Genomic DNA, 144,179 nt, shown 5'->3' on the forward strand with positions numbered 1-144,179 from the left:
ACAATATTTCAAAAGTATACAAAAGGGACGGAGGATTCACTAAATACCAGTATGTTTTTGGAAATTTTATCTGGAAAGATAGACGGAACCGTTATGAAAAAGAAAAAACAACAAAATATCAATCCTTACTTAAGTATTTGCTACAACAATCGTGGGAGACGTCCTTACATTTGTAGCATTTAACTAGCACATGCCTTGTTCTATGCTTCCAAAAATACAGGTCTTAAACACAGTTTCATATAATTACTCGCCAAAATATAGGACTGAACGTATATATTCATAACATTTATTATATGAGTTTATGGCGCAATTACTACATAAGTATAAAGCCGCCTACCAAAACCAATAACAACAATAAGAACGAACTAAGTTTATACCTGGAGTTTCTTGTTGAAAACATATTTGTTGAACTTTTTTCAACAAATTGTCAGAATTCTTTTTGGCACAAATTGTGCGCCTCTCCCTGTTGTCCTTTTTATTTACATAAGAGTAGGAGTTCCTTCAGACTTTTGTCATAATCAAGCTTATGAAAAAGCAATAGCATAACCTTTACATTACGATATATTGATGATGTCATTTACATTAACATTTCAAACCTTTCTGATTGGATTCCATTTAAAATTTATTTACCATAACAAGAATTTAAAGAAACAGAAGAGATGGTTTCTCCGCTCTAAGTTTAGACATATACCTGTAATTTGACATAAACGGACTTTAAAAAAAAAGAATATACGACAAACGAGTTGATTGGTTGATATAAGTTAAAGTGACAATATTTCGTATCACCAGCCACAACACTGCATAACCATACACCACAAATAACTATATAATTCATACAAACATCAATCAAAACAACGACCCCCCCCCCCAAAAAAAAAAATGAGGTTTCCACGTTAAAAATCTTATTTCGTAAGCAATATTTCAGGTCATTTCAACACACGTATTCCTATAGCAACGTTTCAATTCATAATCTGATAACCTAGTGCTCCCGTCGATTACCATACTAAGGAGAACAAACTAACACTATACGCTGATTCAGTTGATTTTTTCCCGATAACAATTTACCAGAACTTTTTGCTTGGAACATATACAGTAGCATCCTAGAGAAGAACCTGTAAAGCATTGAAGAATTGATTTTCTTACTTCTTGCAGTGAAAATGGAAGAAAAACAAGACTCAGTACACAAATGCCCCACTCGCACTATCATTTTCTATGTTCAGTGGACCATGACATTGGGATAAAAACTCTAATTTGGCATTACAATTAAAAAGATCATAGCATAGGGAACATGTGTACTAAGTTTGAAGTTGATTGGACTTCAACTTCATCAAAACCTACCTTGACCAAAAACTTTAACCGGAAGCGGGACATACGGACGGACGGACGAACGGACGAACGGACGCACAGACCAGACAACATAATGCCCCTCTACTATCGTAGGTGGGGCATAAAAACGAATGGACAACAATTGTCATATGATTCCTTACTTGGTACAGGCATTTTGTAATGTGGAACATAATAGGTACAAATTTCAAACATAGGGGTACAGCAGTCAACATTTTGCTCTTATCTTAATCACTACAAACATAAAGATAAACCTAAAAGCATATATACAAAGCACATTAGCAAAATGGCCGCTTTGACTTTGAAAATTAAAGGGGCATTAGTTACGAAATACATAAGAAATCTAGATTACAATTAAAAATGTATTCAATCATTAATGCAAGTGAGGATTGGAATAATACTTAACTTTTAGCAGCAGTTATGGTAAAATTATGTCAAAAATAAGCTAAGTAACTTTGATAATGAATTATTCACTTGCATATCTTAAAAAAACTAACCAATATTTATTTTTTAATTTTGTAGGACTACTTGGGTTTATTCAATCATTGCTGTTGAATCGTAATATTTGTGATGATATCATGTATGTAGACTGTAAGACAGAAGCCTTACCAGGAAATAAACTATATCGAGATAACAATAGAAACATCTACGACAACTTGTAAGTTCAAAAAGGTTATTAAATGACAGAAATGATGAATTTGATGAATTATAGAATAATTAGGAAAACAACTCCATCTCACAAATATAGAAAGAGAAAGTGATGTGATTGTCAATGAAACAATACCAAATGACACATAAATTAACATCTATAGGTAACTGCATCGCCGTCAAGAATGACCAAAACCCATATCGCATATTCACCTATAAAAGGTCCCGAAATAACAAATGTATAACAAATTCAAACGAGAAAACAATTGACCTTATTAATGTACAAAACAATGAACGTAATACAGTAACAACAGCCAACCACTACACTAAAGGCTCCTGACGTGAGACAGACACATACATATAAAATATGGCCGGGCATGTGGGGTAAATCATGTAAAAGGCATTTCAACCGTACCCTTAACCTGGAACAGTGGGGTTAACAAGTTTATCAACGGCAGATTGGACTATTAACTTAAAAATAATAATTGTTCAATATTTTAGTTGTACATACAGTCAAGCAAAGTGTAGAGACAGTTCTATTGATCTAGAGGCAGTTTGTACTTGTGTTCATCCTATGATTCAATCTCCAGTTACTCCTGTATCCCAGATAAGATCGTCACAAAAGTTTTTTACGACTATGGCTGCCGCTTCGTCACATTTAGTATCATCAACAGTAAAACCTACAATGGGTCCACTAACAGTTAAGCCAACAATGGGTCCACTAACAGTTAAATCAACAATGAGTCCACTAACAGTTAAATCAACAATGGGTCCACTAACAGTTAAATCAACAATGGATCCATTAACAGTGAAATCAACAGTGGTTCCACTTACAGTGAAATCAACAATGGGTCCAACAACAGTTAAGCCAACAGTGGGTCCACTAACAGTTAAATCAACAATGGGTCCAGTAACAGTGAAACCAACAATGGATCCACTAACAGTTAAACCAACAAAGGGTCCACTAACAGTGAAATCAACAATGGGTCTTCTAACAGTGCAATCAACAATGGGTCCATTAACAGTGAAATCAACAATGGGCACAACAACTGTTAAGCCAACAATGGGTCCACTAACAGTGAAATCAACAATGGGTCCAACAACAGTTAAACTAACCATGGGTCCTCCAACTCAAAGTGTAACAACACCGGATGCGATAATTTCTGTATTTTGCCAAAATAGTGGTGTCATTAATTGTTCAAGCGACCAGGAACATATGTGTGGATCTGATAACACAACGTACAAAAACAGGTATAAACAATCTTTATATTTTTAACAATTCATTAACAGTCATTTGTGAACACTTTGTATAAATAATCTTTGACTAAGTATAGCGTATTTACGTGACGATATTGGAACATAGGTATTTAGTTGAATCTTAACAGGAACATATGTTCACTTAATAAAAAAAACGACACAAATAGAAATAGTAAACAATGAACAAAATATTCAGACTATAATAAAACTGTACTTGGGTAAAAACATTAACAGTACCAATTTTCCTGCTCCAGATGCGCATTTCGACTAAACATGTCTCTTCAGTGATGCTCATGGCCAAAACATTTGAAATCCAAAGCTTTATAAAAGATGAAGAGCTATAATCCAAAAGGTCCAAAAAGTATAGCCAAATCCGTGATTGGAGTCCGAGCTTTGCGTGAGGGGAATACATTCCTTAATCCATGATAATTTCTAACATTTTGTATCAGCTTTTAATAACACAAAAAAATCCGTATTTCTGTGCTGGTGATACCCTCGGAACTAACAGTCCACCAGCAGAGGCATTGACCCAGTGTTAGTAATAACATTAACGGTACCAATTTTCCTGCACCAGATGCGCATTTCGACAAAAACATGTCTTTATGTTTTATAAGTTCATTTGTGTAATAATTTTTATTTCTGTATTATATTCGACCACAGAATTAATTTAATCAAACTATAATGCTTTTGCATTGCTAATACATTTTTTTCTTTTACAGATGCGAGTTTACCAAGGCTCAGTGTGTCAATCCGAATCTTTCGATCGTTCGGGAAGGAGATTGTTGACATAAATGTAATATACGAGGTTTATATATTCTACGTATACTTATTAAAAGAAAATTAAACAATGAAATAACTTTATTTGACTTGTTTCTCAATGTTATTGGAACTGTACTGACAAGGCCACTCGTTTCAGCTTTCTTGTGGTATTGAATATACGTATACATGTATTTGAAAATAATCACTAGATAAATTACTAGATGAAGAGGAAATTTCAGCAGTAAAAATGATCTAAACAATATGATATTCAAAATTGAAATTGTTGAATGACCCCTTATAGGAGTTATTTCTCTTGTAAAACATTATTTCGCAGTTTTTTGAATACCAACTATGAAAGAGAAAGAAAAAGAGAAATCTAAACAAGAATAAACATTGAGCACAATAAGATCTACAAATCAGTCATCTAAGCAAAAATTGTCGGCTGACTGCTTTTAGTTCTGCTGAATGAAGTTTTGCATTCCTTTTTTTGCAAACATACGAGGACTATATCATTCCATAAAATGTCAATTAGATTCTAGCGGACAGTCCTCTTATTAACAATCACGTCTGCATTATTGTTTTTTTTAGAAAACTTTATTGTAATTTCTTTTTTAAATATATAGTAAAGAAAGTGACTTTATCTCAAGTTGACTTCAATAACTATTTTTTCCGACTTTCCACTTCCAGATAGAAGCATTTACATTCTAACATGGTTCAAATATTTATAAGGTGCAGCACATTTCTATTTTAAAGGTTTAATATATTAATTTGTTCCATAATATGTTCCTCGTTTACTACATTGCGTAAATGCATTCTCAATATGGACACAATAAGAGAGGGATTTTATCCTAGTGTTTATCAGATATTGTTAAATATTAAATTACAATTATAATTACAAACAGTTAAACTGTTTTTTTTTGTAAACAAAATTCAAAACCTTTCCTTTTTGCATTTTGTTGGATTTGGAAATTACTTTTAATTGAGAGACTGTATTGTTGATATGGGCTGCTTTCAACACACATATTATGTTTCACAAAGACACCAACATTCGTTTTGTGTTTGTGACAGAGGCCCGGATTAAAAAAAAGATTTAAAACTTTTAGGGAAGAAATTGTGTGAGATGTAGGTTAAGAAAAAGAGTTTTTTTTAAATATATAGAAAATTTGGAAGAAAATAAGATAATACAAGTTGATAGATGACATAACTTGAAAAACAAATTTAAATGCATTACTGTATCTTGCAATATTCATTTTGCCCACTTATCTATTTGTTTTAAGTGAAAAAAACAACTTTATGTTTGATAAACATACGAAGATTTCTCCCTTTTCACGACCACTTTTCAGTGTGAAATAAAAGTTAAAAAAAAGAATGTTGCTGCGCCTTATGTTGATTTTTTTTTCAGATTGCAAAAGTTAAATTATACAAAAGATTGAATTTTTTGGGCAACATTTATCTTCATTTAGTCTAGCAATTGCCGTGTTTTACCGACCCAATAGTATAATCAGAAAGAACGACTCTAAAACGAAAATACATTGGTCACCTTCACGAATGGTTGTGTCTGTGTCTCAACTCATTAGCGACATGTTTTTCTTATTTTTGTTCTCTAGAATTGTCTTTTGATCTCTTAATTAATTTAATTGCAATTTAATAATGAACGTAAAACTAAGGTAATAATTTCACCGGTGTTAAAATTTAAAAAAAAATAAGAAGTACAATCGTTTACATACACCATTGATGACATCGTGTGCATTTTAAAAAGACATATACTTCCTTACAAAACCGTCTTTTCCACACACACACTTGGCTTCAATGGCGGATTCAGGGGGTGTTTCCGGGAGTTGGAACCCCCTTTTTAGAGCGATCAATGTATTTGAATGGAGACATATAGTTGGAAGCCTCTCCCTTTTGTCCCGCGATAAAAACCCACTTTTTAAAATGACTAGATCCGCCCCTGTGCTATATATAATATCTTATTAGTAATCAAAGGTACCTGGCTTATAATTTGTTATGCCAGACGCGCGTTTCGTCTTCATTAGACTCATCAGTGACGTTCAGATAAAAAAAATTATAAAGCTAAACAAGTACAAAGTTGAAGGGCATTGAGGACCTAACATTCCAAAAAGTTGTGCCAAATACGGCTAAGGTAATCTATGCCTGGGAATCAGTAAATTTATAGAAATTACCATATAGTTGATATTGATAAAGTGTGAGTCAATATTTTAGAATTGAATGCTTCTTTTTGTAACTTCATTGGGGTGTAAAAGCGTTGATCGAAGAACATTTTGTATGAAACGCTTTTACAACCCTATGGAGTAACAAAGAGGAGCATTCAATAATTATAATTACAGTTTAGCTTGGACCATGAACACAGAAATCATATTTTATTTTATTCACATGTGCACATTATTGTCGGAATTCATGTTATGATGGAGGATAAGTTTTATTGTGTAATGCAATTGTGTAAGGAATAACACGTGATGTGCAGTTAGCCAACCAGAATAACGTCTTATGATGAAACATACGTCTCATGTAAGTATTTGACAAATCAATGTCTTATTATCTTTTTTAATGTTTATTGTCATTTATTCACTTTTCTGTTTATAACATAATTGTTCTTAACTGATTTATCGTATTCTGAACTTTAAAACTTTATCAAAATTTACCTTCTTTGTTATACTTCCCAGCTTTACACTAATTTCCTTTCAAGCATTTTCTTCGAATTTAAATTCATCTGGTGTTTTATTATTTCCTCCCTTTATACCAACGGTGTATTAAGTACACTAGAGTCTATATAATGGTTACCCTACAGTATGTTTTTTTTTCAATAAAATTTATATATTGTAAAAAAACAATTCTTACGAAAAATATCATATTAATATCAAACAAATTTATCACGTTAAAAAATCCTGCAAGAATTATTCAATGTAACAATGTATGAAAGTATAAAAAGTGTTTAAGAAAAGGTTCAGTAAAATTCGTTGTACGTTTAACTAATAAGAAGATGAGTACATTGATGGTGCCTAAAGGACCCATTGATGACCATGCTATTAGTTGTAACTTCAATATTTATTTAAAAGTCACTGAAATCTCAACCACATATGAGACTTCAAAGCACAGCATGTGAAACACATGTTTGACATGTTCGCAAAGGAATGCAAGCTTAATAAATCAGATGTTATATTCGTTGAAATCCATAAGATCCCCGCAGACATGGCATAAGTCTAAAATATCATAATCACCATAAGTTCTTAAACTAACCGCACTTTTCGTACTTCTTATTTAATTTGTATATCGAACTGCAATCTTATATAAATGACAATAAAAATCGAGGGACGAAAAATACCAGAGGGACAGTCAAACTCATAATCGAAAATAAACTGACAACGCCATGGCTAAAAAAAAGACAAACAGACAAACAATAGTACACATGACACTACATAGAAAACTAAAGAATAAGTAACACGAACCCCACTAAAACTAGGGGTGATCTCACGTGCTCCAGAAGGGTTAGCAGATCCTGCTCCAGATGTGGCATCCGTCGTGTTACACATGTCATAAAACATCCGGTTAATAGTCTCATTCGAAGATCACAATTATGGGGAAAGGGGATTGTGGTTACGTGTTTATTTCATATAGGGTAAGAAGTCGGTTGTAGTAGTGGTACGTCTTATTATAAAAGTAAAACAGTGGCGAGAAAATGTCTGAAGGTTTACATAGACATAGAAATTGAAGATGAACGATTAAAATAAATTTATTAAACACATTTAAAGCTAATAAGCTAATATGATAAAATGTTATTGCTGACATTTGTTATTGTGTAGACCAATGAAAGTAGCATATTTATTTCAACGTTACTAAAGTTCTTATCACTTTGAAGGCCCACTAGTCTAAATGCCACATGTTAAGATAGTCAGAAAGATAAGTTCGTTTCACAGTGCGTACACATCTGTTATTATTTACACAGAGTGCTAGTGACCTATTTGATTACGTCAGTAAATTCCATATTGTGATTCAAGGTTCGCTTTCACACCAATTGAAATTTTCTGGCCCCATATCTTTGTATCCCTTTAGGTCACTAGTACACTGTTCCTATTAACAATGTACAAGAGGGCTATATCTTTCATTTGAAAAGTGTTATCACATTTCTGATTAAAAATTATGACCAAGACCATCTTAATGTCTTTTGTTTTCAGCCATATAAAACGCTTCACGGTTGGCATCACTAACTATGATTTGTTATTGGGAAAAATAGATCCTCCATATCGAGAGATCACTCGATCCAAATTTACAGGCACATAACACGTTTTTCTGAAATATCTTTCCCTAAATTCAATTACAACTTAAAAGTATACATTCACTTGGTGCAATAAAAATTAATCAGCGAGAATCTCAAATATATATATATATATGTATATTGTTTATTTAAACTAACTCTAAATACAGATCATTAACCTGCAATCTCATAAGTTTATTATATGAAATGAAAATAGAATAAACTTTGTTAAATACAACAGTTAATTTACTACACACTTCTGCCGCACTTTAATTTGTGCTATTATAAATTAAATAGAATAAGACAACAAAGTTAAGAACAAGTTCTTAATATTCGCAGAATTAAACATGGATAATGCCTTTAACATTAACTATGTATAGTGCAGACTTTTACGAACACCGCAATATAAAAGAGGGGCGAAAGATACAAGAGGGACAATCGAAACAAGAGATAGAAAATAATCTGACAATGGCATGACTAACAAAGAAAAAGACAAAAAGACAAATAAAACTAAGCAAGGCACAACATTAAAAAATAAAGACTAAGCAACAAGCATCAAATAAAAAATAGGGGTGATCTCAACTGCTCTGGCAGGGAAAGCTAATCCTGGTCCACATGTGGCACCCGTTTAGCTGCTCATGTTATAAATCCGGTAAATAGTTTTATTCGGTAGGTTTCGTTGGTGAAAAGAGAAGGGGATTTCAGTTACGACATAAGATACATATCCGATATCATCTATGAAACGGTTATTCCAAAACGGTCAACCAACTCGTGATGGCGTCTGTAAAATTTTAGAAGGGATGCTTTTAACTTTACCGTTTGGAACAATTGGTTTGATGCTTTCTTGTGAGCAACAACCTTATCAAGGAAATCATGATAGGACGTACAATCCTGGGAACATCGTATGATTTTGGAGATATACATGTTTACTCCGTATGCAGGCACTGCTGGATTTTTGCTACATAGAAATGGAAAGATTACAATTGGGTAGCTGAAATCATCTCTTTTGTTGTAAAGTTTTGTTTTCAATCGACACTCAGTGTCAATTTCTAGATTTCAATATTTTCGAAGGGTTAAATATTTCTCAGTGGTGTCTTGCCATGGCTTTGGTTGAACTTGTTTGTTTGCTTTTTGGTCTTGAATGATTGTCTCTAATATTTAATTTACTGTGCATTTGCAATCAGATATCGCAGATCAAATTTATTCGTTCATTGTGTATTAATTTACGTTTTTTGATTGAGTTAAGTCTGCCAATTGATATTTTATCGTGTGTTTTTCTATGTTGTGATGTTATGCTATTGTTTCAGAAAAAGGGAGAAGGTTTGGACCCATTAAAACGTTTAATCCCGCTGCAAATGTTTGCACCTGTCCTAAGTCAGGAATCTGATGTACAGTAGTTGTCGTTTGTTTATGTAATATATACGTGTTTCTCGTTTCTCGTTTTTTTATATAGATTAGACCGCTGGTTTTCCCGTTTAAATGGTTTTACACTAGTAATTTTGGGGCCCTTTATAGCTTGTTTTTCGGTGTGAGCCAAGGCTCTGTGTTAAATGCCGTACATTGACCTATAATGGTTTGCTTATTTTTAAATTGTTTTTTGGTTGGAGAGTTGTCTCATTGGCACTCACACCACATCTTCATATATCTAATAAGTCAAAATATGAGGCAGACTTAACTGTTTCCGTTGTATCCTGCTTCTCTAGTTCGATAGAAGAGATGCGTTAAACCTAGTTACCAAATTTTGAATTATTTAATGAGAGAACACCATCTAAATTATATATACACCTGCAATTAAGTATTCGACACCAAAAATAAAATCAAATCAAAAAGTGCAATTTCAATTTTTTTATTTTCAGTTTTATTTATCTGATAGAGTACACCTTTCCTACTTATTGATCTAAATAAATTGTTTTTCGCTCTTGCAAGGTTGCTCCGTTATGGTGTTGGGATGCATGTCTTATGACTGTAAGTAGGACATGAAAACTTTCGTTGTCACCTTAACGGACAAAGATACCAGTTGGAAATCCTGAAAGCAAGTGTAGTGCCGCATTATGACAATCACCCGTTGACGACAAGGCCCATTTCATGAACGATAATGCACGACCGCTGTAACAGAGTATCTTCACGACCGACGAATCAGTGGAGACATTGCCCTGGCCAGCATGCAACACCGATTAAAACCCGATAGAGCACATTTGGGACATCATCGGTCAAAAAGTGTTAAAAAAAGACACCTCCTGTGCAAAATCTTGCAGAATTAGACAATGCGCTGCACCATGAATACCATGAATGGCAACAGTTAACACCACAATAAATACGACGGTAATGCACACTGTCCCGATTTTTATATACGATGGACACCCAAATGCGAAAATTGTAAGTTCGAACGAAGTTGGTCCCGACCTCGTTGAAATACCCAAAAGTGACCGAAGCAAGTACGATAAATAACGAGTCTATACGAAGGTGCCGAAATTATATACAATAACTTAAGATGGACATACGAAGGTTAACTGAAGACGGGTAGTAAGCTTCATATCTCAGCCGAAGCCTACACGATTGATCACGTAGGTTACATGATGGATTAGGAAGGCTACACGCTGGATAACGGTGATGGCACGATGGCCATACGATGTCTAAAAGACGTCGTGTACAGCTTACAATGCTTTTAAATTATATTCCGAAGGCATCACGCGTAAATTTGATCTGTTTTAAACCTTTTTATGATTAGAACAGAATTTCGACAACATATCGTTTTTGTACATGTCTGCCAGGCATGGCGAGACATCGATCTTTTTGTCTAGTTCATAGTTTATTATCCCCTCGCCTTCTACATGTAAGTTGCGTGTAGATACAATTGTTATGGACACTCTAGAACCAAAATGCTCAAATAGTTATCAAAGGTACCAGAATTATAATTTAGTACGCCAGACGCGTGTTTCATCTACATAAGACTCATCAGTGACATTCATATCTAAATATTTATGAAGCCAAATAAGTACAAAGTTGAAGAGCATTGAGGATCCAAAATTCCAAAAAGTTGTACCAAATACGGCTAAGGTAATCTATGCCTGGGATTAGAAAATTCTTAGTTTTCGAAAACTTTTGTCAATAGGAAATTTATAAAGATGACCACATTATCGATATTCATGACAACACCGAAGTGTTGACTACTGGGTTGGTGATACCCTCGGGGACGAAACGTCCACCAGCAGTGGCAGCGACCCAGTGGTTTCAATAGTTATCAAAGGTACCAGGATTATAATTTAGTACGCCAGACGCGCGATTCGTCTACATAAGACTCATCAGTGACGCTCATATCAAAATATTTATGAAGCCAAATAAGTACAAAGTTGAAGAGCATTGAGGATCCAAAATTCCAAGAAGTTGTGCCAAATACGGCTAAGGTAATCTATGCCTGGGATAAGAAAATCGAAAAATTCAAAGTTTTCTCAACAGGAAATTTATAAAAAAAATACCACATTATTGATATTCATGTCAAAAATATCTTAAGCGCTATTGACTTTAAAGTTCAAAGGTCAAAGGTCATAGTGGCAGTTGTAATACAAGGCAATATCACCTTTGTGGATACTCTAAAACCAATATGCTTCAAAAAATTTAAGCACATTTGGTATAGTGGTCCTCCTTGTAATGATCTGACACTACTTTACGTTCAAGGCCGAAGGCCAAGTTCATGCAGATGGACTTGTTTATTCTCTTTCAAATAGCATAATACACAGGAAATTGGTTGCTCATTTTTTTACCTGCTGGTTCTAAAGACAATATTAAAGGTATTTCCAGTTACTGAATGTTTTGGTTGATTTCTAAAAAAAACAAACTTATGTATCAAATATGCATAATCAATTTACCGTTTTCTGAATGTGTCATATACAAATATATAGTGTCAATATTTGTCTCTAATAAGTTACATACATGCCTTGTTTGAACTGTAAAATGTGTGCACTAGTTTGAATAATCACCCATAATTATGCCCATGTTTACTGATCTACCGTAAAGGTAAGGTAATGGGTTCGTTGGTCCCTTTCATTCAAAACGAGCTATTTCCAGGAGAATATCATAATAATATTGACAAAAAGAAAAGCAACAAATGCAGCAAAATATGACGTATAGAAAACAAAATGGTTATGGAGTAAACATTCGTGTGACATCAACTCGCCTGTAATTCAGTGGTTGTCGTTTGTTTATGTGTTACATATTTGTTTTTCGTTCATTTTTTTTACCTAAATAAGGCCGTTAGTTTTCTCGTTTGAATTGTTTTACATTGTCTTATCGGGGACTTTTATAGCTGACTATGCGTTATGGGCTTTGCTCATTATTGAAGGCCGTACGGTGACCTATAGTTACAAAAGCTGCTCTTCTTGATCCATTTGAATTAATAGAAACAACGCTGTCGCCTTTCTTGTTCTCATAGAATCATATAATATGAGCTCCATGTTTTGTGGACGTCTTTCGTAACTGTCGTATTAGACTGACCAGTGCATATCGCGCATGGCACTTTAAATGTACTTTAGCGCGACAATTAACTTACATTCAGCTGGAGTTATTGCCGTCGTAGTTCCATCTTGTCGCCTTCGTAATTTTATTCGATGGCAACACGACGGGATTACGAGGTCTTTGCGAAATTGTGTTGCCATCGTAAGACCTTCGGGTAGCTTCGTGATTCATTCGTGTAGACAATGTAATGTCAAAACTGCCCGATGGAAAAGATGGAAACACGAATGCAATACAATGTTCAAAGATGCATTCTCGGTGACATTACGATGGTGAGAATGGTGATACGAACTCAATAGGAACCCTCAACATCGGACGCACCTTCGGGTATTTTTAACATGTTGAAAAATTAAGAACTCTTCCCGAAGTTGTCCCCGAAGGCTAGAAAAAGTGGCCGATGGTTCTACGATGGTTAGTTTAAACAATATTTATTCAGATAAATTCATCATGATACGATATAATACAAATATATTCAGGATTCAGAAACAAGCAATTTGCTTTTACAAATCTGTCTCCTTTACAAAAATAATACACTTATTGAACAATACATAAAATAAATAACTGGCATGCTCTGTAATAAATATATGAATATGAAAAAGGTGAAAGAAGAATAAGAAGAAAAAAAAATTATTGAGAAAAAAAAAAAGAAAAAAGAAAATAAAAATAAACATGAATTATTGTAATGTATACAGTGTGAAATGTGACGCGGGCATTACTCAATGGATAGTTTTCATTATAAAACGTATGTACATATACTTTTTTCAGAAGAACATTCTTTAATTTATTCACATTTAGAAGAAGTTTACTTTATCTTAATTGATTCCTTCCAAGCAATTCACCCGACATATTTTCCGTATGCAAAGTGACCTCAATGTGCCCTATCTCGGAAAAATCCGGTGATCACAATACGCATGGATGTCCTTAAAATAAACGATTATCTGAATTTACATCTTAAACCCGTACTCAATTTCCATGCTTTTTTGTTGATTTTTTGTCGATTGTTGACAAACAGGTGACAATCGTTAATCTTCGACTTCAAAACACGAACTTTAATTACCTGCCATATTATCACAAAAATACTGACCGATTGAAACAAAAAATGACGTTCATACGAAACTTACACGAAAAAAAAATGATAAATTCGTGCGCAGAAGACTAAGTTAATGATGTGTGTATGCATTGGTTCCAGAATAAAGAGAACATTATTTGTCACCGGTCACTCGTTTCTTATGACTTTAAAGGATGTTGCTAACTTCTTAACTTTCTTCTTAAGTTAAACTTGTATGAAGTCTAATATAGTTTGATAACTAGAAGTTTGTCAAAGCTAGATAGAATACACGAATACGGTCAATTGAAGTCTACTTACGACTGAAATATCACGTTTATAAAAATGAGGTTCACGAAAGGTTGGTATATTTTTCAAACTAATATAAAGAAAAAAAAAACAAACGCGCAACAGAGTCTTAACAATCGTTTGAAAATGTTTGAAAAAAGACAAAAATATGAAAAATATTCCATGTCATAAACCCACTATATCAAACAAGTCACGTGATCAAAACATCATCCCCTCTTATTATGCTGATATTGAAAGCTATGCCCCGATTGAACCTGAATTTGTGTATACTTGTATCTTATCACTTTTAGAACTAACATCATGGAGATTCTACATATATTTATATCTTTAGGTATGTGTATTAAATAATTTGTTGAAATAAAATAAATAGCAAATATATTAAATGTTACGGTTGCATGACTGCAGATCCATTAGAAAAGAAACTACATTTGACGTTCGTTTGATATTTTATGTTAAAGGGATAGCGTTGACTGTATATTGTTAAAGGAAATGTTCAAATAAGTATGAAGTTATCTTGCTAAATCTATGTTACTACTTTAAGGAGCAAGGACACACTTTGAAATAATTACTAACATAACAAAGTATAATTTATATTATTCATAGAATTGTAGTACATTTACTTAGATTACCATACAATTTTGTAGTACTTAAATATATAGTCAATAATATGACATTTGTTTGATGTGTTTTATCATTTGATTTTGCCATTTGATTAGGGACTTTCCGTTTTGAATTTTCATGGAGTTCAGTATTTTTATGATTTTAATTTTTATACACACGATGGTTCCAGTTAAAAAAATGTTTGTCATAAAATTCAAGTAAAATGAGGTTTGCATTTTGTCAAAATCGTCCTTCAAAAATGTCTTTATTTGTGATCAAGGCTCTTTTAGATATTTCTTTGACGCATTTCAAAAAACAAATACTAAGAGACTTTTACCATTAAAAAGGACAACAGAACTCTGTCAAATTGTTGTGTGTGAAACAACTACATAAACAGGATAAAATCTATACAGTCAAAAGTGACCGACAGAATAACCAAATTAATATAAAGACTGCTTTGCATTAGGGGATTGGATTCTTATTTTTGTTCATAATTTATCTATACGTCATTGGAGGATTTAATTGTAAAAGTTATTTTCTATAAGCAAGAACGAATATACCAGAGGTACATTCAAACTCATAGATCGAAACGTCATTGCTAAACAAGAAAAACACAAACAGACAAATAATAATATTCACAACACAACATAGCAAAGTAAAGAATAGGCAACACGAACCCCACCAAACACTGGGTGTGATCCCATGAAAACATGTGGCAGAATCAGATGACAAAACATAATGCAGGTCTGCTATTGAATTGTCAAAGAACAAACATATATTATAGCCACTGTCTAACAGATAGGCGATTGCTCATAATAGTTTTGAACGAAGACATATGTTATTAAAGACAGACGAAAGATGAAAAAAGTACCCGGACAAACAAGTCGAAAAATACACTTACCACACAATGGCAAAAGTGAAATAAACATGAGAATGTATATTCATTTAACAAAAGTAGATACTTTCTTCATGGACTATGTTTTAGAGTGGCCTTCCCAAAACTTACTCTGTACATTGATGATATTTTCTGATATTACTACTTAGTTCTCTGCAATTTCAACCACATGTCTCAGCTTTTATTATCCTTTCGTAATTTGGTATTTCGATACTTTTCTTTATAAGTTAATGCTGTTGTCCTATCACTATGAAAAGATTAAATATTTCTTTATTCCAAATATATTTTTTGACTGTTTAGGACTTCTTGGGTTCACACAATCGTTTCTGATGCATCATGAACTTTGCGAAGAGATCATGTTTGTGGACTGTAAAACAGAGGCCTTACCAGGAAATAAATTATATCGAGATAACAATGGAATACTTTACGACAACTTGTAAGTATATTGAACAATATATAACCTACACTATATTTTAAATTAAAAATATGCAAGTTGTTATTAGTACCTTAATAAAAAGCTTTCTCCTTGATTCACTTTTATCAGGAATGACAATTGACGAATGTACAAATGTAATAGACCCTGAATATTTCAAGAGCTATATGTCAAAAAAGGATGTTAAAATCTAAAAAATAACATGTTTGCATATTTTTCTAGTTGTACATACAGCCAAGCAAAGTGTAAAGACATTTCTATTGATTTAGAAACCGTGTGTACCTGTGAGCGTCCTGGCACGAATAATCAAGTTTCAGGTACGTCAGTACAATGGACACCAACACAGAAAACTACGATGAAACCTTTGATTACAGCTTCATTTTCTACACCACCTACAGTACAGTCTACAATGGGTATGTCTGCAACTGTTCCATCCAGTGTACCTGTAACAACACAGAAAAATTTGGCATCAGCCTTTTGCCAAAATAAGGATTTGGTTAATTGTCCATCGAACACGGCACTTATATGTGGGTCAGATAACAAAAGCTATAGCAGGTAATTTTTTACAATGCTATAATCCTTTATTTTGCAATTTACCTTGTTGAAAGATAATTCATTATGGATTTTGTTATACATGATATATATTTATTTAATTAAGTATATTTCTGTTTTATGATACTTCAAAACACCTGTTTTGTTAGACCTTCAAACTTTTATGGTAGTCCTCTCCTCTTTTTCAAAATAACAAGTTATATAAAAAGATTGATTGACAAAATATGAATAAGAGAACCAGAAAATTAGAAAAAAAATATAGGTCCGTGTTATACTTTTTAAGATACAATCAATTACAAATTTTACGGGAAACGATTCTTTCTAAATTTTTCACACAGTTGACATTAACACATTTTTATAAGCAATGAAAAAAATACAAGAATTTACAATATTGTCAAAAATGACTCTTAAAACTATATGCAATGAAATTATAAAAAATAAAATAAGTTTAGCGAACATCCTTAAGACCTGTTTTCATTGGAGATTAATTGTAGGTTTCTTATAAAGCTATACGTTTGCAATTTAGATTTATATAAATAGTTTTCTTTTTGTTTCGTCATTGTTTATAAACATCGTCTGCTATCGACAATAATGGTCAATAATTAAAACTCAAAGTGTCAAACCTTGGTGAGGTACATTCGAGAAGGATTCTACCATCATCGTTTTTATTCTTTGCATATTTGAAACAGTGTTTCTTGACTGAACTTATCTTTTCTTTAATATACCAATTATCAATGTGACTCGTTTAAAAATTAAAATCATATACAATAGATACTTCAAGTTTCATAAGTTCATTGACCATGTTTGGATTTCAAAATCACAAAGTAAATGTGTTATTACCAAGTATTTATCGCTGCGAAAAAATATACAAATGCTGTTCATGCAAGGCTTTACTAAGTTTGAGCAAGAGTTCGTGAATAGATTATTATACGACGTATATATATACGATAAGCTGTGTATAATAGATTACATTTTGCATTATTTTACACAATATATACGATCCCTGGCACGACATTAACAATGATTAAGCAAGGGAACCTTATCATAATATATCACAAAAGATTGTATTTTACACCTTAAAACAAATATCAACCGCACTTAAACAGTTGTAAAGCTGCGTAGATTAAGCCCACAACCGAGAAGTGTGGATTATGATTATCTACATTGAGAGTTACTGAAAAAATCAGTTCAAAGAAAAAATAAATCTTACCAAGAGAGAATTTAAATGATCGAAGAAGTAAAAGAAATGCTTTGTCAATAGCAAAGTTTTAAAAGGATAGTTCCACTTTTCATTTTGCAACGCAATATTTGACTTTGGATTCTTAGCTAATTTTTCCTTTTTTATACAGATGTCAGCTTGCCAAGGCTCAGTGTGACAACCCAAATATTTCGATTATCAAGGAGGGAGCATGCTGATCCTAAGAGATATATTCATGAACTGTTTATATAAATTAGTTGTGTAATTAATGAAAAATGAGTTGTCTCGTGATTTGTATGGAGAAAGTATATTAAAAAAAATCACTATGGTCTAGTCTGAACAAAAGGAAGTGATTTTTTTTCATTAAAATGTGGTTTCTTCATCTAAACACCATCATATTGAAATTCAATGTATTTTCTTCTCTGTTTTTATACTTTTCATAAAGATGATTTTTTTTTCAGTTTGTGGTTGGGTTAGTCTTGGTTAGTCTTTAGTTTTCTTCGTTTTCACTATTACTTGTCTGTTTGTCTTTTTGTTTTAAAGCCCCACATGGCGTTGTCAGTTTATTTTCGATCTATGAGTGTGATTGTCTCTCTAGTATCTTTCGTCTCTCTTTAATCTAGTGTAAAAACAAATTGGGTAGATATAAATTATAGTTTATGTAATGACAAGAAACGTTTTTATCGGTGATGTAGCCAGTACTGGTAAAATACATGCAGTAAATTATAAACCCCAAAAACGTCGTAATACAAGAAAGAGTGAAAAAGAATCATTGAAACAAGTGAGCACCTAAATTCCCTGTGCAGATTAAAATTAGCTGTGAAATTCATGTTTTCGATTTGCCTAACATTTTTAGATCTGATTTATAATATACTTAAATGTAAATAAAAATAAAACAAAAAGGAAAAATAAAGAATGCATTGATTCGTACTAATATATCCATATTTTGTTGGTAATTTTGAATAGACAACATATAATTAACAAATTGGATGACCTTTTTAAATTGCCGATGGTCAACGAACCGATACAAACCTTAATATAAATATAAAAAGAAAGACAATGCAAGTGTATATAAATGATCTGAACTAGGCCTGCTTGATTTCCATGGTATAGATTAATGTAATTTGTAAAGCATCTGTTTAACTGCGTAAGAATGATGTTTGGGGCCGAATCAATCAACGAAATTGTTCTTTCCGTCGGTTCCTCTATTTCACTCTCAAATTTCCTTTTAGATTAGTAAATACGTATACACGTGATGTGTCCTTGCTCAATTAATCGCCATTTAAAATTGATGGTCCCTGGACTAAAGTTAAAAATAAGGTTAATATTTTACTTGCAACCAATGAAACATCATCAATGTAGCTCAACATGTTCAACTTGACTGCTTATAGCGAATTTATTGTTTCAAAATTTCGTTTCTTTTAAGGTTTGAAACCTTTTCTTATACCGTGTCTTTATTGTATTCCACATACTAGCAAATACTCCTTTATTATTTCATACTTTAAAGAATATAAAAGAGCATTGTAAACATTTGATATATATTCAAAACTGCATTGATGTTGTATGTATATCTGTCGTTGGTGTTTAAACCTTGTTTTTTTTGTTATAACACAATAAATAAAGGCAACAGTAGTATACCGCTGTTCAAAACTCATAAATCCATGGAAAAAAAACAAAATCGGGGTAACAAACCAAAACCGAGCGAAACGCATTAAATATAAGAGGAGAACAACGACACAACACCGAAACGCAACACACACAGAAACGGACCAAGCATCAGACAAAACACCACTCGAAGCTGGCAAATGGTAATGTTTAAGAAGATATCCGATTGAATGGACCATGAGGGGTTATTTTCTAGTTTGCTTTAGTATTCAAACTGTTTATAGTTATTTGTATCTTGATCATGTTATTTAAAGTTTATGCGTAACAGATTTAAAATAGAAACATTTATTAAACTCAATATGAAAGTAAACAAATAACCCATAAGTTCCTTTGAAAAAAATAAACATAAGTCGAACAAAGACAAACAAAAATGAAAATAAAACCAAGTCCACATTGGAAACTAAGAGATCGAGCTATTTAAACCCCGCCATTATACAGAAATAAACTCAGTTTCAGTCTGTATTAGTAGATTCATCTAATGGCCCAGTTAGGTGAACCAAATTGACAATCAAAGTTACAGGTCAAATACGAACTGGCAATGCCATGGCAAAAACGAAAAACGACAAAAAGACGAAAATAAAAATGCAAAACACAATCACAAGGTGAGTAAGTCTATTTGGGTAGGCCACTTTCTACGAAACGAGGACGGGATTGTGGTAAAGACAACTAGAACATATTTGTCATCTACAAAAAAACAGATTTGTTATAAAGTTCAACGAACTCGTGTTTTGACATCTTCCTCTACCAAGTAAATTGTGTTTCAAAATGCAAGTAGTTTTCAAAGTTTTCGGGCTTATATTTTAAAACATAAGACTCATCAGTAACGCTCTGATCAAAATAGTTCTTCGTGCACTTTAAATTATTCCTGAATAACTGAGCACTTTAATAAGAAAGATAAATGAATATAACTATTTTGATTTTGTGAAATAATGAAATATTAAGAACTAAACACATTTCATCAACCAATACCATTATGATCTTGAACTTAAATTATACAAAAGGTATATATTTTTTTCACCAACAACGTATCCGGTCGCCGTCAATGTTTTGTTGGTGTATATATTAAGACAAAGTCGGATATCAAATGGATACTAATTATGCTGTTATACATTGTTGTATTGCACTTAACGTTATGTTGTTTGTGTTTTTTCAATCAATACAATATTAATTGTTTTGTGAATTGAAATCACTACGTGTGCTATAAAATAATATTATCTTTAAATATAGAAACGTTTGAATGAGCAACTTAAAACCTGCATAGCTGTTCATCAAACTGCAATTCCGTTAAATATTCATCTAAGAAATTTCGGGTCAACTTCCATTTAGTAATTCCGAAGTCACATCTGTTTTATTGACAAGGTGGTCTAATTGGTTTTTAAAATGTCATTTCGTATCATATTACCTAATAGGAGACAATAATATTACTGAATATAAATTCCAGGTTTTTTTTTTATAACTACCAGTAATAGTATTACGTTAATGCTAAAACAATTATGTAAATAGCGTTATATAGCTGGAATTATATGCATATAGTGCACAGTTGTCTTTCTATTTTCTATATATTACTAGGGTAAGTTTTTTGTCACATTATAAAAATTAAAAAAAAATTGTATCTGTTATTTAAACAAAATGCTATCGTCAGTTCAAATATCTGTTAATCTAAATTAAAATAAAATGATTAATTCTAAATATTTAGGCAATAATCAATGAATTGAAAATATATATAAAAAACAAATTGATATCAAAAATGATAACCCACTGTACATGTGAACAAACACAGCATACATACCGGGATTGGATTTTTAAATTTGCGCCAGACGCACATTTCGTATACAAAAGATGACTCATCAGTGATGCTCGAATCAAAAGATGCTTTTAATTATCTAATTCAACAAAAATAATATAAATAACTCAAAATTTGAATCTAACTTAACATTCAATTGCTACGACACTAGCGCAAAATAAACTTGATGAACTCACTGGTTTGGTGTTGTTGCAAATATCAGGAAAAGAGGTTGTCGTCGAGCTACTTAAAGAGAATCCTGAAAGAGAAATAAAAAAAAAATGCATCCATCAAACGTTAATATAAATAAATGTTGAATTTAGAAAAGATTATTTTCCGAGGTCCGTACGACCAATAGAAATTGACCCTTTCTATATAATGTTGATTTTAAAATTTACTTATAGTGAAGGAAATAAATGTATCATTATGCAGAACTTAATATAAGGTAATGCTACATTCGGTTTTTTTTTCGTTTTTTTTTCGTTTTTTTTTTATTTTTTTTATTTTTTTTTATCTTTGAGTGTTTCAAATGTAGAGAACGTTCTGTCTCAAACAATGCCACGAAAATCCTTATGCTGACGTCATTCAACCAGAAGTCAACTAATTGCAAATTTAAAGTGTCAAATTTGGTAATACATGTACTAATTTTTATATTTATCTTAAGTTGTATACATTTTCAATAAATAACGTTATCCGCATAACATAATGCATTACTACACTACGTACTATTATAAATCCTTCTGTGAAATCATTAGAAATCCAAAGTAGGGTTTTCAGAAATAATAAACAAAAGTACTTGTGCAGCGTACTTCATTTATGACTTAATATCTATGTTATTAGAGTTCTATCTTGTAATTATATATAAGAAGCACAAGTATAACTGTCTAAAGTATGAACGATGCATAAATGTTTTTAATCATGTAACATGAAAAAGATGTATCTGTGCTGACGTTTCTGTCTCAAACGATAGTAATATCAGGTAACTTGGCGAGCAATATGTTTCTTTTTAGGTTGAAGCTGAAATCTATAATGAAATTGTTATTGGCAGCATTGTATGTCTTTGATTTATTAACTGTTTCGTATTGTCAATGTGGTCCATGTTTTCCTGCCCATTTGCAAGACATGTTTTGTTCAGCTGGACATGGTAAGGTATAGTATTTAAACGTTTTCAATTGTTGTTGTTTGACTTTAAAATTTGTAAAAAATTACCTATCTGGTACGGAATTGTTTATACTTAAATTTCAAGATAAAACACTGAGAAGATGAAATCCTTCGACAATTATCAATGTTTGTCATCCATGTTGTGAAACGCCATTAACAATGCATTATTGGAATAAATAACTTAAACGGTCATTTTATCAATATGCATAATACTTAGCAAAATATAAGCAATAGTCCTACCAAAACAAACATCTGACTAACGTCAAAAAAATTGTTTAAATTTTCTGGTGGATACCTTGATTGTTCTGTTACTCATAATACAATTTTAATGTCACGATTTGGAGATACGACACTTTTTTGCAAATAATCATTAAACGCAGAGTTGTTGAAAGCCTACACTGTATATCTGTATGTAATATATGCATTAAAATATAATTATGCATATTGTGATACCATATAGCTAGACACAAACGTAGCTTTTATATCAGTTTTTATCTTTATATCTTACAAAGTTAAGTATCAGACATGAGCGTTCAAACCCACAACGGGTTCAATAAGATTGTGTGAGCTTATTCAATATAAAAATACACATCACTCTGTTTTAGACAGAGATTATTATGTAGATTTATGTCTGCATGTCACATTTCAAATGGTCCTGAATTTTCTTATACAGAAAAACTGAACAATAACAAACTGGAGTCCGTCAATGATGCTTGTGGTTTTATATCGATAAAAATTAAAACAATAACATGATGCTGACTTGTTATATTTTTTAATCAATCGTAACTTGCTATTTTATTAAAGTATCGAGTATGGTATGGTCGAGGTTCATACGCATATTTTCTAAAACCAAAATTGTTTTTCTTTTCTTTTTCTGTTTCTTTTATTTCACAGTAATCCTTGCACTTCCGACAAAAGTGACGTCTAAAATAGTAAAAGGCGGGACAGATACGTTCTATCGTTCATTGGTGGTACAAGTTCTGAAGGTATGTACTATTCAGAAGTAATAGTATATGACACTGCCTGTCTTATGTAAGGAGTCCGCAATGTGCATGCTGTTCAAATACACTTTCATTTGTTAAGGTTCATGTGGACCCTATGGCTAAAATGGCCGTATTTTCACCTTAAAATTTACTCTGAGTACAAACAAACCTGCGCATCTGTAAAAAAATTCAGGCATAGCATGCCCTAGATAAATAAATTTTAAATATGTTTTATGTTTTAGAAAAATAAAAACTTACCAGGATTTTGCTGTGCACTTTTTTTACTTCCTCCAGAAGGTGCCAAAATAAACTAAGTTGGGAAACAGGTTTCAGAACTTCCCCACAGGTAAAAATTAAAGTGAGCATTTTTAATTGACATAGACATTAGATGGACAATAGATACCTGACAATAATTGGTTATGTAAACTGTGTACCTGAGTGGACCATATCAAGGTAAACTCAACTGTTTGTTAATTTTATCATCTTCTGCAGAGACGAAAAAAAGTGTACGGCAAAATCCAGTTAAGTTATGAATTTTCTAAATCATACAATGCATTTGAATTCTATTTATTTAGGGCATGCTATGCCTTAAAACTTTTCCAGATGCACAGGTTTGCCTGTACTCAGAGAAAATTTTGAGGTGAAAATACGGCCATTTTAGCCATAGGGTCCACATGAACCTTAACAAAATAATAAAAATGAATTCAGCACAATGTCCAATCTTTACCAGTTTGTTTTTAGTATAACCCTAGAACGGGGTCTTATTAAAAAAAATCCCTTTCAAATAAGTGGAAACAGAAGTCCATGTGTCATAGAATTCTATCGTATAACTAAATAATTATATAAAATAACAATGTCATATCATAGGCAAAATGCCGACTACTGGTCTTCTGAAGCTTCTGGAAGGGAAAAGCTAACTACAACGGCATTATACAGCTTTTATTTTTATAACATGCATTTGATTTTTTTTAAATATTTTTTTTTTACGCCATAACATATCACCTTTAATTTGCAGCAAGGCTTACCTCCTCTTAGAAAAGGGAGCATCGTTACTTTAATATCAAGTGCTTGTAATGGGGCAGGTTGTCAAAAATTTACCATGAGATTATTCGGAGGTTATATTATCGGGGGTATGTACTATTATATCTAAAATGACTAACATTACATTAGTATGTGCTTATAACAAGATATCCTGTTTTAAAGCATATTTGATCAAGTTACTGTTGCAGACATGCTCATGCGTTTCATAATTAGCAAAATGTAAAAATGGCCTGTATATAGAGGATTCACGGTTAGAGTTTAAAGTGCTACAAAATATTTTTCTTGACCTCATTCCGTAAAGTATCTGTACAAATCATTTTCTAAGCCTAATTTATGTTTTGATACATCTATTTCCAAGTATACATGTTTCAAGTTCTTAGTCTAATATTTCGGTTTTTGTTTTTGTTATTTCATTTTACTTTGTGACGAATATACAGTTTTCTCGAATGTAATGATATGTTTGAATTTTTTTCGATTTCGAAAACTGACAACGCCATGGCTAACAAAGAAAAAAGACAAACAGACAAAAAATACTACACAAGTCACAACATAGAAAAATGAAGACTAAGCATTACTAACCCCACCAAAAACAGGGGTTTATCTGTTATAAATTGCTTTCGTCTAAAGCTCCTTTCCGATATAAGGAACGCCCTAAAAATCGTATGTAAACGTCAATGATAAATAAAGGTATTTAATTTGCAAGGAACTATCAGTAAAAACTTTAAAACGACCTTTAAAAATATACAAAATTTATCAGTTTATACAACTGAACCTTGGTTTGATATTTTTATGAAAAATGAAGGGTAAACTCCATTTAAAAAAAAAATAATAGCTTTTCAAAATAGATGCTCATACATTCTTCCACGTTAACGAAACGACGCGCTTAGTGTTCATAATTATAAGCATGGTATCTTTGGATGAGTTTATTCATTCTTTACTTATATAAGGTATTGGCAGATTTTAATGTTCTAATATAGTTGCCTTTTATTTGTCAATACTTTCAAACAAGTAATGCTTGTATCGCGTTTTAAAAAAAATGCTTGAATGTATAAAATTCATGAAACATTATTTTTTACTTTCTATTTTCCAGTGAGTGTCAATGATAAATTAAAATAAATATTTTCTTGTATGCAGTTTTAATGATTTACAAATAAATAAATAAATGAACGCGCTGTCGCTGAAGTATTATTACTTACTGTTCACGTTGTATGCTTAATTTGATTAAGTATGAATAAACAAAATCACGATTATGTTTTTATGCATTGCATTACATTATAACTTTCATAAATGAAATTTTCACATGAAAATCTTGATCAGTGTATGAAAGTAGTGTTTCCATGCTATAATTTTCTTAAAGATGTGTGTGTGGGTTTTTTTAAATATAAGAAAAATGATACATGTGTTAATACTAACTTCCGTTATACATGTATCCATATGCATATTATCAATCTTTTCTTGACAGGAAATGATATGTACTTTTAAAAGGCACTATGCTTAGCTCAATTGAACACGACTCTAATCTTAAACGTCGGAATGAATTGTACAAAAACCGTATGACACATTCATCCTGTGTATGAAAAAATGATAATAACGCTTTATAAATTGAATGCGTCCAAAGTGTTTTTCCTAGATTTACCGTCATCAAGAACATTCAAAACCAAATATTTAATATGACTTGCGGTTTCAGTTAACCCATTGCCAATTTCCCATTCCTCAGAAGTAGCATATTGTTTGTCCTATCATATATAGCACTTATATAACTCAGCTGATATGTAATAACGCGCTAGCACACAAACAGGTACGACCTTTTAAACAGGAGAGGGATTTCATTACAAGACTGATCCCAAAGATGATAAGGAAGAATACTACGGATTATAAATGTGTCGAGGTTTGTGATTGGATAACAACACAGAGATATCAGTATATATAATCAGGAATCTGCCGGGGTATATACGACGTTTTTATCCCCAATTGGAACCTCAAAAACGTCATCATAACACCGGTTACTATGTGGCGTATTCAAAAGCTATACAGAACACTAAGGAATGTCAGAGGCTCACAGAAAGAAAATAATGACATGCTTCAATCAATAATCCATTTTAGATACAAAATCACGCAATTTACACTTTTAATACAAAAATTTAATGTTAAAAATATTCAACTGATTGTATAGTTCGTTCTTATGTTGTACTGTTATACCACTACTGTCCCAGTTTAGGAGGTGAGAACCCGCTAACATGTTTAACCCCGTCACATTATTTATGTATATGCCTGTTCCAATCCAGGAGCCTGTAATTCAGTAGTTGTTGTTTGTTCATGTGTTACATAGTTGTTTTTCGTTCATGTTTTTACATAAATAAGGCCGTTAGTTTTCTCGTTTGAATTGTTTTACATTGTCTTATCGGGGCCTTTTACAGCTGACTATGCGGTATGGGCTTTGTTCATTGTTGAAGGCCGTACGGTTACCTATAGCTGTTAATGTTTGTTTCATTTTGGTCTTTTGTGGATAGTTGTCTCATTGGCAATCATACTACATCTTTTTTTTTATATTATAAATTATTAAATACACTATAAAATTATGCTCACATTAAATTAGAAAATCCAGGACGTATGCCGAACATATCAGGTTGGGTTTTTCAATATATAGCCACACAATCATACAAACACAAAATATGTTATCTAAAACTTTATTTAAACTATTTGTTAACGGGGAAAAAATTGTCAAGATGTAAAGAGTGCATTAAAATGGATTACTCAAAATATTAAAGAAACAATAAACATGTAATGAATATACATGCTGCATTGAGAATGATCAACAAATACCTGCACTGGAAAATAACATTAAGTCAGGAATAATTCGTAATATAGATGTAATTCAGGTCTCAGACAGGGTATAAACTGAGACATTCCCGGCTTAGGGCTTATATCCCCTTGGCCTTCGGCTCGGGGGATATAAACTCTAAGCGAGGAATGTCACAGTATATACCCTGTCTCTGAGAACTTTTAAAATAACATATAATATCTTATTTCGATACAACAAAACGTTTATGGTATATCACGCTGTGATATACCGATGCGATGTGTAATATTCGCTGTTCTAAATATACCAGACAAAAAAGGTTAGCGCTTGTCCTTTAGCTAAATACAGTAAAAACGCTTTTTGCATAGAGAGGTTCAAGTTTCTTATGATTTTAAGAACTGCATGATTCAATTGTATATTTATTTATTATTTCATTTGTATCTTAAACAGCGCAACTTAACCAAAATGGTGATCAAATGAATGTCGGCGGATGTGGAATGAATAAACTCAGATCACAATATACAAGCTGTGAAGTAGATTTAATGTACGCTGTAAAACAAGGAATGGGATACGATTGTTCTTGTCAGGTATTTTTTAATAATTATATCAATTTGTTGTTGCTGTGTATGTTTATTTGTGTTACTACGTCTTTTGATTGTCGATATTTTGATTGTTTTAAGTCATTTTGGTTGATATCTTATAGTGTGTTTTTCTATGTTGTGATGTTACACTATCTTCAAGATAAGGGTGAAGCTTTAATACCATTAAAACGTTTAAACTCGCTGCAATTGTTTCCACCTTTCCTAAGTCAGGTATCGAATGTTCATTATTTTTCATTTGTTGATATGGTTCATAAGTATTTCTTGTTTCTCATTTTATATAGATTAGACCGTTGGTTTTCCCGTTTGAATGGTCTCACACTAGTAATATTTTGGGGCCTTTATAGCTTGTTTATAAATTATGTCTTGGATTGAGATTCTTCTAATTTGCACACCTCATCTTTTTATATCTACATTACTTTAATTGTTCAGAATAACACAATTATTTAATGCATTTTTACCATAGGTAATTTATCAAAACTGAGTAATTGTCATTGGTTCAAACACAATATATCATTTTAGCCATGCCAATGTTAGAGCATTTGTCAATGAAAATCAATAATACCACTGGAACGATATGAACAACTATATATATATATACTTTATATTTTGTAGATAGAGCACTGTTTGCAACATCAAGCTGACGCAGGACTATGCAAATCCAATGACAAGTGTTATATCCATGTTACTGATAATAAAAATTCCACAGCTAACTGTAAACGAGGGTTAAATGGTAAATGCAATTGGAATGCATGTTAAAAAGGACAACTTGTGCAACAGAAATGAAAATAAAAATATGTTTTGTGTTTCATTTATCAGATATGTGTTTCCAAATGACAACTAAGAGTCGATTTGGGACATTTAAATATCAAGGCAAGGGATCATCTAGTGATCATCTGAAGAATGGTTTTCATGGATAGCAGTTTGTGCTGACATGAATTGTCATTGATATGGTTATATTTATAAATTTACTGTTTACAAATTTTTGAATTTTTTTAAATACTAAGGCGTTTCTTCCTCAGGCATATATTACCTTAGCTGTATTTGGCAAAACTTTTGGGAATTTTGGTCCTCAATGCTCTTCAACTTCGTAATTTATTGGCCTTTCAAACTTTTTTGGATTCGAGCGTCACTGATGAGTCTTGTAGACGAAACGCGCGTCTGTCGTATTTACTAAATTTAGTCCTGGTATCTATAATGACTTTATTTACCAGCTTTTAGAATATTGCATCCATTTATATTATACCATACTATTGACCTATCCATTTATTGATTATATGTGTAATTTCCAGTCAAATACAAATATTTTTACTCAGATAAACACAAATAGTAAATGCTCCTTCTCTTACAACAGAATGACAGGACGAGGACCACTTCTGGGATACTTGCAAGAATCTGATGGGGTTAGTGTTGCTCAGTCTTTAGTTTTCTATGCTGCGTGTTTTTCCAAGTCGTTGCCAGTTATTTTTTCCTTTTGAGTTTAAATGTAACTTTGTTATCCCTTTATCTCTTATTTAACATACGGTACAATTATTTTGGAACAAGTGAAAATGAAAACACTATGAACATAAAAATAAAAACCTAACGCACAAATAAAACATTAATTCAAATAATTCATAGAAAAAAGGATTTATAAAGGAAAATTCATTTTTATTGGGAATTGTGAAGGGAAAAGTGGCAGGGTGTTAAATTCTTGCATGTACCTAGAAATACCATAATTTATACAGATACAATAAGATATGTTGACCCGACATGAAAACCTTTAATTTTATGGGATCAATGTCTATTTCTACAGGCACTTGTCTATATCCTATATACCTTAATTAGGGTATATAGGGAAAAAAGTGCCTTTGTCTCTCCAACCCCATGTGGTTTTTTCAAGAAATGTTTCACGCCCTATATATATTTTGGAGGAGGGATAATTTATATTCAAAACGGATTGATACTTCAGTCTGAGAGGATATGATGTATTACTTAGTTGTTATTGGCATTGAACTGGCTTTCAGTAGTTGTGAATGCTCTTATTTTGGTGCTTTATGTCTTTTGTTTTTATCATAATTGTATCTGTGCCTCATACCAACCTTTTGAGTTAAGACAATTTCATAGGATGTTTTTAGTTTTTCTTATGTTTTGCTATTACACCAATGACCTAGGTAAGGGGTAAAGTGCTCACAATCATGTTTAAACCCCCATATTAATTATGTACCTGTCCAAAGTTAGGAGCCTGTAGTTCAGTGGTTGTTGTCAATCATAATTTTATTATTTGATTTTCGTTAATTGTTTTGTTATAATTCAGTCATTTGTTTTCTTGTTTGAATAATCTCACATTTTTCATGTCAAGGCCTTTTAAAGCTGACTATTTAGTATGAATTTTTCATTGTTGAAGGCCGTATAATTGCTTATGTCTACGATATTTAAACTTTAGTGGATAGTTATCTCATTGGCAATCATACCTCATCTTATTACTTATTATATATTTGTTATCATCATGATATTATAGTTGTCAAAAGATGAACTAGATTTGAATAAGTTCACCTAGGTAAACAACTGACTTTACTCCTGATGTCTGTCTTCAGCCTGTACTTCAGAGAAATATTTTACTTATTCTCTGTTCCTAAGTATATATCAGCCTATTTGTTGTCCTGGTAAAAAATGTAAAAGATTATTTAAGTAAATGTTTATTTAACCGAAAACACATTTTTAAAGCTGATTTCATTTTGATACATTAACATCTCAATTATCAAACTTAATATTTGTAGATTTGAAGAAAAAAAAGACGACTTGTGCATATAAAAACTAAAACAAAAACTAAGAATAACTAAACATTAGTTTAAGGAATGTACAACATTTGCTACTCTATAGAAAATAATGCTGAAAGGTGTTTATTTTTTTTAATGTAAAAATGTAAATCAATTGGATTCAAAATGTGCATAAATAAGTATGAGGATTTCTGATAACTTTTAAAATACAAACATAGAGTGAAACATGTAGTATTATTTAACTTAGTAGCCCATAAAGAATTATTGACAGGTAATAAGCAAGGGCAAAAACATCTATAAAAAGCTTATTTCATTTCAAAATATGTTAAATCATGAAAAATTTGCTCTTTTCATACACTGTTACAGTGTAATAAATATTCACCATTATATAAAAATAGTTTTTTTCTTAAAATTTTTATGTACATTGAATGTTAATCATGTAAGAGAAAATAAATGTATATGCTAAAATAGGAACATTAAAATCATTCAATGAATGTCAGAATATGTCATGGAGTACAGAATGCTCTTTAACAGTTTGCCTAATGTTCCATGGAGCAAATTTAAAGTTTCTGATTAAAATGGGACATAAAATTAATTGGAGGGGGATATATGGAGGGAATGAGGTAAACCTGTACACCCCTTCTTTTGAGCTGGAATATAATAACCCTTAAAGGATGGATGTCTCTCAAATATGATTAACCACCACCAAATGTGTAAAATTTTAATAAACTTCATTGACAATAATCTTTTGACCATTTTTCGAGTTTAAAAAATAAATTACATCAACGCATACTTAGGCACATTTAGATTTTAAAAAGCTGTGAAACAGTAATATATCAGTTGTTGTACTTATATATGACTAAGTAAAAACCTCAAATAGACTGTAAAATTTAATGTACATTTTTAAATTTATCAAGATATATATAGTGATCAATTGAAAAAATATACATGTTTCCTAATATTTTGCTGAGTAAAAAGTTTCATAGATGCCAACCCCCTTTTGACACCATCAGTAACAAACTATCAAATTTTCCGTATTTTTGAAAAGTTTTCAGTAATCATTCATAAACTTGCATTTACTAATAAAAATTACTGAATTGTGGTTGCAAAATGATGTGTTCTAAAATTTGTCGTTCAACATGTTGTCTGTAGTATGTATTCCATTCATTAATTGTTCAGATGTTCTCGACTCGTACATTTTCGTTTTGTCAAGGAGAAGTAGAGAAAGGGGGAAAGCTACTCCATAAAATGCAAGGTTGCCTATTCGGAAGTCAGTTAGTGCCCAACATTAGGTTGATAACTCCCGAGAAACCGGAAGCATTATGTGGGCGTTTTCTAAATACCGGACCAGGACGGAAAAGTAATGATAAAAATCCGCGTTTTACAAAATTGAACGGCGATGATTGGGAATCCGTAACTATTCGACTATGACCGTAATAGCGTAGTTTTTATCGCAAAATCGGAAAAACTACGGAAAAATCGTAATGGTTGGCATCTATGAAGTTTAGTAAAGATTATTATATGAAATGAAAAATGAGGTAGATATATCATTAAGGAATCATCTCAATTCTAGTAAATATAGCAATAAAAATACATCATAGAAAAACAAAACACAATAAATAAAAACATGATAAAATTACAATGATGATTTAAGTCTTTTAAATAAAATCACACAATTTATAGATTTCATGAGATTGTCTGGATTTACCTTCATCAGGTACGTACAAAGCAGAATATAAGAAACCAAGGATGTCTAAGAACTGTAAGAATGGAAGAGCTGTATGACAAAAAAGAAACTACAACTTACAAGAAGTTCTCATTTGTAACAAGCAAACTAAATAATTGGCTATGAGAAGAAGAATACATTTCGATTTCAGACAATATGCATTTGTGTACTTTACAACAATTTCCTGACCAAAGAAATCTCTTTTCGAAAGGACACTATTCGATTAAACGGAATGATGCAGATTTTTGAAAATATATTTAAATCTGTTAACCTTGATTGCAAATTTAAAAAAAATCAATGACCAGTTATAGACATGATGTTCAAAGATATGATTTTGATTTCAGCATAACATTTACTAAGATTTATCATAACAAACAATTGTTATTTTGAAGCTATAAAGTGTTATTTATATAATTGTTGGAAAGACATATTATGATTGGTTGATTGTCCAATAAAAACATAAAAAAAAACTTGTGGTTTATTATTAACATTACAAATTCGATTAGAACTGAATTTCTAATTTGAAAATAAAGAATTTAAAGCTATAGTTAAATATTAAATAATGACTGTTTTTTTTCAGTTAGTCCTATGTTTTTTTTCTTACTCACTAAAATGTAGAAGGAATTACATTATTAAATAACCTTTACAGTTTTGCAACTGCAACACATTCAATGTTTAGATATGACGAATGCAATTGTTTTAAAGCATAAATATTATTAGGTCTATAAAAACTTATTAACACAAACATAGCAATCACATTTTCTAGTAGTTTTCCTCAATATTGAAAATTAGAATTCTAATTCGAGGCTTTGAGCAATCAAGACCACTACTGCATGTGTATTATCTTCAAAGAGTCATTAAATAAAAATCAAAGTAGTTATATAATAAATTCAATGCACTGTATACTTTGGTTAATTGTATGTATTTTTGTACCCTTTCAGAACCTGTAAACTAGTCTGGGAATGATATACAATCATAACTTCATTTTCATTACTATTATCTAAATCTATGGATTTTTTTTAAGTATTGCACATCTTCAACACAAATTTTATATAAAATAAAAGTAAAGGACATCAAAATTTGGTTATATATCAGGCAAGTATAAGTAAATGAAAAATATTTATCAAGTTATTATATAGAAAAAATATCACAAGTCTATTCTTGGCATAAAAAACATACAGTGTTAAGATTAAACAATACCAAGAAATTTCAAAAATTTCAAAACATTTTTGTTCCACAGTATTCATCATTTGGTACTATTGTCCCTCTACTATCGTAGGTGGGGCATAAAAAAATTACAAAAACTCAATTCGCTGTTTCAGAACCTAATACCTGCAAGTAATATTTTCATAAACTTACACCAAAATGATTTGTTAAGAATGAACTCAAAAATGGAAATTCAATGAATGATCATGATGTAATGTTACTTTCATTTTGGTGTACTAACAACGAGATTACCCATATACCTTCACATAAAAGAGGTGAATTTTCTTGAAGTATTTCTATCACATTTGCTGGAAAGTAATCCTCAAAAAGTTGATTGTATTCGGTAACTAAAGAAGAAGAAGGGAAATCAATTGACTTTTTTCAACTTTGTTCTGTACACAAAAACTGTCAAAAGACAAAAAATAATTATGATATCACATTTACATATCAAGAAAGTATATTTATCACATATTTCACAGCTGCACACATGTAACTATTAACTATAAAAAGTGGTTATGTTTTTTTTTATAAATTTTGTTCATGAAAATACTTAGTACTCAAAAATTGACAAAGAATGATACAATTAATATGTAAATATATTTAGTGTAAATGAAATAAATTAAGAACATGATGTACAACATAAAAGAATATATGATTTATAGAAAAATAAATGATAAATATAAAAAAAGTGTAATTTCATATCAAAACTTTTCATTGCTATTATAGAAATTCCAGTAAGTTATATTTGTTCATTTTAATTAAGTAACTCAAAAACTTCTCCGTTTTATTATCTTTAGACAATAAATGAAAGTTTAATAACATTTTTTGCACCTAAAGAGTTAAAAACAAGCTATTATTTCAGCTTGGAATTTTCATAATTTCTTGTGCTTGGATTTTTAAATTAATTTCATGCTTATTCTGTATTATAATGTTTTGAGTGATGCATAACACTTTCCACACAATGTATTTTGTATAGATAGTGTTGTGCACGGCACAGTATATTCTATTAAAAATGTGCTACCTTCTTTGTCATAGAAAGTGGTGTCTGCCACACAGAACATCAAAATACAGAATAAACGTGGAATTTAGTAAAAAATTCAAGCACAAGAAATTATGAAACTTCCATAATCAAAAATAATTCCAAGTTGAAATAATAGCCTGTTTGAAACAAATTCATTGAAGTTGTTCAATGAAAAAACGTCATCTGTTAATATTATCAAAATCAAATATTCATAATTTCAAAAATGAAAAGATTAAAAATCCATTTACTGAAAATCTTTCAATATTAATAGAATTTTGCAACACTCCTGTAAAATTAAAAATAGTAGAAGTAATCACATTTGTATGACAATTCAAATTAACATATATTCTTATTCATAAACTTGCAAAACTGGAGGTTAACAATATTGTATAAATCAATGGTTTATTAAGTGTTTTTTTGTAAGTAATGGAAATTTAAAAACTTGTATTGACTGTTTTCTTCACCATTTGTATCTCTTCATCAGCTGGTGGGTCTATCTGAGATATGAGATAAGCTGTCACGTCTATATCTACATCTTTCAATGTCTTTAAGTACTCTGTACTGTAGGAATCTTCACCATTTTTAAGATCTAAACAAACAAAAAATAACATTGTACAGAAAATATGTTTAACAAAAATGTGTCCATAGAACTGGACTACCATTTTCTATGTTTATTGGACCATGCTATTGTGGTCAAAACTTTAATTTTGCATTATTTAGGTAGATCATATCATAGGGAACATGTGTACTAAGTTTCATTTGATTTGACTTCAATTTCAACAAAAACTACCTTGACCAAAAACTTTTAACCTAAAGGGGGACAGACAGATGAATGAACAAAAGAATGGACTCACAGATCAAAAACATTATACCCCTACCTAGGTGGGGCATAAAAAATATTAAAACCCCAATCTCACATCTTAGAACATGTCCTTTCAAAAGGACATCAAATAAAATAAGAGTTTGTGTTTTGTATTCACTCTATCATCTAAATGAGGGTCTACAATGGGTTTACAGAATAGAGAATGATAGGCTAAAACTACACAAATATGGGTTTAACAATAAAGGATAGATAAATATAAGTAAATAAACAACCCAAAAATTAAATAATGGGGCATTAAAGCTAATGCAGATAAAAAAAAACACAAGCTACACTTTGTTCAATAGGCTAAAAATATGTGCTTCAGAATTTCTTTTCAAATGCTGTAAATTCAGCAATCATTATGCATGTTATGAGATTTTAATAAATGTAAATATTAGGACTTAAAATGTTTAATAAGAACTTGAATTTTGATATCTAATAGAAATATGATAACAAAATGAAGCTTTTCTTGAAATTGTAATAATCAATTTCATAGTTTTAAAAAATCACAATCATAATGAATAACAAAATGCTGAATTTACAAAATTGTTTTGTTCTTTTTGCATTCAAACAATAACATTTGTTATCTCATATCGCAGATCAAATGTATTCGTTCATTGTGTAATCATACGTTTTTGATTGAGTTAAGTCTGCCAATTGATATTTTATCGTGTGTTTTTCTATGTTGTGATGTTATGCTATTGTTTCAGAAAAAGGAAGAAGGTTTGGATCCATTAAAACGTTTAATCCCGCTGCAAATGTTTGCACCTGTCCTAAGTCAGGAATCTAATGTACAGTAGTTGTCATTTGTTTATGTAATATATACGTGTTTCTCATTCCTTGTTTTGTTTATATAGATTAGACCGTTGGTTTTCCTGTTTGAATGGTTTTACACTAGTAATTTTGGGGCCCTTTATATCTTGTTGTTCGGTGTGAGCCAAGGCTCCGTGTTGAAGGCCGTACTTTAACCTATAATGGTTAACTTTTATAAATTGTTATTTGGATGGAGAGTTGTCTCATTGGCACTCACACCACATCTTCCTATATCTATATAAAACCTTATCAGTGTATGTCTTTATACCAGTGATCAGTGTATGTCTTTATACCAGTGATCAGTGTTTGTCTTTATACCAGTGATCAGTGTTTGTCTTTATACCAGTGATCAGTGTATGTCTTTATACCAGTGATCAGTGTATGTCTTTATACCAGTGATCAGTGTTTGTCTTTATACCAGTGATCAGTGTATGTCTTTATACCAGTGATCAGTGTTTGTCTTTATACCAGTGATCAGTGTTTGTCTTTATACCAGTGATCAGTGTATGTCTTTATACCAGTGATCAGTGTATGTCTTTATACCAGTGATCAGTGTATGTCTTTATACCAGTGATCAGTGTATGTCTTTATACCAGTGATCAGTGTATGTCTTTATACCAGTGATCAGTGTATGTCTTTATACCAGTGATCAGTGTTTGTCTTTATACCAGTGATCAGTGTTTGTCTTTATACCAGTGATCAGTGTATGTCTTTATACCAGTGATCAGTGTTTGTCTTTATACCAGTGATCAGTGTATGTCTTTATACCAGTGATCAGTGTATGTCTTTATACCAGTGATCAGTGTATGTCTTTAAACCAGTGATCAGTGTTTGTCTTTATACCAGTGATCAGTGTATGTCTTTATACCAGTGATCAGTGTATGTCTTTATACCAGTGATCAGTGTTTGTCTTTATACCAGTGATCAGTGTTTGTCTTTATACCAGTGATCAGTGTATGTCTTTATACCAGTGATCAGTGTATGTCTTTATACCAGTGATCAGTGTTTGTCTTTATACCAGTGATCAGTGTTTGTCTTTATACCAGTGATCAGTGTTTGTCTTTATACCTAATTTTGCTTTGGTCATTAGTGATCTGACTTGTAGTCCTTGTTGTTGCTCTAAATTCCTGATCTCTAAATTGTGCGTCTGCTTCAGAACGGACATCTTTTGTTTGTGATCCTGTTTCTCTTTTTCCATTTCCTGAACTAAAAGAAAAAGATGCAAAAGTAGAATTTAAGGAACATATTTAGTATTGTCTTGTGAGCATTTGCCTTTGACTAATGCACCAATTTTCAAAGATTAAACATATGAATTTGATACTTTTAATATTTAATAAACAGCACAAGATTCCTCTTTTGTCTGACAACTTTTTATTTTATGCCACTATTTTTCTAACCTCCCGCTATGCCAAAATTAATATTAGTCTGGAAAATTTCAATTTGAGGATACTTTTGACAAATATTGAATATTTCTTAGCCAATTATTTCTTTGGAATTCTAAAATATTTACAATCCTGAAGAATATAAATTCAGAAAACACACTTAACATGGTTGTTTACCATGATTTTACAAAGCATTGTACCAGCAGACATAAGTGTGTCTGTTTCTTAACCATGTTAGTAAAAGTTATATTTTTCGAAATTGTTATTAATAATTCTCATCAATTTTTTCTCTAAAACTACATTGCACAAAGGAATATCACTTAATGAACATTTGTATCTAATAATGGTCCTCCTTGAAGATGCTTTTCTTTATTTTACAAGTTTTGTCCTAATGTTAAAATATTTCTTTCCAACTGCTCAAAACAAGGATTTCAGAGGAATGATGTCTTATCTAGAATGTAATCATTTCATTTAAAACACAAATACAACCAATATTTTACCTAATTTAGCTCTCTCTTGTTCTTTTGTAATCTTAAGATCAGCAAGTTTTTGTTTTTGTTCTTCTATTTCTACATTTAATCTCAACTGGGTTCTAGACTCAATTGCACTGCTTTGCATGGCCTGAAAGTAAAGCATTTACATAAATATTATCAACATCACATTAGTGCCACTTAAATTAAATTTTTCATAGATAAAATCAAGACACATAATGTTCATGAATCAAAGTCTTTTTTAAAAGTACAAAGAATAAACCTTTTTTGCACAAGACTAATAAATATACTTATAAATTGTTTATTAAGAATTTGTAATGAAAAGTTAAAAAATTAATGTTTGAATGATACAAAAATTTTAATGTTAAGTTCAGTTTACACTAGAATTGCTGAATCCTTTATCTAAAATTGTTAACTAGAATGCTCAATTCGAATACATTTTCTAGTTTTAATTAGTTTGACCTGTAACTGTTCACTGGCATGGTAACCTCTAAATACAACTTTCTGTATAGTGTAACCGATTCTATCAGCCCTCTGTAGCAATTGTGAGTAGCTCTTCAATTCAGATAATCTATGTGTCTGTTTTAAAAAGTCTTCAAATCTGAAAAAAAAAGCAGTATTTTTGATATGAATCTGCACAAACGACATTTTGACAAATAACTTTGATATATATAATGTATGTAAACAATTTTAAACTCTGCCACTTTTAAGTACATCTAATAAATCTAGAATGCAGTATTTTTAGGATGTGGTTGAAGACTTAATAACTTTCTTTTCACGATGTTGGTCACTTACAATTCTGGCAATTACACAAGAAGAAGCAATTAACAATGCATTTTGTCTTCTAAATTTTAAATATAGCCTATAAAATATTTGTGACCACATCAACTAATGCAGAGTCTGGAGGAAGTATACTGTGAAAGTACTTTAATTCGTGGGTATCAATTTTGGTTGTTTGAGCAATATTTACATGTTCGTGGGTTTTCAAATTCGTTGATTTTAGTTTTCTAAAAAAAAAAAAAATTGAAAAATTAAAGCCTTTAGAAAAGAAGGTTACAAATAGTCTGGATTAAAGGAAATTGCAAAGTAAACATTAACCCCTGTAAATAACACTAACTAACCCATGATAAAGTGATCAACAGATAAAAGACCATCAAAGGTGTTAATTAGGCCATAAACATGTCACCTAAAGAAAACAGTAACATAAACAAATGTTATAAACGTATCTTGAATTATCAAAATCAAGCCCAGCATGAAGTTATTATTTCCCACATGTACGAGAACTATGAGAATATAAAATGAACACTACTGGAATATCAATACTGGAAATCTGACTTTCGTAGATCAAAATTATGACAATTGTTGTTTTATTTCGTTGGACACTTAAATTCGTGGATAAAGTCATCCATGAAAACCAGGAAAATTGGTACCCCATGAATAAAAGTACTTTCACAGTATGATAATGCTAGAGGAACATTTTTTGTACTTATTTACACATATTCTTTTTCAACTTAATATAATTCTACAGTAACTTTTTTTATGGACTCCTGCATTTCTTTCTGCATAAAAACCAAAAGTTGCAGGCTGTGATCATTTCTGTTTTAAAGGTATGAAAACAAGAGTGTACACATTGCCATGCTAAGCATACCTTGGCACTGAAAGACATCAGAATACAGGAAGTGCAGAAATAGGTGTATGGCAGATAAAAAAAAGTTGTTAACCTTTATAACTCATCACTGTCAAGCAATTGACCAAATCCAAAGTCATTGTACATGTAGTGTTACAGAAATGTTCAAGTTCTTGATTTTTACTGTCTATATCATTTAAGTTTTTGCATTGTGGCACATCATAACATTATACTTTATTTTTCCTGTTTTAAACTCTTTATTTATTTTAAAGATTCAGTATACTTTACCTATAGAATATAGTTTTAAAGGATTAAAATCTAGTTAATCATTAAAAATCGAAATAAAACTTACGTAATTCTACCAGAAAATGCAATGACATCTGAGCACACAGCACTGAAAAAGAAAATAAACTATCCGTATTTTTGTAACTAATAATACAGATATATTCAAGATCTTTATTGTAGTCTTTATTAAAAATTTCCAAAGAACTTTTTCAAATCCTCATTTTTTATGTTAAAAAACAGTAGGTAAAATAATTTACAGTTGGCAAATTACATACATATCAAAACTTTATCTTTATTGTCAACATGTTTCGCCGATTAGATCGGCTTCATTAGGACAAAGTATACAGAATTAAAAGATGCAGTTTACTTAAGTGTTGTTGTCAATGTAGTGGTATTTGAATATTTTTTTTATCTGACACCCTGCATATCATCTGGTATCAACTTAAGGGAACTCTACCAGCACAAAACATAGGAGGCGTTGGTTCAGCAGCTCTTTATTTTTTTTTTTTTTATATATATCAAAACTTTATACATCTATATAGTATATATATATATATATATCACAGAAAACATTATACATCTGTTTACTCAGGGTAAAACCACACATTTTTCGAATAAATTAATGCTTCTAAATTCAACTGTACTCACTTAATCATATCAGCAATTGGATCTTGTGTTGTATCCAGCTGAAAAAAAGGACAGATATTCTGTGTTATTCAAATGTGTTTTATTGAATTTGCATTTTTTCTTTTCGTTTAGATAAAAAAATACATGTTATAAGAAGGCATTTCATTATCATACTTTTCCTGTTTTAGTTTGTCAAACACACACACACAAACTTGAAAAAAAATACCTTGACCAAGAGGAGATGACTCTGGAAATGTTCCATTCAGGTTAGCAATAAAGGGTAAAGGGGTTGTTGCAGTCACATAGTTGGAACTCTCAAGATAAAACACAGGTATGAACAAAAGTTTCTTTGGTTATAATTAATTGGTTTATCTTATCTGTCAGAGTGAAATCAGGACCTTTTCCTCATGTTCCTCAAGCTAAGGATTACACAATAAGACAAAATCAAGTTGGCAGTGAACATCATTTGAGCATATACCATACTGTTCTTGAGATGAATTTGTACTTAGGTTTAAGGATTTCCTTTTGAAATAACTGACAGTACACATCAAATTTACTGTACTATCATAAAATAGAGAAAATTTCTTAACTGAGCTGGATTAATTCTACATTAAATGGTCTTCAACAATGGCTTCCTCAACCAACTAGAGGCTCTAAAGAGCCTGTGTCGCTCACCTTGGTCTATGTGCATATTAAACAAAGGACACAAATGGATTCATGACAAAATTGTATTTTGGTGATGGTGATGTGTTTGAAGTTCTTACTTTACTGAACGTTCTTGCTTCTTACAATTATATCTATAATGAACCTTGCCCATTAGTTACAGAGAAAAATATTTGGTTAAAATTTACATAAATTTACAGAATTAATGAAAATTGTTAAAAATTGACTATAAAGGGCAATAACTCCTTAAGGGGTCAATTGACCATTAAGGTCATGTTGACTTATTTGTAGATCTTACTTTGCTGTTTACAGTTTATCTCTATCTATAATAGTATTCAAGATAATAACCAAAAACGGCAAAATTTCTTTAAAAATTACCAATTGGAGGGCAGCAAGCCAACAACCGATTGTCCAATTCATCTGAAAATTTCAGGGCAGATAGATATTGACCTGATAAACATTTTTATCCCATGTCAAATTTCCTCAAAATGCTTTGGTTTTTGAGTTATAAGCCAAAAACTGCATTTTACCCCTATGTTCTATTTTTAGCCGTGGCGGCCATCTTGGTTGGTTGACCGGGTCACGCCACACATTTTTTAAACTAGATACCCCAAAGATGATTGTGGCCAAGTTTGGATTAATTTGGCTCAGTAGTTTCAGAGGAGAAGATTTTTGTAAAAGATTACTTAGATTTATGAAAAATGGTTAAAAATAGACTATAAAGGGCAATAACTCCTAAAGGGTCAACTGACCATTTCGGTCATGTTGACTTATTTGTAAATCTAACTTTGCTGAACATTATTACTGTTTACAGTTTATCTCTATCTATAATAATATTCAAGATAATAACCAAAAACAGCAAAATTTCCTCAAAATTACCAATTCAGGGGCAGCAACCCAACAACAGGTTTAACCGATTCATCTGAAAATTTCAGGGCAGATAGATCTTGACCTGATAAACATTTTCACCCCATGTCAGATTTCCTCTAAATGCTTTGGTTTTTGAGTTATAAGCCAAAAACTGCATTTTACCCCTATGTTCTATTTTTAGCCGTGGCGGCCATCTTGGTTGGATGACCGGGTCACGCCACACATTTTTTAAACTAGATACCCCAATGATGATTGTGGCCAAGTTTGGTTTGATTTGGCCCAGGAGTTTCAGAGGAGAAGATTTTTGTAAAAGCTAACGCATGACGACAACGACAGACGCCGGACGCCAAGTGATGAGAAAAGCTCACTTGGCCCTTTAGGCCAGGTGAGCTAATAAAAACTGGAAAATCTCAACATCATATTTTTTATAATTAGCTTTTTTTTATTCATTGAACATTCAAAATAACCATTTATTATAACAATAACGGAACTGAATAATATTTTTGTTTTTACATGTATCAATAAAACATACCATTTTTATCACGTCTTTAAGTTCATAGAATATCATCAGTTTGACTGTTATCATTGTGTCATCAAGAGTTCTTACTTCTTTCACCTGCCAATGAAAAACAATCAATTTACATGTTATATGAGTTAAAATTACATCTCAGTTTCCTAGGCCATCTAGACATCTAAACAAACTATTCCATCATAGTTATTTTCAGCTACTCATGCAATTGGTAAGGATTCGGGAATTGTGTGTGATGTTTTTGTTTTTGTGAAAATTGCAACCAGATAAGTCCTAAAACTAAATACCATGCACTTCAAATTTTAATAGAATTATTTCTATGCAGCATGCCAAGAATGAAAAATGATAAATCTCTTAATTATGTGTATTGTTCAATAACTCCAATAAGGAAACGTTCATTTAACTTCAAGAGAGGGGTTATAATTTTTTGCTAAAATAATATTCTAGTCCCCAATTCAATGAAAAAATATTGTGGTCAGGTAGATGGCAATAAAATTATTCTGGATCCAGATTTTCCCCATACCTTATTATGTTAAATTTTGAAAGAAAAAAAAATTTGATTGACAGTGTCAAAAAAAAAAACGTTTGCATTTTGCATGAACAAAAATTTCTGTCTTAGACAAAAAAACAGAACCCCCACTTTGAATTTAAATGGTTGCTCCCTTATAAATTTAGAATTATAATGGACTATTACATGAAAAATAACACCTACATTATAGTAGAACTGATCTGGTATAACTGCTAATTGTTGAAATTTATAAAATCCTGGAATCATCCTTGTTTTGTCTTTAGCATCACATCCGTGCCAACTAAATTGATGTAACCTACAAAAAAAAAATATATATCACAATACAAGTAAACACAATATTACAATATCATGATTAAGATTTTAATAAATGGGGAAGGTGTCCATGGGACACAGGTGATACCCTCGCTTGCATATAAAGTTATAAAGGGACATAACTCAAGAATGTTAAAAGTAACACTTCCTAAATTTGTACTTGATCTGTGCCAAAATACATACAAACTAGTTCTAAATTAACTTCTTTAAAATAAGTGACAAAACGTTTGGTTTTTAAAATTGAAATTTACAACGATGAAATTTAAACCATTAACATTCTTTTTCTTGCATTCATGTATATTGTACAAATTTACAATTTTTTTATTGTAAGATTGTAAGATTAATGTATGATATCTTTGTTTCTTTCTTCAAAATTGATCTGTATTGAAGACATGACACATATATTGAAGAGAGGTTATATAGGACACACATTACAATGAGGATAAGTAAGAAAGTTATCCAATTGCAACGATACTTAAGTAGAAGTGAGATGGTATACAAATAAGAGAGGAAGCTCACAACAACTCGTGTGCAAATCAGTACAATATCAGTGAAGCAACATCTTCTTTTTTATGTTCAATTGACACAATAAGCTAACCATTCCTCTGCTTCTGGTACAAACACAGACGGACCTTGAATTACTCTCCTCTGGACATCTGAGTCTTTAAGACGTTTGTAAACAACAACCATGTGATTGGCATCTATCTTTATAGCCTGGTTTACTTCTATACTTTCTACCAGGAGAGGATTACAAAACATCTTACACGGTCTGAAAACAAAATTAAAATCAAATGTTATAGATTTTATACATACCCATAGTTTACAATAAGCACATTTTATGTTTCTTTAGTTCATGGTTGAAGGCATCATAAAGAGTTACAACTTCTGTATTATGTATTGTTTCCATAATATGATTAAATATACTTTTTTCTTTCTTTCTATTCTCGGTTTGAAAAAAAACCTCTTTTAACTCAATGATTTATAATTTTATTTGAAATTTAAAACAGCAGCCCTTAGACAATTAATGTTAGACAATTTAATATATTATTTCTTGTTCCCTCAATGAAAAATTCTCCATTAGCATTTTTCTATTATGCATCCTGATTTAAAAATGAGCAAAGGAACTCTTCCCAAAAAAAAAATTTGTTATCTTGGTGTAATCAGTGGTGAACTGAATTTTACACCTATGTTAAAAATGCATACACCCTTTGGCTAAGCCTCAGGCCTGCCGTTAGGGTGTATGAATTATCCGTACTGGTGTTAAATTCTGTACACTCCTGATTTAGTTTTCTATTTTGTGTTTTGTGAACAATTGTTTGACTGTTTGTCTTTTTTCTTTTTTAGATTAATGTGCTTACATGTAGTTGAAACAATATTTTACAATCCTGATGCATTTAAGAGCATCTGTTTACCCTTCCAGAGCACTTGAGATCACTCCAAGTTTTGAGTTGGGGTTGTGTTGCTAAGACTTTAGTTTTCTATATGTAGTGTCTTGTGTTCTCTTGTTTGTCTTTTTTCTTTTTTTAGCCATGGCTTGGTCAAATTTATTTTTGACTTATGAGCATAAATGTCCATGATGTCCCTCTGGTATCTTTCACCTCTCTTTTTTAGACTCACTAGTTCCAAAAAGATGAGTCCAGAAAGATTCGCATGTGTTCAGGACTCATGGAATTGCCTTAAATAATAAGAACCCAGATGAGATATGTGAATACATTTACTGTGGATTCATTATTATTTGTTGGATATAAATTTTCGTGGTTACAGATGAACCACGAATACAAATGTTCAACAAATCACACATTTTCTAAAGGCTTTGTATACATAGATTTTCTAAACCACGAAATCAAATGAATCCACAGTATGATGCATGACAATCCATGGATTTTTCTAGCTAAATATTATCTGAGATAAAGAATGAATAGAATAATCTAAATGATAAAATCGTGGGTTCAAACATTTGGCAGTCAATGACATACCCTCTTTTGTTGGTAACATTTCCATCTATGTCTTTGACAACAAGATAATCGTACAAATCGGCTGTAAATAGCTTCAGGTATGTCAACCTTTCCCGATAAAGAAAAATCTGAAATAAATAAAATAACATTCCAAACATTATTTTTATATACAATTTTTGAATACATCTTTACATGTTAAAATAAAAAAAAAAATCACTGTCAATAGACAACTTTTGAGTTCGAAGCATTTCCGTCAAAAACTCTGGTTTTAGTGAACATCATTCGTGCATTTAGGGGCATCGTCACTTCCGTTCCAATGTTGAGAGAGTGGCCAGGAAAACTAGAATATTATATTGCACGAACTATTGGGCAAATTAAATTCTAATAATTGACAATCAGCTCTGCTGTCATTATAGTCCATCAGCTAGTTCTCAAAAGCGCGCTAGTTAAGGAGTTTGTGTTACACCCCAGGGTACCGCGATTTTTTTTGATAGAATTCAACTTAATTATCTTATTGATAAAATACAAGGTGTTAGACTAAAAAAAAAGTGTCCAAAAGAGGAGTAAAAACGTCCCTTCCAATGGTCCCCTCATTTAGCAATCACGACTAAGTAATTTTTAATTAAAAATTTTAATATAAAGCATTTAAATTTTTTTAAAGTATACGTTTAAACAACTAAAACAGATACAAAACTATCATATTAAATGTAACTCGGGAGATTTTTGGTTTACAAATTTGTTTTTTTTTACATGACAAACAATCCATTTTTTTTGGTTCAAATTAAGGCATATTTTCTTAAAGTAATTCGTTATACAATTACCCGTTTTAGTTAACTAAACTTGAGAATTAATCATTATGCAATGTTTAATTCATTTTCAGTATTTATATATCGTCTAAAATATGAATTATTTAATAAAATATATGTACGTGCAAATACTCGTGAAATACCGGAAATCATCAAATTACCGCCTTTGATTCAGTATACAACATGTACAATGTATTCACACATAAGCATTATCAATTTGCAACTGAATTGTCGATTCATGATGTTTTTGTGAGACAAATTATTTTATGAAGTGAATGTGAAACGAAATATTGAGTTCAGAAAAGGTGCACTCTATCGACCTCAATAAAGGTGTGCTTGATAACAAATTGTGTTTTAGCTATGTAGTGATTGACTTACGATTGTTAAGTCATTCAATCGACAAACATCGCTTTGAACGAACGTCAAATAGCCAGTTGTGGGATTTGGTAATACTTTTTACTTTCTTAGGTTTCTTAGAGATGCAAAAAAAAAATGGTTTTGTTGGTTTTAAATCTGATAAACGTTGGTTGCTAAATCATTTTTTTGTAATTGCACATGAAAGAGCTTCAATATCCTTAAAATGTCGAGATTTGGTAGGAATGGTTGACCCTGAAACATCCGCTCAAAAAGAACTCAGAAAAACTCGAATGAAGCGAGATGAATCTGATGTTTTGAAATTGTTTCAGACCCTGCAAAGCTGACCAATTCCATTATAACATCTGAGCAGTTATATGGCTTGTTCTCGGGTTATGTTGCTTCTTCGGAATTAATGTGCGACCTTCTAAACGCCTATGAAAAGGGAAAATTTGCTTCAGAAATTTTCATTACGGAACGCCTTATTCAAAAGTCAACCGATATCTTCAAAACACTCGAAAGAAAATCATTGCTTACATTTTTAAAAACCATTGGTAGGAATGGTTGACCCTGAAACATCCGCCCAAAAAGAACTCAGAAAAACTCGAATGAAGCGAGATGAAACTGATGTTTTGAAATTGTTTCAGACACTGCAAAGCTGGCCAATTCCATTATAACATCTGAGCAGTTATATGGCTTGTTCTCGGGTTATGTTGCTTCTTCGGAATTAATGTGTGACCTTCTAAACGCCTATGGAAAAGAAAAAATTGCTTCAGAAATTTTCATTACGGAACGCCTTATTCAAAAGTCAACCGATATCTTCAAAACACTCAAAAGAAAATTATTGCTTACATTTTTAAAAAAGGAAATAAAAGGCAAGCAGTTAACGGCTGATAAGAACAACAAAACATTGAAAGCAGATGAAAAAGAATGTCGCCTGCTTGTTATAGCCCAGACAAGATAGTTGGTTATGCGATAGGTTCTCCAGTTTGAATAAGTTCTCTTCAAATGTCTCTTGCAAACTTTGAAAAATTGAAATCTGTCCTGAGTGGTCTTTAAGAAAAGATTCATTCCTTAGGAAAGCAGGTGGATATTTGATGACATGGCAGTTATTCAAACCATTTCTAGGATACCGAGCATTATTTTCGATTTGGTAGTTATTATTTTAAAAACCATCCTTTTAGTTTCGAAAAGTGGTCTGGCATTGATTTTGTCACTGATTAGTATCCAACAATATGCATAAAGAAATTAGAACGACAAGTCCTTGGGAGGGCAAATCATTACGATAAGTTCTAAACCATCACAATCGTGTTCTTGGGAATGGAATAAATATTTGTTAGTTGGGGGAAACAAAGTTGCTTTCATTGAATTCTTTGGTTTTGAAAAGAGAAACAATCCTATAAATTTACACATGAATGTATTGATTTATTTGTATCACATGGAAGTATGTGCCACAAAATATATGTTGAAAATGATATAGCGTAGAATGGTTTTTGCTCATAATCTAACAGGAAGAAGCCGATAAAAAAAATGTTTCTTAATGCAAAAACATGCAGCTGACAAATGTTATGACTCCATTGTTAAAAGACCTTCTGACACTGATGTGGAAGTATTGGCTTACTATTTTCACAGTTGCATATCAATGCAAATTTTTAAATGTGCAATCAATGTGTGAGAAATTTGGTGAGAATGTTTGTAGAAAACTGCCAGGAGTTCACGCCAATACAGGTTGTGATTCTGTAAGTGATTTGTCTGCTAAAGAAAAAAAAAGCAAAGCATTCGGCTTTTTGACACGTTATGTGGAGTTTTCAGAAGGTCTATTCCATCTTGTTGTAACCTTTGAATAGGTTGGCGACGAGTTGTCAAAACACTGGAGAGGTTTTCGTGTTCTATATATGGCTACGAAATTGAAAATATCGATGAATAAGATCAGAACGTTTTGAAATGCCAAAGATGCAATGTTAAAGCATATTAAACAAGCCAACTTTCAGACAAATATTTGGTAATCTACTCTTAAACACAACACTGGTATGTTGCCAAACAATTATGTTTGAATGTTTTAGAGCGCTTTGATCAGTATCAATTTGCTAGACCAACCACGATGCTTTGATAATTCTGATGTGCTGTTCATGTCAAGCTGGTTGTGCCAAAAAAGATGTTCATGTGTTCAACAAGGTTTATCCTGAACAGATAGCTGTATGTTAATTCTCGAAAGCTTGTAGATGTAAGCATTTTCAAATCGTTGATATTGCTAACGATGACGACGAAGATGATGGAAATGATGATAATGATTATTCGGTAGATGCAGGTGACCAAACTAATGATGATTCTATGGAATGACCTTAAAATATGGTGATTCGATTGTTAAATTTAAAAAAAAAAAAAAATCTAGAAACCCTGACAGTTTTGTGTGTTTTAATATGTGAGTTATTTCATGAATGTGATGCATAAATTTGTGACAGAATCGTGCATTTCTGGTTGCTTATGTTTGTGTTTGTCGTTGATTCAATGTTTTTGTTTCTTACCTTTAAATTTTTTTCAACAGCTTGTATATACTTTATGCTCTATGTTTCAATGTGAAAAAAATATGCCATTTTATCAAGAAAATTAGTACGTATGCTACTTTTCATTCAAAATCATCACTTTTGGAAATTACCCTCCCCCTTTTTTTCTTGTCCTCTACGATGTAAAAGTTTATTAAAAATTAGCCTGCGTTTTAATAAGATATGATGTGTTCCATTTAATAAAAAGTATAGTACTGAATACTTGGTTATTTTTACATTTTTCTGTAAATATGTGCAAAACAAAATTTTTGATATACCCTTAAATAAGTCCCCTTTTAGTCCCTTTTGGACACTTTTTCAAAAGTCTAACACCTCTTAAAATATTCTTCAGATATTACTCTTTAAATTTATACAAAAACATTGCGGTACCCTGGGGTGTAACACAGAACTGAATTTTTGCCATACCAGCTGATGGACTATTAGGGAATTGTAATTAAGTACTTACAAAACAAATAATATTTCTAGATTATCCTGCACAATGATGACCCCATCTATCTGGTAAATGACGTCATAAAGGCGCGCATAATTGACGAGTTTTTTCTCTGGATGGATGAACTTTAATGTGGTGTATTGAATAAATGTTAATTTTACCATAAATGGTTTTTTTTTTTCAAAATTCAATAATAAACTCAATAAAATTATCATCTTCTGTTTATTAATTCACCATTTTATCTACTTTTTTACTAGGTAAACCTGCAGGCCTCTATAAATTAAAATACACATAAAATCAACAGGGGCGGATGCAGGAATTTTCGAAAGGGGGGGGGGGTGCTAACCCAGGGCAAAGGGGGGGGGGGGGGGGGGGGTGCAAAACATATGTCCCGATACCAATGCATTGATCGGCAAAAATAAAGGGGGGGTGCGCACTCCCGGAACCCCCCTCTGGATCCGCCACTGATCAATGTACAATGAAGTTATTTTAAAGAAAAAAATAGCTTTAAAAAATATACATACAATAATAATCTTCACAAAAATGGCATGTACATTTTTGTAATCATGTAAACCTTATACCAATACAAATGGTACCAATTGTCTTTTATTTATCATACATTTGTAAGTGATCCTCCTAAAAAACTGACCAAATTATAAACCCTGTCACATTCTGTTTGTATGTGCCTGTAATTCAGTGGTTGTCGTTTGTTTTTGTACTACATAAAATATATTTGTTTTTGGTTCAATTTTTCACAATAAATTAGGCCTTTAGTTTTCTCAATTGAATTGTTTTACATTGTCATTTCTGTGCCCTTTATACACATAGCTGAATATGCTGTATGGGCTTTGCTCATTGTTAAAGGGCCTACGGTGATCACCTAAAGTTGTTTTAAATTACTGTGTCATTTGGTCTCCTGTGGAGAGTTGTCTCACTGGCAATCATACTACATGTACATCTTTTTTATATTAAACATTTGATTACAACACGCATGCTTGCTCAAATCTGTTATCCATGACTTTGTGAAATATGTTGCAGGCGAGTAAAAAATCACTGCTTGACGTTGTCTAAATATGGGTCCCAGTGTGATGATGCAGGCTTTAAATATTTCTGGAAGTTGCAGAATGATTTATCTTATAACTATTAATGTGTGATCTGATCCTTGACCCTTGTTTAGATTTTTGCAGCTTGCTGTGCCCAAGGCTCAATTTCAGACCATCTAGTTAAAGTAGACATACATGTACCTACCCTTTGAGGTCCTTCAAGAAGTCTTCCTTGACCCAAATGGTTATAAATAACAGCTTGTTGACCTTCTCTAACAGTCTTGAACTTCATCTCATATGCACTTAAAATGTAAAGTTTACAGTGTAAATTGATAGTATATTCCTTGAATAAAATTGAGAATGGAGATGAGGAATACATAAAAGAGACAACAACCCAACCAAAGAGCAGATGAATGAATTAGAGTTTATAGCAAGTTTGTACATGTTGTAGATCTTTTAAATGTCTGAGTATGATGTCAAATTTATATATGATATTTCCCTTAAGCTTGCCAAGGTACATGTGGTAGCACTAGCAATATAAATCTCTACTGATTCCATTATCATAGGCATCTACATGTACATGTATATTCTTGTTAGTGTAACATGATAAATCAGGTGTAAAAAGAATCTATTGTAGTGAAGATTTATCATAAAATTCTCTGTACATGCTGTACAAAGTAATGATAGTTTGTAGATTAAATTTAAAAAAAAAATTTAAAGAAGTAATCATCCAAACTTAATACCATTTTCTATTCCTATCTTTATAATGATTAAAAATAAATGGGGAATGTGTCAATGGGACACAGAGGATGCCCCCACTTGCATATACAATGTAACATTATAAAGGGGCATTATAACTCTAGAACAGTTAAAGTGAAGGCTTCAAGCTACAAAAGTTGATACTTGACCTGAATTTTGTGGTAATAAGCATTAAAATTATTTAAGTTTATAACATTCTGTAGAGGCACATTAAAGTTAGGGAAAGGAAACAAAAAAATCACTAATTCTTTCATTTATAAAGGGGCATAACTCGAGAACAGTATAAGTTACACCCCAAAATTTCAAACTTGATCTGTGTTTTGTGGTAATAAGCATTGTATATAACAATCATAACATTTGATTAAAGCAAACTTAACTTAAAGAAAGAAACAGAAAAATCAGCAACTTTTCCATTTAAAATCGGCATACCTCAAGAATGTTTTAAGTGACGCTTCTTAAATCATGTAAATTCATACTTGACCTGTACATGTATTTTGTTGTAATGAGCATTATGTGTAAGTTGAATGACATTTGCATGATTTGGTTGAACTTGAACATTGCTGAAGCAAAGATATTAAACAACTGATACCAATTTTGTGAAGTACGTACACACAAGGGTAAAACTTAATGAAAACATTGCGCCTTAAAGGGAAATCACACTATTGTTTATACGCATCGCTCTCGGCGCCGCTATAGTGTCGTAACTGTATTATGACGTCGCCGTTTTCGAGTCCGCCGATTTCTAAAATGGCGGCCCGCTCGAATGGTCGTTTCACGAAGGCAGGAGAATGCAAACGACGTATTGATTTAAGTGTAAAAATGAAAATTATATACGAAACGGACAATTTGTTTGAAGCTGAAATCAATGAACCAAGACAGTTAGACTCATGTATCTGGATACCAGGAGAGAGGCGTGTTTTTGAACCATATGAGATGGACAAACAGCTAAAAGCAGGTTGTGTAGACTGTGAATTACCACTTCAGTTTACCAACGTTACCGAAGAAACAAAGTGTGGTCTAGGGTGCATTCTGTATGTGGCATGTTCTTGTGGTGTGATAAATAAAATCTACTACGGAAAGGTCCATTATGATGTAAAAAAACAGAAGACAAGACCAATATTTGATGTAAATTCGAAAGCAGCAGTAGGTAAGATAAATCGGTAAACGAAATGAGTGATTCAAGTTTTTGAAATAATGTTACTGTTCCTTTATTCTTTACAAAAAAAAAAAGAAAACGTTGTTTTATTGGCACTAATGCCACATCTTCTCATTTCTAATAAGTGAAGAAGAAAACTATCAGAATAAAAAGCTCAACAAAAATGCAACTAACTACTTGAACTAGCTGTTCCTTTGTCCAAAGGACTCCAAACAAACAGTTTATTTATAAATAACATACTGCATGTATGTATTAATGATACTAGAAAAAAAATGACCATCAAAGTTCTATGAATAACATAGTATTTCTCCATTTATTCCCTAAATATTACACTGTAAAACGTTGTCACAGATACCAGTATATTTTGAATTCGTACGTTGTGCAATATGACGTCATGTTTATCATTATGACGTTACCGCATCAACCCATCCACCGCATAGCTACAAAGGAAAAGCAGGTGCTTCTTACCTTTTTGTGTATTGCACTGTATAGCATAAATTAATGTACAAATTAAAACAAGGAACATTTTGTAATTGATATGAGAACAATGTCAAAGCATACCAATAACAAATAATTACATGTAATGACAATGATATATTTATTTGTTCAATTAACAGATTGTATAACCATGTCTTTTAAACTATACTATATTACTACAAATTTTATATATTTTTTGAATGCAAACAAAGGATATTGTTTGAGATGATCCTTTATACTATCATTCTTTAATTTTTTATTACAAATTCGGTTTGCGCCTCCATGACGGCATTTTTGAAAGACAATGAATTTTTACAAATAACGGAAATGTTTTCTTACATTAATTTTATACGGCTATTCTACACCCTTTACTGAACTTTATAGGTACTTCGGGATCGGGTGCTTTTAAGCTCGGGATTTCGGGATTGACCCTTGCGGGATCCGGGAATTCTGTCTCGAATTTCGGATTGTCGGGAATTGTATAAATCAGAGAAATCGGGATTTCGTGTTTTTAAGCACGGGATTTCGGGATCAGGAACCTTGCGGGATCCGGGAATTCTGTCTCGAATTTCGGATTGTCGGGAATTGTATAAATCAGAGAAATCGGGATTTCGTGTTTTTAAGCACGGGATTTCGGGATCAGGACCCTCCTACCACACTCTATAGTTTAAGAAATTAATAAAAAAATGTGACCTCTGACACATAAGCTGATGCTTAACAATTCAATGGCAGTAGTCCTTCTAGTGAACGTCGATTTTCATTGGGTTGGGGGCTCCAGACTTGTGTGATTAAGACAGCGATTTCGGAGTGAGACTGTTATGGTTTCCCAGCATAGGACCGATCCCACTTTTGTCATGTGGTTTCCATTCGGTCCAAACATTGTATCCTAATTTGATTTACAAAAATTGTCCTTTTGCCTGATCTCAATAAAAGAGCGTAAAAATCGTTCAAAAGATAAAAGAAACCCGTTCCATTTTTAACTATTTCTGTACTTTACTAACTAACAACAACATATTGGAAAGAAGTTGTCTAGAAGATGTTGGTACTAATTTCGATATGAGTTATCCGATCATGCGGTGCACTATTTATTGAACACGAATAGTATATGTGAAATATTCGATTTCCCGGACTATTCGGTATGGGCTTTGCTCATTATTGAAGGCCGTACGGTGACCTATAGTTGTTAATGTCTGTGTCATTTTTTGTCTCTGGTGGACAGTTGTCTCATTGGCAATCCTACCACATCTTCTTTTCTATATAAGACATCATAAAATATTTCAAAACATCAAATATAGTTGATCTTTTGCATACAGTATTTATTTAGATAAATAGATCAAACTTAAAAACTCAACTTTGACCACTGAACACTGAAAATGAGATCAATGTCCGATATCACCTACTAGCCAGAAGCGCACATCTTACAATCATTAAATACACCAAATAAAGTAGATCTATTGCATACAGTAATAGTAAAAACAGACCTTAACACAAAAACTTAACTTTAACCACTGATGAAAATGAGGTCAAGCTCAGATGGCACATGCCAGTTTGACATGTACACCTTACAGTTTTTTCATACATCAAATATACTTTAGGCCATTGCTTATAGTTTCTTCAGATATGAACTGGACCTAAACCTATTAATCATATTAAGACAAAAATTAAATTTACAAAACAACTGAACTTTTTTAAAACTAGTCACTTAAGCATGAAAATGAGGTCAAGGACAATGGACATGTGACAGACGGAAACTTCGTAATATAATGCATCTATATGCAAAGTATGAATCATCCAGGTCTTCCACCTCCTAAAATGTAAAGCTTTTTTAAGAAGTTAGCTAACGCCGCCGCCGCCGCCGCCGCCGCCGGATTACTATCCATTGGTCGAACTTTCTGCGACTAAAGTCATCGACTCGACAAACACACATTCGTTGTCCGGTTTTTCATTCTAAAAAAAGAAACATGCTTCTGTAAACCTACCCCCCCCCCCCCCTTCCCCGAGAACAATAATTCCTTCTTTGTGGTTAATAGTTTTACATACATCCCAAATAAGAGGCGTTTTCCAAATCAGCCCAGAAATCATCCCAAAAAAACAAATATCAAACCTCGAATAAGTCTCGAACGGATATTGGTCGAGGGATGATATCTGGACACGCATTAAACTTTCATAATTTTATCATATACTAACGACCCACTAAAGCAACAAGGCTAATAACCAAATAACAGCCCTACCATGCGATATTGCATACTGCTGATAAGGGTATTCTGACCGGTTTTTAAGTTATTGATAGTTTGCTCCCGCTCATCACACGCATATATATGTATTTCATATAATCTAGAATAGCAATGCAAGTATAATTTTCAACGTATGATGCACATCAAATTGAAAGTATATCTAAGACTCGATCATTACTTTTATAGCTATGTATGACACTGGTCTTGGACCTGCAGAAGTAAACAGATATTTAGCTAATTTAAATATAAATGGGATGTCAAAATCTGCTTTCAAGAAAAGAGAAAAAGAAGTGTACGAGCCTATAAGAAAAGTTGCACAAAATTCACTAGATACCTCTTTAGAGGAGGAGAAGAGCAAATCTCCAGTAATAGAAGATAGGTTTGTACATTTTTTATGTGTATGAAGTTTACAACCACATGCAGTCAAACACCAAACTAAGTAACGACATAAACGTTACCAATATCATTGCATAAGATGCGGATTTTAACAAGTGGTTTCTCGCCAGTAATGCTCGCCGAGATCAAAATATGTGAAAACAGAAACTTTTCCGACTGTTGACATGAAAAGCAAATAAAAATTGACATTGAGTATAGCTTAATCCGAAGAAGGATAAATTCTTAATCTTTTAAATATGTTAAAACTAAAGAATATTATTAGGGCTCATTCGTTCTTAATTTGAACCTTGATTTGCTCAAGTGGGTTAATAATCCAGCGTTCTTCTTTGCATTCAACTGTTCTTTTCATTTGCACAAATGCACTCGACGTAGTGAATAATTTGGGTTTGTTTAAAGCTTACTAATTGATGTGAGACAGGGTTCCGCGTTGAATGCATCACCTTGGCCAATATAATTGCTTACATCGACAATATTTTATATTTTGTCTTGGAGATGAATGGAGATATTTCTCATTGGCAATCATACCACATCCTCTTATTTTATTAAACACAAAGGTCTTACAGTTTGTTTTCTTTTTAAGTCCATGTTAGATGAATAAAATAAAACACTCCACAGAAAACGTTATGATATTCATTGAACAGGGTTTTTTTTTTTTTTAAATGTTTTTTCGATAATGAGTTTTTCAATTATTTGTAGTGAAAATGGTGAAGATGTTAGTCTGGTAACTGTCAAGTATGATATGGGGTGGCAAAAGAGAGGCTCCGGAAGAAAATACGACTCCAAATCAGGCGTTGGAACTTTAATCGGCGACCAAACAGGAAAGGTTGTAGGGAGGGGTATTCGGTCAAGCGATTGTAGAGTTTGTACCTATTGGGAAGCAAAATATGTTGAGCCACAGGAACACAAATGCACCCGCAATTGGTTTGGTTCTGCTAAGGGAATGGAACCTGACGTCGGCGCAAGACTAATAGAGGATATTGAAACAAAAGATTGTCAGGTTTCGACTGTTATTATGGATGACGACACTACAACTATGGCACGCATAAGACGAACAATCCAACATCCTATAAAAAAATAGAGTGACACGAACCATGTCAAATCACAATTTAACAACAAACTATGGAACTTAAAGAATACCTTTAAAAATGATTTAACTAAACCTGCAATAACCCATCTCAATAGGTGTTTTTCTTATGCTCTTTATTCAAACCGAAATAATCCGGAAGCCATGAGTAATGACTTACAGGCTATTGTACCTCATCTTTATAAAGAACATGACCTCTGCAATCAGAAATGGTGTTCATACAAAAGAAATCCTAATAAGTACAAACCCACTGTATCTCTTAATAGCCTTCCTCTTCGTCAAAAACTGGCTGAAATCATTGGGGAATACACCCCTATCCCCCTGTGCATCCACAAAAGAGGTTGAATCGTTTCACAGCATGCTGGCCAACAAAGCACCTAAGGCGAAACATTTATGCTCATCGTCAAGTTTGGAATGTCGGGTTGACTGCACTGTTGCTCAAAAAAATGTATCGTATGGTTATATATCACAGGTATATGAAGAGTGTGGTCTTTCACCAGGTAAAATAACAGAAAAATCGTCAGAAAAACTTACGGATAAGAGAAAATACCAAAATGATTATAAGAATTCAGCAGTTAATAAACGGAGAAAACTATTTCGGAAACAGATCATAAAAGAGAAGGAAACAGTAGTGGAGATGAGGGAAGGTGACACGTACAAAAAATCTATTGATTTAGAACAACCGACCCTAATAGACACTGATTTCATATCTGATCCCTTTACAACCCCTTTATTAGAAACATTTGATGTCAAAATTCATAATATGTCAGTTGTTTACTTTGACGTAGAAACAACATCACTAGCCAATGATTGTGATATAATCCAAATTTCAGCCATTGAAAAGTCTTCAGAATTCAATCAGTACATTACGCCATCACAGTGTATAAGTAGACAGGCATCAACGGTTACAGGACTATCAGTGTGGAACAACACACTTGTATATTATGGTCAAAAGGTAGATCAATGCATTCCACAAAAAGCATTTCAAAATTTTATATGCTGGCTAGAGAAATTTCCCTCTCAGATTATTTTAGTTGGACATAATTGCCGACGTTTTGATGCCCCAAGACTAATAAGATCCCTGTCTCAATATAATCTAAGTACATCATTTCAAAAGAAAGTAATCGGCTTTATGGATACACTATCTTTTTTCAGGAACAAGTATCCTCATCTAAAGTGCCACAAGCAGGAATTTTTGGCTGAAAATTTATTACAAAAGCAATACCAGGCACACAATGCTTCTGAGGATGTTAGAATCTTACAATCTATTCTTAACCATGCACAACCATCAGAAACAGAGATCTCAGAAAATTCTTTTAGTACAGAATCCCTAATCAGAAATATTGTTTCTGTCAAACAGACAAACCAAAGATATTTAACACTGCAAGGGCTTGTGGATAAAAAAATCATAACAAAATGTATGACAAAAAAAATAGCCGAGAGTGGTCTTGATATGGCTCAACTGTTAGCAGCGTACCGTCGCGATGCGGTGTGTGGGATTCAGCGTATATTTTCTGAGAAAAAGGTTGACAATAAACCAAGAGTAACAGCATGCAAGCGTATAGCTTCCGGAATCTGTAGTTTTCTGTCAAACGGAGAGAAGTAGATAAGGACGATCAGTTTAGACTGTCAGTTTTCTCACATCACATAAAACGTCAATACTTTAGTCTTCTATACATACTATATAGTACATAAATAAGTCATCAAAACTTGAATTGCATATTATTATTTATTCGGCTCAGTCTGTCGATTTATGTAGGGGAATCTGATGTGTAGTGGTTGTCATTTGTTGATGTGGTTGTTCTCGTTCTCGTTTTTCATATAGAGTAGACCGTTAGTTTTCCTGTTTGAATGATTTTACATTAGTCGTTATTGGAGTCCTTTATAACTTGCTGATAGGTGTTAGCCAAGGCTCCGTGTTGAAGACCGTTCTTTAGTTTAGTTAGTTTTTAGTTTAAACATATTTATTTATAGTGGATTGGGAAACAAGTTTTGCAACTTATATAAATCCCTTTCCACTTTGCGGGTGCGAGTGCTGCCTTGTAGCGGCATTAGCCTACTCTTTTTCGAAATCTACAAGGGTGTCTTTAACGTGCAAGAGATATGGCTCTCTCTTAACACGGGTCAGCCATTTATCGTCCCCTTCCGACGGACTATCATCGTTTCCTCAAGACCAGACCGTTCTTTGATCTATAATTGTTTACTTTTATAAATTGTGACTTGAACGGAGAGTTATCGCATCGGCACTCATACAACATCTGCTTATATTTACTTACAGAGTACAGCAAAACAGTAACATTAAGGTCCGTCTTACGAAAGGATATTCAATCCATAGATATATATATAATTTTATTTTTAGTGCAACCTGATATAACATTTTATACATACATTGATACAAAGTCAATCAGCCAGCCTTCAAAGGCTAACGAAGCACTGTCAATTAATGTCTTTAATTTGTAGAAAAATATAAATTCAAAGAAAAAGTCAAGAGGGGCACCAACAGAAATAGAAACTGCAATGTTACTCTTAATTTTATCGGATCTCAAAATTTTAACTCTTACCACAATTTTTACTATGATACAAAATCATAGTATAAATCGGAAGCTTATAAGTGTAACGAAAACTTATACAACTCAAAGTAAAACTCAAACTTTAACTCAAAATAAAGCTGTAACTCCAACTTAATCTCTTAATCTACCTGAACCTTTAGCCATATCTGATAAAAAAAAATATAGTTAGATAAAAATTCCACAGAAAAAATAGTTATCTATAATATGTCCACAGAAAACTGTATAAATGTAGCAAAACAGGATAAAATCAAAATCCGTTTATAACAATTTTTTTTTATTATTATATATTAATATTGGGATATGTATTTAGTCCAGTGGCGGTTTCATGATGTTTTGTAAGATATAATCAACCAAATTTTTCAAACAAAAAGCACGGTGGGTATGGTTGTCCTGCGAGAGAACGTACTGTGCTGGTGATTCGGTCCTGACGGGTGCTGTTAGGTCCTGATTCTGTGCTGGTGGGTTTGTTTACATTGTATCAGAACGGCAATAAAACGACTGTTTTGTTGCCTAATTTTTCTCTGATGCGTCATAAGTACCATGCAAAGTATATTACAACAATATTATATTGCAAAAGTCGTGCAAGTTCGTTTAACGGAATTGTCCTGACGCGGTGCTGGTGATAAAAAAAACGGTCCTGGTTCTGTGCTCCGATGTCCTGGTTCTGTGCCTTTATATTTTAGTTAAAAGTGGCATATATTCAAGATCATTGATGCTGTACTGTTATTGACTAATTAACTGTTGCCTTCTTTCTTGAAATTGACATTGTTTTGAATCCGTTTACTGTTATTATGCAAGAAAAAATACCCCTATTTTTTTTATTTTTTTTTTAAATTACCTGTAATCTTATTTATTGACCTGTTAATGGAACCGTCTTGTCCCCTTTTAAGATAAGAAAATATGTTTACGATTTTCGGGATTACGATCATTTTGCAAGATCATCAAAATACGTTGTAATTTATACAATACTAAGCTTATATAAAGTAGATGATGTGGTATGTTTGTTGTCAATGGACAAGTTTCCTTAAGAAACCAAAGGAAGTATGTGTTAATAACCATACGTCATCGTAATACCTTCAACAATAACCCATTTGCATAAAAATGTAAAAGGTTACCGTTTTGCATAAAAATGGAGAGAAAAAATATAGAACAAAGGACTTTCTGAGCGTTTGAATCATATGTCTTTAGCAACTTAAATCACATTTTTTTTGTGAACAATTGAGTGCTGACTATGAAAATGACAATAGTATTGTGGGTTTGTTTGTTTGTTGTTGTTGTTTTTTTTTTTAGGGGGGGTAAGTAAGAGCGAGGTTGCAGTAAAAGTTTTAAGCTTGGAATAGTTTCCCGTAAGATTAAAAAGTTGGTATTTTAAAAGAAAAATGTATCTTATAGCCATTAAGAATCACTTGCTGTATCTGTAAGATTTTTTCAACACAACTTTTTTGTCTGAACGGTTATCAGGTTTTTTTTTCTCCAAAGTTCGGTAGAACACTAAAACAAATCACTATTTTATGAAAGGGCAGACTAGAATATGTCAGAGAATGAAGACGAGATAACCTAGAGACCACTAACAAAACTAAGATTTTTTAGCTTTTTCATTTCAAAATTCCAAAATAAATAAATATTTTTGTAAAAGAATTACGGAGGAGGAAGTGAACAAATGTGTCCTACTTTACTATATTTAAATATTATTATGAATAAAAATCAAATGTGCCTTAATTATAATTGAAAATGAGTAATTGAAAAAAATACTTAACTAAAATAAACTTTTATTTTAATATTGGTAATATCACTATTCTTTTAATTTTTGTGTGTCAAACACACCATCTCTGTAGTAATGACTCCTTTCTAATTTTTTCACTTCATCCATTTTTTTCTGCATTTTTTTATATTGTGAATTCTTAGTATTATTATATTTAAATGTAGCCTTAATTTATATTTAAAAAAACGAATCTAAAGCCAGATATATCAATCATTTTTGTTTTCATCTATCCGTTTTCAGGACAGTAACATTGAACGTAAACACGCCTGGAAAGTAAAATGCGTACTCGGCTGTCTATAATCGATCATTTTTAGACACCCTCCTTAAAAACAAACCGGGGTGGGGGTTCAGAGATGCAAATTAAGTACTCAGATCAATATTTTATCTTTTCGTGTATGGTTTATGACCCCTTCTGTGGCTTGTCAATTACGAAATGTGCAAACTGCAAAAGTATCAAAACAGCACAGACAATGAATAAAAGAGACATAATTTTGTTAATAAATCAAGGGGAAATTTCTTGCAAAGCATTATTATTTATAGTTCATTACTGTTTTTAGTAGAAAAAGAGAATTTGGAAAAAAGAAAATCACTATTTTTGTAGAAAATTCACAGACGTTTGTAAAGAGATTTTTGATGTTTAGCATTGGATCAACGCAAGGGTACATTATCCTTAAAAATCTATTTAAAAGTATTTGAAACTAACGTTTGCTTTGTTAATTGTGCACTTCAATATTCCCCAAGGGTTACTGGGAAATAGAAATATGGTCACTTGGTCTTCTCCTGACCGGCAGTATAACGCTTGCCGAAGTGGGGCGTCCGTTTGGCTGTGCGGGATGAATCAAGTTCGCAGTCGCGTCCGGTCAGAATGTCTCGTGTAAAGAGAGTGCCACACTCTTTGAACGTGAATAACCCTTGCAGCAACTCTTTGGGGGGGGGGGGGGGGGGGGGTCCGTAGGTGGCCTGCTGCAAAGCAAAATTTCTTTTCCTATCAAATACATCATCATTTTCCAGTGGCAGTCCAAAATTCCACGACTATTGGCCTCTTTTATGACAAGACCTACCTATTGTATTTATTGTGAACTTGTTCTCGTCCTGAATATGCATGAAATATTTGCCACTGGACGTTCAGCAACCAACAATCAATCAATCAATAGCTTCATACTACCAATTGAGTTTAAAAAAGAAATTCTTAGATTAAACACCTACATTTAACTTTAAAAGGTCATTACAATTTGAAACAATACAAATCCACACACACACAAAAACTGGCTTAATTTCAAATGGTTATCAACCTGAATCGCTATAAGATCATATATAAGCTCACCTGTGTCGAGGGGTCGTGTGAGTTCATGTATTGTCTTGGCGTCCACAATTACAAAAAGATCTTTTCTGAAATTACTTGACCAAATGTTACCAAATGATTTTTCAAGAGTGAATATAGGAAAAACAATATTCATCAACAAACATGACCACTGTCTGTTAAAATGTATTCGAGTTTTAGTTACAGCCGATTCCATCGAGTATATAGGTAGGCAAACATAATATCGTTGGTTAGCTTGCTTGTAAGCTAAACCGCACCCTCCTTTCGAAGTAGCCTGGTCCTACAGACAGAAAGATGTGTCATTTGTCGGACTTGTATACTCTTAAAGAAGGGTAGTTTACATAACCTAACAATGACTTTTCTGTTCATCAAGCAATATAACCAAAGATATTCCCTTTGTCTTCACACTCATTGAAATCGGCTTTAATATTGCAAAAGTTTAAGCAATTAGAGCAAAACTTTCCTAGTAAAAAAAATCAAAATGTCTTTCTACCTTGCACATTTCAGAACATTCAGATCAGATAACGAAACTGGGTCCAGCAACATTTATAAGCAATTTAAGATTTTGACGCTCACAGTTTCCTTTCACCTTCCATTCATGATAATTAAATTGAACTGTAAAACATTTCTTGGTACCTTCTTAATTCCTTTATAAGTCTCATGTAAACATAATTATGACAATAACTGTTTTGAGCACAAGATTCACTGCACACTTTTAAAGTTCTGCTTCATCAAACATTAAAATGTGAACTTAAATTTTGAGACTTTTAATCGACACGATTGAGTTGTATATGAGACCATGGTTTATCTATTAGTTGAAAATGCGGCTTTGAAATAGCTTTCAGTACCTGCGAGCATTCGTTGTTCAATAATGTGCGTCTTTGTGTAATTATTTAATGTGATACATTGTTGTGTTGGTACACCACTGTAACAATGAAGGAGGAAATGAGGAGGGTTGGTTGGGTGGAAGTGAGGAGGGGTATGCGGAGCGCTGACAAACATGTCTATGCGGCATGGGCTTTGATCATTGTTAAGGCATCAATGTAAGGGGCATTTAATATCTTAATAAAACTATTCTTATTTTAGATACTATATATATTGTTCTCTGATATTGGACGAAAGATGTTGCCCTTTTATGTAATTATGTTATACAAGTTACGATCATTTGAAAACACATATTAAACAGCCAAATGGATGCACAAGAGCTAAATAGGAGTAAAAGATCCTATTGACAACAACTATCTGCCCAATTTTATTGATTTTGTAACATTTGTTTCAAATATGACCAACTTCTAATCCAAAATCACCAGCACCGTATCAGGACCCACCAGCACAATGACAGGACCCACCAGCACAGTATCAGGACATGAGTAAATTGAGAAAATGCTAATTTTTTATAAATTGCAATGGTTTTTTTACAAAATAGTTTTGTCGTGTGGATTGCGGTATAGAAAGCGGACTCTGTGAGCATTTTTGTTTTATTTTTTCAGTTCGAGATTTTCTGAAATTGAGCATTTTTGTGTTACGCTTACTGAAACAATTTAGAGGGTCAACTTTTCAATGGTTTATATATGAACCCATAAGAAATAAAATTGAAAAATCTCAACTGTTTTCTTCCATTTTTTTATTAGTGAAAACGTCAAAAATCATCATTTTCGTCTTTGTTTACATTTTTTCATTGATCACCAGCACCCGTCAGGACCGAATCACCAGCACAGTACGTTCTCTCGCAGGACAACCATACCCACCGTGAAAAGGGGTAGGTGGGTCCCTGCCCACGCCCTGTGCTTAATTCGCCTCTGTTGTCATTGTGTGGTACATCTATCAGATGCAGTGCATTGCATAACATTACAAGTTGGTCGACTAATTGAACGGTTATAATAGATAAGAAATCGTAAAGCTCTAATACCCAGGCAATGGAAATTGAACAATATAATAATGTATGTACAATGAATATGAATACGGTGTGACGATGCTCGAACTCAGTAAAAATGTGTTGCCACAGTTCGAATAAGTTATGCAGCGTTGTGTTAGTACGGAAATTTTAACCAATTGTCATTTCGTTACATGTGGTTCGACATTAAGGTTTATGTAATATGCTGGGTTTTGCATATTTTACATGGATTTTCAAGTTTTATCTTCCCGGTCCGAATGGACAAGGCAGTGAACTTGTTCTGCCTGTAGACAAAAAGGCACGCACTTCTTTTCAGCGGAATCACGGCAAGCCGAAAATAATTTCTATCATATATGGCATGAGGCAAGCATCTCATTCTTTTTCCTCATACAAAAAATGCAATTAAAAAGAATGAGATGATTTCATCTTGGACAATTTTTTTTTATACATGTAATAAACGTTGTTTAACAATTCGATAGATTGATAAAAATATTAATGAATAATCAAAATACCTTAAAAAACCATTTCAAACATGTTATAAAGTGTGTAGTGAAATAGTTTGTTTCAACTCAATGCAAGCTTTGCACAAAATGCTGCTGTACCAGCAACGTCTTTCTATAACGTTAAAGAAAAGTTATATTTCCCGCCAAAAATCGATAATATGATTATTTCCTTTTTAGCGGTTTTAAAACATCGGTGACCCCCCTTTTTTATTTATGCTTTTTAAATCTTCTCTGAAGCTGCAACTTATGCAGAAGTTAAAAGGAAAAAACATTAGTAGATTTTTTTTATTTTGAGAAAAATCTAGAATAGATAGGAATTAAAAATGGCGGGAAATATTAAAAACCTTTGAAAAGCAAGGAAATTGCTACAAATAACTGGTTTTAAGGTACAAGTTATATTTGACTGTTTTTATTTTCACAGTTAAACATCTTTTTTTAATAATTTTGGATTTTTTAAACAACTTAGAGGGCTATTTTTATATTTTGGTTAAAAGCGATTCTTTAAGTTTTGATGACGTCATATCTCGAAAACAACATCGGTGACCCCAATTTTTTTTTCGCCTAAAATTTCGTAATAAGTATGATTTATCTGCTTACAAAATTTCAATTGATTATTATTAGTAGTTTAAATAGTGTGATTTCCCTTTAATGGCATCTTGTGTATACAATGTACATATGACATCACATGATAAATATTTGCGTAAGACATTGTAATAGTTTCACAGACTTTTTCATTTATGTCATTTTACACAAAAATATTGGTTAAATTGTATTTATTTTAATCATGTTAATATGTTGTATTAGAATGGAGAAAAATGTCTTGTATTTTAAGCTTGGTCTTTGAAAACCTTGATTTTACTGTCACAAATATCCCTTTACCTACAATGTAGCTCTGCTACGTGTGGCTACATTAGGTAAACTTAATTTGCGACAGTAAAATCTATGTTTTACGAAGGCCAAGCTCAAAATACAATACAGTTATCTCCCTATTAAAGACGTGAACTGTAAACTGCCATTGCCTTTACAATATTGTTAATAAACACCCTGATTAAGGTAAAATGTCACCCACACCCACAAGATAATAACATACCACTTGAGGCTAATTATGGTTTTATATGGCCTAAACAAACACAAAAGTCTGTGTTAATTAACTTAATTTTAAATCATTCAAGTAATTGTAATTTTACCAAAAACAGTATTTTAAAAAGAAGTTATACAATGCAAAATATATTCACAGATTGATAACAGTTTTTTTTTAAATAGCATACATGTAGAAGTAACATACATTGATGATTAAAGCAGACTTACTTTCATATTAAAATTTGTGTAAAACAGTTAAAAAATTATGTTATTGGTGCTTACCGTATATTGCCTTGTGGTTTGAGCTGTGAATTAAACTGAGGTTCAATAAATGAGTAAGTATTGTCTATGTTTCTTACTCACACACCTCCTTAAATATATGCTTGGTTGTCAGTTTTAAATATAGTGTCAAGGTGTGCTTTCCTACAACGAAAATAAACACGGAAGTCACGAAATTGTAAACAAACTGGTACATATAAATTACTCCTTCACTGTGCTAAGAAAATGAGTCTCGTTAAGAAACCAGTAAAAAATAATTTAGAACAATGTCGGAGCAGCCTTAAACTCGATTCCGTCTATTCCAGTCAGGCAAGTTAGTTATCATAGTCTACTTTTTCGAATAAGACATATTAAGCCATAATTAAATAAGACAAAAATCTCTAATAAAAGCCGGTATATGCATTTACAAGTATAAATGTTAGCGCTGTCAGGGTTGTAGAGCTTTAAAAATCGACGGAACAACAAAAATAAAAACATATCAAGTCATCAGTGTCCATCAGTACATGAAACATAGAAGCGGCAAGATACTATCAATATATACATGCAACACAAAAGCAAAGAAGCATGCACATTTATTAAATTTATTAATATGACAGTATGTCCTCCCAGTTAAACTATGTAACTTAAAGGTACATGGCATGTATTTAGTCTTCAGTTTTATGTATAAATATATATATATATGAGTCTAAATTGAAAACTACGTTCAAACCTATGATTGCGTTGGATAAAAACCGCAATTTTTATACGTGTGCATGTCAAACAAATTTCGTTGTAGAAGGGTCTAAAAACAGCACAAACAACATTTTCCAAAAGACCAAAAAAGTGAAAAAGTATATTTAAACAAAACGCATTTGAGTAACAGGTCGAACAACTGATGTTCTTAAACCCTGCTGACTGCCATTGACGATTGCCAAATAAAATTGATCACAAGATGTAACAAAATGGATCTGAGTATAAATTTAATGCGTCACAGAAAGAAAAAAAATTGTTAACTTGTGGCTACGATGTTGTGCCACAAACATTCGGTGTCAATATTTCTTCAGTACACCAGATCTAGATTTCGACAATATATGTCTCTCCAGTGATGTTAGGGATCGAAACGGTATTTGGAAGGCCATATAATTTACTCTCAATTTAAGATTGACTCTTGAATTTTAAGAGACAATATAGGATGAACGGATCATATAAACCGGAGGGGAAATATGATACATGCCCAAACAAAAAATATAAACGAGTCTAAATTGAAAACTACGTTCAAACCTATGATTGCGTTGGATAAAAACCGCAATTTTTATACGTGTGCATGTCAAACAAATTTCGTTGTAGAAGGGTCTAAAAACAGCACAAACAACATTTTCCAAAAGACCAAAATAGTGAAAAAGTATATTTAAACAAAACGCATTTGACTAACAGGTCGAACAACTGATGTTCTTAAACCCTGCTGACTGCCATTGACGATTGCCAAATAAAATTGATCACAAGATGTAACAAAATGGATCTGAATATATATATATATATTTATATATATATAAGTGCCTATAAATAGCAGCACATGACATACAAATCTATGGGAGTGTGGATTAATATATTTATATATATATATATGTACCATTCTCTGTAACTTTGTATTTAATTTATGAGAAAAGAAGCTTCATTCATCCACTTGTAAGTTAAAAACACAAAAGCCCAAATAAAATAGTTTCAAATAAACACGATAAAAGCACATAAAGATAAGTTCAAGTATAACTAAAATTACCGTGACAAAGCAGCAGTTCTAAGCACTATAGTAAAGATAACAAAATAATTTTGCCATGCTGAAAAATAATGGACTTACCGGGTTTTGAAGGCAAAACATTGGCAGAGCTGCCAGACCAAGAATTTATCAAGTTCTTGAATTGATTTAAAGATTATTGCTTACCTGGCTCATCTGGCAGCTCATTCCAAAGCTAAGCACCTGCATACCTTAAAGATTGAAGGCCGTATATACAGTTGTCCTTCTTTTTCTCTTTTGTTTTCTTTAATTACTTTAATGCTTGGATGGTGTTCATCAATAATTGTATCTTTTGAGCCGATGAATTTGGCAACACTTACAAAAAAAGTTATTAAATATTTCGATAACTTCATTTTGATTATTTTATTGTCTTAACATAATATTAGATATATATATGAACATTTGAAAAAACTGTAACATAGTTGCATTATATAGATATAGGAAGATACTTATCATTATTGTAATTAATGATATATAAAAGTTATAAACCCGATATCAGACAAACCAAGATGACAGATGGCCATTTACCTAGCCTTGGTGATACGCAAAAAAATTGTCCTTGATACAAGTATTAATTACGGAAACAGGAACATAATGATTATGTATATCTCAGTATCCAGAAACAATTAGTTAATGCCATCTATGAATTGTCAATAACTTATGATTTAGAACATTCAGTTAGTACCTCGACATGTGGCTGTATTACAGAAGGATACGCATAAACATTATCGTTTATTGACCACACTACACGATCACAAGACAAGCCTATGATTTAAACATTGATAGACATTTTGTTGTTTGACCAGAATTATATTGTTCTCGCACAGCTGTGTTAATGTTATCATTAAAGATTATCGTTGATCACCTTAACGATATTGATTTTCTCACTTGGTATCCCATTTTATGTTTCTTTGGAGAGTAAGACCTAAATATTTTGTAGAGCCAACGTTTCCGAGAGAGTAATTATGTAACTTTTAAGTGAAGTATTAACTAGGTTTTCGTTTTTGTGTTTCACTGAGACTGTTGCAAATCCAAATCAGATTTTAATTTATACATGTGTCATCTTGTTTCTTAATTTCCAAATAAATAATGCTGTTATCTGCGAAAAATCTTTATGTGCTTGTTCAATATATTTTGCCAAATCATTAATACATATCAAGAATGAAATTGGTCCAAGCACTCTACCGTGTGGTAACCCAGATGTTACATGAATTTCATTTGATGTTTCACCTTTTAGGACTACTGTTTGTATATTGTTTGTTTAAAAGTCTTAAATTTAATGTTATGTACTGTCATTTATAGCATAGAAACCAACTTTATACACTATGTGATGGTGTAAAACTTTGTCAAATGCTTTTTAATCCATTATCATGATGTATGTTTGAATATTTTTATCATTTGAATTTGCAAGATATTGAAGAAATGACATCAATTGAGTTTTACAGGAACGAGGTGGATGAAAACCATGTTGTAAGTCTACCGCATACATAATTTGTATTATTCCTAGATGTTTCATGATATTACTAGCTACAGCATGTTCTTATACATGTGGCATCTGCATGTAAATTAAAGATATAAGGCAATAGTTTCTAGGATTTTGTTTGTCGCCATTTTTTGACATATTGTTGAATGACACCAGTCTTCTGGGATAGTTCCAGGGTTAAGTGATTTTGACTGTGTAATTGACAAGATAAGATTAATATATGTCTTGCAATCTTTGAAATTTTTTCCATGGACAAGATCGATCAAGCTCAGCGGTTTTGTTGATATTGATATTGTTTAGAAGTTTTCTGTGCCCTGTTTTTGTATTATATCAAATATAAGGCATCTTTGGATGTTTACTGACTCCCTTCTCTTGTATTGGGTCATCGGGTACAGATTTAAATGCTTTTTAAAACTTTCATCTACTATATTTTCTTTTCTTTTTTAATCAGATGTAAGTGAGCCTTCTTCCCAAAGTGTTAGTAGAGTTTTCAAACTTTTCTATTTAAATGTAGCTGAACAGATATTTAGGGAAATGTTTTGATGTAGCAGTGTTTTTTCTCTCTCCATCATATATGGTATACCACATATCATTAATATATCTTCAATATATTTACAAGATGTTCTTTGTATACGTTGTTTTTTGTGTTTTGTGTATTAATTTCTTGAGCTGGTTTTGTTTCTCTTCGCCTTTCAATGTATACGTTTGATATGTTTTCTTACATACTATTCATTTGGTTTCTAATCAATTTGAAAATAGAAATGGGGAATGTGTCAAAGAGACAAAAATCCGACAAAAGAGCAGAAAACAAATATTGCCTGTCATTTAAGGTCAATGTTTGCCTTGTATCGTCATTTTCTGTTGTATGTTCTCAGAGATAGTTTTTGTATAGAATGTTTATATTACCCTACGTATATTTGTATCATCACTATCCATTTTATGCATGATATTTTTATATATTTTATTTACATTCTTTTTTTTTTTACCTGGTTTGTTTTTATATTTATAGATTTTACGTGGATGGCTTTGACATCTTTATAATGATGTAAACATTCAACAATATGAGCGTCACTGATGAGTCTTATGTAGACGAAACTCGCGTCTGGCGTACTAAATTATAATCCTGGTACTTTTGATAACTATATCATGGTCTGTCTCTCCTAATGGTGTCATTGTTTTATTTTTGCATTAATTACATGGATAATATGTTCACACACGATCTAATTTTATCATTTCGAGTTGGTTTGTTTACAACCTGTACTTAGTCTATTGTGAAAAAATGCTGCTGCTGTTTTTGGTTCTTTATATAAAGCTTCAATCTACGTAGAATCCGCTTACGGTTGGAACTATGCTAATTAGAAATTGTTTCGAAATCACTACCATGGTACATTTTCAAATGATTATTACATATACATTGTTGAATAATCCAGAGTTCTCTAAATATACTTCAGAAATTTACCCAAACGAACTTACTTTAACTAAATCTAACATAAACAGCAGCAGTTGTCCTTTTCTAGATTTAGACATTTCAATTTCAAACGGGAAACTTCACACTAAAATGTACGTCAAAAGAGACGATTTTTCATTTCCTATTGTTAATTTTCCCTTTTTAGACGGCGATGTGCCGTTGGCTCCATCATACGGTGTTTATATATCGCAACTCGTTCGGTTTGCCCGTGTGTGTTCTGATGTCATAGATTTTAACGAACGTAATCAATGCATCACTGGTAAATTGTTGTGTCAGGGATTTCGATACCATAAATTACTTACAACTTTTACTAAATTCTTTCATAGATACAAAGATTTGATAAGTAAATTTGGCTATACCTGTAGAAGTCTTATTAAAAATGGTATTTCACATCCTAAATTTTATGGTAATATTGTACTTAAAGCGAAGAAATCACTATGTGATCCTTGTAAACTCATCGAACCTTTAAACTTATAAGTAAGGGTTATCGTACCAATATTGTAATTAGAACTCTGAAAATAGTTCACATTGGGACTAATATTGATTTTGTCATTAGCAAATTAAAACATAACTAAATTTCATTATCTTTTGAGGCGAGATGTATAGAGACACAGACAAGTTAACTTTTATTTCTATAGAAGTTGCTCTTCACTATACTACTACCTGTCGATACATTTATTTTTGGCATTGCACAAGTCATGTCTTCTTTGACTATTAATGACGTTAAAATACCAAATCCCTGTGATGTGTTTTAGTCGATTTTAGTCTCTGATGCATGGTTTTTTACTATTAATTGGTTTTGGCTTTTAACTAGCTGTCAGTAACTGCGAGTTCTCTCAAATCGTATTTTCTTGTTAATTCGACCTGTTGATACTGTTTATAATGCTTTTTTGTTATTTTTTGATTTATATGAATCTTGTCTTACACCAGCTTTGATTATTTGTAGTATCTTCAATTTTTCACTTATTCTTACAACATTTGTATAAACGTCAAGATTATAAAAAACGTTTTTTTTTCTAAAGTGAACATTGATTGGTTAAATATTTCTCAGTGTGTTTGAATTTGTTTGTTAGCTTTTTGGTCATGAATTTTTGTCTCTAATATTGAATTTACTGTGCATTTGTATTCAGATATCGCAGATCAAATTTATTCGTTCATTGTGTAATCATACGTTTTTTGATTGAGTTAAGTCTGCCAATTGATATTTTATTGTATGTTTTTCTATGTTGAGACGTTATGCTATTGTTTCAGAAAAAGGGAGAAGGTTTGGATCCATGAAAACGTTTAATCTCGCTGCAAATGTTTGCACCTGTCCTAAGTCAGGAATCTGATGTACAGTAGTTGTCGTTCGTTTATGTAATATATACGTGTTTCTCGTTTCTCGTTTTGTTTATATAGATTAGACCGTTGGTTTTCCCGTTTGAATGGTTTTACACTAGTAATTTTGGGGCCCTTTATAGCTTGTTGTTCGGTGTGAGCCAAGGCTCCGTTTTGAAGGCCGTACTTTAACCTATAATGGTTTACTTTTTAAATTGTTATTTGGATGGAGAGTTGTCACATTGGCACTCACACCACATCTTTCTATATCTATATATTACAGATTATTCCTAAATGCCATTATGTGTTTTCCAGTGTCAGATATTTCGATTAAACATTCAACATGCAGTATATCATAAATATACCGCATACTCAAGCGATTTTGAAATTTGCTGTGAAAATAATTTTATCGTGACTGTATGCAATAATTTGCAATAACACTTTACCATATTTATGTACTGTAAATCGTGTGATTTTAAATTAAACTCGTTTTATTTCCCTCTGTAAGCCTCCTACTTTCACAAAACTGGACACACTTGAAATCCGATACATATATATATATATATACCCCTGTTATATGAGTATACAAATGAAAATAATACTGATTCAAATGTATTAAGATTTTTTTTCTCTCTGCTTTGTGTCTTTTTGTTGCGGGTTTGTATTAGTACCATAACACGACAATTCTGTATTTTTGTTAAGTGTTTTCCAATTTCTATCCAAACCTTTTCGATAGATTTTAGTTTGTCCTTATTTGGTATACTGTTACACAACTGTCCCAGGTTTGGAGAGGGATGGCACCTTCAACTAGTTTAACCCCGTCACATTCTATATTTACAGGTCCAAAATCAGGAGTCTGTATTTGTATGGTGGATGTTGTTTGTTGCTGTTTAATTACTTGTTTTTAGTCTGTTGCTTTGTATAGTGTGTGCTTGTTTTATGTTGTTATACCACTGTTTCCTATTAGGGGCAGTATTTGGCGTCATAAAAATAGTTTAACCCCGCTACATTCTATAGGTGCCTGTACCAAGTCAGGAACCTGAAATTCGATCAGTGATTTTCGTTTGTTGCTGTGTCTCATATTTGTGTTTCGTTGCACAATATTTTGTGCAAAGATTATGCCGATAGTTTCCTCGTTTGAAATGTTCCACGTTTGTTTTTTCGGAACCTTTTATAGCTGACTATGCAGTATTGATATGCTCATAGTTAAAGGTCATGCGTTGCCCCCTAATTGTTACTGTCCGGGTCATTTTGGTCTCTTATAGGGAATTGTTTAACTGGCAATCATATATTCAATCTTCTTTTTTGTGATCATTATATATAATTTAAATTACATGCTTTTTTCGTTGTTGATTGGCGATTCCCGTTCCATGCGATTACAGGTACCAATGTCTCAAAGAAAAGTGCAAATCGAGTTATTCATTCTTGTTACAAACAATTAAGTCTACAAAAACAACCCTAGTTTTCTTTTTCTTTTTTATAATTATTCAGTTTAATTGCGTACTATTTGGAAATTAGTATGGCGTTCATTATCACTGAACTAGTATATATTTGTTTAGGGGCCAGCTGAAGGACGCCTCCGGGTGTGGGAATTTCTTGTTACATTGAAGACCTGTTGGTGACCTTCTGCTGTTGTTTTTTCGTTGGTCGAGTTGTTGTCTCTTTGACACATTCCCCATTTCCATTCTCAATTTTATAGCACTAGTTTTCTTAACTAAACCTTGCAATGACTTAAGGTATAACCAAATATAATTGATACTTATTTGCACACAGGTACACACTAAGTTCAAATGAATTATCATTATCTATAAACAATTGAAAAACATTTAACACTTTATTGACAATAAGATAACATATTAAAACTACATTTACACAAACAATGCATATATATCTATAATTATAGTGTGATTTTACAAGAAATAATGATCAGAAATCTGAATGATAAATTTAAATTGTTTTCCCATGTTCGATAAAAAAAAAAACCCAGCATAATAAACAAATACTAGTAAGTTACAGAACGAGCCACACTTTATGATATTTTTTATATTTTAATTTGCTTCCATAAAATTGAATTGCAAATTTTGGCTGCAGTATAAAACAACAAATCTTTAAAAATTGCAAATAAATAATAAAATATGTACCACTACATTAGCTACATGTATAGTGGGAAGGTTTAGTGCGCGTATTGTTGTGCGTTTTTTTTTACATTGGCTAGAGGTATAGGGGGAGGGTTGAGATCTTCAAAACATGTTTAACACCGCCTCAATTTTTCACTTGTCCCAAGTCCTGGCTTTTGTTAGTCTTGTAGGATTTTTAATTCTAATTTCTGGAATGTCTATTATTTGGAGTTTAGTATGACGTCCATTATCACTGAACTAGTATACATATTTGTTTATGGGCCAGCTGAAGGACGCCTCCGGGTGCGGGAGTTTCTCGCTATATTGAAGACCCATTGGTGGTCTTTGGCTGTTGTCTGCCCTTTGGTCGGGGTTGTTGTTGCTTTGACACATTCCCCATTTCCATTCTCAATTTTATTTAACAATAGCATGATACATGATGATATTGTGGATAGCGTAAAATAAAGGACAAAATGATAAGATCTATCTTTTATCAGGTTAGTTTCATACTGTAAATAGATTTAATACAAACTGAGCTTAACATTGACATCAAACAATGTTAATAAAGGAAAATAACAAAAATAACGGAAACCGAGGAAAATTCTAAACGAAAAATCCTCAAGCAAATGGCAAAGTAAAAAACTAAAAAACATTAAACGAATGGATAAAAAATGTCATGTTCCTGACTAGGTATAGACATTTTCTCCTGCAACAAAAGGTTGAATAAACCGTTTTATATCTACTAGCTAAATCCACCATTATAAAGAGAACACAACTGACGTATATTTTGTACCAAATAAAGGCAACAGTAGTATACAGCTGTTCAAAACTCAAAAATCCATGGACAAAAAACAAAATCGGGGTAACAAACAACACTAAAATGTAGCACACACAGGAACGGACCAAACCAGGAATATACGAGATGGGTTCCACTTGTGTTTTGATCGATAAAGTTTGATTTTAACAGTTTAAGCATTGGAGTCATTAATACAATTAAACCATTTTCTTTATTTTCATGTTTTTAACTACTGGTTTCGTTTAGATTGGCGCTAAACGCCACATCTATATTTTCCGAAAGCCCTTGTACCTTGAAAAAAGGACTATTTAAAACGTAGTAGTTTTCTGCACCATATTCATAAATTAATCGTCCGCATGCATTTCTGATTATATGTATCTGAGATACATCGTTATGCAATAGCAATTAATTTATTCGAAGGTTTATGGTCTCGCCTAAGATGACACTTCACCCCACAGTACAATACGTTTACCCAAATTAATGCAATTGTTTAAATTTCACGTAATTATACATAAAATTTTTGTAATGAAATCTGCGAAGTTTAAATCACTTCTGTCGGTTATTACATTATAGTTTAAACAATTACCAGTACGTTTATGTTTAGGAATATTTTTTAAGCCCCTTGACGTATGAACAAACAAGTTTAACTGAAACAAATCCAGGTCAAAAACAAAATCCGAGGAAAACACATCATCGATAGGAGGAAAACAACGGCACAACAAAAATACTGAATAGCTACAAAAACAAACGCCAACATATATTTAAACGGACAATCCAATAAACAACTGGCTTATTAAAGTTATTCCTGACTTGGTACAGAACATTTTTTTTTCTTTTTATGGCTAGCCACAATATATTTATAAAGAGTGCGTCACGCAAATGTATCAACGCCACAAAAAGTGACGTTATTTGCAGATTTCTAAAAAAAAGCAACAGTAGTATACTGCTGTTCAAAATTCATAAATCGATAGAGAAAAAACAAATCTGGGTTACAAACTAAAACTGAGGGAAACGTATCACATATTAGAGAACAACGACACAACAGCGAAATGTAACACACACAGAAACGAACTATAACGTAACAATGGCCATTTTCCTGACTTTCCAAATATAACAAACATTTTAATATATATATATAGAATTGTATAAGTAATGGTGAAATTATTTGTAATTTCTACCCATGTTTGTTTATCTTCTAAATAAAAACTGGGACATGGGCATACCGATGCTTTAAACTAAAAATCCTTCATACGAACTAGCTGATTAATTATCTTAACATTTACATACATATAGGAAATAAAAACTAGAATTCAAACCACAAACGATAAGACATAATACAATATCCAACAAAACTTACAAACAAAACACCATAACTAAATTCATTGATGTACACATGTAGTGTGGGAACACGAATATAACGTATCAACTGAGATATGAAAACACCATAACTAAATACATTGATGTACACATGTAGTGTGTGAACACGAATATAACGTATCAACTGAGATATGAAAACACCATAACTAAATACATTGATGTACACATGTAGTGTGGGAACAGGCACGAATATAACGTATCAACTGAGATATGAAAACACCATACGATGGGTCAGAGGGTATGTTACTGCTGAGAAATGGAAAATTGATAATTTGGAAGTTGAGATCGTCTTGTTTATCAGATTGGAGTGTGAAGTCGTCCATATATGTCAATATTGAGGGAAAGATCAAGTTAAGAAGCAGTCCCTCTAGTATCAGTAGTATCTGTAATAACGTTCACTTGGAGATATGAGATGTAAGTACTGGTTATTTAGTGATAGGACATCATCAATATATAGGGGCCAGCTGAAGCACGCCTTAAGGTGCGGGATATTCTCGCTGTATTGAAGACCAATTTGTGGCATTCAATGTTTTCTGCTCTTTGGTCGGGTTGTTGCCTCTTTGAAATTCCCTATTTCCAATTTAAATTTTATCTGAAAGTAAAATTAGAGAACTTCGGAAGGTGCTTTTTCTTTTTGCCTTTTAGAAGGTTCTGAATGAATTCTGCACAAAAAATCAAATTCATGTTTTCCTTAAGGTCTAAGTCAAAATAAAGACTTAAAATATGGCAAAGCATGCATCAGATATGAGTTGTCCAAGTTGGTCGACTCTGTGTCAAAATACTATTCCAGGTAAGATCACATTTTTTCCTATTATTTGTTGTTTTCAACTAGATTAGATTAAAACTGTTACTAAGTAATGTGTGAACACGCACCTTAAAAGTTCGACTCAGTGTGTCAACCCTGTTGTGCTGTTTTTGAAGACGATGATTCACACCCCATATTAGAAGCGTTATAGTGTTATTTTATAAGACGATGATTCGCGATTAAGTTTAGTACCACCGTTGTGCTGTTTTTGAAAACGACTATTAGCTACTAGGACTATAACTGCTGTTGCGCTGTTGAAGAAGATCATACACGATTCAGATTTGTGGGCCTTTTTTGAAGAAGATAAGTAAGTACCGTTGAAATAGAAAATTCACGACTTTTCGCTGTTACCGCTGTTGTGATGTTTATGGAGTTGATGATTCTCTGCTCAGATTAGTATAGCTTTTGTCCTGTTCATAAAGACACAGTATTTGTGATAAAGATAAGTACCGCCATTGTGCTGATAGCTACTAGGACTATAAATGCTGATTTTGTAGAAGATGATACGTGATTAAGATTAAAACCGCCGTTGTTAGGTTTTTTTATGAAGAAAATTTACGATAGGACTGTTATCGCTGTTGTGCTGTATTTGAGGTCGGTGATTCGCGACTCAAATTTGCATGACCGTTGTCTTGTTGATAAAGAAGATGATTCAGATAAGTTCCGCCGTTGCGCTGGTTTTTTTTTTAAATTTTTGTATAGAAGATGATTAGCGGCTTGGATTATTACCGTTGTCGTGCGTTTTTTTGAAGAAGATATCCGCGGATTGGATTATGACTTGTCGTGATAATTCGCGACTAGGATTGTTACCACTGTTGTGCTGATTTTGAAGATGAAGATTCGCGTCTCAGATTATAGTAGCGCTTTTGCCTGTTTTTAAAGGCGGTGATTCACGATTCAGATTGGTACCGCTGTTGTTCTGTTTTTAAAGGCGATGACTCACGATTAAGATTAATACCGCTGTTGTTCTGTTTTAAAGGCGATTATCCAGTATTCAGATTGGTAGTGCTATTGTCCTGGTTTTAAAGAGGATGATTCACGATTCAGATAAGTACCGCTGTTGTTCTTTTTTTTAAGACGATGATTCAAATTAGTACCACCATTGTGTTGTTTTAGAAAAAAATAATCCACGACTATTTCTTTTTCTGCTGTTTTTCGAAGAAGATAATCGCAACTAAGATTATTATCGTTATTGTGCTGTTACTTATGACGATGAAGTGAGTCACGAATTATAACCGCTGTGTTGGTTTTGAAGCCGACGATTCGCGACTAACAGGGGTATCACACAATGTACAATTACATGAATGAAATAAATCTCTGTAATCTTTTCTGAAGTTTTTGCTGGTTACAGAATAAATCACAAAAGTGACTGAATAATTAAAAACTTCTAGAAATTCTCCAATAAAACGAACAATCCTAACATCTGAAATCAAACCTGTATAACTGAGGCCTATCGTAATTCGTCCTGGAACCATACAAATGAAGTATAAGGTAGTCATGGCCACCACGGTTATTGTAATTGATACAACTGATTGTATTCTCTGCCTATCCAAATTGCGCATATTCATCTTCTCCATCTGTTTTTTGTTTGCAATGAGTCCGAACAACATTGAAATATTAGTTGCAAATATGATGCCGAACGGTATGCCACGTGTAACAATGAAGTATGGTATGAATGCGTATGCTTTGAAAATGTCTTTTCCTTTAATGAATTCTATACCGGCTCTTGATCCCACAAATAGCAATAATACGAAAGCTGTAGCAGTTAACAATTTAGCTGTTAATTTGGTACTCCATAGCTCTTTGAATCGTAATGGTTTTCTTACAGCAAATGATCTTTCACATCCAATTATTACCGCAGATGAAGTACTAATTGTCACTGAGGCTTCTAGTACATATTGTTGAACATAGAGAAGTGGTTGAAATCGCAGATCAAGCAAGACGGTTGTTGACCGGATAAGTACAACTAGCAAGGACATGCAGTCAGATATCGCCATGACAACAATAAGAAGGTTTACTGACGTCCATTTCTTTCTCCTCCACAACGCGACCAAGGTCACAATATTTCCGAGCATTCCAGGTATTGAAATAACTTGCAATGCTATAAAAAATGGCGTCTGAACAATTTTCTCATTACCCCCAAATTTGTCAGTAGCATTCGTATTATTTCTATCTGTCATTTTCACTCTCATAATCGAATTTGGGTAAATAAATATGAAGCGCAGCACCTATATATTAAGTATTTATCAACCGGCCAACCAAATTGCCACGAAAGACGACAATTTGTCGATCCTATAGACTTTGTGTGTCCTTACTTCACCAAAAGGAAGAGTTTCGAAGTCACAATGTAGTCTGCAGTTAGATTTATTTCTGATAGGCTGACAGTAGAATCCTGAAATAAAAGTAAATAGTTCTTATATTTGTTCATAAAGGATGAGAGAAAAATTTAAAATGATTTAAAGGAAGGAGATGATCAAGAATAACACAATTATCAACATTTCCTATGCATTGAGTTTACATTACATTTGTTCGTCAAGGTAAATACTATTGCGACCATTATATCGCACTTTTATTTTTAAAAGATTCGGAAATGGTTTGAGTATATGTCAGAAAATATTAATCCTTTTCACGATTTTTTTTTTTTTGCGTACCAAGCGAAGGCTCGTTTATTATTATATAGAAATTGAATAACGGGAGTTGATATCAAGCGATATCCTATGTTCACTATTAGTTACACCTATTTCTCTTATGGTCAACACTCTAAATGTGTAAAATAAAATAAAAATCGTAAAATGTTGATTTTGTCTTTTGCACATTTAAGTATGACGTCCCATTTCCTTGAATTTCACGATGTCAAACTTTAAAGGGGCACTAGCTGTCATATTTATGTTCAGCGATTTGACAAAAATTCTTATATTTGATTTAATTACAACAATGTATTTATGAAAATTATAAAAAAAAGAGTATAAAATAACGATTTAAAAGGCTTGGCCTCTAGAATATGTAGCTTCGTTTCGTGTGTATTTTAGTATAGACGCTATCTTATCATCGTTATTACCCGTAAAAGAATGATATTTTTTGGATAGAATCAGTCAATTAAATCATTAACCTTAAAGTTTGTTTCACCGTCAATGATTACATTTTTTTCCTTCAAATAAATGTACATGCACAATTGATGCGTTATCATGTTTAACTGCAACACCGTATGGCTGCAATGACAAAATTGATGATATAGGTATTCTATCTAGTCCTTCGTGTAACTCGGTGAATGTGATGAATATTTTCAACTCGACTCCTCGACGTAGACGTAGGCATGGCCATCGTCATTATACATCATCCTCTCTGCATGATGTCTCTATTAATGACTTGCTGCCATGCATACAAAAACCGTTAGGTATTCATCACATTCGCACGAAACTTTATTCATTACCCCTTTCAAAACTTCATTCTCTGTTCAATTTATGTTTGGAATCCACTGTTACAAACCTTCATTCAAACCAATAAAAACTACAAGCTATAATTTCGGATATTGCTAGTCACAGACTTTTCAAGCCAGTTCGCATTGGAAAAGATGAAAAAGAGAAAAGATCTTTTCTAAATCTTTCCTTTGCCAACAAAGGTCTCGATGGCGTCAACCTAGGCAATATCCTTCATCATAAATTAGTTCAATCGAAAATACCTCCTTATTTCAAAGACCAGTCTGTACCAATAATTTCTTATACCTATACCAAACCTATTGCAACTAAAATTTTCAAATACAAACGCGTTTTGCAGGATCTCGATATTGACGACTTCAAGTCTAAACCTCCTGATTGCACTTGTGCTAGTTCCCAATTCACATATAATCCTGCTGGCCACGTTATTACCGGTGACCTTAACATTGTTAATAACACTTCTCTACGAAACGTGTTATCGAAAGGTCCGAAATATCGTGAGCCTAAATCCATCAATTGGAAACACAACTTTAAAATTTTGATGGATTCAGTCGAGGATTATGCCAGGCAATGGGCTAAGCGCGAGAAGGAAGACGTAGACACTCTATCCGAATGGATTAATGCAGTGAGGTCGTAAATACAAATCAGAATTAAGAAACTGAATGGGTCCATCAATGCCCATGCTACGTCAATCTTCAAAGATCCAAATGTTGCTAAACACCTATCTGACCTCCATGATGAATATGTTGTTGTCCCTGCAGACAAAGCCCCAAATAACATCGTTTTTATCTGTAAAAGTCATTACATTAATTGCTTGATAAACGAATTAGGTATAGACAATTCACTTGGAAACCCAACATATATCCTCACGACACTTACCAAAGAGGAAATCCTGGATAATCATAGGTCTGTTCTTTGTTCCTTTGGTATTTCAACCAAAGATGAAGAACTGGATCTTCCATCACTGTATTGGATACCTAAACTACATAAGTGTTCTTACAAACAACGGTATATTGCTTGGTCTTTCAAGTGCTCCACGAAACCCCTTTCTAAATTATTAACATCCATTTTATCAGCAATCAAAGACGGGCTTCAAAGTTATTGTGAAACTGCCTATTCTAGAGGTGACGTGAATCAGATGTGGATACTTAAAAATTCCAAAGATCTTTTAGAGTACATACAATCTAACTCTCTTTCATCTTGTAACAGTATTAAAACATTTGACTTTTCTACTCTTTACACAAGTATTCTACATTCCAAACTAAAAGACAAATTAAAAGAGTTGGTATTACTTTGCTTCATAAAAAAGAATGGCCAACGTAGATACAAGTATCTTGTCTTAGGGAGGGATAAAACATACTTTGCAAAGAATCATTCTGATTCAAACAAAAAAATCTCTGAAACCGATATTATCAAGATGCTTGATTTCTTGATTGATAACATATTTGTTTCGTTCGGAGGACGTGTTTTTCAACAGACTGTCGGTATCCCAATGGGAACAAACTGTGCCCCTCTACTTGCTGACTTGTTTCTTTATTATTATGTGGCTGACTTCATGCAGAAACTTCTTAGGAAGAAAGATAAGAAGTTAGCAACATCCTTTAACTCTACTTTCCGCTATATAGATGACATTCTTTCACTAAACAATTCAAAATTTGGTGACTATGTGGATCGCATCTATCCCATCGAATTGGAGATAAAGGATACTACTGAAACAGTTAAGTCGGCTTCATATCTTGACTTACATCTAGAAATTGACAATGAGGGTCGGTTGAAGACAAAACTTTACGACAAAAGAGATGATTTCAGCTTTCCAATTGTGAACTTTCCATTTCTAAGTAGCAACATTCCAGCAGCACCTGCATACGGGTATATATCTCCCAATTGATACGATATTCCCGTGCTTGCATTTTTTATCATGATTTACTTGATAGAGGATTACTGCTCACAAGGAAGCTATTAAACCAAGAGTTCGAAATGGTGAAGTTGAAATCATCCCTTCGTAAATTTTACGGACGCCATCACGAGTTGGTTGACCGTTATGGAATAACCGTTTGAATGCATGAAGAAAATGTTTCACAAGACGCAACCATGATCGGTATAACAGTAATTCTTATAGAGAATATTTGTCAAAATTTTTAAATTGATATTATGATCATTATGTATAATAAAAACACCAATTCCTAAATATTGACGTTGTATTCCCCAAGATTTTAAATTGAAATTATCAATTAACTAGCAGTGACTAACATAGTTGTTATTCAGTGTCGAACTCACTTGTTAGTCGTCTGATTGTTTTAACTAGACAAGGTAATGACGAAAGTTTACTGGAGTCAAAACACAGGATTATACTTAATATGGTTGTGATACCTATCGACTAACGCTTTAAACTAACCTGAAACGGAATAAACTGAGAAAGAAAATGGGGAATGTGTCAAAGCGACAACGACTTGACCATAGAGCAGACAACAGCCGAAAGCCACCAATGGGTCTTCAATGTATCGAGAAACACCCACACCCGGAGGTGTCCTTCAGCTGCCCCCTTAAAAAAATGTATACCAGTACAGTAATAATGGACGTCATACCAAACTCCAAATTATACACAAGAAACAAAAATTAAAAATCATACAAGACTAACAAAGGCCAGAAGCTCCTGGCTGGGGACAGGCGTAAAATTGCGGCGGGGATAAACATGTTTATGAGATCTCAACCCTTCCCCTATACCTAGCCAATGTAGAAAAATAAACGCATAACAATACGGACATTGAAATTCAGTTCAAGAGAACTCCAAGTCCGATGTCAGAAAATGTAACAAAAGAAAATAAATTTTGTGTTTTTACTGTCTTCTGATTGGTTAAAATTATTAGTTTTATATTCAATGTTGTCTATTTTGATGGTGACACGCCCACTCTGATGTTGTGTATTCATACACCAACATATGTGTACGTTGTTACTGTTAATATAAGTAATATAAAATGTTCTTTGAACCTTATTTTAATAGAAATTTATTTATAATAAATGGCAATAATGTATTTTGATTTTATTGAACCATAAAACTAATTTTTGACTATTCACATTTTACATTATTTAATGTGAAGAGTCAAAAATTAGTTTTATGGTTCAATAAATTCAAAATAGATAATCGCTATTCATTAAATGAAACAAGTAAATATGTTTGTTTTTGTTATGATGATCATATGTATTAACCTTATAAGTCCAAAATCACGAATTTCACCGTTATGAAATCCGTATTTCAGAAATAATAATGTGTTCGATGTGGTGTAAAAATGTCTTCTCGATTTTTTTCTTCAAATTTGTAAAAGAAAGTCCAGTAGAGGCAGTAAAGTTTTGTTTTATATACGTCGTTGTCATTCGTTGCTGTTTCTTGTTGGCATTTACCAATCGTCTTAAAAAAAATTATAAGCCCGATACTGAAAATCACAATTTAAAATTTCGATAATAAGCGAACATGATTATACATCTACATTGGGAGTGATTATGGTAACCGTATAATACATCACTGACTACACAAGAGTCTAACACGGTTGGCCCAGGCTTATGCCTGATCAGACATTTAAATAGTTATTATTATAATAAGTCTATTTACCTTACAGTATTTCAAATACATAAAATTATGTTTTGGGGTATTTCAGAGTAATTTGAGAGAAAAATATAGAAATTAAATGTGTACAACATGGAATAAAAAAGAACCGAAAAATCAATTTGAGAAACGTACAAACGTTTTTGTGCCTTTTGTCATTATTATTCAACTCAATGTAATTTTTTAAGAAATCTATCACAAAAGGATATTTAGGATATCTTATTGTACCTCGCACTTATTAACACAGCGTAGTAAAAGTTAATCATGCATGACTAATAAGACACATCTATATAATAAGAAGGTCCAAAATAGTGTCGGGAATCAAAACGGCATTTACCAAATTTGGTTTTAAAATTCAAACAACTAAATTGCCTTTATTTGAAAATCTCCGGTTAAAAATCAAACGGTATTAGGTGGTACTTTTGTAAATTCAGTAAAAAAAATCTCCCATTGACTTGAATGCTAATCTATGTTTTGAAATTAATTTATACATGATTTACCTTTAGAAATAAGAAAATTTCGTAAATCATTCATGAAAGTACAAATGTAGCTCTTTTCCAATAAAAAAAATAGGGTCATGCGGCATTTTTGGGCATTCACATGTCCAAGTATGCAAACACTGTAGATTCTCACTTAATTCCTTCACTGATCCTCATTACTTTTCAACCATGAAGTAAAAAAAAGTACATTCAGTATTTTTTTTTTCAACTCTAGTTTTGATCCATCTATCAAACAATATTTATTACAAACATTATCTACCAATCAGAAGAGCACATGACTTCAGTTTTATGAGACAATATCTGAAAATGTCTAATTTCCATGTCCCATCTTTCACCAGCATTATATTTTTATTCAGGCATCTTTTTGGAAAGTTTCAGTATTAACTAGAGTATATAGTACACCAACTGTACCAAATTAAACTTTCCTTTTAATATGTCTCCTAATAAAATATTATAATTTAAATGGGAAACCCCCCAAAAAATTATGTTGTCCCCTGTTTTTTTCTGAAAATTAAATCATTCAAAGAATATCTAAATTAAGTAAGCAGCCTTCCGATATTCACAAATCTGACAGATTATATAAAACAAATCTCCATTACTGGTCTGATTTTGTTATACTAAAGCACGTAAGAAAATTTTGCATTCTTAAGGGTCTTTTAAATGTTGTCCCCAGGGATAATTTCCTCCTGTTATCGCTGTTTTTTTCCACCTCTGGACACGTTTGAAAGACCAAAAATTTATTTCGTGTAATGCAATGTGAAGAGCATCATTTTCTGAATGTATGACTCCATATGTTTAGGTGAATAGCAGTCAGTTTAAAAAATCTGAACGCTCCAAAGATCAGAATTTGGAGAAAAATAACTTTGTCGTTTTCTTCTGTTACAGCCTTTTTGTGGACCTTCTGGGAATATTTCATTGTCAGAACTATAACAGTACATGTGTGTTTATAGTATCTTATAACATTGATATGTAGATGGAAGTGAACTTCTACACAATTCGAGTAAATGAACAAAAATTACTGCGTGATTCGTTTCTGTAACGTTCTGTCATCTTACCTGATAAAAAGTAACAGCGTAACCATAATCAGTTACAGCAAGGATGTTCAAGACGATATGGCCACAGACCACAATTAGTTCCTCTATCAGTTCTTTATAACCTTTTGCATCATTAAAAAAATTGCACCATGCACTTTTGTCAAATTTTGTGTGTGTGTAATGTATAGTCCTAGTCCAAATATATATCACAAAATTCAGAAAGATTGAAGCAATCACTTTTACAAATTTAGCCAATACACATCCATATCCCTATTGACAAGTCAAGAGATGTTCCGAAAACTGTAAATATCAACTTTTTGCACTTTGCCTAATCACTCATTCCATATCAAAATCAGTTAAAATACAACATCCAAATATTTATTTGACATCTCTTCTTTCATTTCCACCCAAAAAGATTTAAGAAACGAGTGAGGAAAGGAAAGAAAACAATAAGGAAAAATACACTCTAATTAAAAGGAACTGAAAAGCGGGGTCATTAATTGTGGTCTTGGGCCATATCACTGATGAAACAAAAAGTTAATCTACAATATGCCAACCATTTCATTTAATATAAGTTATCATCACCATATCAAATAAATTTCAAAATAAAATACAGTATATTGAATGAAAAAAATAGGTGTTTTGCTTTTGATAACAGCAGAGAACATTGTGCAATTCTAGTATGGTAGAAAGTAACAGAAAGACATTTCTTTTAGAATTTTTCATAACCTAGGCAGATTTTTGATCTTGCAAATACAGTTTCACAGTATAAAGGACATTGTTTGCTGTTATCTTCCAATTGTGACCAATCTGAAATTATGTACTTTTCTAAAACTATGAAATAAAGCATTTTTTTGGTGTTGAAAAAAATCCTTTCTGTTCCAACTCTGTCCTGTTACCGTTGCCCTATTACTCATGATTCTTTCATGTTACCGACATATCTGACTATATTTTAGTATATTTCTAAACCCTTTGTATTGCAAATGCTAAAATCAATAATTGGCATTTGATAAACTATTGCCGGATATACTAGTAAACCGCAAATAGTGTCTTTAACATATCCTGTATTCCCATTAGAAACTTTTTAAAATTGATTCACTTTGGAAACAGAACTAAAGAACTGTTTTTTGATTTTTTTTCTTATAGCTAAAAATTTAGCTTTTTCAGTTATTGTCTCTTATACAGAAAGCTCTCCCCCAAATGGGCGGTCCCTGATGACGTACATTTATTTACCAAATTTACCCCTGTAAGGGAATTTTTAGCTTCTTTTCCGTCTTTTTTTTTTGTAATAATCATGTAATGTATCTAATTTTTAAGTTCCAGTTTCAATACATCATTCATAAATGCTGAACTTGTAAAGAAAGAGAAAAATTTATACTACAGTCCATACTACGGCAAATGTATATTTGGTATATAAAATTGCACAATGATGTTTGCTTAACATAGAAATTAAATGAAACTCAATTTTGTGTACCTTTCTTTTATCTTTCATATTATTTTAGAGTATAAAGATTTTGTTGTTGATATTTAGTGAAACAACGCATTAATTGATACATAATCAAACATAAAATAAAATTTAAACAATTATTAACGATTCATTGTTAATAAAAAAAATACCCGCATAAATGTTTCAACAATTAATATTTCGCAAAGATTTAAGGAAAACGAAAAAAATATAAAATTATTTTCAGCAGGCATCCTGTCGCCTTGGGTGTCTTACTCATGTCCAATTACCGTATGTCTTTTATGCTCAACATAATGCCCGTATGTTTGTTTTATTGCCCCAAATCTCATACAATACAACTTGTGTTAGTTAGTGATATATGTAGACATAGCTAATGGTAGTTAATGTTAGAAATTATTATAAATAAAGTAAAGTATCTCCCTTATGCAAAGCTCTGATTCCTTTTACGGATTTGGCTATACTTTTTGGACCTTTTGGATTATAGCTCTTCATCTTTTATATAAGCTTTGGATTTCAATTATTTGGGCCACGAATATCACTGAAGAGACATGTATTGTCGAAATGCGCATCTGGTGCAAGAAAATTGGTACCGTTAATTTTATTACTGTATACTTCTGCAAGGATATTACATCAATGCTGTGGAAATACCAAAATTCTTGAAACAGTTTAAGTACTCGAAACTTGTTAATAAAAACTTATTGGAATTTTGCAGTTCACATTTTACTTTGACATTTCCTGAGTGTTTTTTCATATCTTGTACATGTAAAGTTTTTAATCTTTTGGCCATTGTCATGTAAGGGTAGAGGTGATGGTTTTCATTGCCCATCTCGTATCTCTTTTTTCAGTTGTTTGATTTAGTTCTATTATCTATGTATTGCTTTTATTTGCCAATTAATTTTTTTTATACTTTCTGTTTTTTAAATGTTCTTTTGTTTTAGTTTATTTCAAAACCACTAAGTATTATATACAATCAATAGAAATACACTAATCATATATACCAGGATTGAAATTTTAAATTTAAAATAAGAAACATATCAATGATGACCCAAGTCAACACAGAAGTGAAGACTACTGGTGTGGTGATACCCTCGGGGAATTAAAACTCCAACAGCAGTGTCATCGACACAGTGGTTGTAAATACACTCCTCATTTATACCAGGATTGAAATTTTATATATGTGCCAGGCGCGCGTTTCATCTACAAAAGACATATTAATGATACTTGAATCAAAACATGTTTTATAGGTCAAATAAAGTACGAAGTAGAAGAACATTTTGGACAAACAATTTTTTTGCCATTGCAAATGAATAATAAAAAGCCGATAATCCCTCCATCATGATGAAAGGATATTTTCTACACAAATAGCAACTCGAATATAATTAAGCCCTTACTGTCTCTGATTCACACCGCATTTCGTTGCTGTTATTGCAAATAGTGAGCGTAATATAACCACTGGATTATTCGAATTATACAAAATGGGGTATAATTCACGGGTCCCTTATTAGATAAACTCATTAAAATCGAGTAGTTACTGACATTATTGATGTGTGGTCAAAGATTGATCAGATGCCGATCCAGGATATTAAAAGCAGCTGACAATCATTCATTTCAATAGATACTTGTAAAACAAATTTGTGTATTTATCATATAATTGACATGAGGTAGGGCAGAGGCACCATGTCCCCATAAATCCGCATATTGTTACTGTATAGATCTTTGATGTAATAATATGTGCATGCATGGACGATGTGTTTAACTAGAAAGTCACATTCTTCGTGAAGGTTGAGGACAAGTATTTAATATTTTTAGTGGTGAAGGATTGAATATAATCTGACATTGCAACTAATCATAGTCAAAATGAATAAGACGTATTGAATTTTATTTTAGATTTTTTCTCTGACGCCTTCATGTATTTATTATTAAAGGAATAAAAAGTAAAGTAAGAAGTTACTTAGTTGTTGTGGAAACAAACTTATCATATATATGTTAACAGATCTTTATAATTATGAACATACAAATGATAACTCAAGTCAAGTTGTCTCTCAGTCAGTTTAAACAAATGTACCATTCAAATAGGCCTTGTGTGAAATATGTAACGCTTAAAGCGTGTTGAATGTCGATTTCTGTTAAAACGATGTATATTTTACCTTTGCAAATGAATATTGAAAATCCTATTGTTGAAGAACTGGGGATATGTATTAATTATATATATATATTTATATATATATGTACACAGCCATGTATCACCATCATTGATGGCGATCCGATGGATACATCTGTTGTAGGGTTGTCACTGACTCAGACGTACTTATGAATATAATTATTTTCTGTGACTGTATCTTACATTAATTTGTAGGATCCTTTACTATAGATAATTTAGCTGATCTGTAACAATAACATCTTCATGCCTTATATATCATGTACTGTAGTACGCAGCTAGATTAAAACTGACGTGGAAAGGTAACACATGCCCACCGAAAGCTCTTTTATAGAGACCCCAGGACTGGTCGGGTGGTCTAGCGGGACGGCTGCAGTGCAGTCGATTTGGTGTCACGATATCACAGTAGCATGGGTACGAATCCCGGCGAGGGAAGAATCAAAATTTGCGAAAGCAAATTTACAGATCTAACATTGTTTGGTTGATGTTTAGTTATCAAAGGTACCAGGATTATAATTTAGTACGCCGGACGCGCGTTTCGTCTACATAAGACTCATCAGTGACGCTCATATCGAAATAGTTATAAACCAAACAAATACAAAGTTGAAGAGCATAGAGGATCTAAAATTCCAAAAAGTTGTGCCAAATACTTCTAAGGTAAATCGATGCCTGGGATAAGAAAATCCTTAGTTTTTCGAAAAATTCAAAGTTTTGTAAACAGGAAATTTATAAAAATGACCACATAATTGATATTCATGTCAACACCGAAGTGCTGACTACTGGGCTGGTGATACCCTCGGGGACGAAACGTCCACCAGCAGAGGCATCGACCCAGTGGTGTACATAGTTATCAAAGGTACCAGGATTATAATTTAGTACGCCAGACGCGCGTTTCGTCTACATAAGACTCATCAGTGACGCTCATATCGAAATAGTTATAAACCAAACAAATACAAAGTTGAAGAGCATAGAGGATCTAAAATTCAAAAAAGTTGTGCGAAATACGTCTAAGGTAAATCTATGCCTGGGATAAGAAAATCCTTAGTTTTTCGAAAAATTCAAAGTTTTGTAAACAGGAAATTTATAAAAATGACCACATAAATGATATTCATGTCAACACCGAAGTGCTGACTACTGGGCTGGTGATACCCTCGGGGACGAAACGTCCACCAGCAGAGGCATCGACCCAGTGGTGTAAATAGTTATCAAAGGTACCAGGATTATAATTTAGTACGCCAGACGCGCGTTTCGTCTACATAAGACTCATCAGTGACGCTCATATCGAAATAGTTATAAACCAAACAAATACAAAGTTGAAGAGCATAGAGGATCTAAAATTCCAAAAAGTTGTGCCAAATACGTCTAAGGTAAATCTATGCCTGGGATAAGAAAATCCTTAGTTTTTCGAAAAATTCAAAGTTTTGTAAACAGGAAATTTATAAAAATGACAACATAATTGATATTCATGTCAACACCGAAGTGCTGACTACTGGGCTTTTTAGACGAGTTGTATATATTTATATATATATCAGTGTAAATCGTGAGCAATTGGTACCAAAAATCAGGATAAAAATTAATTAATTTTGAGTCGCATATATTAGTTTTGCTGAAGTCTAATTAGTTTTCACATTCGAAAATAGATGTATACATGATTCCATAAAAGTTAATTATGCCTATGCAAAACAATGACGATATACTATTAGAAGTCGGTCATTTACAAACGTATCAACCGTATCGTATACGTTGACGTACACAAAAAAAAATGTATCCGCATCCGCAGATATATCGAAAATTATTATGTGATCCCAAGCTTATTAATAAGAACATGCTTCATAAATTTTATTTTATTGAAATCTCTTAGAAACAATCAAACATACACTTTCAACATTTATGAAAGTGGTGTTTTGTAAAAAAAAATAAGGGATTCAATCAACTATTTTACATGCCGTTAAAAAGAAGCCAGTGTAGGGCAGGTGCACGAATATCGTACATAATCATTAATAATCTAGTTGGAAAAAAAACATTTCAAGATCTTACAATGAATAAACACAAAAAAATCAATTGTACTACTTATATACATGTAGGGAACTTTCAATATTGTTCATTTGTGATGTTATCATAAGAGGTAATAGAAACAAGAGTGGTCTTCAGATGTCATACATGTACATTTAATAAAACAGTACTGAGTGTCACTCTATTTGTCAAATAACATTTTGGTTCTAAGTGAGCACAAGTTCATACACCGTGAAAAAAACGATTCCTATCATGCCTATAAACTGATCCAACTACTGTCCGGAATATCTTTAAAATTCGGGTAACATATTCCAGAAAAACTCGAAATTTTCTTATTGTTTTGTAAATTTCTGCATTAGAAATTAATCTGTCGCCCATTTGCATTATTGAAAGTACATTAAATTAAATGTTCGGGATCACATACTGTTTTTTGGTATATCTGCAGATGCGGATACGTCAAAGTATATGATACGGTTGATACGTCTTTAAATGACCGACCTCTAATACAGGGTCATATATTATATAAATGAACGTTTACCTTATATAGATACCTGACGCCCCTCGTACCTAGTGATGATAGATAGAGTGAGAGATAACATCGTTATAAATTTCTAATAATAATAATTACAGCAGTACATTCCGTCAAGTTTTTAAGGAGTCGGGATGATCTGTATTCATGAGCAAATTTAAAGGATCTAGTTGATAGATCCATAATTGCTTTTGCGACAAAATAGGACAATGGTTTTCATTTATATATACTACAATGTATGAGTCGGAGTTCTGCAGACACATGTCAAAAACAAAAAGATGAAAAAAGCTAGGTTATTTAATTTTACATTCAGATATTCTGATGTTCTTTCTATTAATAATTCTAACATTCTGATTGGGTTCCATGAATATTTATTTTCTAGAAGTAGAAATTAAAAATACATCATAGACGGCTTCCTCTGTCTCATTGTTAGACGTATTCCTCGAATTTGAAACAATCGGTCATCTAAGCACTAGAATCTATGACAAAGGACACGATTTTGGATACTAAAATTTTCAATTTCCCTAAGCTTACTTTCCATTTACCACCTTACCCTGCATATGGGATATACATTTTCAAACTCATTCGATACATAAGAGCATGCAGTTAGTACTCAGATTTTGTAAAACGTAACCGGTGTCTAAGCAGAAAGTTGATGAACCAGGGGAATGTCAAAGAAGTCTCGACCTTTTTCTTATAAAATTCAATGGAAGATACCAAGATTTTGTTGATAAATATTCCGTATAAACTTCACAAATAATACACTATGGTCTTGAAATTTGGATTCTTGGTACTGACCTAGATTATCAAATTGACAACGTGTTATAGCATTCTATTATATGTCTTTATATGTTATTACTTTTACTATTTAGTCTGTTTTTGATAATATTCATTAGACATGGTTCGGTACTTATACATCCCGTGAGTGTGTTATTGTGTTATTGTCACAGTGTTATTGTTTTATTTAAAAAATTTTGTATTCTCGTCTTACGTATTTCTTATTTCCTTTATCTCTATGCCTTTTGTATTTCTTTGTTGACATAATTTTTTTAAAAGTCCTTAAGATAATAACATAATGTTGACTTTTGTTCGCCATTTGTTTGACATTTTTATCTAGTATGTCTGTTTGGTTTGTTCACACATCGTTGTCAACATCATGTGTAAATGCGACAATAATTCATGTGACAGGCATGAGGGTCGGTTGAAAACAAAACTTTACGACAAAAGAGATGATTTCAGCTTTTCAATTGTGAACTTTCCATTTCTAAGTAGCAACATTCCAGCAGCACCTGCATACGGGGTATGTATCTCCCAATTGATACGATATTCCCGTGCTTGCATTTCCTATCATGATTTTCTTGGTAGAGGGTTACTGGTCACAAGGAAGCTATTAAACCAAGAGTTCCAAACGGTGAAGTTGAAATCATTCCATCGTAAATTTTACGGACGCCATCACGAGTTGGTTGACCGTTCAGGAATAACCGTTTCACAAATGATGATATGTTCCTTATGGGGTAACTACAACCCCCTTCCCTTTTATGAATGTGACCTACCGAATTAAGACTACTTACCGGATTTGTAATCACATAAGCAACACGACGGGTGCCACATGTGTTGCAGGATCTGCTTACCCTTCCGGAGCACCTGAGATCATCCCTAGTTTTTGGTGGAGTTCGTGTTGTTTTTTCTTTAGTTTTCTATGTTGTGTCATATGTACTATTGTTTTTCTGTTTGTCTTTTTCATTTTTAGCCATGGCGTTGTCAGTTTGTTTTAGATTTATGAGTTTGACTGTCCCTTTGGTATCATTCGTCCTTCTTTTAAGCTAGCATAAACCAGGTTTAGTCCACTATTTTCTACATTAACAAATGCCTGTACCAAGTAGGGAATATGACATATGTTATCCATTCGTTTGATGTGTTTGAGCTTTTGATTTTGCCATTTGATTGTGGACTTTCCGTATGAAATTTTCATCGGAGTTCAGCATTTTTGTTATTTTTACTTTCTACATAAACCAAAAAAAAAAAAAATTGAAAAGATTGTTGTCGATACAAAGGCTGATTAAACCCAAATAAACAACGGGTCGGTACAAGCTGATATATCGACAAATAAACATATTTAATTTGATGGTAATTTTATAAGTTCTATGAACATCGAACCTAAAATCTTTGTCATCATGCACAGTCTTCAGTCTGTTTACGATAAAACCATCCCGTCTCAAAATTTAATCAGAAGCCGCTAAAAAAAGGATGTTCTATCACTAAATTAATCAAAATTTGCTGACTATGTTAAACGCAACTATCCCATCGAACTAGAGATAAAGGATACAATAGATACAGTTTAGTCGGCCTCATATCTTGACTAACATCTAGAAATTGAAGTGACAAGAGGGTCGGTTGAAAACTAAGATTTACGACAAAATAGATGATTTAAGTTTCCGAATTATAAACTTTTCATTTCTAAATAGCAACATTCCAGCAGCACCTGCATACGGAGTATATATCTTCCTATTGATACGATATTCCTATGCTTGTACATTCTATCATGATTTTCCTTGATAGAGGGTTGCTGCTCACAAGAAAGCTATTAAACCTAGAGTTCCGAATGATGAATATGAAATCATCCCTTCGTAACTTTTACGAACGCCATCATTTATTGGTTGAACGTTCAGGAATAACCGTTTCACAAATGATATCGGAGTCGGTAAATTCGGTTGGTCATAATCGCCAAAAGTTAACGGGAGTTTTCCATTGATCTTACTTTTCACTTAGTAAGAATATTGAGATAAATTATTTTGATTATTAATACATGTATAATTAAATAATAAGCAACTAGTTGTAGTTTTCTTGTAAAAGAAAACCCATTATAGGTCAAAGTACAGACTTCAACACGGAGCCTTGGCTAACACCGAACAGCAAACTATAAAGGGGCATTGTCAAACCATTCAAACTTGAAAACCAACGGTCTGATATATACAACAAAAGGAGAGACACTTATGAACCACATCAACTAAAAAAGTATGTATCTTAGTTTTCAAGTTAGTTTATTACTTTTTTTTTAAATATCTTAAGGGTAATATCAATAACACGCATGTGCGCGTGTATATGTGTGTGTGTGTGTGTAAGTATATTTAAAGGGGGGTTTTGAGTTATGGAAGGTATGTGCTGTTTGAAAGTTAAATATCAAATCATTTAGAGGCGGTGGTTTCTACTTTTTACTGCATATTTGAATATTTTACTGTATGCACAATAGTTATCAAAGGTATCAGGATTTTAATTTAGTACGCCAGACGCGCGTTTCGTCTACATTAGACTCATCAGTGACGCTCATATCAAAATAGTTATAAAGTCAAACAAGTACAAAGTTGAAGAGCATTGAGGATCCAAAATTCCAAAAAGTTGTGCCAAATACGGCTTAGGTAATATAATCCTGGGATAAGAAAATCCTTAGTTTTTCGAATAATTCAAAGTTTTGTAAACAGGAAATTTATAAAAATGACCACACAATTGATATTCATGTCAATCCCGAAGTGCTGACTTCTGGGCTAATGATACCTTCGGGGACGAAACGTCCACCAGCAGTGGCATCGACCCCAATTTATATGTTTTAAATATTAGGTAAAAACAGTCAATTTGTATACGTCTCTCGTATAAAATATGCATAAACAGTTCTTAATATATTATTACAATGATTTCGATTTATGATTAAAACATTTCTTTTGGCCTTTCTGAACAAAGAAATATAAAGCTTGCAGTTTATAAAATACGAATTAAAAGATAATTGTTTCATAAATATTTACAAATATAACTACCTCTTTTGGAACAGTATATATATATCTTGGCAACAATTCTGTCTTCTTCATATATAGACGGTAAAACTTGTTTGTTGTTTGCTCCTTTTTATATCTTTATAGCTCCTCCTTCGTTTATTTATCTCGGCGCTGATAGGCTTTCAAAAATCCCATTATTGACAGCTAACTTTAATACTGTAATGTGTTACTCTAGTGAAGACAGTACGAAAGAAAGAAATGCAATCGTGGACCTAAATGTCTGTTTGGTATTAAAGATCAGATAATTGAAATATACTAGGGAAAAAAAGAAACGTCATATGTTTGGAAGATCTTTTATAACTTTTATGACAAAATGAGATGACAATGATTTAAAGGAACACTAAACTACATTTTTTTAGAGAACAATGACAAGTTTTTTCTCTTTGAAACAATATTGCACATTTTAAAACAATTTTAACAGGACGAGTACAAAATTCTAGTTAATATGTCACTACCGTGTATGAACACCTCTTGCTTTTATGACCGCCTGACACCTCTGTCGCATCAAATCAATAAGATATCAAATGAAGTCTTTCTGGTAGATTTTAATTATTTTCTAAACTATGCCCAAGTTCGTCCTACAAATTTTAATTGTCTTCATATAAGCCTATTCCATTGAACCTGTTCCCGAGTGTATTGAAGTCGCGCCATCCAATGACTTAAGGATGGGTCATTTAAACGGACGACGATCTCTTATACCAACTTGAGGCAATTCGCAATGAAATGTTTGGGGAGATTTGTGAGTTTGTCGTATTGTCGCATTTACAAATCGATTCCAGAGATGAATAATTCGGATGTACATGTCTAAATGAAACATCATTTCACGTGACCTGCCACGTCGGGGAAGATCATTTGACGCGCCAATATCTCTAAGACGAGTTTTAAAACCCAAATTAGTTTTCTTTTAATCGATTTATGACTTTCGAACAGCGGTATACTACTTTTGCCTTTTTTAAGACTTGCAATTGTCATTATGATGACATGCTATTCACTTGCAACCTGAGTTGTTTTAGTCATTCCTGCTGCCAACCTCCCAATAGCTCATTTTCCCTCACTTTGGCGTAAACGGGGCATTGACTTACGTGTAACTTTCTTCGATTTTTAAATGCGACCTTTATTAACATTAGCGTTCCGCACAAGTAATGAATAACTAGACAACTCGATTCAATCTCTATACAGGTAATTTCTTGAAACGAATATATAAATTATATTTGTTTGAAATAAAATCCTGTTGGAGCTAGACTAAAGACTGAATCTGAAATACCATTAGGAAGAATAGCAGGTCCTTTTTGTAATAAACCAATATCTAATCTCAGATGTTCTCCTATGAGATGAGATCCGAAATAAAAATGGGGAACTTCTTCTGAAGTTTTAACAACTTATCATATCCGTTAATGGGCGGTGTTAATGACTTCATTGGTTTGAGCTTTACCCTTGTTAAATTTTCTTCATTTGATAATGCGTTTAATGTGGTAAAGAAAATTTGAAAAGGGGCTAAACTAGAAAAATATGGATATTAAGTCAGCAATACGACTACTTTCGGTTTACCCAGAAGATATGGACTGATTTGGATTTAAAATTGAAGATGACAAAGCAATGGCAATGAGCTGCTTATATTTCATGAACTAGTACTTTTATTGAAAAAAATGCAACTTTTTTACAAAGAGTTAAAAAACCTAGTCAGATTTCGTATTTAAATGATATAGGCTGAGTTTCAAATTTTGCACTTAACCTATATTAAATATGTAGTGCTTGTGGATTCGCTAAAAGATGTGCAGCTTATCTTAATGGTCGATGGACTTTGTGGAGTGGCATAAAGATTGGAAAAATGTAGAAATAATCAAAGATATAACATATCTTGAAATCTTTCTGATTGCACTGGTTAGTTTTATGAAGACGAAAGGCGCGTCTGGCATATCAAATTATAAGCCTGGTACCTTTGCCAACTATCTACACCTCTGTGTGGATGCTACTACTGGTGGACTGTTTTGTCCCCGCCCGAGGGTATCACCAGCCCAGTAGTTGTCACCTCGGTGATGACATGAATATCAATTAGATGGCCATTATTAAAAATCAGCTGTTTGCAAAAGTATTACTTATTAGTAATAATAAGGATTTTCTTATTCCTGGCATTGATTACTTTAACCGTATTTGGAACACAATTTGTACTTTTAGGTCGTCAATGCTCTTTGACATTACACTTGTTTGGCTTGTTAACAGTTTTGATATTAGCGTCACTGATGAGTCATTTATATGTATATAATCATAGATTAAAAACGCGCGTCTGACATATTAAAGTTGTGAGCCTGGTACCTTTGATAAACATCTGATCTTAGTGTCTTTGGAAATTTAACAAAATATAAAGAACTGGATTTTCCGTCTCTGTTTTTGATACTCAAACTATATCAGCGTCCATTAACAACGTTATATTTCCAAGTCATCTGAGTGCTAAATGAAACCTTTTTATAAATGATTAACATCAATCTGATCGGTAATTAAATCAAATTACAAAGTTATTGTGAAACTTCATATTCTAGAGGTGGTGTAAATCAGATGTGGATACCTAAAAATCCACTACAGTCCCGTAAATGAATAAATATCAATATGATCAGTAATTAAAGCATACTTTGAAGTTACTGTGGAACTGAAATAATCAATCTGAAACTCATACATGTACTATCACTGCCACTAAAAAAAACATTTCGACAAAAGGGGTGACTCAAGCTAATAAATTGTAAACTTTCAATTTTGATGTACCAACAGCGCCAGCATACGGAGTACAGGTATACATATATTTCCCAATTGATACGATATTTACAATGAGTTGGGGTCTTGTATTTCCGATCAGGATTTACTTGATAGAGGATTGCCGTTCACTGGGAATATATTAAACTAAGAGTCCAGGAGGTGAATATGAAGTCATCTCTTCGTAAAGTTTACGGAAATTATCATCAGTTGTTCGGCCATTATTGAATATCTGTTTTTACAGATTATTTCGGTCTTATTTTCGTCCCTACGATCATACCCCCTTTCTCCAAATCTACTTACCCTCATGAGGCACTATAGACCACCCCGACTTTATGCTGTCATTGTGTTGCACAGTCGTCAGTTTTCTATGTTGTTTACTATGTACTGTTTGGTTGTCTGATTGTCGTTTTTGTATCATGAAGTTTAGAAGTAATTGGCTTTGAACTGCCTTCCATGAATAGCTTCGAGTTCTCTTAGATGTGTATACGTGTGTTTAATGTCGATTTGAATAGTTGAGACTTTCTCATTAATTTTTACTTTGTTATGTTGGTGCACTTTTATCTTATGATACGACGGGAGTTGCAGTTGCGAGCCCACCGGTATGTTTTCCCCGCCACAATCTGCATGTCCATGTCCAAAATCATTAAAATTTTATTCAATATTGTTTTGATTTACACCAGATCGTTTGTTTTCCGTTTTGAATTGTTTCAATTCCATGGTCTGTTATTTCTGACTACTCTCGTTAGTAATTAGACTCGTATTAGACTTATTATATGGTATGGGCGATGCTTGTTGTTGGAGGTTATAAGCATTATTTTCTAGAACGATTATTGTTGATTCTGGTTCCAAGCGGTTTTTTACGGTATCAATGTCTTACAGATAAGTAGTGCAAATCGAAGAATTTTTAAAATATATACAATTAACATATGAAACCCATATTTTAGTTTTCCTTACTCATACCTTGTAATGATTACTTTTGCACAAACGTTATTACTTAGTTCAAATGAATAATGATAAACTTTAAGAAAAAAGTTACTTTATATATATAAAATAGAACATACATCTAACGATAGCACTTTATTAACAATAAGATAACATGTAAACTACATTTATACAATGTATATATACACATACTATGTGAGTCTACCAGAAATAATGATTCAAACGGTAAATATAAATTGTTTTCCAATTTTGGATAAAATAAATAGCATTATTATCAAGTTACAACATCAGCCACACTATAATGAGAAATGATGTATATACAAATAACAATAATAAAAAAATTGTCATTTACAGCAACAACCGACAACCACTGGTATACAGGTTCCTGACTTGAGACTTGTACGTGTAGAATATGGGTGGTTCAAACATGTTTGCTGCTGCTGATTTTCATTTGCGCAAAATAAAACTATAAATTTGCACCAATAATGAATTTACAATTTACAAGTTAAAACAAGTCATCAGACATTATATTGTACAAATTTTATTGGTACAAATACACAAAAAACCTACGTCTTCTGGCTTTACCAGCTCACCACGGAGATTTCGAGCCGCCGGATAATTTTATCGTATTATTGGATTTTGTTTTTAAAACTATCACGCGTAAATTTTTACTTTTTTCCTAAATTTTTAGTCCTAGCTGAGTATATATATGCAACACGTCTGATGAACAAAGACCATGTAATACATTTTCTAGACAATACGTTGGATGCTTTTCACTAACAAAGCACATTTGTTTCCTTTCCAAGTTGTTTAAGACTACTGACATATTGATAGATCTGGTATTTACAAGATTTATAGTTTGAGTAAAACTATAAACTTAAGTGCGAGTGAAATGATTCAGGGGAGCTTTCGGTTCTTTTACAGTTGAAATAATTGAACACAACTTAACTTCTGCGTTAAGTTAATCTAAAAACTTAGTAACTGTTAAATGTACGGTATTTATCTAAACTTTATCAGATCTTACCTGTCCAAATTGTTTTAAGTGCAAATGAAAAAAAAAAAAGATATTTTCATAATTGGCAAAAATGTCATTAGCCCAATTTTTTTTGAATATTGACAGATTTAAAATTCCACTGGTCCAAAAGACCAAATGTCACGATTTACATATGGCATCCAACCCTTGCCATCATATAAGTTATAGTAGTTGTGTATTTTCATAAACATGCGAATGGTGTCGTTTTTTGTTATTATCTATGCACAGTCATGACACATCGACATGATCAAGGGCGAATTTCAATGCTATGAAGTATGAACGCATGACGCCACATACACACCGACACACAAACCGAGCCAAAATCAACGGAAGATCGCTTTATGTGCTGTTCTTTATCTCAAACGCAATTGTTTACCAAAAATTTTGTTTATGCGCGGGTAGTTTTAAACTATCTCAAACGAGATTTTTAAAACACAATGTGCCGATATAATCAATTTTATGCCTATGACATGAGAGCAATATACCAATGGACCAGCATGCTGATATCAAGTTTCTTTAAACCACCAGAATAAAGATGAATGAAACCATACAGTGATACATTTAAATCTAATGCAGAACTTTTGACTACATTTCCAGAACTTTTCACCATTCAGAGTTTAAACAAACGATTAACAAAATTATGCCTTCTGTGTCATATACATCTCCATTTAAGCATTTCTTCCTGATTGTATGGATTTTAGGTACTTCCTTGTACAATTATAATGAAACTTCTATGAAGGTTATAATTAATGGGCTAGCCTAACATTACACTTCATTCAACAGTGCAATGGGTTTTTTCCGAATGAATGCGATGTTTAAACTACCATGTATAAATCTTGTAATGAAAACTGAGATATTTGATAAGCTATGGATTTCAATGCATAACTGATTGACAAAAGGCGCATCTGGTGCAGACAAATTGGTATGTTTATGTTCTTAGAGCACTTCGTTCAAATATACATATGTTAAACACGATTGTCTGCACTTTTAAATTTGATTGAATTTTACTATTTATACACTTTTATATCAGCTACATTTATTTTGATCACCAAAATAAAAAAAAAGTAAAAAAATACCTGAAATCGTTTACCTAGTTACATCTAGATATGCAATAGTCGTTTTTTGACTGGTATAAGATAGGGGTTTTAATCATCTTATTAAATGGTCTATACTCTATAATTCAAAACTGTAGCTAATAAGCACACACGTAAAATTCTTTAATTACACAACACTGCAACCCTTGGATTCATGCAGTTGTTGTGGTCTCATCTAGATTATTGATGTATTATTATTATGTACCTGTTTATGCAGACTTATGTCGAGTCGATGAATATCGTTTACATTCTTTAGTTTTGCATAATACCCCTCCGTGGTCTCGAAGTACCACGCTCGCCTCCAGTGTGTGTGGTTTTGTCCATGACCAGGATCAAACCAAATTCCTACCAAACACTAAAAACCACTAAATACAATTATTGAAACCCCACTTAAAAATTCTCACTACACATTTGTGAAGACCATATGTACCTGCATGACATTATCCTACTAAACAGGAGGTGCGTTTGCATGAACACAAACAAACAGCTTAACATAGACGAGCAGGTGTAATTCTCGTAGGACACTACAATTCATTAAATGTGTGCCACTTTCAGCTATTTAATAGTCTAACGATTGAAAATCCTTTTGATATCCCTTTCTTAAATATGGGCATTGGATCCACATTTAGCATGCCAGTCTGTTTCAATTCCCAAGACAAATGCCATTTAACTGAATTTATATTAGGAAAATAAAACAAGAATAATACACGAAACGAACAGAGCTACCCGAAGTTAGCCATACGTTCCTTACCAGTCCTATAGATACTTTTGTGTAAGCTTTTTCTACTTTTCATAAGGACTAAAAATCAAAAGGATGAGAACGAACATCACTAAGTTCTAAAGAACTCGGACCTTCTCGCCTTTTCTACCTCAGGTATAAATTACTTAGCTATATTTTGCAAAACTTTTAGGAATTTTAGTCCTCAATGCTCTTCAACTTAGTACTTTATTTGGCCTTTTAAACTTTTTGGGATTCGAGCATCACTGATGAGTCTTCTGTAGACAAAACGCGTCTGGCCTATATAATAAATTTAGTCCTGGTATTTATGGTGAGTTGACCTATTTTTATACAGGTACATGTAGATGAGAACGAACTTCACCAAGTTCTAAAGAACTCGGACCTATATACACAAGTACATGTAGATGAGAGGAGAACTTCACCAAGTTTTAAAGAACTCGGACCTATATATACACAGGTACATGTAGATGAGAGGAGAACTTCATCAAGTACTAAAGAACTCGGACCTATATATACACAAGTACATGTAGATGAGAGGAGAACTTCACCAAGTTTTAAAGAACTCGGACCTTTATATACACAGGTACGTGTAGATGAGAGGAGAACTTCGCCAAGTTCTAAAGAACTCAGACCTATATATACACAGGTACATGTAGATGAGAGGAGAACTTCATCAAGCTCTAAAGAACTCGGACCTATATATACACAGGTACATGTAGATGAGAAGGAACTTCACCAAGTTCTAAAGAACTCGGACCTATATACACAGGTACATGTAGATGAGAGGAGAACTTCACCAAGTTATAAAGAACTCGGACCTTTATATACACAGGTACATGAAGATGAGAGGAGAACTTCACCAAGTTCTAAAGAACTCGGACCTATATATACACAGGTACATGTAGATGAGAACGAACTTCAACAAGTTCTAAAGAACTCGGACCTATATATACACAGGTACATGTAGATGAGAACGAACTTCACCAAGTTCTAAAGAACTCGGACCTATATATACACAGGTACGGGTTGATGAGAGGAGAACTTCACCAAGTTCTAAAGAACTCGGACCTATATATACACAGGTACATGTAGATGAGAGGAGAACTTCACCAAGTTCTAAAGAACTCGGACCTATATATACACAGGTACATAAAGATGAGAGGAGAACTTCATCAAGTTCTTAAGAACTCGGACCTATATACACAGGTACATGTAGATGAGTGGAGAACTTCACCAAGTTATAAAGAACTCGGACCTATAAACACAGGTACAGGTAGATGAGAGGAGAACTTCACCAAGTTTTAAAGAACTCGGACCTTTATATACACAGGTACATGTAGATGAGAGGAGAACTTCACCAAGTTCCAAAGAACTCAGACCTATATATACACAGGTACATGTAGATGAGAGGAGAACTTCATCAAGCTCTAAAGAACTCGGACCTATATATACACAGGTACATGTAGATGAGAAGGAACTTCACCAAGTTATAAAGAACTCGGACCTATATATACACAGGTACATGTAGATGAGAGGAGAACTTCACCAAGTTCTAAAGAACTCGGACCTATATATACACAGGTACATGTAGATGAGAACGAACTTCAACAAGTTCTAAAGAACTCGGACCTATATATACACAGGTACATGTAGATGAGAGGAGAACTTCACCAAGTTATAAAGAACTCGGACCTATATATACACAGGTACATGAAGATGAGAGGAGAACTTCACCAAGTTCTAAAGAACTCGGACCTATATATACACAGGTACATGTAGATGAGAGGAGAACTTCACCAAGTTCTAAAGAACTCGGACCTATATATACACAGGTACATGTAGATGAGAGGAGAACTTCATCAAGTTCTTAAGAACTCGGACCTATATACACAGGTACATGTAGATGAGTGGAGAACTTCACCAAGTTCTAAAGAACTCGGACCTATAAACACAGGTACAGGTAGATGAGAGGAGAACTTCACCAAGTTCTAAAGAACTCGGACCTATATATACACAGGTACATGTAGATGAGAGGAGAACTTCACCAAGTTTTAAAGAACTCGGACCTTTATATACACAGGTATATGTAGATGAGAGGAGACATTCATCAAGTTCCAAAGAACTCGGACCTATATACACAGGTACATGTAGATGAGAGGAGAACTTCACCAAGTTCTAAAGAACTCGGACCTATATATACACAGACACATGTAGATGAAAGGAGGCAAAAACTGTTCATATTAATATACATTAATAACGGAACAGTGTCAGTAAGTCTAGACAAGACATCATAATAGAATATAAATAACTAAATGTTGGCCTTATTGTCTGCAAAGTAGCAATTATCTCCTTATATGGCCTTTTTATTAATAAACTATTTATGGAAAAACTGCTGTTGTCTAATTGCAGCTCGATATGTATTTAGTTTTAACAATATTTGTTCAGATAAATCAACATGAAACGATATAAGGGAGCTACCATTTGATTTTTATGGGGGGGGGGGGGGGGGGGGGGGGGGGGGGGGGGGGGGCTAGGATGAAATTTGAAAAAGAAAGGCAGGACAGGATTTTGAGTTAAAAAAAGGCAGGATGAGTAACTTTGCCAAAAAAAAGGCAGGATGACAATTGTTGTAAAAAAGTTAGGATAGGCTAAGAAAAAAAAAAGGCAGGACGGAATAGACTGTAAAATAAAAAGGCAGGACAGAGATAACAAAAAAAAAGGCAGGACACAATTTTTCATCTTAGCCCCCCCCCCCCCCCCCCCCCCCTAAAAATCAAATGGTAGCTCCCTTATACAAATGAAATAATATTAAGGATTCAGAAACAAGCAATTTGCTTTTACAAAGTCTCCTTTTACAAAAATAATACACTTTTTGAACAATACATAAATGTAAATACTGGCATGCCCTGTAATACAAACAAACAAACAAACAAACAAATATTTTATTTGCCAATCATGGCGCCCAAAATGAGCAGAATAATTACAGTATAATTTTCAAACATAATATAAAGTAAATTAAAAATAGGTTAAACAAAGTACATAATATGATTGATTTTGATTTTATAGTTGATTGATATAAAAAAATTAAAGCAAATAAAGTAGGCAATTTGTAATAATAAAAATATATAATATAATATGACCAATTGTATGTTACTCTGGTCCCTTTATTGGACAGCATACCTCATAGTATATATGAATATGAAACAGGTGACAGATGAGGAAGAAGAAAATTTAATGAAAAAAATAAAATAAAATAATAATGAATAAACATGAATTATTGTAATGTATACAGTGTGAAATGCTTTGGTTCATATTGAGTGATGTAGCATTAACATCAAGGGTTAAAACGTTTACTTTTAATAATATATATTTCTGCACAAAACTAAATAAAAGACTATTTTGCTCATCTGAGAGTACTGTTGATTCAAAAAGCAAAGTTTGTGTGTAAGCTTGGAATCTAATAGTTTCTGTCTTAAATTAGTGTATATAGAACAAGATAACAGGAAGTGAGAATTTGTTTCTTACTACATCACCACAACGACAATTTGGAGAGTCTACTAAATTACGAACGAAAAGGTGAGAATTCAATGACCTTGAATGTGTTCAATATTTTTGTTGTTGCATGGATGAAATATTCAGAATATAAACGGGTCCGTGTGTTGACTTGTGTATTATTATTTCTTTGTCTTGTATTATGATCATGCCTACTTCCTACTGATTCAGGCAATAAGTCTCTTAGATACTCTGGAGTTTTATTATTCAAAATTTTGTGATAATGAGTAAGTCTATGATTGCGTCGTCTTTCAGATAATTTTTCCCATTGAGTTTCAACATATAAATTGTTTAAACTGGTAAGTCTAGTAGTACCCCCGTGACGATACGCGATGCGTCAAGCTGAATACATTCATGTTTAGCAATCAAATTTTGATTTTGAGAGTCCCAAACGACATCGGCATATTCAAGAATTGGGCGAACAAATGATATGTAATATGAAAATCTATCAAGAACATTTTTCATTTTTCTCATTATATTTATTCTTTTGAAATATTTAGAAACTGTATATTCAATATGGTCGTTCCAGGATCCGATATCTATTTGTGATTTTACCGCACTTAAATATATATTGTTCCATGGCTTTTCTTGGTGAATTTTTGGTTGTTGTTTTTCGATACCTTACGATTTCGCAGAAAATTTTCCCCAAATTTTGATCAAAAGAAAAAAAAACATTACAGGCCCATGATCATGTACATTTGAGGACAAATTTGTGCTTGCATTAAACCTTATTCATAACGCTTTCGAGGAGAAAAATATATAAATGATATAACAACCAATCACAGATAGCCAACTATATTTACCTCAATATCATGTTCCCTTTATAAAATGGCTGCACCCATGTAACTTTATTTAGTACATTGTAACCATAAACAGGCGCGGATCCAGAATTTTAAATTATGGGGCTCTACTGAGAATTAGAAATTATAGGGCCCTATTTTGATTGTAAATTAACCTTTACTATTTTAACCAGAGGCTCTAAAGAGCTTGTTGTGTCGCTCACCTTGGTCTTTGTGCATATCATAAACGAATATAAATTTTATGAAAATTTATGAAAATTGTTTAAAATTACTATAAAGGACAATAACTCCTTAAGGGGATAATTGACCATTTTGATCATATTTAATTACTATTTGTAGGTCGTACTTTGCTGTACATTATTGCTGTTTACAGTTTATTTCTATCTATGATAATATTCAAGATAATAACCAAAAGCTGCAAAATTTTCTGAAAATTACAAATTCCAGGGCAGCAACCTAACAACGGGGTTGCCTGATTGGTCTGAAAATTTCAGCGCGGATATACTTTGACCTAACGAACAAATTTATCATAGTCAGATTTGCTTTAAATGCTTTGGTTTCTGAGATTTCAGCAAAAAACTGCAATTTACCCTATGTACTATTTTTAGCCATGTCGGCCATCTTGGTTGGCAGGCAGGATCATTGGACACAGTTTTTAAACTAGATATCCCAATGATGATTGTGGCTAAGTTTGGTTAGATTTGGCCCAGTAGTTACAGAGGAGAAGGTTTTTGTAATTCTTAAAGTCAACGACGACGGACGACGACGACGACGGATGACGACGGACACCGGACGCCAAATGATGAAAAGCTCACTAATGACGAAAAGCTCACTTGGTCCTTTGGGCCAGGTGAGCTAAAAAGGGAGAGAATACAATTATAGTGTCACATGCGATTCATTTCAAATGCTTACTCAAATTCCTGATTAAAGTTGATCGTATTTTGAAAATAATAACCGTACAAACAGTCTAGATTGTGTTATTAAAATTTTAATTATTTTGCTTGTTGTATATTGGCTAATTATGGGCCGAATACCATAAGCTACATAAGAAGTTTATATTGATCTCTTAGAAATTCGGAGGAAAACAAGTAAAAAAAAGTATCAAGATACCACTCTAAAACTCATTATCATAGACTACAAATACCCATATTTTAAATATGTGTACAAATATGCACACACAAATAGTTTTCACGACGATATGCTACAGTAATGAATAAGTATTTTTACACTTTTTTGTACATTGTGGTTGCAAACAATTGGCATATATGCGTACTTAAATTGGTATTTGATAAGTAAAGTTAAATTACAATATAATTTAGTTAAGTACTGATATAATCTGTATAATTGATATGCAAAATTGTCTTCTTCTGAAAAAGACACAATCGAAACGTTTCGTTCTAGATTATATTTATGCAGATAACACATCGTATTACAAAATGATATATCGCTCTTGTGCTGTTGTCGAGGACGGTAATTCGCGAAAAGGACTTTTACCGCTCTTGTGTTGTTTTCTTCGTATAATTGATGGGTCTCCCGCGGTTTTAGTTTGTAACCCGGATTTGTTTTCTCTCAATCGATTTATGACTTTTGAACAGCAGTTTACTAACGTTGCCTTTTTTTAGAAAAAGATTATGCCTTACTTGCATTATCACATCTGATTTACTGTTTTAAGACGATAATTCACGACTACGACTATGACAATGTACCCCTGTTATGCTTTGTTTGAAAACTATGATTCCCGACTAGGTTTATAACCGCTGTTACAGTTGTGCTGTATTTGAAAACGATGATTCACAGCTAGGATTATTACCGCTGTAACAGTTGTGCTGTATTTGAAAACGATGATTCACGACTAGGATTATAACTGCTATAACAGTTGTGCTGTATTTGAAAACGGTGATTCACCACTAGGATTATTACCGCTGTAGGTTGTGCTGTATTTGAAAACGATGATTCACGACTAGGATTATAACCGCTGTAACAGTTGTGCTGTATTTGAAAACGATGATTCACAGCTAGGATTATTACCGCTGTAGGTTGAATTGTGCTGTATTTGAAAACGATGATTCACGACTAGGGTTATAACTGCTGTAACAGTTGTGCTGTATTTGAAAACGATGATTCACGGCTAGGATTATTACCGCTGTAAGTTGAATTGTGCTGTGTTTGAAAACGATGATTCACGACTAGGATTATAACCGCTGTAACAGTTGTGTTGTATTTGGAAACGATGATTCACGACTAGGATTATAACCGCTGTAGCAGATATGCTGTATTTGAAAACGATGATTCACGACTAGGAATGTTTTCGCTAATATGCTGTTTTTGAAGACGGTTATTCACTACTAGGATCATCAGCGCCGTTGTACTGTTTTATGGAGATCATGATTCGAGACTAGGACTATCACCGCTGTTGTGCTGATTAATACCGCTATTGTGCTGTTTATGAAGAATATAATTTGCGGATAGTATCACCGCTGTTGTGATAATGTTGAAGACGCTGGTTTGTGACTCCGCTTATATCTGCTGCTCTGGTGTTTTTGGAGCAGAAGTTTCGCGACTAATGGGGTTCATACAACATTTACAATTACATGAACGAAATAAGTCTCTGTAATCCTTCCTGAATGTTTTGCTGGTTACAGAATAAATCACAAAAGTGATCGAATAATTAAAAACTTCTAGTATTTCTCCAATATTGCGTAAAATCTTAACCGCTGGAACTACACCTATATACGAGAGGCCTATAATAATTCGTCCTGGGACCATACAAATGAAATATATGGTAGTCATGGAAACCACGGTCACTGTTATGGATACAACTGATTGTATTCTTTGCCTATCCGAATCGAGCAAATTCATCTTCTTCATATATCTCTTGTTTGAAATGAGTCCTAACAGCATTGAAATATTTGTAGCAAAGATGATGGCGAACGGTATGCAACGTACACAACTGAAGTATGGTATGAATGCGTATGCTTTGAAAAAATCAACTCCTTTAATGAGTTCTATAACGGCTCTTGATCCCACAAAAATCAATGACACGAAAGCTGAACCAGTAAAAAGTTTAACGGTTAATGTGGTACTCCATATCTCTCTAAATCGTAAGGGTTTTCTAACAGCAAATACTCTCTCACATCCAATTATTATCGCCGATAAAGTACTAATGGTTACAGAGGCGTCTAGTACATATTGTTGAACATAGAGAAGTGGTTGAAATCGCAGATCAAGCAAGACGGTTGTTGACCGGATAAGTACAACTAGCAAGGACATGCAATCAGACATCGCCATGACAACAATAAGAAGGTTTACTGACGTCCATTTCTTTCTCCTCCACAATGCGACCAAGGTCAAAATATTTCCAAGCATTCCAGGTATGCAAATTACTTGTAATGCAATAAAAAATGGCGTCTGAACAATTTTCGTATCACCACCAAATTTTCCAGTACCATTCGTATGATTTCTTTCTGTCATTTTTATCTTCATGGTCGAAACTGTGTTAATAGGTATTAAATGAAATATATTCTATCTGAGCTAAGCGATCCAATTGACTCGAAAGGCAACAATCTGTTCCTTAGTGATTGTGTCCCTAATTCAAGACAAGGAATCGTTCTAAGCCACAGTGTAATCAGCGATTAGATATATGTCTGATCCGAAGATTATAGGCTGATGAAACTAACCTGAAAGAAAGTTAAAAAAAATTGAAAAGGATAGAAAAAGTAGTAATATGAATTGAATAAAAAAGATCATGATCAAATAACTACATCAATTATAACCTTACGTGTGAATTGTATTGTATATGTATATGTATACTTCAGGGTAAATTTTAATGCGATAATTAATTCCGACTTTTCTATAAATCAAGAAATGTTTTAAGACTTATTTTTCAGAAAATGATAATCCACTTCCTTAGTATTTGTGTTAGCTTATCTACTTCAAGAGATACAATATGATATTAACATGTCTTGTTTCATCATGAATTGACTTATTGCGTGTCACTGTCTTCTACAGATCTTTGGTTCGCCTGTTTCAATATGATCACAACAAAACATTGAAAACAGCTATTAGACATTCAAATGCATTATCTGTTTGTATTTATCATTTTACAAAGGTGCATCAAATAGTATAACAAAAGTAACCCAGGAATGTTATACTAACAGGTCCACCGAATATAGCAATCTAATGCATGCCACATATATGATACATCGATCTTAAGGGAGGTAATAACGTCGCAAACGTGAAATAATGTTTTTCGCAACCTCAAAAGGTGACAAAGTAAGTAAGTAAGTAAGTAAGTAAGTAAGTAAGTAAGTAAGTAAGTAAGTCAGTCAGTCACTCAGTCAGTAAGTAGAGTCAGTCAGTCAGTCAGTCAGTCAGTCAGTCAGTCAGTCAGTCGGTCGGTCGGTCGGTCGGTCCCGGTTGTTGATTCAGTCAGTCGTTAGTGAGAGAATGAGTGAGTGAGAGAGTGAGTGAATGGTGAGTGAGTGAGTGAGTGAGTGAGTAAGTAAGTGAGTGAGGGAGTTTATCAATCAGTCCGTCATTCGGTCGGTCGGTCGGTCGGTCGGTCGGTCCGTCGGTCGGTTAGTTAGTTAGTTAGTTTGTTAGGTGGCATTCATCGGAATAATACATACTAAAAAGTCAGAATGTGAATATATATGTTCAAACTCTTTTAGGTCATTTTTTAGTAGCAATAAACAAAAAAACTGTCAATTGGACATGCTTTCATACTGTATATGCCCTTAAATTTGTACTAGATAACATTTTTGTTCGCTTTCGAGATTCCGTATATCGTCAGGTTATCGGAATTCCAAAGGGGACTAACTGTGCACCACTTATTGCGGACCTGTTCTTGTATTGCTATGAGTTACAAATCATGACAAAAATCAGCAAAGACTCATCGAAACAACATCTGGTAAACAAATTTAATAATACTTTTAGATATTTGGTTGACATTTGGCTCTCAATAATGACGACTTCAGTATGTATACTAAAGAAATGTATCCTGTTGAACTTACTTTAAATAAAGCTAATACTAACAATGACCACTGTCCTTTCCTCGATCTTGATATCTATATCAATAACGCAAAGCTTAATACTAAAATTTATGATAATAGTTATCAAAGGTACCAGGATTATAATTTAGAACGCCAGACGCGCGTTTCGTCTACATAAGACTCATCAGTGACGCTCATATCAAAAAATTTATAAAGCCAAACGAGTTAAAAGTTGAAGAGCATCATTGAGGATGCAAAATTCCAAAAAGTTATGCCAAGTACGGCTAAGGTAATCTATGCCTGGGATAAGAAAATTCGTAGTTTTTCGAAAAATTCAATGTTTTGTAAACTGGAAATTTATCAAAATGAACACATTATTGATATTCATTTCAACACCGAAGTGTTGACTACTGGGCTGGTGATACTCTCGGGGACGAAACGTCCACCAGCAGTGGCATCGACCCAGTGGTGTAAATAGTTATCAAAGGTACCAGGATTATAATTTAGTACGCCAGACGCGCGTTTCGTCTACATAAGACTCATCAGTGACGCTGATGATTTTTCATTTCCTATCGTTAATTATCCATTTTTAGATGGTGACGTTCCCTTGTCACCATCTTACGGTGTTTATATATCTCAACTTGTATGATTCGCTCGTGTATGTAATACTTTTTTAGATTTCAAAGAGACAAATTTATGTATTACTGAAAAATTATTTCACCAGGGTTTGCGATATCACAAACTAGTCAAAACATTTACTAAATTTTATTATCGGTATAAGGACATCATTCGTAAATATAGCTCAACATGCAGACTTCTTATACCTTTAGGTATTTCACATCCAATTTTTTATGGAAATATTCTTTATAAAGCACAAAAATGCCAGTATTCACCGCAAAAACTAACAAAACCTTTAAATAGACTTATTAAGAAGGGATATAGTTACGATACTGTTGTCAGGTCATTAAAGATTGCATATGTTGGCGTTAATATTGATTCACTTACAGGGTCTTTGCATCGGAACTAAACACATTTATTCAAAAACCAGTTGTTGGCATGACACGGGTTATGTTCTCCTCATATATGTTATGATGGTATGATACTAAACCCCTAACGGGAAGGATTGTGCCTGATATTGAATCATATGATGAAATAATAATCTTTCAATCAGTTTAATTGAAGTCTGGAGCTGGCATGTCAGTTAACTGCTAGTAGTCTGTTGTTATTTATGTATAACTGTCATTTTGTTTATTTTCTTTGGTTACACCTTTTGACATCAGACTCGGACTTCTCTTGAATTGAAATTTAAATGTACGCATTGTTATGCGTTTACTTTTCTACGTGGGCTAGAGATATAGGGGGGAGGGGGAATCTCATAAACATGTTTAACCCCGCCGCATTTTTGCGCCTGTCCCAAGTCAGGAGCCTCTGGTCTTTGTTAGTCTTGTATTATTTTAATTTTAGTTTCTTGTGTACAATTTGGAAATTAGTATGGCGTTCATTATCACTGAACTAGTATATATTTGTTTGGGGGCCAGCTGATGGACGCCTCCGGGTGCGTGAATTTCTCGTTACATTGAAGACCTGTTGATGACCTTCTGCTGCTGTTTTTCCTATGGTACGGTTGTTGTCGCTTTGATACATTCCCCATTTCCATACTCAATTTTAATCAATTAAACGATGAATTTCTTTCAAAATTTAAATAGCACAAATGTTAAAAAAAAAATGCGGATGGTAAAAGGGTGAGAGAAATTAGGTTTGATTTAGAACATGATATTTGAAGCCGAAAATTAGGATGATAATAAATAAGATCTTGTAAATTTCTTCTTTGTTTCGGGATTAGAATGATTTTATTTTAGATTTGTTTTAAATATTTTGACAAGAAGATCTATAATAAACTTGAATTTTAGCTTTTGTTTTTCATTTGTCTCTTCCCATCTGTCTACAACATGGTTTACATGTATATTTATCCTATATATCAAGGTAAACTAAGTAGAAGTCTTAAAAGGGCATTAACTCATACATTGAAGCAAATTGCGATGGATGTCATGTTGACTTATTTGCCTTCTATATCTGTCTTAAGCTGGGGTCACACATTCACGATTTTTACTACCGTTCTTGATAGGACCATTCCCGATTAAAATTTATTAAAAGTCTGATCAAGATCCTGTGAATCGTGGATGGAAATTCAAACTTAAATTAAAATTTGTAAAAAAAATAATTTGATCACGACAACAATCAGATAGTATTCAGGAAGCACCGATATTCAACCGTTTCTAAGCGAATTAGTCCCGATAATACCGTTCTGAATCCGCTTCTAATCCGATTTGTATTTTTCGCCAGGTAAAATTCGACCGAGTCTGTCACGACTGCGTCCCGACTCTACCGAACGTAATCCGACAGAGATCAGACAGTGACCAGACAGTGAACCGACGCTGACGGAAGTTATCCGTTCGAAAACTGTCGGCATATTCGGGTTGATCAAGTACTGTCGGAACGTAATCCTATCATAGTCCGCTCTATCGCATTGTAAACGGCTTTGTCTGGTCTCAGTCGTATTGTATTCTGTAATTGTCGGGACTCTGACGTGGGTATCATTGACGAATTTCGTATTAATAACGGGACTGTTTCGGAACGGTTTCGGCAAAAAACGGTTCGCAATCGACAAGATCTGGATGCAATCTGGACTCAATCGGCAGAAAAACAACTATGAAAAATTACTCCGGATCATTCCCGTTCCACAGGACACCGTCCAGAATACACAAGACATTGTTCGGAATTCGATCCGATACAGCAGAATCTGTCACGACATAGCCACGATTGTAATCCGACTAGACAAAATCGGTTGAGTTGCCCCGAATGTTACGGGACGCACCTAACTGTCGGGATGCTTTGCCGAACTATTCGGACCCTTCCCGATCCGTAGGAATCTGTTACGAACTAAAACGAATGCGTTCAGACAATGATAGGACATTCCAGATAATTGAGGATACTAATCCGACTTTTTCACTTTTCGTGTCGTATTGCTGCCTGATCTCAATCGGGAGCAATAATCGGCAATGTGTGAACCCCGCATTAAGGTCACAAAATTTTCTATTTCAAGGTTTTTCTCTATATTCTAAAGTGTTCTCAAATTCTCTTAAATTCAAAAATAGATTTAACGTGTTTTTCCTCTATCTACTATGTTTTAAGCAATAGGCACAAACAATTTGTGAAAACTGTCATTGAAGTTGGCGGACAACATCAGTCCTGTTAAATTATTTTTTGAAATCTAGCTGCTTTTTGTTGATTTTTACAGAATTAAATCTTTTGACTTACGTGTAAATCTGATTTCACATCGAAAATGTCAAATAGTTATTCCCAAGGTTCACTTATATGTTGAGATCGAGCAACTATCGATACACGAGATATCGGTTTTCCTATTCTGAATTCAACCCTTTAGGTTTGAAAACAAGAGATTAAGGGTTAACATTGATGAGACAACAACCCATCGTTTCAGCGTCTCTGCGTGTCAAGACGTTTAAAGTCAACTAATTATTTTTTTATAATAGAAAGATGCCTATACAGAACATGAAAAACCATTCCCTCTCTCTTTCTATATATATATTATACATATAAGATAAGATAAGATAAGAGATATTTTATTTTCCAATTATGGGCCCCAAAGGGCATAAACATTACAACATCAATAATTTTTTTCATAATACAATACAAACAATGAGATAAAAAAAAAAGAAGTTAAACGAGAACTATTTAAGTTCTTAAAGAATACGTAGATAAAGAATCTATAGTATGTTGTTTTTTTTAATACTAATGCATTTTATTGCAAGTGTGGTTGATATAGATAACAAACAAGTAGCCCAAAAAGAAAAAAGAAAAATAGATATCCACATATGTATAGTACACAAAAAGTTGGATCAATTAAATATATAATTATTAGCCAAAAAGAAAGTAGAAATTAAACATGTCCATGACTCATCCTGTGTCAGCAGCAAATAGGAAAGCATTATGGTTTCCTAAAGGCAGCTGACACCAGGGGGCGATACCTTATGGGCCATAGGCATGTAAAATGTGTGTAAATGTCTCTTTCCTACCTGTATCAAAAGCAAACAAGGAAGCATCATAGGTAACTTGAATGCAGTTGATACCAGGGGACGATGCCTCAAGGATATAAGAGAACATTTGAATAAATAATATATCTTAACAATTTTATTTTTTTTTTAATCGGCTAGTATGTTTGTGATATTCAGATGAATATAATTTTCTATGTCCAATCAAATGTATATACACACATAGATCTCCTTTAACTAATCTTCACTAAGGAAGATGTTTGTATATAAAATTACATATTATTTTAAGTAACTCAACATTTTCTACACTAAATAACCAGATAATTTTGCTTTGACTGTTCATATGATTAAAATAAGAATTATATTGTGCAATACTAGCTAACATACAATTTCTATCATCCTCAAATTTGTTACAATCAAATAGAAAATGAGCCTCATCTTCGACAGTATTGGAAGAACATTTATTACATATTCTGTTAATTCGGGGAATACCCTGATATCTACCTAATTCTATATATATATAACAAGTCTAAAAGAATACAACATCACCAAAAACACAATAAAACGAACAATATGTTGGATATTTCGGATAACAGATATCCTTCTTCGGTAATTGCACGATGAAAAATGAATCATGTCAATTCAAATTAAGACTCTATCAAAATCTTGATTTATACAATTTAAGCGAACGCTTGAACAATTTTAAAATTTCCAAACACACCGCAAAAAAAATATGCCAAAAAAATAAAATAAAAAAAAGTTATTTATGATGTGAACTGGCACAACTCTAAATTCTTAAGGTGTTGACAGTTGAGATGTTAAACAACTGCGTGGAAATACAGTCCCAATAAACAGTCCTGACCGATCTAAACTGGTATGATATTTAAAATATGACAAAGGTAAGGCAGTAGTATCAGAGATTGCGTATTTAAACATCCCAAAAATATAGTAATTTGATGATAAGAAAATTGAGTAATAAATTTTTACTAAGGTTAAGTAATAGAACGTGGCTGCGTACTTACACATCCTTGCCAACTGTAATCAAAACTAATATAATTCAAAAATTCCTGAAAAGTGTAAGGGTCCAGTACGGAAGCCGTAGTAACTGGCCACAAGTGATGGCAGGAAATTAGTGATGGTAGGAAAAAAAGGTTTGAAAAGGCGGGATTGAATGTTAACACAAATGGAACTATTTTGCTGCGCCTCTTCTTTTTGTACTGTAACAGGTCTGGATTTCTAATCAAACGAGGTTATAAGAAATGGGACATAGATAAGGGGTTTGCGCGTGCTGACAATAACAGCCGCAAAGACCTGTTACAGTACAAAAAGAAGAGGCGCAGCAAAATAGTTCCATTTGTGTTAACATACAATCCCGCCTTTTCAAACCTTTCACGTTTGATCCGTGCCAATTGGCAAAGTATTGCCAATCACCCAAAATTATCCAAAATCTTTCCCGATCCTCCTGTCTTAGCTTTTCGGAGACCAGCAAGTCTAAAAGACTTATTTGTAAAAGCTGCCGTCTCCTCTAATAAAAGCTGTTCAACTACAGGATGGTGCAAGTCGTGTGGTAACAAACGATGTCTGACTTGCCAACAAATAGTGAATACTGAAACATTTACTTGCCACTCCACTGGGTCTGTGTACACAATATTTTGTAATGTAACTTGCAAAACCCAGAATGTTGTATACATTCTTCAGAGTCGATGTGGCATGCAGTATGTTAACGAGACAGGACAGCCATTCAACAAACGCATGAATGGTCATCGTAGCTTAAGGTAAAGGAACAGTAAATGGGCTATGTCGCAGATTTTGCTACACAATTGCATACAACCTTGGCTGGTTGAACTACAACTGAAAATCGAAAAAATAATACATTTATCTCTTTTATTTGATGAAAAGTTGCAGATTGACTTCTCTTCATATGGGTAAACATCTGTATAGAAAGCACATAAAATCGGCGAAAAACCTTCTAAAATTTGTCTTCAAATCGTCAAATCTCTAATTCTACTCCATAGATTTTTCTTAAAAAACTATATATTGTTGACACATAAATTTCTGTTTTAATGATATGAAATAATCATAGGGTCACCGACTTCGTTTTTTATCTAATAATCAATTTGTTACCGTATTGGTAGTGAAAAACGTCAAAAATCAACGTTTTACGGCCTGGAACGCGATAACGTTACGATTATTTCGACGTTTTGTTGGATTTTTTCACAAAGAACGCAACTTTGAATGATGTATACTCTAAAAACAAAGTCGGTGACCCTATCTTTATTTTGCATCATTATAACGGAAATTTATGTATCAACAACATATAGTTTTTTAAGAAAAATCTATGGAGTAGAATTAGAGATTTGGCGATTTTAAGAAAAATTTTAGAAGGGTTTTAGCCAATTTTATGTGCTTTCTATACAAATGTTAACCCATATTAAGAGAAATCAATCAGTAATATTTCAAATGATAATTGAGATATATGCATTATTATTTCGATTTTCAGTTGAAGTTCATCGAGCCAGAGCTATATGCCAAATTTTACTGAAATCGAAGACATAGCCCATTTACTGTAACTTGATAACTTAATATAAGCGGGCGCATTTACGAAATATTTTGCACTTAGGAAATTTGCGTTTACTTGTATGTGAAGAGACAAGCATGCGCAATTATGATGTACGAAGATGATACTTAGTTTGTGGTTGTCTCTAGATACGGTATTCGTTTGTCTTTCTGTACATGTACATTCAATAATTCAAATGAGTTGTCATTTTTTCAATATAAGATTTTCACAACACTAAAACACACCCGCGAAATCGGTGGGCATTTCCAGCTTTTAAGCTGTTGTAGGATGATTTATTGAAAAAATATTGTGTCAAAAATAAATAAACCTGTATGAAGTACTTCAAACTCTGTTGTCTATCTAAGATGTATAGCAACCATAAACGATATAATTACAAACATTTAGATTTAAAAAAAGAAGATGTGGTATAATTGCCAATGAGATAACTCTTCACAAGAGACCAAATAACACAGAAATTAGTAGCTACAGGTCACCGTACGGCCTTCAACAATGAGATGCCTAGTCAGTTGAAAAAGACCAAGAAATCACAAATATGAAGAATAAAAAAAATCAACGAAAAATAAAGGCCTAACCAATGAACAAAAAAAAGACAGAGTGGCATGTTCTCTTACAAACTTGTTGCATTGTGTAGTAGCATGATACATTTCCAATGTTCAGTTTCAAGGTCTTGTTTGTTAAAAGGCAGAAGGAACCAAAACGGGAAAACATATTTAGTATTAAAAAACACACTGACAACGTCATAACAAAACATAACCAATAAACGATCAAAAGACAAAAAAAAACAGATAAAAAACAGATCATCGGAAACTGGTTTAGGTTGCCCGACAAGAACCCCACCAACATCTCGGGAGGATCTCGTGTCAAATGATATCAACGCTCCGTGGTACTGTGGTATACCAAACCTTCATGTTAATATATACAACAAGCAACTCTATAAAATTAGACCTCAAAATTAAATAGTTCATAAATAGGTTTATTAATACACAAATAATGAAATGAATCTGTAACATTCTGTGAAAAATTGTATTGGTTAATCGTGAAAATGTTTTTAGAACTATTCAGTGTCTGAAGTGTCACTTTCACATTCTTTGAATCCTTCGTATACCCCATCCAACGATGGAAACTCTTTTCTAATGACATTAACTACACAAGCCGGTAGGGTTATTCTGTGTTTCTTGCCAAGAAGTTGACCTTTCCTGACCCAACACACAAACTGACGATAAGCCATAATTAGATATAGGAAGATGTGGTGTGAGTGCCAATGAGACAACTCTCCATCCAAATAACAATTTAAAAATTAAACCATTATAGGTTAAAGTACGGCCTTCAACACGGAGCCTTGGCTCACACCGAACAACAAGCTATAAAGCCTGCTTTGTCTGTTAGTAAGTACGTCTGGAGCTCTCCCTCTATGGCGCTTGTATCTCAGGAAACTTATGTAGCTTGTTTCAAGAACAACGGGGTTTAGACAAACTATTCTAAAATCTGTATTTTCAGTGACACATTCACCCAAATTCATTTTTTCTTCTAGTAGCGTAAATTCGTGGCAGCAGAAACACTCCGCCGGTAATGGCATGACTATACAGTTTTTACATGAACACCAATTGGTGTCAAACTTGCGAGGATTATTTATAATATCCTGTTGTCTAGAAGTTTCTTCAGCTTCAATTTGTTGGAGTTCTTCTTCAGTGTACTCCGGTTCTAAAATGTACCCAAATTGACCACACTCGTCAAAATTTGTCTCACTTTGGGAGCTGGATACATCAGAACTTTCACTCTCTGAACTAGACATTTTAGCTTATACATTGTGTAGTATAGATTTATAAAAAGGCTTATATATCAAACTTTTTTCTTTTTACAAAAACAACCACGCTCCAATCATTAGAAAACAAGGAATTGAGAAAAAAGTTAATTGATTAAGTTAATTCGACGTCTTTTGATCTTGGCTAAATATTAGGTAGAAGTTGAAAGTAAGATTAGCTTGTGTATTTATAACAATGGTGATTATTTGAATTCCAGGTTATCCAAACAAATCTCTGGGTATTCATGTTTGATTTTGAAGGCCTCGGGGTTGAAACCATACACTGATTGAAATAAAATAGAAAGCTCATTGCAAAATTTAATCACAAAGAATTAAAAAAAAAAATCGTTCTTATTCAATTCCGTTCCAATAAGACAAAGTTGACCTTTCAATTTTCTGTCAACATTTTTGATATTCTCGTTCAAATAGCTGAAGAATTAGTACGCGGTGAGATTTTAATTATTTTGATAAGGACGTTTCTTCCTGAATATTTCGCTTTGAACGACCCAATTATATAACTGCAGTTGGTAATTACTATCTATTTCAAAATTCAAGGTCACCGATTCTTATTTATTTTTTTACTTCATTTACTCGTGTTTATAAGGACATCATTATTTATAACTTTATTCAATTAAATTAATTAAGTATTTCTTATTTTTTTAACCAGAAATATTCAGCGTTAATAATATATTTAATTAAACTGAGCTCATGGAAAATATTAAGATTCCCCCGTTTATCATTCATACGAAACGTTGTTCACACCTAGAAAAGTGAACCGTGACGGCTTAAATTTACCGAGTAAAGATCAAAAGATACAAAATGTTAATCTTTTAATTAACTTGAATTTAACCACGCATTCAACAGGTAGTAACTTTATGTATGTGTCAAAGTACAATACAAATTGTATTTGCGGGCCGTATTTGCACACTATGTAAATGTACTAGCAGCACATATTTACTAGACTGACGTAAACGGTAAAAAGTACAAACATGCATTTTTAAAACACTTTCAGTTATATATGTTTGTTCAAAATATTCGTCGAAAAAAAAAATCATAAAAAAATATTTTATACGATTTACCTGTATCACTATAATCATTACAGAAAATATTAAACTATAAATCGTACATTCTAATTTCAGGATGAGCGCTGTTCCATCTTTATTATTAGTTGGTTAATAGCTACACCAAACGTCGTCGATGCGCTTTAAATAGAGTTATAAGATGATTAACGATTAAGATTTAAAATGAGATTATTTTCACTCCCGGCATGCTTAAAGACTTAAACTACGTCACATAAGTCAGGAAGTTTGAAGAAATGAAATTAATAATTCTTAATTTTCTCCTTTATTAGATTTCATATCAAAATAAAACTTGGTGAATATGTTTTTTATGGTATTATGAACATAATAAGATGAAAAGTGAAAAATCGCGAATTATCCCTTTAAGATCACATGGGCACGCCCACGCTGATCTTAAAAAACCTACAATCACTATCATAGATCACAACGAGGATTGGTCAAAGGCCGACAGACTTGCTCGGGAAAGTTTTTGGATAAGAAAGCTGAGGACAGTTTCCCCAGAGGGCATTAATGAAAAAAAATAGAAGAGTCACTCATTTTTCCTACCATCAGTAATTTCCTGCCATCACTTGTGGCCAGTTACTACGGCTTCCGTACTGGACCCTTACACTTTTTAGGAATTTTTGAATTATATTAGCTTTGATTACAGTTGGCAAGGATGTGTAAGTACGCAGCCACGTTCTATTACTTAACCTTAGTAAAAATTTATTACTCAATTTTCTTATCATCAAATTACTATATTTTTGGGATGTTTAAATACGCAGTCTCTGATACTACTGCCTTACCGTTGTCATATTTTAAATATCATACCAGTTTAGATCGGTCAGGACTGTTTATTGGGACTGTATTTCCACGCAGTTGTTTAACATCTCAACTGTCAACACCTTTAGGAATTTAGAGTTGTGACAGTTCACATCGTAAATAACTTTTTTTTTATTTTATTTTTTTGGCATATTTTTGTAGTATTTGCGGTGTGTTTGGAAATTTTAAAATTGTTCCAGCGTTCGCTTAAATTGTATAAATCAAGATTTTGATAGAGTCTTAATTTGAATTGACATGATTCATTTTTCATCGTGCAATTACCGAAGAAGGATATCTGTTATCCGAAATATCTAACATATTGTTCGTTTTATTGTGTTTTTGGTGTTGTTGTATTCTTTTAGACTTGTTATATATTATATTATGTAGTGTACTGCATCATGTTTATATGATCTATCGCCCCGTAAGATTTATCGTTGACTATTTATTCAGTCATTTTATATATATTGAGGAAGATATCCCAAAAGGGTGAAAAATTTACCCAACCCTTTTTCAGTCTAGTTAAATAGAAATCGAAGAAGGTGTGATAATACTCTATACAAAACACTTAACGGTAGATTACATGATGAAGTTGGATGATTGCTTAACATCCAGTGGCAAATTGAATGCATGATCCGGACGAGCATGTATTAATGTAGTATGAATATTAATCGTGCTTTGTTCAAGACCAACGTAACACACTGATGAGATGGCATTTAGAGCGCTAGTTCACACGGTAACATTCTGCAGAAGACATTAGACCATTGGTTTTCCCGTTTGAATGGTTTTGCGATAGTAATTTTGGGGCCCTTTATAGCTTGTTTGTTCGGTGTGAGCCAATGCTCTGTATTGAAGGCCGTACATTGACCTATAATATGGTTTACTTTTTTTTTTTTTTTTTTTTTTTTTTTTTTTATTTGGATGGAGAGTTGTCTCATTGGCACTCACACCACATCTTCCTATATCTATGTAACAATAAAATTCTGACTCCTAGTCTATTAGTCTTAATTCCTACTCCTCAATGCCTCTTGCTTAACGAAGAACAGCAAACAAAGTTGTTAGCGTTTTTTGGCTTGACCCGGCTGGGGTTCCAAACCAAAATCTCCCTCACTTGAGGCAAATATTAAAAGTTTAACTTGACATAACAATATATGTAATAAAACAGTACATATAAGAACCATATTAAAAGAAAATATATAAAAATAAATAATAGATATCAGTATAAATATTAAGAAGATTTGGTATGACTTCTAATGAGACAACTCTCCACCAGGATCCAAATAACATAGAAGTTGACGACTAGGTCACCGTTCGACCGTCAACTATGATAACTTGGTTCAGCACACACTATATTTTATTTATAGTAATGTATAGAATTTCATACTATGATAAATGAATTATTGGACGTGAAACGATTAATCAGATTGCTGTGAAATATATACAGGAAAATGTGCTTTACGCAATTTGTAAACTATAATGAGAATAATGGCCTCTAAAAGTCCCTATATTTGCGGGGGGAAAGTACTAGAGAAAGCCAATTGATATCTGACCACAGTTCCTTAAAACACACATGTTTTTTTTTAAAAGTTAATTTCCTCATTAATAATTATTTTTATGTCAATACCTTATGACCAATTTCTAACACTGGCTTACCACTTTGAATTTTTTTTCTCAAAAGGAATGGATGAAAAACATGAAAACTTGATAAAAAAAAAGGTGCGATAGTCGTAAAAGTTGCGAAAAAAAATGATAAAATATAATTAGAACTATTCACCCCATAACATCATTGTTATAAACTATAATATATAGGTACATATTATAAAGTGATTGACTAATATTTATCAAATCGCACAAATGTGCGTGTTTTCACATACGACCCGCCACCGTTAGTGTACGACCCTAATATTCCTTAACCTGAACTTAAACAGTTGCTACATACCTATGGCACGCCTGAACCACTTTTATAGATAATCCTAAATTATCTCAGATAAACCAGGATTTTCTCAGATAAACTAGGATTATCTCAATTTTTTACATTAAGCTCAGATAAACCGGGATTATCTCGATTTTTTCCAGATAATGCCGGTTTATCTCAGAATTTTCAGATAAACCGGGATTTTCTCCAGATAATGGATTTTCTATATTTTCTCAGATAAACTAGATTTTTTTCGAATTTGAATTAAGCTGAGATAATCTTAGTTTATCTGAGATAAACCGGGATTATCTGAGAAAATCCGGGATTATCTGAAAATTCTGAGAAAATTGATAATCTGAAAAAAGGAGCCAATAGAAAGTCACGACACATTGGAAGAAAATTTCATGGTCATAAGGGATAAGATATAGAGACCGTGGAGAATCTATACAGACAGAATAATGAAAGATAAGGCTCTTACGGGAAACGTTTTAGAACGTTTATTTTTTTCTAAATTTTATAAAAAATAGCAATCGATTTATTCAGGATGTACATGTATTACAAGTATATCGATATTAATGAAGATCAGTGGGAACTTGTCTTGAAAGTTTCATTTAAGAGAATTTGAATGTAATATCCGTTTTTTGTTTTTTTTTTCCTTATGAAGAAAGTGAAATGTGTTACATAAATCTGACATCCGCACAAATAACTAGGACAAATAACTTTAATGTTGAAATAAGTTAAGCACAGTTGAAATACACCATTTAGAAGTCCTAAAAAGTTTCCTTTTAGAAAGTTATAATCTTAATTAAAAAAGATACCACGCTCCATTTTCTTTCCGCAATTTTCTCTATTAAAACAGTGAAATATGGTATCATACATTTTATTGCTTAAATATGCATTTTCATGCTTATATTTTGTGTTTAGTAAATTGAAATTTAAAATTTTAAGTGTTTTTTTTTCAATTAGATAATCTAATCATGATGATTGCAAATACCCAATACCTGAAATATTTATTACCTTTATTACAACTTCATTATATTGTTTATTGGTTTGTTATTTAACGACACGTGCGACTGCCCAGTGCAATGTTAACCATTAAACAAACGCTGTTTGTACGGGTGTTTGATCGGTTCATTCTCATTTATCCAACTTTAAAAAAATTATATGTAGTACAGTTAAAAAAAATTTGGATAGATGAGATCAAATTAAGGTAATCAAGAACAAAGGTTTTTTTAATTAGAGTTTGGGTTGAAAAATAAGAGTGAAAATTATACCAGGATTAAAATTTCTGTAGTATTATTTAGCATAGCATGTTAAAATGTGCAACTGACATTTAATTTTCATCCTCGTTTAAATAGGTAGAATACTGCATCAGTGTAGTTATATACGTTGATCTGTCCTTGCTGTAGTCTATCCTAAGTTGGGTCAGTCTGTTGTCTATGTAGGTTTAGGGGCGTTTCCATGATATTTGAAAGAGGGGGCGGAGAATGAAAAAAAAACGGCAGTTATTTTTCTCTGCCGAACTTCCTCCATTAATTGTCTATGGTTTGTTAAAATGATTGGACTGATCTTAAAAGCAGAAGACCAATAACGAGAAATTCCTAACATACGGTATTAGGCGTTACCAGACATTTCAATAGTCCTAGGCCAGGATTTTATGAATGAAAGGCGTAATTATGGTTGTCCTGGTAGAGGGTCCATGAGGAAGCTCAAAAGCTCCTGGGTTTCAACAATTAGAATCAAATTAGGAAGAAGCTAGACTTATAAATATCTCTCTAGATTAGATTAGATTCTGGTTTCTTTGAACAATTATACATGATACAAGACAAACAAACACTGAAGTATAAAGTTCGTTCGTTTTAAATATTGTCGGATTTAATATGGAATACACGATTGAATATGGAAAATTGACTTTAATGTACAACAGTGCTAAATTAAAGCAATCGTGTCACTGTCTAGTTCCGATGGGTGGTATATGGTACATGAATAAATATGGTGCTTGAACTTGATGGCAAAATGTAGGTCGGATGATGTGACTAAGGTACCAACTAATGGATATTGAAACAATATGATACTACCAAAGGCTATCAAAATTGGGAAGTAAAAATGCTATACCAAATATTCATGTTACTAGTATAAATGTAAATTAACGCAGAACCTCAAATGAACAAATATTACTGATTTGTGGGTTTCTTCTGTATAAATGATGAAATATTTATTTATTATCTAAAATATACTATAAAACTTTATTTAGAAATAGTTTACTATCGCCTATTTTGTATATTTTTTTTTAAATAGTATAAAAACATACAGGAACAAATTTACTGTCAAATTTTAGAAAGACACCTTACTATAACTAAACAAACAACCCAATAATTAACAAAAATAAAAAGTTGGCTAAATGAGAATACCTTATTTTAAAAAGTTGGACAAATGAGAAGACACCGTTTGGTCGCCACATTTTGCATTGAATTAGATCTAAATTTTTTGCAACTTGTATATTTATTTTTGTTCTAAGAAAACATTTCGTACTCAGTGCAATCAGGAGGTCCTGGACGGTTTTAAGACTTTCTGGAAAATTATTACTTAAAATATTTGTTTGACTGTTAAATAAAATACATGTTAATTCATGGAGTGTCAGTGAGTTTTAATTTATTATACAAATGAGAGCCCAACTTTGGTAGTCCAGATTGAACACATTGGGCAATCGTATATATGCAATAAGGAACAGATGTATCCTCAAAATTATAATAACATTTTATGAACTTTCCTGCTTTAATAAATAATTTTTAATACACTTTTAATGTAATACTATTTATAAATCAGTGTTTAAAAGTCACCAATATATGCTAATTAAGATAAAAACTTCATATAACATTGTAATACTTAATCTTGTAAAAAAAAAATCATTTACAAATACTGTTTTAACTAAGATTAAAAGTGCATGTGTAATTGGGTCATTTCATGTGTTATTCACTCATTCGTGTTACGTATCTCTAGTACATATCTATGGATAAGAGCTAACACTACCAAAAACAAATTCACTAGAAGTAATCGAAAAATTCTAGAAAAAACTACATCTAGGCTTCTACTCTCATCACCAACTTATGTAGCAGATGTAACAATCATTATCCTATAAACGGAATACTTCCAATAGAAGCCCAACTTCATATTAGACTATTGAACAACACCTTTTGAGCAAGAAAACGAGTGGCGCTATGTTAAAAAATCTGAAACTATAAGGCTAAAAATTTGAAAAAAAGCGGGAAAAAGTGGGATTGGCCTATTTTATGGCTTCTAGGGAAAAACAATGAGGGGAGTCACCGGGTATAACTAAATATGTCTTGTAGAGGAGAAACAGTGGTGATAGACATACATAGTGGTGATAGATGTACAGAGTGGTGATAGATATACAGAGAAGTGTTAGATATTCAGAGGGGTGATAGATATTCAGAGGGGTGATAGATATTCAGAGGGGTGATAGCTATATACAGTGGTGATAGACATACATAGTGGTGATAGATGTACAGAGTGGTGATAGATATTCAGATTGGTGATAGATATACAGAGAAGTGATATATTCAGAGGGGTGATAGATATTCAGAGGGGTGATAGATATAAACAGGGGTGATAGACATACAGAGTGGTGATATATATACAGAGCGGTGATATATGTACAGAGTGGTGATATATATTCAGATTGGTGATAGATATACAGAGAAGTGATAGATATACAGAGTGGTTATATTTATACAGAGTGATGATATATATACAAAGTGGTGACAGATATAGAGAAAGCTGATGGATATACATAGTGGTGTTAGATATTCACTGTGGTGATAGATATTCAGAGGGTCGATAGATATACAGATTGGTGATAGGTGTTCATAGTGGTGATATATATACAGAGTGGTGATATATATACACAGTGGTGATAGATATACACAGTGGTGATAGATATACACAGTGGTGATAGATATACCCAGTGGTGATAGATATACACAGTGGTGATAGATATTCAGAGGGGTGATATATTTTCAGAGTGGTGATAGATATTCAGAGGGATGATAGATATTCACAGGGGGTGATAGATATACAGAGTGATGATATATATATACAAATTGGTGACAGATGTTGAGAATGCTGATGGATATACAGAGTGGTGATAGATATACAGAGTGGTGATGGATATTAAGATTGGTGATATATATATATATATATATATAGAGTGGTGATAGATGTACTGAGTGGTGATATATATTCAGAGGGGTGATAGATATATACAGTGGTGATAGACATACAGAGTAGTGATATATATAAAGAGTGGTGATAGATGTACAGAGTGGTAGTAGATATACAGAGTGGTGATATATATACAGAGTGGTGACAGATATTGAGAATGCTGATGAATATACAGAATGCTGATAGATATACAGAGTGGTAGTAGATATACAGAGTGGTGATAAATATACAGAGTGGTGATAGATATACAGAGAAGTGATAGATATACAGAGTGGTTCTATTTATACAGAATGATTATATATATACAAAGTGGTGACAGATATTGAGAATGCTGATGAATATACAGAATGGTGATAGATATACAGAGTGGTAGTAGATATACAGAGTGGTGATAAATATACAGAGTGGTGATAGATAAACAGAGAAGTGATGGATATACAGAGTGGTGATAGATATACATAGTGGTGATAGATATACAGAGTTGTGATAGATTTACAGAGTTGTGATAGATGTACAGAGTGGTGATAGATATTAAGATTGGTGAAAGATACACAGAGTGGTGATATATATTCAGAGGGTTGATAGATATACAAAGTGGTGATAGATGTACAGAGAGGGGATAGATGTACAGAATGGTGATATATATACAGAGCGGTGAAAGATATACAGAGTGGTGGAAGATTTTCCGAGGGTTGATAGATATTGAGAGGGTCGATAGATATACAGAGTAGTGGTATGTGTACAGAGTGGTGATACATATACAGATTGATGATAGATGTACGGAGTGGTGATAGATATACATAGTGGTGATAGATATTCAAAGGGATGATAGATATACACAGTGGTAATAGACATACAGAGTGGGGATAAATATACAGAGTGGTGAAAGATATTCAGATTGTTATAGATATACAGAGTGGTGTTAGATATACAGAGAAGTGATAGATATACAGAGTGGTTATATTTATACAGAGTGATGATATATATACAAAGTGGTGACAGATATAGAGAAAGCTGATGGATATACAGAGTGGTGATAAGTATACGGATTGGTTTTAGATATTCACTGTGGTGATAGATATTCAGAGGGTCGATAGATATACAGATTGGTGATATGTGTACATAGTGGTGATAGATATACAGAGCGGTGATAGATATACAGAGTGGTGATAGATATTCAGAGGGATGATAGATATTCAGAGGGGGTGATAGATATACAGAGTGATGATATATATATATACAAATTGGTGACAGATATTGAAAATGCTGATGGAAATACAGAGTGGTGATAGATATACAGAGTGGTGATGGCTATTAAGATGGGTGATATATATGTACAGAGTGGTGATAGATGTACAGAGTGGTGATAGGTATACAGAGTGGTGATAGATATTCAGAGGGGTGATAGATATATACAGTGGTGATAGACATACAGAGTAGTGATATATATACAGAGTGGTGATAGATATACATAGTGGTGATAGATATACAGAGAATTGTAAGATATTCAGAGGGGTGATAGATATACAGACAGGTGTAAGATATTCAGAGTGGTGATAGATATACAGAGTCGTGATAGATGTACAGAGTGGTAGTAGATATACAGAGTGGTGATATATATACAGAGTGGTAATAGAGAAACTGAGTGATGTAAGATATTCAGAGTGGTGATTATATACAGAGTGGTGATATATATTCAGAGGGATGATAGATATTCAGAGGAGGGTGATAGATATACAGAGTGATGATATATATACAAAGTGGTGACAGATATTGAGAATGCTGATGAATATACAGAATGGTGATAGATATACAGAGTGGTGATAAATATACAGAGTGGTGATAGATAAACAGGGAAGTGATAGATATACAGAGTGGTGATAGATTTACATAGTGGTGATAGATATACAGAGTTGTGATAGATTTACAGAGTTGTAATAGATGTACAGAGTGGTGATAGATATTCAGATTGGTGAAAGATACACAGAGTGGTGATATATATTCAGAGGGTTAATAGATATACAAAGTGGTGATAGATGTACAGAGAGGGGATAGATGTACAGAATGGTGATATATATACAGAGCGGTGAAAGATATACAGAGTGGTGGAAGATTTTCCGAGGGTTAATAGATATTGAGAGGGTCGATAGATATACAGAGTAGTGGTATGTGTACAGAGTGGTGATACATATACAGAGTGATGATAGATGTACGGAGTGTTGATAGATATACATAGTGGTGATAGATATTCAAAGGGATGATAGATATACACAGTGGTGATAGACATACAGAGTGGTGATATATATATATATACAAATTGGTGAAAGATATTGAGAATGCTGATGGATATACAGAGTGGTGATAGATATACAGAGTGGTGATGGCTATTAAGATGGGTGATATATATGTACAGAGTGGTGATAGATGTACAGAGTGGTGATAGATATACAGAGTGGTGATAGATATTCAGAGGGGTGATAGATATATACAGTGGTGATAGACATACAGAGTAGTGATATATATATACAGAGTGGTGATAGATATACAGAGTGGTGAGAGATATACAGAGAAGTGTAAGATATTCAGAGGGGTGATAGATACTCAGAGTGTCGATAGATATACAGAGTCGTGATAGATGTACAGAGTGGTAGTAGATATACAGAGTGGTGATATATATATACAGAGTGGTAATAGAGAAACTGAGTGATGTAAGATATTCAGAGTGGTGATATATATACAGAGTGGTGATAGATATTCAGAGGGATGATAGATATTCAGAGGAGGGTGATAGATATACAGAGTGATGATATATATACAAAGTGGTGACAGATATTGAGAATGCTGATGAATATACAGAATGGTGATAGATATACAGAGTGGTAGTAGATATACAGAGTAGTGATAAATATACAGAGTTGTGATAGATAAAAAGAGAAGTGATAGATATACAGAGTGGTGATAGATATACAGAGTGGTGATAGATATACAGAGTTGTGATAGATTTACAGAGTTGTGATAGATGTACAGAGTGGTGATAGATATTCAGATTGGTGAAAGATACACAGAGTGGTGATATATATTCAGAGGGTCGATAGATATACAAAGTGGTGATATATGTACAGAGAGGGGATAGATGTACAGAATGGTGATATATATACAGAGCGGTGAAAGATATACAGAGTGGTGGAAGATTTTCCGAGGGTTAATAGATATTGAGAGGGTCGATAGATAAGCAGAGTAGTGGTATGTGTACTGAGTGGTGATACATATACAGAGTGATGATAGATGTACGGAGTGGTGTTAGATATACATAGTGGTGATAGATATTCAAAGGGACGATAGATATACACAGTGGTGATAGACATACAGAGTGGGGATAGATATACAGAGTGGTGATAGATATTCAGATTGTGATAGATATACAGAGTGGTGTTAGATAGTTAGAGGGGTGATAGATACTCAGAGGGTCGATAGATATATTTAGTGGTGATAGATGTACAGATTGGTGATATATATAGATAGCCCAGGTGGTCGTGTGGTCTAGCGGGATGGCTGCAGTGCAGGCGATTTGGTGTCACGATATCACAGTAGCATGGGTTCGAATCCCGGCGAGGGAAGAACCAACAATTTGCGAAAGCAAATTTACAGATCTAACATTGTTTGGTTGATGTTTAGACGAGTTGTATATATTGATGTTTAGACGAGTTGTATATATATATATATATAACATAACATCGCGGCCACAAGTTTAAAAAGTTTTTCTGTTTAGTATTAAATTTATTTAGATCCATTTTGTTACATCTTGTGATCAATTTTATTTGGCAATCGCCAATGGCAGTCAGCAGGGTTAAAGAACATCAGTTGTTCGACCTGTTAGTCAAATGCGTTTTGTTTAAATACACTTTTTCACTTTTTTGGTCTTTTGGAAAATGTTGTTTGTGCTGTTTTTAGACCCTTCTACAACGAAATTTGTTTAACATGCACACGTATAAAAATTGCGGTTTTTATCCAACGCCATCATAGGTTTGAACGTAGTTTTCAATTTAGACTCGTTTATATTTTTTGTTTGGGCTTTGTATCATATTTCCCCTCCGGTTTATATGATCCGTTCATCCTATATTGACTCTTTAAATTCAAGAGTTTATCTAAAAAATGAGGGTACTTTTTCTAAAAATGAGGATACTCTTTATATGGCCTTCCAAATACCGTTTCGATCCCTAACATCACTGAAGAGACATCTATTGTCGAAATCCGGATCTGGTGTACTAAAATATATTGACACCGTATGTTTGTGGCATAACATCGCGGCCACAAGTTTAAAAAGTTTTTCTGTTTAGTATTAAATTTATTTAGATCCATTTTGTTACATCTTGTGATCAATTTTATTTGGCAATCGCCAATGGCAGTCAACAGGGTTAAAGAACATCAGTTGTTCGACCTGTTAGTCAAATGCGTTTTGTTTAAATACACTTTTTCACTTTTTTGGTCTTTTGGAAAATGTTGTTTGTGCTGTTTTTAGACCCTTCTACAACGAAATTTGTTTAACATGCACACGTATAAAAATTGCGGTTTTTATCCAACGCCATCATAGGTTTGAACGTAGTTTTCAATTTAGACTCGTATATATATATATATATATATACGATATATATACGAGTCTAAATTGAAAACTACGTTCAAACCTATGACTGCGTTGGATAAAAACCGCAATTTTTATACGTGTGCATGTCAAACAAATTTCGTTGTAGAAGGGTCTAAAAACAGCACAAACAACATTTTCCAAAAGACCAAAAGAGTGAAAAAGTATATTTAAACAAAACGCATTTGACTAACAGGTCGAACAACTGATGTTCTTTAACCCTGCTGACTGCCATTGGCGATTGCCAAATAAAATTGATCACAGGTTGTAACAAAATGGATCTTATTATAAATTAAATACGTCACAGAAAGAAAAAAAATTGTTAACTTGTGGACTGGGTGTATATACAACTCGTCTAAACATCAACCCAACAATGTTAGATCTGTATATTTGCTTTCGCAAATTTTTGGTTCTTCCCTCGCCGGAATTCGACTGTGATATCGTGACACCAAATCGCCTGCACTGCAGCCGTCCCGCTATCCCCACACAGATAATAATTATTTCATAAGTATCTGAGTCAGTGACAACTCTACAACAGATTTATCCATCGGATCGCCATCAATGATGGTGATACATGACTGTGTACATAATGTATATACAACTCGTCTAAACAGCAACCCAACAATGTTAGATCTGTAAATTTGCTTTCGCATATATATACAGAGCGGTGATAGATATACAGAGTGGTGAAAGATATTCCGAGGGTTTATAGATATTCACAGGGTCGATAGATATACAGAGTGGTGATAGGTGTACAGAGAGGTGATAGATATACATGGTGATGCTAGATGTACAGATTGGTGATATATATACAGAGTGTGATAAATATTCAGAGGGGTGATAGATATTCAGAGGGGGGTAGATATTCAGAGGGGTGATAGATATACACAGTGGTGATAGACATACAGAGTAGTGATAGATATACAGAGTGGTGATAGATGTACAGAGTGGTGATAGATATTCAGATTGGTGATAGATATACAGAGTGGTGTTAGATATTCAGAGGGTGATTGATATTCAGAGGGTCGATAGATATACAGAGTGGTGATATGTGTACAGAGTGGTGATAGATATACAGGGTGGTTGATAAAATACAAACTTGTGATTGATAATCAGATCAGAAGTAGATATACAGAGTGGTGGTAGATATACAGAGTGGTGATAGAAATACAGATCTCGAGTGGTGATAGTTGAACAGATTAGTGATAGATATACGGATTGGTGAAAGATAAACAGAGTGGTGAAAGATATACGGAGTGGTGAAAGATGTACAGAGTGGTGATAGATATACAGATTGGTGATAGATGCACAGATTGGTGATAGATATACAGAGTAATGAAAGATATACCAATTTGTAATATATTGTTACGTTTTCGCTTGGTGTTGCTATAGCGTTTTCGTTGCCCTGAAATGATTCACTGACAAAACTAGACAATCCGCCAGACAAACTAATACTCGACAATAAATACTGTTTCAAATGACTGCTACCTTGAGTTAACTCATTCCTGTAATCCAATAGGTATATTTAAAGATGTGTTGTTTCAGAAGACAGAAATAAATAATTCGTTTCAAGTTTATGATTTGATGAAGTGTCCAGTTATAAATATGTAATTCAGACAATTTCAATATCGTATATTGACAAAAAGTCACAGGACATAAACTTAATTGTCACAAATTTGATAGGACAAAAATCAAAGGACAAAAAGTCACAATTAATTTGTTGACAATTATTTGGATATATAAGAGTAAGATCTAAATATTTTCTTTTCGTTACATATTTTCATTTCTAGGCTTTGAATATTTGTTCATAATAGATAGAGGTAGATGTGGTGTGAGTGTCAATGAGACAACTCTCCATGGGCGCATTTCATTTGCGCCAATTTTTAAAAAATCAAACCTTTCATTTGCGCAACAAGGTTATATATCATTTGCGCCAAAAGAAAACCCTTCATTTGCGCCATTTTACAGGTATGACAGATAATATAACGGAAAAGTTAAATATTATTAACATTTATTTTGTTTTCTGTTTGTACATAACTCCCCCTGGTTTTATGTGTGAGTTCATACTCATTTCTAATACAAAACTGAGAGTCATTAATATAGTGTTCACATGACCTGTCCAGTGTGAGGTGTCAAGATGGACATAGTCAAATCTGAGACAAACAGAGGGAAGAATTCTGTGATATTTGATGACCACATATATAGGTTATCAAACGTTTTAAAAAATGGAGACAAATACTTCAGGTGTACCGAAAAAACCTGTAAAGCCAGGATTACGACTGATACGGACAGCAAAACAATTATAAAAACTTTAAACGAGCACAACCATGGAATAAACCAGCAGAAAGTAGAATCTCAACAACTCAGAGTCAGAGTTCGGAGTCATTCCATGCACATTTTATTGAACAATTTTATTCAAAACATCCAAACATGTTTATTTATGTTGACGTTGTAAAGAAGATCAAGTAATGCTAAAATCATACAAGGAATGTTAAAACCTGAATTAAACCGAAAAGAAAGCACTATACACTGGATTACATTATTGAGACATTTGTTAGCACTATAGTAAAGTTACAAGTCTGTTCTGGCACAAAATTTATAAGCAACGGTTTTATCGAGGCTTTAGCATAACTTGTATGATTTTATGATAACTGATTTCTCAGTGAGGAATATGATTCTTCATTATTAAAAGACTTTTTGAAAAATTTTATGTTTTATACTATTATTACCTGTATTTACCTGTATTTACCTGTACTTACCTGTAATATTGGCGCAAATGAAAGATTTAGTATTTGGCGCAAATGAAATATGGTATGTGGCGCAAATGAAAGATTTTTTTGGCGCAAATGAAATGCCTATTGGCGCAAATGAAAAGCACCGCTCTCCATAAGCCTTGATAAATTAAAATTTATTAAATTTTGATCATGCAAATGATATATTCCTTGGTACATAACAATTATTTTATCATTATTTTATTTATTCAATACATTTAAATAACAAAGTTGTTTATATAGAATACTTTAAGTAAAACTAAAAAAAAAATGTTTTTAAAATTAGTGTTTTTCTTATTCAAAGACTTTTTTTCTAAAAAAAATGTATTTTGACCTTTTTGTCTGCGACTTTTTGTCCTGTGACTTTCTACATTCGTTTTAAATACATTCAAACAGAGTCTCAGAGGATTATCAACTTCCTTAAGTTACTATTGTAATGTCAATTGACTGTCTGGAAAAAATAAATAATTAAAACTTGAAGAATGAAATTTAAAAAAAACATGTTATTTATTTACCTTAACACAATGTGAAAGTGAGATATTTTCAAAAAGAATCTTGACTTTTAATCTTGTAACGAGTTCCTAAGTTGTAATAAATTATCTTGTCTTGTCGGTAAACGGACAGAAAGTCACAGGATACAAAGTCACAAATTTGATAGGACAAAAGGCCACAGGACAAAAAGTCACAAATATTTTTTTGACAATTGTTCAAATATATTTTGAAATTTTTCTTAAGTTTTTTATAACATATAATCTTTTTTAAGTTAAGAAAAAAGCTCATAAACCTTGATAATTGAAGATGTATTAAATTTTAATCATGCAAAGGATATTTATATTGGCAAAATGAAGCCATTTAGGTTCCAAGTCACTTTGACATTTTATTTTCATAACAATTACTTGATCGTTATTGATATTTATTGAGAAGATTTTTATTACGAAGTTGCTCGAAACATAAAATTTCAAGGAAAATGTGAAAAAAATATTTTCAAAATAAATGTGTTCTTGTTCAAACAAAAGTTATCTCAAAACTGAATTGTGACTTTTTGTTCTGTGACTTTTTGTTCTGTGACTTTTTGTCCTTTGACTTTTTGTCATACATTCGCCTTGTCTTATATACCAGTTTGATAAATTAATCTTGTCTTGGCAATTTTATGAATTTATTTATTTTTACTTATAAATCGACTAAATAATTGATTCGCTCCTCCATTATTCATGCTTAGGACCAGCATTTTACAACTTGGTAGAGTTATTTTAATTCTGTACAAAATATGCTGAAACATCTGTGTTTGTTACAACACCGAGACAATACCAATATCATCAAGAGGTATGTGAAATTCAGATGGATTTTTGGTTGAACTGGATGAAGTTCCCTTCTTTATTTGTACACGGATTGACGAACACATTTTAGATTTCTTTTCTTTCTTTTCTATATGTTCTTCGTCAATTTTGAAGAGCTCTGAATTAATCATTATAGAAGGATATTTCCTGTGAAAAGGATCTAATTCAAGAAAAAAAAATCATATCACTGGATTGTGATTTTTTGTCTTGTGTGTTAAAATGAATGTAGGAAAAAAAGTCACAGGAAAAAAAGTCACGGAAAAAAAGTCACAGGAAAAAAAGTCACAATATATATTTTTTGCATGAAATAGCCATAGGGTCTGAACATACATTTATTAACAGGAGAAACATTCCCAATTTGTGTATTTTTTTTTATGGAAATGGTCATAAGGCCGTACATATATATGAATATATTGCCATGGGAAACATTCCCAATAGATATTTGTTTGGAAATAGACATTTTTTAATTCATTTTATATGACAAGCTTTGGAAATTTAGATATAAATCGCAAATCATTTACATGGAACATGTACACGCTGGTGTACTAGATTAATTTGATACATGTTATCAAGGGTTTGTTGTAATTATTTTTGTTTTATATCTTTCAGAGATGTGAGTTTAACAGCAACAATTTCCTTCAATTTAAATACAAGTTAAAAGTTCAGTATATAACTTGACCGTGACATGTTTTTTTTAATTTCTATAAAGATATGTATTCTGTAATTTAGTGTTAAACAAACATCTCATTGCCATTAATAATAGCGTAGCATTTCTATACATATATATCTAGGGATTGTTGATATAATATTGATGTGTGGCTTCTTGTGGCACCTCCCCCCTTTGTAGACATTTCATTTCCTGTCTTCGTAGGAAGCCATATCAATGAAATACAACTTGTGCTCAATATTAAATAAAAGGACACAATCAGTTTTCCCTGTTAATTATTTGAAAAAAGAACATTATTTATTTCAATACACTTTTATTAGTATATAATTTATATAATTTTTTTATAGTTTTTAAAAATTAACCACCAACATAACTTAAATAAGTAATCCGATACAAACATATTGTGACTATTTTCAATGCATTCAAAAACTCCAGTTTAATTATTTATTGCATACATGTACATAGTGACTTTTTCACATGCATTCCAACATATTTCTGACAAATAAGTTTACTTAAACAAATTGTGACTTATTTTCCTGTGACTTTTTTTCTTGTGACTTTTTTTCCTGTTACTTTTTTTCCTAGGGATATTGTGACTTTTTATCCTGTGACTTTTTTTTCCGTTTACCGTTAAAATATAGTAGTTTTCGAGTCAGAAGTGATAATTTAATTTAGAATACACTTTAAAGATAAAAGAAAAATATAAAACAGAAACCTTAAGAATGTTAATCTTTCAAAATATCTTTTTCGTGCATGAGTTTTTTGTTTGTTTTGTTTTTAGCAGTCTTAAAAGAAACTTTTATTAACTTTTTCCTGTTATGGCAACATTTATTGGGGAAAGTTGTATATTTATTACCCATATAACAAGCAGAGGTTTGACAATCATGCATGTCACCCGTAATTACATTTACATGTAAAAATTTCCCTTTTTGGATCCAGATTTAAAAACAGAATAAAGAGGGTTTCTCCTGTTTCTTAGCGAGTAAGCAAACATTTAGTATTTCCGACAATGTACATGCATTGTTTATATCCTACAATTTAAATCTGGCTCTTTAAGGTTTAATGTATTTAAACTCTGACTTATGTTTTTAATTATTTTGAAAGCAAATTGAAAAGTATGTCTTATCAAAATAACCATGATGAAATAAAAAAAAATCCATAATAGAATCGTGCATTATTTGTGTATTGGATTACTTGAATTTCATCTCTATTTTGTTTACTGACACATGACGAAATAGTTAAATTTAAATATTTTACAAAACCGTTGTCATTATCAGAGACATATATTCACATATGTGTCAGTTAGCGTCAAAACAGCTAACAAATGTGTTTATTAAGTATGTTTAAAGTATATGATGTATATTGTATCTAACCAGCCCTTCTGTATTTCACTGTTTTTTTGTTTTTTTTTTAATTTATTCAACAAATTTCGCTTTTCCAGGCGTCATTAACGGTGATGTCCACACCATGATTAGTTTGTTATTTGCGTGCCGTCTGCAGAATGTCGCCCCTCCTAAAAAAGGACGGTATAAAAACTATTTTTCATATAAAATCTTGCAAACGATTGTCGTCCAATTATAACACTCGTTACATTGTTCTTTGATATAATTATTTAGAATCCGTAATAAACCTTAATTATCTGGAAAATGAGATAATGAATTATCTGACGGTATTTTTAAAATATAATCTGGCAAACGATTGTCGTCCAATCAGAACACTCGTTACATTGTTCTTTGGTATATTTAAAACTAAATTATCTGGAAAATGAGATAATGAATTATCTGAAATTCAGATAATCAATTATCTGGAGATAAATTAGGATTATCTGAAAATCGTTCAGATAAACCTAGCTTTTCTTAATATTTTCAAATAAACCGGGATTTTCTCCAGATAATGAATTTTCTGTATTATCTGAGATAAACTAGGATTTTTTCGAATTTGAATTAAGCTGAGATAATCTTAGTTTATCTGAGATAAACCGGGATTATCTCAGATAAACCTAATTTATCTGAGATAATCTAAGATTAATTAATAAAAGTGGTTCAGGCGTGCCATACATACCTTATAATCTTCAATTCAAAAGGCATGCCTTTTTTGTACAGACGACTTTATACGTAATATATATAGTGTTTGACCAACCTGGAGTGTCATTTTGATCAAAGAGGTATCGAATGTATCAAGTAATTAATTAAACTGCGGAGGATATTAACAACTGTAAATACTTTTTATAATAATTGATAAATCAGTTTTTCATTAATCATTTCTATTTTGAAACCTGATGATAATGAGTATTTGAATGATTAAGATTTTCCTGTAATTTTATTTTTTTTAGTTTAACTAGACACATTTTAAAAAATACAAAAAAACAACAACAATATCAAGGCCATTTGAAGATCATTGCTTACTTTTTCCCGTTTTTCATACCCTGTTCATAGTATTGTTCAGTAAATGCGAGTTGTTTGAACATTATGGTGTTCCATACTTACAAGTCAGACAACTCAATCAAAAACGTAAATTAACACACCATGAACGAATAAATTTGACCTGCGATACCTGAAGGCAAATACTTAAAGTTTGTTTATTAACTACAATACCCACCAAACAGCTGCTGTCACAAGAAAAACTTGTATTTTTCGAACAAAAATGGATATCACAGCATTATAGTAATATATCTCTACAATTATTGCACATGCTATGGTTTCAAATTGTTGGGTTTGATAAAAAAAAAATCATAGAAAGTGCTCCGTAGCACCAAATGTATAAAGTACGTGTAGGGATGTCAACGAGTACTCGATTATCGCTCGGTGTTACCGAGTATCGATTACCAAAATGATACTCGACTAATCAGTTTCCTTTTAGAATGTTGTTGCTTTTTTAGGCTTTAACAAAAAATATATTTATTTAGAACGCCTACCGGAAAATTAAATGTTAATCAAAATAAATAAAATTAAAATACGATTCGAATGTTTGTTTTAACTGTAAAAATAATTCCTTTAAACATTGGTAGGCTATAAACGTTAGCAATCTCCTAGGATTACAATTAAAGCTAATACTGTCTTATTCATTTTATTCTTCGCAATCTGCTTATATAACCTCTTTAAAATATATTCTTTTTATCACATATCATAAATTTTTTTACGTCATACTTAATTTTATCATTTCTTTTTTTAAAAGATATGTTTTTTTTTTATAAATTATTTTTATCTTTTTATGATGTGAAATATAAATTATTGTGCAATGTATGTTATAAACTCTGTATAAATATCTGTAGACAGGCATGACTTTGTGACACTTTAATAAAATAAATTATTATTATTATTATTATTACTTATTTATCCCACCACCTCTGTACCCTCAGAGTGTATTTTTTTTGTATCAGCAGGACTGTTAGTTAGTTATCTAACAGTTGAGAAATCGCATCGTCTCAGACAAAAAAAAATGACAAATAATATTACTATGTAACACAAATGCAATGCTCCCTCTGTTGACCCTCAGATACTAATTAAAGGCAACATTAAGTACTGATCGTCACCCCTTTGTTGATTTTTAAATATTTTTTGAAACGTTCCAAAATATTGTTGGTTAAGTAATGATATGTCAATAAATTATAATCAATTAACAGATTAGATTATTGCCAGTTTACATAATTAGTACATTTGTACATGTAGTAAATATAATGAATTATAATTAATTATGGTATAGCAATCCTTGGGCTATTATCTAAGTAATAATGTTCAACACTGCAAAATTTACGGCACATGACGTTTGCGCTTTTCCATAGGACATTTGCGCTTTTTTATTTGGACACTTGTGCTTCAAAACATAGGACATTTGCGGTTTTTTTTAAAGGACATATGCGCTTTTTACATAGGACATTTGCGCTTTTGCAATATTTGTTTTTTATGACTTCCCTCCTCTTTTCCGGGGTGGGGTCCGGCAGATTTGACAATGATTTTAATTTCCTCAGACTTCCCAGTCAACAAAATATAGGGGAATACCACCGTGGGAATACAGTTCCCTTTTTTAAATCCATGACTGGTATAAAGCTGTTTAAAACAAATGGGCAACATTTAAATGTTAGTATTATTTAGTATTCCCATTGTCCGTTTTAATTCTAGCATTCAAATTTTTCACGGTACCATTCCATGAAAGGTTTTCACTTTTGAGAGTTTGATATAAAAATTCGTCATGATATATACATTTTTTACCTTTAATAAATTAAAAGTCTCTATAACTTTAAACTCTATGTCTAAGACTTTGTTTATGGGAACTAACTAATGCCAAACATAAGATGATTTTATATACGTAACAATAGCTTCTCCACGAAATAACAATTATACGACTATAATTAAAAAGCGCAAATGTCCGGTAAATTTGATACAGGTGAATCAAAATGTATAGCGTAAATGTCCACAGTGTTTGAAGCGCAAATGTCCTATCGATTTACAGGCAAATAGGCGCAAACGTCCTGTGCCCAAAAATTAGATGTGGGGTGGCTTCATTTAGACTGGAAACTGGGAGGTATGAAAATTTGCCGCTGGAAGAGATATGTTGTTTTAATTGTTTTAATACTGTCGAAGATGAATATAATGTTATTTTACATTGTCCTTTTTATAATGATCTTAGACAAGTTCTTTTTTTTAATATTGTTTTTAACATTTTAATAGTTTTACAGATTGTCAGAAAATGGTATTTTAATTTTCGAATCAAGATGTTATAAAGCCATGTGCCAAACCCTGTGATTTTTTTCTTAAACGACGCCGAGAAGTTTTATTTTGTAAATAATAATTGAATACTTTTGTTGTATAATTTTACCATTCAGGTTTAATATTTATTATGAACATATACATATTGTTTTAGTTGATTACCGTTTCTCATATATATGTACAGATTGGCTTATGTATTATAATACAAAGTTTAAACGTATCTTTTATAAAGTGTTTTCCCCATTTCCTTTTTCAATTTTATTGTGTAATATTATACATAAGGTGAGACGTAAATAAAATATTGAATTGAATTGATGTTCCGAAATATAATAACTCTACTTACAGTAATTCTAAATGCAAAATATTATTTTACTTACCATTCAAGGAAAGGCTGCTCAAAAAATATCAACGCGACAATTTAAGATGCGTGAGGTATCAATGAATGGAAACTTATTTTTAAATAGAACCATATTTATACATGCGACACAACATGCACTGTAATTGGATTTTATCTCATTAACCGAATTAATTGATAAAATAACTGGGAATATCTGACATATGTTACACCTTATAGAAATCTTGTGTCTTTTCTATGACAAACAATACTATATTCAATTTGTCAAGAAATTCGTGTTTTTGGAAACAATGGCGCGTGAACGGACAGTTATCGAGTGTGAGAACAGTCATTTATCTTGTACATGATTGTATATTTTTGCATTGTATGATATGTTAAAAAAGACATGTGTTATAAATGTATTAAATGCAGTTATAAGTTAAAGGGAAATTCCGCGATCTTTTACTTATCATCTAATTATGTTCATCTTAACATAAAAAAACACATTTGTAAAGTTTTAAATTTAAATTCCTTCTAATAACGAAGAAAATCAAGTATTTGTAACTTTTTTGGTTGAATTCTCGAGTGGGTCGTGACGTTTTTGCCCGATTTACTGAATTCTGGGGAAATATAAAATCTGTTAAACTCTTATAGCTTATCGACAATATACGTAATTAAAAGCGCGCAGCTGACGAATGGTCGTAGTTATTAACCACAATATAAGAATGAACGAAAATGAATATGCATATACCGTTTTGTATTGATTGAATTAAACTCCTATAAAATTATCTCTAGTAAATGTTTTCGAATAAATTTCATTAATTATTGTTGAGATTTTTTCATAAAATATTTATTGAACATTTTTACTGATATTGAACTGAAAAATATTTCCGTTCTATTTACCGTTATTGTTTTGATAATCATTTCAATGCAACTAATGTGTGAGCAGAGTGTGTATACTATTTTGTAAAGAGACTAGGTGTATCAAGACTAGTAGTTGTCTCAGGAACTAGATGCTTCAGAGACTAGTCGTTTCAGAACTAGGTGTCTTAGAGACTAGGTGTCTCGTTTACTGGGAGTCTTAAAACTCAGAAACTTATGTTTTTGAAAGGTTCAAATTAGCAAGCAAATCAGTCGGACCTTTTTTTATACAAAGTTAATTGTGTAAATATTATTGTTTCTTTATTAAGTTTCAAAGTTTAAACGTTGGTCTCGTAGTTTTTAGTAAATCCTCCAAGTTATAGTTAGGTTCTGAGTTAATTGAAAGATTGATATTGGGGTATCTCAGATTCTGTGAAAACGGATCCGAACATATATAAACTTGTGATTGGAAATGAGTTTATAAGTCAAACACGTTACAAATATATTTCTATTTGTATCCATCTGATGAGTTAATTATAAGCCTTTTTCAACTGATTTTTATTG

The 144,179-nt window shown here is 32.6% G+C and overlaps 5 protein-coding genes and 1 long non-coding RNA gene across 8 annotated transcripts in view; 5 read left to right on the forward strand and 1 right to left on the reverse strand.

Moving 5' to 3' along the window:
• LOC134723258 (uncharacterized) overlaps nt 1-4,069 on the forward strand; it is a 5,687-nt gene extending 1,618 nt beyond the window's left edge. Inside the window, exons 2-4 of the mRNA XM_063586878.1 lie at nt 1,867-2,002; nt 2,494-3,243; nt 3,969-4,069. Coding sequence (XP_063442948.1) covers nt 1,867-2,002; nt 2,494-3,243; nt 3,969-4,035 — 953 coding nt within the window. The 3' untranslated portion in view covers nt 4,036-4,069. The remainder of the gene's footprint in view (nt 1-1,866; nt 2,003-2,493; nt 3,244-3,968) is intronic.
• Nucleotides 4,070-14,345: 10,276 nt separating this feature from the next.
• LOC134723259 (uncharacterized) lies at nt 14,346-18,151 on the forward strand. Its single transcript, XM_063586879.1, has 4 exons — nt 14,346-14,475; nt 15,940-16,075; nt 16,295-16,627; nt 17,974-18,151. Exons 1-4 carry the CDS (start codon nt 14,445-14,447, stop codon nt 18,038-18,040), a joined length of 567 nt encoding a protein of 188 aa, XP_063442949.1. The 5' UTR covers nt 14,346-14,444; the 3' UTR covers nt 18,041-18,151.
• A 2,830-nt stretch (nt 18,152-20,981) lies between these two features.
• LOC134723261 (uncharacterized) lies at nt 20,982-23,417 on the forward strand. The gene is made up of 3 exons (XR_010108033.1): nt 20,982-21,057; nt 22,281-22,414; nt 23,326-23,417. It is a non-coding gene; the product is annotated as an uncharacterized LOC134723261 (long non-coding RNA).
• Nucleotides 23,418-24,453: 1,036 nt separating this feature from the next.
• On the forward strand, nt 24,454-28,660 carry LOC134723262 (uncharacterized). The gene is made up of 3 exons (XM_063586880.1): nt 24,454-24,544; nt 27,706-27,842; nt 28,470-28,660. Exons 1-3 carry the CDS (start codon nt 24,514-24,516, stop codon nt 28,611-28,613), a joined length of 312 nt encoding a protein of 103 aa, XP_063442950.1. The 5' UTR covers nt 24,454-24,513; the 3' UTR covers nt 28,614-28,660.
• A 5,799-nt stretch (nt 28,661-34,459) lies between these two features.
• Nucleotides 34,460-66,445, reverse strand: LOC134720944 (uncharacterized). 3 transcript variants are annotated; one of them, XM_063583547.1, is made up of 12 exons: nt 66,227-66,445; nt 50,914-51,010; nt 45,533-45,639; nt 44,155-44,325; nt 43,428-43,539; nt 42,719-42,802; nt 40,675-40,712; nt 40,094-40,135; nt 38,577-38,715; nt 38,124-38,244; nt 37,310-37,447; nt 34,460-35,155 (listed from the first exon to the last, which is right to left on the reverse strand). In XM_063583547.1, exons 2-12 carry the CDS (start codon nt 50,998-51,000, stop codon nt 35,001-35,003), a joined length of 1,194 nt encoding a protein of 397 aa, XP_063439617.1. In that variant the 5' UTR covers nt 51,001-51,010; nt 66,227-66,445; the 3' UTR covers nt 34,460-35,000. The 3 variants fall into 3 exon arrangements, with proteins under 3 accessions (XP_063439617.1, XP_063439620.1, XP_063439618.1); XM_063583550.1 differs by having other exon boundaries at nt 50,914-51,051; nt 66,227-66,435; XM_063583548.1 differs by having other exon boundaries at nt 66,312-66,423.
• Nucleotides 57,005-58,420, forward strand: LOC134722424 (DNA polymerase III PolC-type-like). Its single transcript, XM_063586046.1, has one exon. It carries the CDS (start codon nt 57,005-57,007, stop codon nt 58,418-58,420), a length of 1,416 nt encoding a protein of 471 aa, XP_063442116.1.
• Nucleotides 66,446-144,179: the final 77,734 nt, after the last annotated feature.

Source organism: Mytilus trossulus, chromosome 6 (genome assembly GCF_036588685.1).
Source record: "Mytilus trossulus isolate FHL-02 chromosome 6, PNRI_Mtr1.1.1.hap1, whole genome shotgun sequence".
Taxonomy (NCBI): domain Eukaryota; kingdom Metazoa; phylum Mollusca; class Bivalvia; order Mytilida; family Mytilidae; genus Mytilus; species Mytilus trossulus.

Excerpts from the sequence above, each read along its gene's own strand:
- LOC134723259 (XM_063586879.1), top strand. The coding sequence starts at position 14,445 with ATGGAGATTCTACATATATTTATATCTTTAG. Across the intron at positions 14,476-15,939 it reads ACATATATTTATATCTTTAG|GACTTCTTGGGTTCACACAA; the intron begins GTATGTGTATTA and ends TTGACTGTTTAG. Across the intron at positions 16,076-16,294 it reads GGAATACTTTACGACAACTT|TTGTACATACAGCCAAGCAA; the intron begins GTAAGTATATTG and ends ATATTTTTCTAG.
- LOC134723262 (XM_063586880.1), top strand. The coding sequence starts at position 24,514 with ATGAGATTATTCGGAGGTTATATTATCGGGG. Across the intron at positions 24,545-27,705 it reads CGGAGGTTATATTATCGGGG|CGCAACTTAACCAAAATGGT; the intron begins GTATGTACTATT and ends TATCTTAAACAG. Across the intron at positions 27,843-28,469 it reads GATACGATTGTTCTTGTCAG|ATAGAGCACTGTTTGCAACA; the intron begins GTATTTTTTAAT and ends TATATTTTGTAG.
- LOC134720944 (XM_063583547.1), bottom strand. The coding sequence starts at position 51,000 with ATGAAGTTCAAGACTGTTAGAGAAGGTCAACAAGCTGTTATTTATAAC. Across the intron at positions 44,326-45,532 it reads AATGTTACCAACAAAAGAGG|ACCGTGTAAGATGTTTTGTA; the intron begins GTATGTCATTGA and ends TTTTGTTTTCAG. Across the intron at positions 40,136-40,674 it reads CCAATTGCTGATATGATTAA|TGCTGTGTGCTCAGATGTCA; the intron begins GTGAGTACAGTT and ends TTTCTTTTTCAG.
- LOC134722424 (XM_063586046.1), top strand. The coding sequence starts at position 57,005 with ATGACCTCTGCAATCAGAAATGGTGTTCATACAAAAGAAATCCTAATA.